The 118,275-nt window shown below is 42.4% G+C and overlaps 7 protein-coding genes across 8 annotated transcripts; 2 read left to right on the forward strand and 5 right to left on the reverse strand.

Moving 5' to 3' along the window:
- Positions 1–253: 253 nt before the first annotated feature.
- On the forward strand, positions 254–41,889 carry notch1b (notch receptor 1b). 2 transcript variants are annotated; one of them, XM_070964255.1, is made up of 34 exons: positions 254–475; positions 1,115–1,196; positions 12,912–13,174; positions 13,489–13,827; positions 16,028–16,150; positions 16,260–16,493; positions 17,192–17,347; positions 17,787–17,972; positions 18,359–18,472; positions 22,149–22,262; positions 22,405–22,638; positions 22,724–22,834; positions 24,296–24,488; positions 24,867–25,012; positions 25,144–25,257; positions 25,998–26,117; positions 26,855–27,007; positions 27,133–27,361; positions 27,929–28,130; positions 28,286–28,439; positions 28,578–28,762; positions 29,473–29,605; positions 30,732–30,989; positions 31,145–31,257; positions 31,493–32,064; positions 32,654–33,088; positions 33,186–33,334; positions 34,947–35,160; positions 35,488–35,578; positions 35,863–36,028; positions 37,802–38,100; positions 38,538–38,685; positions 38,819–38,916; positions 39,005–41,889. In XM_070964255.1, exons 1-34 carry the CDS (start codon positions 418–420, stop codon positions 40,379–40,381), a joined length of 7,563 nt encoding a protein of 2,520 aa, XP_070820356.1. In that variant the 5' UTR covers positions 254–417; the 3' UTR covers positions 40,382–41,889. The 2 variants fall into 2 exon arrangements, with proteins under 2 accessions (XP_070820356.1, XP_070820357.1); XM_070964256.1 differs by having other exon boundaries at positions 35,866–36,028.
- Positions 41,890–43,025: 1,136 nt separating this feature from the next.
- Positions 43,026–50,953, forward strand: ubac1 (UBA domain containing 1). The gene is made up of 10 exons (XM_070965397.1): positions 43,026–43,465; positions 44,332–44,452; positions 44,541–44,614; positions 44,740–44,847; positions 44,942–45,044; positions 45,418–45,526; positions 45,737–45,995; positions 46,726–46,812; positions 47,038–47,176; positions 48,560–50,953. The coding sequence occupies exons 1-10, from the start codon at positions 43,328–43,330 to the stop codon at positions 48,673–48,675; spliced, it is 1,254 nt and encodes a 417-aa protein (XP_070821498.1). The 5' UTR covers positions 43,026–43,327; the 3' UTR covers positions 48,676–50,953.
- Positions 50,954–71,039: 20,086 nt separating this feature from the next.
- LOC139332189 (uncharacterized) lies at positions 71,040–74,183 on the reverse strand. The gene is made up of 2 exons (XM_070963925.1): positions 73,365–74,183; positions 71,040–72,224 (listed from the first exon to the last, which is right to left on the reverse strand). The coding sequence occupies exons 1-2, from the start codon at positions 74,181–74,183 to the stop codon at positions 71,040–71,042; spliced, it is 2,004 nt and encodes a 667-aa protein (XP_070820026.1).
- An 8,778-nt stretch (positions 74,184–82,961) lies between these two features.
- On the reverse strand, positions 82,962–85,865 carry LOC139332190 (girdin-like). The gene is made up of 2 exons (XM_070963926.1): positions 84,783–85,865; positions 82,962–84,188 (listed from the first exon to the last, which is right to left on the reverse strand). The coding sequence occupies exons 1-2, from the start codon at positions 85,863–85,865 to the stop codon at positions 82,962–82,964; spliced, it is 2,310 nt and encodes a 769-aa protein (XP_070820027.1).
- Positions 85,866–91,214: 5,349 nt separating this feature from the next.
- LOC139332191 (flagellar attachment zone protein 1-like) lies at positions 91,215–94,148 on the reverse strand. Its single transcript, XM_070963927.1, has 2 exons — positions 93,036–94,148; positions 91,215–92,483 (listed from the first exon to the last, which is right to left on the reverse strand). Exons 1-2 carry the CDS (start codon positions 94,146–94,148, stop codon positions 91,215–91,217), a joined length of 2,382 nt encoding a protein of 793 aa, XP_070820028.1.
- An 8,781-nt stretch (positions 94,149–102,929) lies between these two features.
- LOC139332192 (girdin-like) lies at positions 102,930–106,001 on the reverse strand. The gene is made up of 2 exons (XM_070963928.1): positions 104,919–106,001; positions 102,930–104,156 (listed from the first exon to the last, which is right to left on the reverse strand). Exons 1-2 carry the CDS (start codon positions 105,999–106,001, stop codon positions 102,930–102,932), a joined length of 2,310 nt encoding a protein of 769 aa, XP_070820029.1.
- Positions 106,002–112,871: 6,870 nt separating this feature from the next.
- Positions 112,872–115,805, reverse strand: LOC139332193 (calponin homology domain-containing protein DDB_G0272472-like). Its single transcript, XM_070963929.1, has 2 exons — positions 114,864–115,805; positions 112,872–114,140 (listed from the first exon to the last, which is right to left on the reverse strand). Exons 1-2 carry the CDS (start codon positions 115,803–115,805, stop codon positions 112,872–112,874), a joined length of 2,211 nt encoding a protein of 736 aa, XP_070820030.1.
- Positions 115,806–118,275: the final 2,470 nt, after the last annotated feature.

Consider the following 118,275-nt stretch of genomic DNA (forward strand, 5'->3'; position numbering starts at 1 on the left):
CTAATTGCTGGACTAATGACTCATGCTGATGAACCTATTAGGTACTGCGTGGGAAAACGCCCGCGAAATAGCCTCAAAAGAGACTTTCGCACTATCTCTTCATCAAGTTGTACAGCTTGTGCCTGCCGAAACTTCCAATTGCGCGCGCGCGCGTGCCAGTGTGTGAGAATAACGCCCCTCGATGCAGAGCAGCGGATGGAGAAGCGCGTCCCTCAAGTCATTTCCAAGCCGGGATCTGAAGTGACAACATCCCATGCTCGGAGTCCACAGACGCGCTTTACTTTCTCTGCGTGGACCCACTCGAGGATGAACTGAAAGTTTGTTTGTTTTTTTTTTTACCTGACGGAGAGGAAGACACAATATCGGATCTATGAGAAAACCCACGTGGATTTGTACAACTATTTTAAAACAGAAGGAATGCATATGTTCTTTGCGAAACTAACTTTCTTGTTGTCGCTGATAGCACTAACACGAGGTGAGTGGCGGGCTGGGATTCCCTCTGAATGTTCTCTGCCTCATCAACTTGTAGCCTCACACTTATTTCCTCTTTGAGGCTCACAGTAGAGTTTGATTTGAACTTGTTGCATTCACGTGGTTTGTAAACTCATGCACTGAAGCTGAAGTAGAGCAATTTCCCCCCCAACTTTCCAACTTTCCCCCCCAACTCATCCTGCAGGCTTCCAAACTTTACCGTTCATTTACATACATCAAGTTTATCTATATGACATCAAGCACCTGTGGGCATTATCCCTAAACGTGTCTTTCTTTGCATTAGTGCATGACTTTACAACTTGGATTCAGCAGTTTTTTTAACATCATTGCAAAGCTGTGTCACTCCCCAAATGCCACATTCTTTTTGGGACAGCTGCAGAAAGGGGCATGCATCTGCCAAGCTGGTGCCAAGTCCCTGTTTGCCACAAAAAAATGCAGTTTGAGGTGGCAAGAGTCACACCTAGACCTCACATTTATGGAGAATTACCTGTGCTGTTGTTCATTCTCCCGAGAAAAAAATGCTGCTTCACCCTGAATGAGTGTTATACTATAATAACTTCTGGATCCAGAGTTCTTAAAAGTTTTGGCAAAGTGCAGGTCTCTGAAAACTTTCTATTTGCAGGTCTAAGATGCTCCATGCCCACGGAGCTGTGTTTGAAGCAGGGGACTTGTGAAGCAAGCCCAGATGGAAATGGAGAATGCAAGTAAGTTTCAAAGTGTCTGTGTTGAACTCATACGTGGTGATGGACACCTGCAGAGGAGATCTGTGGGAAATATATGAGATGGCAGAGTTTGAGATGACTCAGATGTTTGGTTGACAGGTGAGCGCTCACACCAGTGCTGCTATTTCTGGGAGGCAAATGGTCAGAGAGCTGAGACAGAAATGAGTGGACATTGATGAGGACAGGGGTCACTGCGAGACAGTGTGTGTGTGTGTGTGTGTGTGTGTGTGTGTGTGTGTGTGTGTGTGTGTGTGTGTGTGTGTGTGTGTGTGTGACTGCCACCACACTCTGCAGCCAAACTCTTGCAGCCCTAAATCTTGCTTTTCTTTTCTTTCACGGAGCGACAGCTGGGGTTGCCAGAAGCTCGGCGACCATTGTTCTCCGCTGCGATTAATTCTGTGTGTGACTAATCTGGGTGAGGCTTCCCAGAGAGACCCTCAGACCCTGTCGTCGTAACCCACCCCTCCTCTCTCCTGGGATTTTTGTCCCCTCCTCAATGGCCCTCAGTGCTCTCTCTCTCTCTCTCTCTCTCTCTCTCTCTCTCTCTCTCTCTCTCTCTCTCTCTCTCATTCCCCTGGACAGATGGCATAGGGTAGATGTTCTCTAACCTGCTTTAAAAATGGAGACAAGGACTTTCATTTTGTCTTCAGAGTTTGGTATTTGGAGATTGTTTTCAGTCCTCGTGTAAACCAGTAAGCTTCAGCTCTGCCCAGAACTCGTTTTTACGACAATAGATCTACTTTGCGCTGGGCTCTGTTTCCACCCTGGCATGAGCAGCAGCAGCCAGTGTCGTCTTACTGCCGCAGGGCTCGGTGACCGGGCGAATGATTGGGCCGACCGGGTCACAGCTTCAGGACTGTAAGACCCAGGCAGCCACTCTGGCCCCCCGCCACATCTTAATTTGGTCTGGTTGTGTTATTCACCCCTCAATCACACACTCATCGACCCCCCCCCCCCACCTTCCCCACCTTCTCATTGGGCCACAAAGCCATCATTGTGCCCCTGTACTGTCCTCCTCCCCAGACTTCTCCAATTAAACATGGAGATGGACATCCTTGCAGGTTTAAAAAGGTTTGAGCGGGCACAGTTTGTGACTCTGTGTGCGTGCGTGTGTGTGTGTGTGTGTGTGTGTGTAAAATGCTGTTCTCTTATTGTGTCACTGTGCCACCAGAGGGCTGGGAACTCAAGAAAAAGTTCAGGTTCATCAGCTTCGTCCAGCAAAACATGCATAGCAGAAACTTGATCATTGATTAATTGTTTAGGTTGTTTAAAGCAAAAAGTATGACAACATACTAAAATATTCTCTGATTCCAGCTTTCCAGCTTTGTCATATGTGATTGCAAACTGAATATTTCTGGGTTTTGAACTTCTGGTTGAAGTAAAAAAAAAAGACATTTCAAGACATCACTTTGTGCTCTGAAAAGTTGTGATTCGAATTTTTTTTTTTTTTTTTTACAATTTTTTATATATTTTAGAGACTTGGCGATTCATTGATTAGTGAATGAAAATAGAAATTTTGCATCTAAAACTGATGAATTTAGGCCTCGCTGATGTTACTGTGTGTTACAAGAAGTTGCCTGACATGAGCCTGATCTCTTCTGAGAGGAAACACTTTAGAGTTTACCCTCAAAACGTCAGAAGTAGTCAAAGTGATAGTCACAGTAAAGATATTTTCCTGGTCTTCTCTACTTTTTTCAGTTTCCTGGTCTGTTTGCGTTTTTTTGTACAAAATGCTGTTACAGTGAAAAGGCCCAAGTCTTTTGAACTCCATGCCCCCACTTTGTCAGAAAATTTTGGCATCTCAAGCCCAAGCCAAATAAGGCTGACGACACCCCCCAGGATTGTTTTATGACGACCACAGAACACATCATGGGAGCATTTTTCTAGGCTGAACACGACGGTTGCTCAAATCACTCCTTTTACAGGAAATTTCTGTGAGCTTTCTCCAAGATCAGTGAGTCAGTTGTGCATCTCTTGTGAGGCAACACAGTTGGAAGTCCGAGGGACTGATAGCTGAGCAGAACCAGACAGAGAGAAATCATTTCAGTCAGGTGGAGGTGGAGTTTTTCAGCTTAGCATGAGGCTTCTCGTGTAACGCTTCATAGAAAGGTGTAAAGGTCTGACAGTGTCAAGTGTATAATTTGACTAATGCAGTAGTGTTAATGGGTAAATTTTTAATGAGTTAACTGTTGTCCCGCTTGGCTTAGTGGAAGGCAAGCAGTTGTTTCCTAATGAAAGCAGAACCTCACTTCATACTTGACAGAATTACCTCCGTCAAAAACCTGCCGCTCTTGAGCTCAAGTGTTGTGTTCGAGGTCAAGTAAGTGGCTTCAGTGGCTTTGGATGCTTCAGTTTTATATAGTCTTACAGAGATGCCCACTTGACATGCCATACCATAAATACCATCTCTTCCTCATATCTAGCCTGCCTGGCCCAGTGAGGTCCAGACTGGAGTTTATCTCCAAGAGCTTCAAGGAGGCCTCTCATTTACAGCGGAGGTTTGGCAGCAGGAGAGAGCAGTGACAGAGCGGAGCCAATCCAAACTAGGAAAAATAACTCCCAAATTCCAGTGGCACAATGACCAGAATCAAAGCAGAGCGCCTCTCTGCCCAGAGAGCTGAGAGATGTTGGGCCAGCTCGGGGTGGGTGAGGAAGGACGCTGCAGAAAGATCACATAGCTTCATCTTCAGCTAGTCAGTGTGATGAAAAAATACAACTGATTCCTGACAGCCTGTTGATCGCAGGGAGTCACGTGATGAGTTTTTAGTATCCACTTTGGCTGGATGAGGCCAGTCTCGAAGGATGCAAGCGTACCACAGAAATTCCTCAACAGAGAGAGATAATTTGGTACTTGTCCTGTTGGATACAAAGACCAGAGCTGTTCGTACTTCAGGTAGACAGCTCAGAGGAAAGGGAAAAATGTTGTTGCTCATGCTCATGTTGCATGATTGTTAGAGCTGGTCAGCATTTGAGTTTTTTCATGTGTTTTTTTTCCCCAACAGCATCGTTTGAGGAATAAAAACATGTCTGTAAAATCCATTTCACCTTTTGACAAACCCAACCAAGCTTACCCATGCGTCTGATTTACACATTTGGATTTAGAAATACCTGATAAATCAATCAAATGCGTTCATTGCTAACGTGATGCTTGACAGTTTTCAATACTGTATGCTACATGTCTATTTCTAAAACTCATCAAACTGACAAACATGTCTAAAATACATGTGCCAGCTTTATTTTTAGCAGTGGATTGCAGATCACAGGCGTTGCCCCTGATATGTGTTTTTTTTCGTTACCGTGAGAACAGAATATTGATGTGTTTAAATTTGTGAACGTGCGTCTGTGAGGATTGCAGTCTTTCAAGATCTAAAAATGTGATTCTATTAGGATTTTCAGATTTTTCTGTGATTGCATTAGATAACAGAGTGTATAATTCCTTGCTGGTATGTGCAGGGACTGCTACAGTATACACCCACTTCAATGAAAGTGAGCCCTTGTGTCTCTGGTTTGGCGGATTCCTTAATGGCACCTCTGTTTGTGCCGGTCAGATGAGTCTATCTCAACCTCCCCCACCCACACTATACTCCCCCCGACACCCTCCCCCTCTACACCTCCATTCAGACTCAGGAAACAGCCTCGGAGTGGCCCAAGGGAAGAAAAGGTGCCGTATCTGATCATATCATCACACAACGAGAAACACACAACGCAAGGCTTTTATATGGCCGCTGCCATCGGTGTTGGGTTCCCTTTGGCAAGAGTCCGCTTGGTGAGAGGGCTGATCGTCAGAGTGTTCTGGCTGAATGTAGTGACTTGGTGGTGAAGAACCTCAGCGCTGAGGATTAGTGATATTTGAGCCTCCCTGGTTGGCATATGCCAAGACAAATCAGGTAAACTTTGATCACAGACCGAGAGGACTGACAGTCAGTATGTGCGTGTGTGTTTGAGACAAAGACACTGGGCATACTCCAAAACACACTTCCTCATTTCTGTTTTTTCTTTCAGCCAGACCACCTGTCTGTGGGTTATAGTATAACAACTTAGAAGGACGTGCACTCACACAGCAGCATGCTCCATAATACCCATGATTGCTTGTGGTTTTGCCCATTCAGCTCCACACAGGAACAGATCGACTTTGTCTGCCAGGTGTGCTTTTAGCTTTGGGTCTGCCTGATACGCTCACTCACAGGATATTTAGGAAAATGGATTGTGATGCCTTTGTCGTGAAACAGAGCAGTTTGTTCAGTTAAGCTGCAATGTAGATTCAAAGACTGATAGCAGTCACGGCATCTGTTAGGCAGGGAAAAAATGACAGTGTCCTCAAGGCTTAGAAGAATTGTTTAGGCCTTGTTTTAATGGTGACAATTCGGTATGCTAAATAACAGAGTGGAAGTTGTGGCTGTGAGCCCCGTTATTGAGCATATACCAAATTTTGGGGAGCACAGTTGTTCGATTTTGTCTGAGGGGGACCCACAGACCCAGACAATAAAAACTCTGCACCAAAGAACCAACAACTCTCCTTTCGTCAGGGCTGAAGTGTGCCACCAACTCATATTTTAACAGTACTTTTTCCCTGCAAAAACACATGCGGCCTAACAGACACCTGTGAGGTACATTTACCTGGTACCATATGAGAGCCAACAGGTAATTTGGCAAACTCACAAAATAAATGTATATCCAGCATCTGAAATTTACATGCAGTTTAATCCTGGTTTTGACCTATGGGGGACAGTTGGGTGATTGGAGGATGCAGTGAAAGGACGTTCTGCCTCAAGCCTTGAAGTCACCGCGTACAGTAACAGCTGCAGTGTCCAGTTTCAGCTACACCTTCAGACACCCGTAAAGCCTTAAAGTGGTTCCCATGCCTTGTAAAGTAGGCAGCGGCAGAAGTCATTAGAGCTGCTATGACTCTCAAGACACACACACACACGCACGCACGCACACACACACACACACACACACACACACACACACACACACACACACACACACACACACACACACACACACACACACACACACACACACACACACACAGGGTTGTTCCCTGGGGGAGCTGGCTCTTTCCCATGGGCTGTGTCCATAATAATAATGCTCCCAAATAAACAAGGTCTCTAATGAAGTCTGCCAGATGTGGGCTGGCCAGGTCAGCTCTCCTGTACGATTAGAGAGGAAGGAAAGGAAGGATGGATGTAAGGAGAGGGAAAGAGGGGCCGTGTTTCCCCTGTAATTTTTGTTGCTAGTGGGGATTTGGTGGTAACTTTGGTTCCAGTTCCACAACAAACAACAACCCTGTTTTTGTGTGCCAGCTTTGGTTTTAGTGGAAGAGCTATTTTCATTTCAATGTGCCCAATTTGTGTGATGGAAGCTGAATTCAAGTCTGTATTTTAAAGTGTTGATTTTCTGTACCAGTGGTGGCACAGTTGTCACTGTGGTGAGCCACTATATGCTGCTGGGAAAACACAAGAGAGGATACAAGAAAGAGAGGGAAGTGTGGAAGAAAGCAGAGGAGAGAGGCCCGCCTTGGGCAATGCTTTTAAAACAGATCAGACAAGACTAAAGGGGACTTAGCCCAGGCACAGAACCAAACAGCCAGGAAATGAGAACGGGTGGTGGGAGACACGAGGGGTGAGGGGAGGGAGGCCAGAGGTACAAACATGCTGCACTAGCACAGTTTGACTCCTGGCTGAAAGCTCTTTCTCACTCAGAAAGATACCTGAGAGAGAGAGAGAGAGAGAGAGAGAGAGAGAGAGAGAGAGAGAGAGAGAGAGAGAGAGAGAGAGAGAGAGAGAGAGATCTTTAAATACCAGCCTTAAAGCGTATCTCTGGTTTATGACAGAGTAAACTATGCTAACTTGGTCAAGCTCTCTGGTGGTCTCATGGCTCGTGTTTGTTGCCATATCAGATTTCATTTACTCCACCTTGGACCCACTTTCCTTTGCAATTACTTTGGCAAGTACAGTATTATCATAACCAATAGAAATGATGATGATTCCAATTATGAAAATATGTTCCGAGTTTTAATTTTTCCGTAACTAACAGCCTAAACCTTTTTCTTATTTTTCACTTAGATCTATAAAAAGATGGGTAAACAAAGAATTAGCCTGAAATAATCCTAATTATTATGTCATTTACAGAGTTGGAAACAGACACTGATTCTGCCTCTCACAGAGCTTTGCAGAGCTTTAACTGAATAAATGCACAACCTAATTCACTAAGCTTCTTAAAATGGATACAGACTGGGGCCCGTACAGCTGCCAAAATCTGTGCACTCATTCCACGTTTTTATTTGTATACAGTGCACATGTGTAGCCTACATATTATGTTCAAAGCCTCTGTCCCCATCTGTGTGTGACCTCAGAAAGATGGCAGATGGCAGATTGGCTCAGCACTGAGGAAAGCCCCTTCAGAGTGACGCCTGGCCAAGGGTCAGATGTCACCACAACATCTGCTGCAGGCTCGAGCCACCGCCCGGTCCTGTTATGCATCCCATCAGTGTCGCAGACCTGTTGCCACGGGCTACTGCGGCAATAGAAGAAGAGATGGCCCAGAAGTGAGCGCGGAGGAGAACAATGAGGGCTACTGGGCAAGGATGACAGAAAAGATAATAACAGTATCGGCCTCACCGTAGAGATAATTCCACTGCTGTCCTGCAGTTACACGATACCTCCCAAACACCTGATATTTGCTCAGCTTCTGATTTGTGCCCCTCTTTTCATGTCTTCTTTATTTACCTTTCCTGCAGCCCAGTTTACCTGCTGCTGTGGAGATTAGCCCGCTCGCCAGGCCGGCAGATTTCTCTTGTTGAAGCAGCTGCTTTGCTGTGTTTGTTTTGAATACAGCCAAGACTCCATAAAAGAGTCGTTGAATGTCTTTTGTCTTACACCCCTTCTTTAGACGCCTGTGCTCTCATTGAGGCGGTTAAGCTCGATGCCTGTAAAAGCTGTTTTGTGCTGAGCGTGTATTTGACGGGCTGCTGCCAAGTTAAAGAGCAAACTGTTACCCTTCTTTGCCTTGCGTGTGCTACAGTTGACTTACTGCTAGCACCTCAGCCAGAGTGTGTTTGGATAGTGCGTCCACGTGCACCGAGGTAGAGGCGCAGAGCTCTATCTGTTTGTCTTTTGGACCTCGGTGTGAGACGGGGCCTGTTTTGCGAGAGCAGATGCCAGGTTCCAAAGTGGGTGCAAGTTTTTTCAAGGAACCATAAAGTGAGGCTGCCAGCGAGCGTTGGGTTAAGAATCAGGACAGGAGACTCTTTAGAGTAAACACCGAAATTCCTTCTGAACTGCAGCCCTTTTCTGTCGTTCTCCCTTCAAAAAACCAAACCAAACCAGTTCCAGTTTCCTTTCTTTCAGACTCTTTTGTTTGTCCCGCTGCTTGTGTGTGTTTTGGATTTGAAGCTTTTCTTTTGCCTGATGCTTGGCCTCAAACATCGCAGACCACTGAAAAGTTGCAGAGCAGCCTGGAGTAACTTGGAAGAAGCTTTTTGGGGGAGTGAGCCGTTGTCAGTTGAGACTTATAAATTCTAATGTGGTGTCTTACAAATGAAAGGGAACGGGGGTTTAGAGGAGGAGGAGTGACGAGGGGGTTTGGAGGGAAAGAAGGTGCACAGAGGGGAGCAAGTGGATGCCAGCAACCATACGGCTTTGAACAGAGGAAGTGGACCAATAATGAGAAAAAAAGGAGAAAATTTTTTGGGATGAGCCATAATGAAAGAAGATTCAGAGAAATAGGTTTTAGAGACAGAGAGGGAGAAAGAGGAGGGGAGGGAGAGGGAAGAGGAGGTGCAACAGCTGAATACGCCTCGGCCTGTGGTCAGCTCTGAATAGGGAGGAAAAACAATGGGCCCACTCATCCTTCGCTCTCTTTCCCTCTCTTTTCTCCTCCTGTCTCACTCTTCATTTCTTCACTAAGTAGTGGGAGGGCATTCAAATACCAACACTGTAAAAAAAGTCCAACTCAAGACATCCTTTAAAGTAGTGTTAACTCTGAAGTAAAAAGATATTCTTGAAATAACTGCACACTTTGAATAATTTTATTGGTATTTTAATATGTATATATATATATATATATAAATTAAATGATTAAATGTTTCTTTATAAACAGATCCTATTTGAAAAATAGTCTCACCACAAACTAACTTAGTAGTATTAATTAAAAAACCCCTCAAAATGACTCAGGTAATGAGCTTATTTTTTTGCAGTGCATGGCTCCCGTCTGTGGACAGTAGTAGGATGGGGTGCCATGGAGAGGAAGGAGGCAGAGTGGTGGGATAAGGGATGTGTGAGGAGGGGGTGAATGGCCGGGGCAGCAGCTGCTGTCTCCTCATTAACATGCGCACCTGCTCCCTGCGGCCTTTTTCCAGCGAGCTCGTGTGGCGCCTCACGACCTCAGCACCCGCCACCGCCGGGACTTAACTGGACTGGCCTTCTAGTAGCCAGATCTGCTGCTTCGCTCCACTGACAACCCCCCCCCCCCCCCCCCCCCGCATCTCTCTGACACACACACATGCACTGTAAGGGGCTGGATACGGATGCTCAGAAATTATGTGCAAGAATTTCCAGCTATACCACAGCTTACATCAAGTTACCGCAACAGAAGCACTTTGTTACCACTTTTCAATGAGCGCTACTTGACGGATACATTAGATGTAGATTCATCCTGTTGACCAAGTGAAATTCTGGTGTCTTTTGCATTGCAACAGCAGCAAGATTTCCATTAGTTTCCTTTGCTAATCATCACAGATCAGCTTGGTTTGTCAACATGAGCATTTCTGATACAGTACGGATGCAAAGACCCAACCTTTTCCTTTCAACAAAACAGGGACTTTTAGGTTGACAGTGATTAAGACACTGTGTTTTATGTGGATTGTTCATGTCTGGTTGCTACCCAATCCGGTTAGCATTTAAAAAAAATCTTGTGTGGCATCCTTTTGCTGCCATGTGGAACAACAGCCCTCGTCGTAATCAAAGATTGTTTCAAAGTCTTTAGTTTTCTGCTTTGGATTATTTTCCTTTCACTATACTGTTGTTTTAGTGAATACAGCACTTATTAATAGAGGGTGTCATATGTTGCAGAACATAAAGCCCTTACTTTGACTCGACTAATAACTTAATAGTTGGCTGTGATATTGTTAAGAAAACATTCCTGAGAATTTGAATGTAACTGGACTTTTCAGCTTCTCTGCTTGTTTGGCTTTAATGCTACAATGCTAACCAGGCTACATGACACCCAGCCAAGGTAGCACTCTCTATGTAGTGACATGCCACCACTCACTACTACTGTTTATGCAGCGGGCAGCCTAGCATGTGATGTTTTCTTTTCCTTACCACAGTCCGAAGGCTGTCTAATCCCCTGAGAGGGAGACCCTGTCTAAACACACGCCTGTCCCTACAGAGGGGCCACAGCTCGGTCCCCATTTACACACACACACACACACACACACACACACACACACACACACACACACACACACACACACACACACACACACACACACACACACTGGACCCCCTGGGAATGTTTGGGGACATGGTCCTGCCAGCCCCTCAGGGCTAACAGACTTGTTGGCTCTGGTCAGGTATTTGAGAGTGACGGCGGGTTTTAATGTCCTGGAAAGGCTGCTTTGATGTCTGCGGGATGCTTTATGCACAGTATTTGTTCTGCGTGAGACTTAAACACAACAGTATTCAAACAGACCTGTTATTTGTCAAGTTTGTGCTGGAAAAAGCCTTAGAAATTTTGATTTCTACACACTGCCCATGTAATTTTCCTCAGCACAGGAATTCTCTTTTCAGAAATCTTTCATGTTTCTTGACAGAGGTTACGCCGCACTGTCTTCCGTTTCATCCTCTTCCCATCCCTTGTCTGATGCTGGAGCAAATCCTCTCTGGGGAGGGAAGAATAACGAGCACTGAGGTGGTGGCACGGTGCTTTGAAGTTCCCATAATGTTGGCTTGCAGCTCAAACACTGTAGCATAGATGCTGCCTTGTCCTCAGGATGAATGAGTGCTGACAAAAGGGTCAAAGCAAGCACATTTCAGCCCTGAGAGCTGCTGAAGGGTGCCATGATGGCTGCTTTTCTTGTGTCTCGACTTTTGGAAAGGACGGATTAGGAAGAAGAATTCCAAACAGTGCAGATTTTTGCTATGCTTGTCTCCTGTGCTAGTAGAGTGGATGCTTTGTTTTTGTAATGACCAAGCCTCCCTGGCCACCCAGCTTTGGTGACAACAGTATTGAATCTCTGAAGGTGATGAATATGGGAATATGGAGGTAGTGAGGGTCTAATCTTCTGTAGCAGGTCTGAGGTGGATGGTTTTGGTGTCAAATAGAGCTGCACAAAGGGCATCTACTGCACCTCATCACCTGGTCAAGCTCACTGAACTCATAGCCCTGTTTGTGGAAAAGGTCATACAAAGGCATTATTTTGGTATTTATATAAACAAAACCTTTTGGTAAATCAGCTGATCATTAAGTTTAGAAAATGTCAGGTAGGGTAATAGTTAAAAAATGCCCATCAGTTTCTCAACTCAGTTTGTCAAGTTGTCATCTTCGTACCGTCTGAAAACGACTTTCACATGACATTTTTCAGCTGGAGTTTCCCTTCAATGACCATCACCTACAGTATCGTGTGTGGCTGTGCATGCAATTGTGAATGTGAACATACGAGATCCCGCGCGTAATCTTCATGCGTAATCTTCCTCTGTGTATGTGTGTGTGTGTGTGTGTGTGTGTGTGTGTGTGTGTGTGTGTAAAAGACTGCACACTGTGTCGGTATGCATGTGTGCATGCTCTGTGTGTGTGGCCCTTTGTTGAGCCGTGCGTATCCTCAGGGGACACCCTTCAACACGTCTCATTGTAATTGTAAATGTGTGAATGTGTCTCTGTGATGTGCAGCAGCTCTCTCTCTCTCTCTCTCTCTCTCTCTCTCTCTCTCTCTCTCTCTATCTCTCTGTCTGGGAACTTGTTGTTCGCTGGGGTCCGAGCGGTGTTTATGACTCAGAACCTGTGAGAAACATCACAGGAGTTTGTCCTGCTCCTCCCTCAGTTCAGACCACTATTTTACAGCCTGAAACACATTGTTCACGGGGGGGGGTGTTACGGTAGAAAGACGAATGTCCCATTTAAAGCATAGTTTCTCATGGCCGTGTTGCTGTGTTGTAAAAACAGCAGGACAAACCCATCGTTTAAGAGAAATGGATAGTTAGTCCTATAGGTAAAGGCTGTTATCCAAGCAGCTAATTTACAAGCACAGTAGAGCACAAAGGGATGACCCTTGCTACTCTGAAATGTTGCCTTGCCCCTGTGAACTCCTCAATCATTGCTGAGCTGAAAAAGATTTGATGGCTGAAAATAGTGTTTGGGAATTCCCTTTGACCGATTACACTCTTTGTAATGCTAATTTTAATTGAGGAAAATAAATAAAGAAAAGACATTTATTAGCAGACCAATATATCTTGTAGGTTGAATGTTTCTATTAGCTCATTAGTAAGTTCTTTACTATTCATTATATAAATGTGGGTGTTCAGAATTTTGTTTGATAATTTATCACCTAAAAGCAGGGCAGGACAACAAGTTGAGTTTGTCTGACAGTGTGATCCCTTTCCTGATCTTAACTTCCTCTAAACTTAATCTTCGTCAGCCTTCTCATTTCAGTGGCTATGAAAAATGTTCCTGACCTCTCCACTTGTGTTTTCTCAGGTGCCGGGACGGATACGTAGGAAGCAGTTGCCAGTTTCGTGACCCATGCAGCACCTCACCATGCATGAATGGTGGCGTGTGCCACACCGAGTCCAGGGGGAATACAGTGGACTTCCGCTGCACCTGCAAGCTGGGCTACACTGACCGCCGCTGCCTGACGCCCATCAACAATGTCTGCATCAGCTCACCATGTCATAATGGAGGCACCTGTGAGCTTGAGGGTCTCCAGACATACAAGTGCCACTGCCCACCTGGATGGTCAGGTAACTCACGACAGTATTGTAACAACAGACAGGTAGATTCTAGCTACCTGAGGAGTCGCAAGGTGATCAATTGGATAGGAAAGCATAAAATAGAGGAAAAAGCATACAGACCTGCCTCTAATCTTACATCGTGGTTGGATTTTAAAAAATAATATCAATCAGAAAAACCTGAATTCTCACAATTAGAGCTCAACTTGACTTTTTGATCTTCTTTCAGTAAAGCAGTACAGTAATTCCTTAAGCGATTGTGCCGAAAAGTATAGTTTTAGTGTCATTTTCTGAGAGTTTTGAATATCATTTCTCCGTGTCCTCAGGTAAATTGTGCCAACAAGCCGACCCCTGTGCTTCAAACCCGTGCGCCAACGGCGGCCAGTGCTCTGCCATTGAGTCCCACTACATCTGTACATGCACGCCCTTCTTTTCTGGAAAGACCTGCAAACAGGACGTCAACGAGTGTGATGCCAACCCATCTCCCTGCAAGAATGGCGGGGCGTGCATCAATGATGTTGGAGGCTACCGATGCAAATGCCCGCTGGAGTACACGGGGAAGCACTGCGAGATCCGGTACCTGCCCTGCAACCCGTCACCCTGCCAGAATGGAGGCACCTGCATCCAGAAGGGAGAGACCAGCTATGAATGCTCCTGTGTTCCAGGTAAGGATATTACACTTAAATCATGGTTGGGGAGCTACATGTACATTAGAGGAGGTTTAGAAGTGCTAATTGATGTGATGATCTGCTGGTTAGACCAGAATTTAGATCCTCAGCACCGTGGTGCTGAACAGTTGTTTGTTAGGTTAATCACTCACAAAAGTCCACTGAAACGCCACATAAGACGTGGGTCGTCGTGAAACAACATAGGGTACATTATTTGTGTGGAAGGCACCTGTCTTCCTGTCTTATGTGTGTCGATTATGTCGATTAACTGAGCAGCAATTTTTTTTGCATTTTTCACCCAACTTTTGGTACTTGATAAAAGCTCCTTGTGGTTTCTCCGTTTGATTGATCTGAGCAACAGTAAACAATGCAAAACATCAGCATTTTGGGTGTTTGTTCTAGTGCTTCCTATGCTGAAAATCACTTCCTGCCCTCCATCTGCAGTTCTTTATGCTTGGTTTATACTGCTTTCTTTGGTCTCATTGATTTGATTAGTTTTTTAATTGCTGTGTTAATGAGGACCCCGGAAAAGTACCGACCACTTTGTGGGACCTAATGGGCGTCAAAAGGGAGAAAGTTTTAAAGAAATATTAAGATGAAATATCCAACAAGATCAGTCATTTGCAAGCTGACGTGAATCATGTGATCCTCTTGGATAAAGGTTAGGTTATTCAGTCTCCGTGAGTTTGAAAGCCTGCTAGTAGCTGGTTAAGCAATGATGTCATTTAAGGTAGGGCTGTTCCTGTTATGTTATGTCCTGCATGTGTGTGTTTGTGTTCATGTGTGTTTCTGCTCTGGTGTGTACAGTGTGTGAACAAGGCAGAGCCGGAAGGCATTGGGGCTTATCGTAAGGAAATGGTCAAAGGACAACATCCTTTTCACATAGCGCAGTGAAGCAAAGCTTACTGGGACTATGGTCCTGCCCCCTGCCTCATCACCTTCATGCATGCTACTTTTGCATCTTGTCTGTCTGTTACCAATGTTTTTATGAGTGGGTCTGTTTTATCTTGCGCATTCCAATGAGGACACATGCATACAACCATTGGTTTCATACTATTTGAATGGTGATATGCCAAGAAAAGCAGAGTGCATCAGTACAAATGTGGTTGTTAGCAATGTGGATTTCAAATTTTTGGTAAAAACAAATGGTTTTGCAGGTGTTTTGTGAGGGAGGAAATGTATTTGAGAACGTCTTTGTTATTTAGAAAAGTTTCTACAGGGCACATTGGTTGTTTTTCACTTGTGATGTTGCTGATCAAGAAAGCTTTCTTACTGTTTCATCATTGAAATAAATGTACATGTTTCCTGAATGGAAACACCATGTTTGCGGTGATTAAGATTCATCTTTTAAGTATATACTTTGACAAAATAAAGGCACCTGCTTTTCCTTCTTCTCCTATAGGCAAAGCATTCATGTCATGCTTCTATACCATTAAATACCCTGACTCTACCAGAAAACCCCCAAAATAAAAAGCTTTATTTTGAGATGCGTGTAATCCTAACTTCCTCAATTCAAGTTGAGGTCGAGGCCCTTGTTGCATACTTGTCACGTCCCTCTGTATTACCACATGAAAATAACATTTTAAAATGCATTCATTAATTTCCATCTTGTCATGTGCACTTGGATATATCCGTGTGGAAGTACAGTACTACCAACGTGCACTGGTTCACATTTTATTTTGCAGAAATATCTGAAATTCACTTAAAACGTATGCAACATGTTTTTAGACTTCGCTATCATTCAGCTTTATGAGCTGTACATGTTGCAGTCAGAAGTAAAGAAACTATTCAATCACCATGACGTTTTTCATAAAGATGACCAAAAGGCAGTGACAGTAATGACTTGTAATAGTTTTGATTTTCATTTTTTGTTACCCATCATGCCACATGTGCAGTCTGTGGTTGCCCCTTGTGTAACTGAGTGTAACCCGCCGTGTAGTAACATCCATGGCAGAGTGGATGTTATTACATGGCGAGGTTACCACAGACGTCGAGAGGGTACAGCTGCTTTCTTTCCTGGGAGGAAAAAGACCGTTGACCACATTTAACTGTAGAGAAGTTTCACTCTTGTAGTTGTAAATGGTGGCCTGTTGTTCCGAATTCTGTACATATAGAAGTTACACTGTGAAAACAATACAAATCCACACTGAAACAAATACATCTGAGTCTCTTACTTATATTTCTTTCTTTGTGTCAGGTTTTACAGGAAAAAACTGCAACCACAACATCGATGACTGTCCAGGTCACGAGTGTCAGAATGGAGGGACATGTGTAGATGGAGTCAACACCTACAACTGCCAGTGTAAACCAGAATTTACAGGTGTGTATAGAGATGTTCCATTACATGTGTCAATGCTCTTTCTTAGCTAAGAGACTGACATTATTATCACTTGAGCACTTTAATGGTCTGATCCCTGGTTCTCTCACAGGTCAGCTCTGCACAGAGGATGTTGATGAATGCCAGCTTATGCCCAACGCTTGCCAAAATGGCGGCACGTGCCACAACACCTACGGCAGCTACCAGTGTGTGTGTGTGAACGGCTGGACTGGGGACGACTGCAGTGAGAACATCGATGACTGTGCCAGTGCGGCGTGCCACCATGGGTCCACTTGTCATGACCGCGTAGCTTCTTTCTACTGCGAATGCCCCCATGGCCGCACAGGTATCTGCACATTTGCTTTGATTTACAGGAATTTGGCTCATTGCATGACAGGAAACAGCTTCATTTGAAAATGCCACAGCCTTACACTCTTAAATTCTGTAGAGATGGCTCTAAAATGACATTTTACTGTGGAGTGTGAAGGATATGGGTTGTAATAAATGACAAGTAACGGCTGTACATGAGTGAGTAAGTGTTCCATCCAGAGAGAGTGATAAATAAATGCTGGTCTTTGGTTTCTCCTGTGGTTTTGGATGTCTTATTATTCCCCTTTTTCTTCCATTTAATTTTTGTTTCAGAGTAAATACATGTTGCCACGTGTACTTTTAGTAGTAAATCTGTTGTACTTCATCAACATCAAAATAGATGCAGGAGAACCAGAGACATTCTCTCTACTATTCCACACATTCTTCTCCCTGTGCCTACATTACCCACAATGCAACCGCCAACAGTTTGGGTGGAAATTCAGGTGTGTTACGCTGACTCAAGTCGCATCACTCGAGACAATTCCTGCAATTTTTCCACCTGTGGAGCCATACAAGGGTTTACACAACTTTTTGCACACATGCAATAGTTCTCCCCAAGACCTGTAGACAGACTTTGATGCCTAAAATCTTTGGCTCTCCCCATATAAGTGATAGAAGTGATTCAAGGATGTTGAGTCCAGGATTAAAAAGTCTACCTTCTGTATTGTGTACCAGGACTGCTGTGCCAGCTGGATGATGCCTGCATCAGCAACCCTTGTCAGAAAGGTTCCAACTGTGACACCAACCCCGTCAGCGGAAATCACTTCTGTACCTGCCCTTCAGGATACATCGGAGCTTCCTGCGATCAGGATGTTGACGAGTGCTCATTGGGTAAAACTCACACTACCTGACCCGCAAACTCTGTTGTTTAGTGTCAGCCCAAAAAACCTGAAAGATTGAGGACACATTTAAACTTTGGCTATGTCAGGGAGCTGTTTTAACTAAACTACTGTCAAGAAAGCGTTTCAACCAGTTTCAACCATCACAGATAACTCTTTTATACAAGGCGCAATACGAGCTCATTCTTTCCTGCTATTGTGGGTACTTTGGTGCCCACAATTGTGCCCATAATCGCAGTAAATAGCAACCTCAGGGGTATTATTGCTGTAATCACACAGAGTCGAAACTTTGGTTTGGCTTCGTCAAACAACACTAAACCTTCTAAATCATCTCATTGTCATGTCTTAACGGTCAAATTGCTCCTTGTTCTGTCTTGTACATACACGGCGGCCTGTTAACGCAAAGTTAAACTAATCATCTGTTTAAACAGGTTCCAACCCATGTGAGCATGCAGGGAAGTGTATAAACACCAAGGGCTCGTTCCAGTGTAAGTGTCAGCGGGGTTACGTGGGGCCGCGCTGTGAGCTGGACATCAACGAGTGCATGTCTAACCCGTGTATGAATGAGGCCACCTGCCTGGACCAAATAGGAGACTTCCACTGTATCTGCATGCCAGGTAAGACAATCACTTAATTAATCACTTAAGCGTTTGATTTAAAAGCAATTTTCTGACACTGTATCATCTAAATGATTAATCAGTTCATCTTAAAAACAGAGCTGAAACAAAGTTTTTCACAATCGATAAGTTATTTTTTAAGCAAAAAGGCCAAATGTCTTACCGCTAGCTTCTCAGTTTTGCTCAAATCATAATGGCTCTTTTTCTGAACCATTAATCAGTTCAGAAAATAATCGCAAATTGCAGGTTTACTCCTATTTAAATAGCCGCTGTATATGATGTGTATCTGTTACAGCTCTATATAGCAGCAGTGTGAAAATGCCTCTCACTGTGTCTCTTTCTAACCAATCCATCTCCCTCCTGGTCCTCCCTTGCTAATTGGCCAGGTTACGAGGGGGAGTTCTGCGAGATCGATACCGACGAGTGCGCCAACAGCCCCTGCCTGAACAACGGCAAGTGTATCGACAAGATCAACGCCTTCCACTGCCAGTGCCCCACAGGTGAGGCTGCCGTACTGCTGCAGAGGAGGAGGAGGAGGGGGAGGAAGGAAGGAAGGGAGGGGGAGGAGGCTCGGGGCCAGGGGGCACAGAGGTCGATCTGTCTCTCTCTGTCTCTGCACCTTGCTCACTCTCTCTGTTTCACTCAAAGACAAACACACACACACACACACACACACACACACACACACACACACACACACACACACACACACACACACAAAAACACCTTTCTGGACGGGAACTAATCCCAGCCCTGAGGCAGGCTTACGCAGGGCCGGGTAGCCCAGAACGAACGCAGCAGTCGAGGAGGAGAGGGAAAAAAAAATCTATAGGGAGAGGCTTGAGGAAGTTTGAACTTTTTTAAACAAGTTTCTTATCCCTTTCTAAAAGTCTGATGAGTGAGCAGAAAGTTGTGGATATAAACAAGACTTTTGAATGTGACTGGGAACTAGGGAGAGCTAATAATAGCATGCTGAGCTACTTCTACACGCCATAAAATGACATTTTCTGTGTTGTGGTGGCGAGTGAGGTAGTGGTTTAGTCTATTTTGAGGGCACCAAGATGTTTTGCTGTAGGCTTTTTGTTTTCCAGAAATGCCATTGGAGTTACACTATTTGGACAAGGGGTATTGATGTTTTGTTCATAAAGGAAGGAACACAACTACTACATTTTGAATAGAGAGAAAAGAGGAAAGCAAACGAACCATCTTCAAACTCCCCAAATGTGTTTTTTGTCAGGCATTCTTTCAACGGGATCATTGAGGTGGAAGTGATTTTTTTTATTATTATTCTTTTTGGGTAGGAAAATAGCAAAGCTCTGAGTTGGGTGGATCAAAGGCAGCCTGGGTGGAGAGGGGCAGGATTCCTCCTGTTGAGAAGAAAAAGAAAGGAAGAAGGAAAAACGGAAAGAAAGAGAGAAAGAAGGGCACCCCAACAAGGAAGCTTTACAATTAATAGAGAGGGGGTACAAGAGTGAACACAAGAGCTTAACGCCTAAGAAAACCGTGTGTGTGACAGGGAGAGAGGGTTATGTGACGAAGCGGCACAAAGTGGTTGTGGTGAATGTGTTTTTTTGGGAGAGTAGATGAAGGTTATGGGGGGTGGTTATATGCACAAACCGTTGAAGCAGGAAGGGAGGGGTAAAGAAGGGGAAGGGGTCTCAACCGCCCTGCTTGAGATGTAAATTTGTCCCCGTTGCGAGCCAGGCCTGAGGCGAGGGTCCCCTCTTATTATTTCTGTACATGGAATAGCCATGGAAACCCCACTGAGAGACATTGAAATGTCTGATTCCAGCAGTCTGGGGATAAATCCCCCTTTGGCTGCTGAGGAGCATGATGTGTGTGTGTGTGTGTGTGTGTGTATGCATCCCTGTTCATTCTTACACTTCTGAGTCACCTTTTGTGTGTGCATGTGTGCATCTGGGTAAAAAATTCTGTTATAGTGGGTTTTTTTTTTCAGTCTCTTTTGATTTCAGTCAGGAGTGCATTTTGGAACACTGTAACTGAACTGCAAAGAAACTTAACTTTTGCTTCACATCTTGGCAAAAAAAACCCACTTAATTTGTACCGCTGAGGTTTGTTCCGGCTTCTTTCCCACTGCTTGAAAATGGTAACATTGCTTACATAAGAGAGCGGTGTTGTTTTCCCCTCTCGGTCTGCAAACAACTAATCATTCACTTTTGGATTATTGCATTAACTTTTTTCGTCTTTATTATATTCACTGTTTTGTTTGCTGTTGATTCAGAAGTTTACGTGTGGTTCGCATTTCATTTCTAAGCCTGTGCTGGCCTGTGTCGTGCCAAAATCTAATTCTTCACTCAACTGTGGCAGCTCCTGCTCATATAAATCACACAAAACACATGGAAAGGAAAACAATGCAGCCATTACTGGCAAAATAAAATCATGATCACAACCTCGCTCCATCCTTGCTTGTGATCATGATCCTCTCATCTCTTACCAATGAACCTGTTTACCTGTGGAATGTTCCAAACAGGTGTTTTTGGAGCATTCCACAACTTTCCCAGTCTTTAGTTGCTCCTGTCCCAGTGTGTTTGAAACAGAATAAGAGTTTACAAAAATCAGTGAAGCTTATGAGGTAAAGCATGAAACATATTATCTTTGTGCTGTTTTTGGTTGAGTATTTGTCAAAATGTTTTTTTAATTTTTTACACAGCGTCCCAACATTTTTGGAATTGGCAGATGGCTTTTTGAAGCACATACATGGTTATACAGACTCACAGTAACAGCTTTAATGCATATTTTACTCACACTTCATGGGTCAGTTTTAAGCCATTAATAACAACAACTTATTGGTTGGCAACTTGTGAAAAATGCCTTTGACTGATGGGATCGTTTGACCATTGACCTTATGAAAGACGGCTGCAAGACCAAGATCCATTTATTGATAGCTTATTAAGCACGTATTAATAATTACCAACATTAATAATGGAATGATTACCAAAGGGAAAATGATAAACACCAGCCAGAGTAAAATTACTTACCATTGATAAGGCATTAGATATGACTTATAAAGTCTTATTACAAATTGGCTGATGTTTATCCTCTCTTTGGTAATAATACAGTTATTAATTGTTTTTTTCATTAATCAATATGTTGCAACCTGACAACCCAAAAGTTGGTGCTGACCTTAAAAGTGATGATAGTAAATGATTTATTAATGATTAATAAAGCTCTAATCACAGTTTGTATGTATGTATATGTGTACGCACATGTGCACTGAAAACACACATGTGTGCATGTGTCCACTGCGTCCATGCTGCAGTCCTCACATCATGCCAGAAACAGTGAATAGTTTAAGTCCACTGGGAGAAATCAGCTCGCCGCCAGCCACACAAATACTTCCTCACCGGATTAGCTGCTACTGAGTCTTTGTAGCTTAGCCCACCTGTGTGTTCCTGCGGTGGTGTGGTGGCGAAGGGGTGGTGGATGAGGGGTGGGGTAGTACTTTATCTCTTCATCAGACAACATCCCACTAGCCCTTGGACTGTACCACTGTGTGACAGAGGGGGAAACGAGAAGAAAATATCTGAGATGAGAATAACTCCACGAAAAAAGAGGAAGCCTGCTGGTTGATTTTGAATGACAAGGAGTTTGAATAGTTGAGGGTCAAAGGTCAAGCTGGTTCTTTTAGAGGCGGGAAAGGAGTGGGGGGGTAGGGGAGAAGGGGTGAAAGCAAGACGGGAGAATGCGTATTGTGATGGTAAGGTTTTAGGGGACAAAGGAGGCAATGGGCTCAGTTTGGCGTTGCGCTGTGCAGACAGGCCCTCCTTTGTCTCTCACCCCTTGGTCAGGAGGCCTCGCAACTTTCATTCTTTCCTCATTTCTTTCCCTCCCTCCCCCCCGCTTTACACGAATTGGTTCCCCCACTCTCCCTTCTGCCTTTAGAGTCGTGCTGAAAAGAAGTGAAAGGGAAAATAGAGAGTTTGTAGTGTTGCACAGTTGTTAATTAACATGCAGATTTCTGATTCGTCGAGAGCTCTTATAGTATGAGCTCAGGATTATGAGAGGCACTGGTCTGAAATGGTGAGAACACAGTAGTAGACACGTCTGCACACACACACACGCACACACACACACGCACACACACACACACACACACACACACACACTCCCTCATGCTCACATGCACACAGCAACACCCTCTTGTTGTTTTTCCAGGCTTCACTGGGAACCTTTGCCGGATAGACATCGATGAGTGTGCCAGCACTCCGTGCAAAAATGGCGCCAAGTGCACAGACGGACCCAACAAGTACACCTGCGAGTGCACTGAAGGTATACGAGTTGCAACAAAAGCTGAAATTATAGAGTAGGAAGTTTTAAGGGAGTGTAAAGTTTAGAATTGAAAAACAAACAAGTGAAATACACCCTATAGACACACCCACATCAGTTCAAAGGAAGACAACTCTTTTGCCAGGTTACTCTGGGAGGCACTGTGAGACGGACATCAATGAGTGTTACTCAGACCCGTGCCACTATGGTACCTGCATCGACGGCCTGGCCTCCTTCAGCTGTCACTGCAACCCTGGGTACACCGGCCGGCTGTGTGAGACTAACATCAACGAGTGTCTGAGTCAGCCGTGCAGGAACGGAGGCACCTGCCAGGACCGAGAGAACGCCTACATCTGCAGCTGCCCCAAGGGCACCACGGGTAACCCCCACACACATATAAATATGGAGGTGCAAACACAGCTTTTTTCAGATATTCAAGTTTACTGAAAGCAACTTTCTGACAGGAATCGACTGTGAAATCAACATTGATGACTGCAAGAGCAATCCCTGTGACTCTGGGACCTGCATCGACAAAATCAATGGCTACGAGTGTGCCTGTGAACCCGGCTACACGGGTAAGCAACTGCACGAGAGCTGGTCCTGTTGAAACATGTGGCTGCTTTATGGCAGAGGATTCAGCTCAACCTGTTGTCCATCTTCTCTCTACAAAAGCTAAAATTAAAGAGGAGAAATTTTATATATATACACAAAATGATGAAATAAAGTAGAATGAAAGAGAAGACAATTTGCAGAAAGCCTCTCTCTGACTGTAACTTTAATGTAAGACATGTTGAACGTGTCGACTGTCTCAGGTGACCAGCAGACAAAACAAGTGTTTAAGGTGCAGGATTGTAGAGTTGAACGTATGGACAGAGGAGTGTGGGTCTTGGTGGGGAGGGTGACAGATGGCGAGCGAGTGAGCACGCTCCTCTGAGGCTCGACCGGTGTCACTTTCCAGCTCCACCCTGTCCCCAACCTGCTGCTGTTAGGACACGCAACCTGCCCTCCCATACAGAGAGAGGACACACACACACTGTGGCGCACACAGTCACCTGGGATTTGAGCAGGAGAAAAGATTCCCTGAAAGATTCCTGAAAGTTGAGCTTTTAAAAGCTTGGAAGCTGGCCCCTGCTTTAAAGCTAAATGGGCTGCCTTTATGTTAATGCGTGGCACCAGGCTGAATGGCGTCAACGTTTCAAGTGGCCGACAAAGAGGGACTTAAAACCCCTCATGTTTCTGGAAATTGATACATTCACTGCACTGAAATATAGACTTCATTGTGAGGCATCTTTGTGTGTTGCAGTGTGATTTGGCATTGTGAATTTAAAATAATACTTTAAACAGAGTGAAAAAATGCACAGTTGACGGGTGTTTCCTTTGAAGCCGCTTCTTTGTCTGTACAACAACAGTTTAAGGGAATAGTTTGACACTGTATGTTAATTAATATCTTGCAGAGATTCAAATGAAAAGGTCAATACCGCTTTCATGTGTCCATTAAATATGAGGCTATAGCCAGAAAGCAGTTAGCTTACCTTAGCATAAAGACTGGAAACAGACGGAAGTAGCTAGCTTGACGAGGTTAAAAAATAAAAGGATACAGTTTACTGAGGATTATGTGCAGGACTATTTCTTGGCTGGAAGCAGTGACTTCCTACCTAGCAACCTCACAGTGAAGACAAGACTCCAGGAAGTCACTGCACCCAACCAAGAAATTGTCCGGCACATATCCCAATGTTAAACCACACCTTATTGGTTTTACACTTTGTTTTTTGTGTGGTCTAAACAAACAAAATGCAACATGTTAATTAGTTATCAGTGCTGGTAGGTGGAGTTTACCTTTGGACAAAGCCAAGCTAGCATTTTCCCACTGTTTTCAGTCTGTATGCTAAGCTAAGCTAATCAGCTACTGCAAAGTGGTCGCAATCTTCTTGTCTAACTCTGGGCAAGAAAGCAAATTAGTGTATTTCCCAAAGCAGAGAACCATAGTTTTAAGAATTTGAGACTTTAAGATTTAAGAATCCTCTACTTTGTTTTAGGTACCATGTGTAACATCAATATCGACGAGTGTGCCATCAACCCCTGCCACAATGGCGGCACGTGCATTGATGGCATCAACAGCTTCACCTGCGTGTGTCCAGAAGGTTACCATGATGCCACCTGCTTCTCCCAGGTCAATGAGTGCCTCAGCAACCCCTGCATCCATGGTCACTGTGAAGACAAGATCAATGGGTGAGACAGCAGTTAAAATCACCTGTACATTGCATTTATGTGTTTGTCGTGAAACAAGTATTTATGAGGATGTAATGAATCAAGAAATATCTACTAACATTTAATGAGAAACATTTCTTTCCCCCTCATTAGAATGATGTTAAATGCTAAAATGTAGTGTAACTTGCTGTAACTGTATCACAAGTGGAGAAGAGTCATAAAGTCTAAAAAATAGATAAAGCTTACTGTAGCTTAGCTGAGCATAAAGATTGGAAACAGGGGGAAACAGCCCTAAATATACCTGATGATGAATTTCGAGTGGAAGCAGATCATGTAACAAGAATCTGCCAGACAAAATCTAGAGAGATTTAAAAGTTTCCAATGTTTTCTCCCCATCAGCTATAAATGCCTGTGCGACTCTGGCTGGAGCGGTAAAAACTGTGACATCAACAACAATGAGTGTGAATCCAACCCCTGTATGAATGGAGGCACCTGCAAGGACATGACTAGCGGATATGTTTGCACCTGTCGCATGGGCTTCACTGGTCAGTGCTTGTGTTGTGCTCATGACTGTGTGTTGATATTCTTGCATGTCTGTATGTCATCCGCACCACTTGACTGTTGACCTTCAACTTAAACTGAAGTGTGTGCAATATGTTGTCTGCTGTAACTGCAGGCCCAAACTGTCAGACCAACATCAATGAATGCGCCTCCAACCCCTGCCTCAACCAGGGGACGTGCATTGACGACGTCGCAGGCTACAAGTGCAACTGTATCCTGCCTTACACTGGTATGAAAATATTATTGAAAATATTTGATATGCCCATGTGTTGGCCTGGTGTTCTTGCTTTTCGGTGCTGGGAGGGGACACTTTCCACAGCCTGTGTACTCTAAGTTATTGGGCAAAGAGGAAAAACGTGCAGAGGATGAAATAACTGTCGAGTAAAGTTCAACCGCAAGACTTCCTCTGGGCTCAAAGACACCAAACCTATGACTCACTCTGCTCCTCTGTGATACACAGGCATCCCTGATAGGAGACCTGGAAAATGTTTTCATGTCATCTCACTTATTATTTGACAAAACAGATAATGATGGAAAGGCTAAGGGCAAATTTTCTTGTATTTGTCGAGTCGTCTTTTTGGAAAAATCCACGGGACTTTGAATAATAAAAGGCTCTTGCTTGTGCCGGGGTGGGAACGGGGTGCTTGACACATTTCCTGTTTGCCTGCTTCCTGTCTCACAGAACAGCAAATGGCTTCACAATGGCCGGAAACTGGAGCCAGCTTCCTGTAAGAGCCATGTGTTGTGGAAACAGATAGGGAAATGTCTCGGCAGGCCTTTAACACTGACAGAACCTGGCTAAAATCTTCTGATAGCACTGATTGAAAGATGATTCTGTGTCCATTTGGCTTGGGTTATCTCCAAGTTCATGACTCCTACATGATATCATGCAGGGAAAGTTAATGTTAAAAGCAGTTTGTCGTTAATTTTTATTAAAGGTGTGCTTTAATAGACATGTTTATGTTTCAGGGGAAAACTGTGAAACCTTGATGGCCCCCTGCAGCTCCAAACCCTGCAAGCATGGAGGAGTGTGTCAGGAGTCAGAGGACTATCAGAGCTTCTCCTGTGTCTGCCCTGAAGGATGGCAAGGTAAACGTTAACGCCTGCATATCTGTGCGTATGACTGGAACTATTTATTTCTAACTGTCAGTGGAGAGGTCATACAGTTCAGCTGGGAATTCCCGACAAAGAGAGGCTCATTTCAGTTTCATAATGTTAGATTTACACTCATTTATTTCGGTATTTTTCAAGCACTCACTTCAAAAACATTCTGATTGGGTGTAGAGCTGAGTTACGGTATGCAACACACCCTTTTCTCTCTTTGAATACTTGGATAGCTGACAGATAACAGTGCTGTGCAGAGGATTTGTACTTTCTTCAGTGTATTCACAGTATATGGATGGATGTGTATTTATATAGGTTAGAATATGGACAAAATTAAAATGCTAATATGTTAGCTTGACACAACTCCCTCATCAGAGCCATTTCCTTGCTTAGCTTCCTTCAATTCAATTCAATTCAATTCAATTCAATTCAATTCAATTCAATTCAATTCAATTCAATTCAATTCAATTCAATTCAATTCAATTCAATTTTATTTGTATAGCGCCAAATCACAACAGAAGTTGTCTCAGGACACTTTCCATATAGAGCTGGTACAGACCAAGCTCTTTTATCTACAAAGAAACCAACAGTTCCTTCCTTCTAGTTTTACTTCTTTCACTCCTTGGAACCAGTTAACTGTTGTCTCCCATGTGTACTTGTTTTGTGCCATCGTTCAAAGAAGAGGTGAAATTTACTCTGTGTCCTCTTTCCACCCCTCCAAGGCCAAACATGTGAGGTGGACATCAAAGAGTGCGTGAAGAATCCCTGCCGCAACGGAGCAACCTGCCAGAACACTTTGGGCAGTTACCGCTGTGGCTGCAAACCGGGCTTCACAGGACGCAATTGTGAAACGAACATTGACGACTGCAAGCCGAGTATGTTCTCCAGTCTCTCTCTATTTGCCTCTTTTACTTAATATACTGTAGACAAACCCAAAGCTGCATGTAGCAAAGATTTCAAAACACAAGCTGAGTGGAATGCTTTGTCCCTCCACCCACAGACCCCTGCAGCAATGGAGGCCTCTGTAAGGACGAGGTGCATGGCTTCCTTTGTACCTGCCTGCCTGGCTTTCGGGGCACAAAGTGCGAGGAGGACATCAACGAGTGTGAGAGCAACCCGTGCAAGAACGGAGCCAACTGCACTGACTGTGTCAACAGCTACACCTGTACCTGCCCTCCCGGCTTCAGTGGAATCCACTGTGAAAATAACACTCCTGACTGCACTGAGAGGTACACAGCTCCCAGAACATAAAGTGTATTGTTACTTTCACAAACAACCCCCACAGCTTTTATATTCAGGAATAAGACAGACAGGTGAACTCTGGTCAGTGGGTGTATTTACACAGATTGATGAGTAAGAGCATCTGTTCAGATCAACAGTTTCTCCTGTTAATGTAGACCTCATTTTCTTGTCCACCACTGCCCCCTCTGGTGGAGTTTTGATGCACACCAGCTGACCTCAGCATCTTCTAAATTGCAGCTGTTTCAGTAAGTTAAGTAGTCTGACCCTAATGAGAGTTTAACTGTATAGCTGTTTCTTAAAATGCCAAAACTAGTTTCCCTTAACATCATCAATGCTGCTCCCAGGTGAGAAAACATGGAAATTTGGTGATGAAGTAGGTCATTGCTTGAAAAACAAGTAGTTATGTTTTTCTTCTGTGGACAAATCGGATGTGCATTTGCCTGCAGCTCAGGTAATGAGAGTGTTATTGATTCGCTCTCCTCCTCTCTTCTTCCTAAAAAGCTGCAGAATACTTTCACTCAGTTTTATGAATTTCTTCCATTTTTTCTCTGCAGCTCCTGCTTCAATGGCGGAACCTGTGTGGACGGCATCAACACCTTCACGTGTTTATGTCCGCCGGGCTTCACTGGGAGCTACTGTCAGCATGACATCAACGAGTGTGACTCCAAACCCTGCCTGAACGGCGGCACCTGCCAGGACAGCTATGGCACCTACAAGTGCACCTGCCCACATGGATACACTGGCCTCAACTGTCAGGTGGGAGAATGGAGAAGGGATTTATTTACTGTATAGCTGTTTTTTCTTGAGCCTGTAATTCCTACTGCGTATTACACTGTGCAGTTTTAACCTTTGATAAAAACTGCACAGGTAAAAGTGAATTCAGGCTGATACTTTGTGTTTGCACCTTGCAGAACTTGGTTCGTTGGTGTGACTCCTCGCCCTGTAAGAACGGGGGAACTTGCTGGCAGAGGGGAACCACCTACACCTGTGAGTGTGAGACCGGCTGGACGGGACTTTACTGTGACGTCCCAAGTGTCTCCTGTGAGGTGGCAGCCAAACAGAGAGGTAAGATGGGAATGGCCTTGGTTTAAAATTTCTGTGTTCCCGTGTGTCCCTTTATGTGCAGGCTAAGCAAATCTCCCTTGCTCAAGTTAAACTGTGAGAAACCAACCTAAAGCCCACTGTCTCATCCCCTCTGCGCAGGAGTCGATGTTGCCTACCTATGTCGTAACTCGGGTCAGTGTCTGGACGCAGGAAATGTTCACTACTGCCACTGCCAGGTTGGCTATACTGGAAGTTACTGTGAAGAGCAGGTGGACGAATGCACACCAAACCCCTGCCAGAACGGAGCCACCTGTACTAACTTTTTAGGTGGATACACCTGCAAGGTAACATCACTGAAGAAAACTTGTTGTTTAATGTAAAATACTACTGAAATATGCATTTAGCAATCTGATCTGATGCAATCAGAAGGCATCAGATCTAAATATACTTGTATAAATGCAAGGTGTTTGAAAGATTTATATACAGTTATATACATATGTTAGGGTCAGGGTTAGGGTTAGGGTTAGGGTTAGGGTTACCTTTTTTACTAACTTTTAGAGGTTTAATTAATGATACGTTTGTGTCACGTGGTTTATTTTAATTTAAGGTTAATTTGAATTGCAAATTGAATCTTAAATGCCACTCTACTTGGCATTTCAAAGATCTTATAATATTATCTAACTTCATCAAACTTGTTCACCTCGTTTTACCGTTCATTAAAATCTCAAACCTCAATTTTGTATCATGAATTAGTTCAAATCTCTGGGTGTACAGCAGGCATCCTTTTAGCTCAAACAACACAAGACCCCTAATGAAGAGGCCTGTTTATAAATAGAAGACAAACAGGTTATGTTAATCTCCCCTGGAATAGAGGATCTGCTGGCCTTGGCAGGATGGAGGCCAGAAAACAGCCAGGTAAACAAAAAACATCTTTGTTTCATGTCAGACATTGATTAAACTTTACCCTCTCTTCTCCCTCGGCCTTCCTTCCCTCCCTCCTTCTTTGCTTCTTCTTCTTCTTCTTCTTCTCTCTCTTGTTCCTTCGCTCTCTCAGTGCATGCCAGGATACGTGGGGACCAACTGCTCTGACGAGATCAATGAATGCTTCTCCCAGCCGTGCCAGAACGGGGGCACCTGCATTGACCTGATCAATACCTACAAATGCTCCTGTCCCCGGGGAACCCAAGGTCAGCAGACCCCACGCACGCTCCTCCACACCACTCTGCCTCTCCATCCTCTCCACGCTTCATTAATTGGGGCTTAACAGCAGCCGGGGCATGTCTGAAAACTCCTCCTCCCGTCTTGCCTCCCTCTACTTGTCAAATACTCCATCGATTTTTCTCTCAGACATGAAGGGAAGTGTGCGTTGTAGGTCAGCCCAAATTTCCAGCGGAGTTGGGCATGTCCCAAAAAAGCTTACATGTTGTTGGAGGTATTTTGATCAAGAAACCAAAAAATGTGGAGAGAAAATTCCTGATTTTTAAGGCTCATTGTTTTCACTCTCTCTGTGTCATGTCCTGCCTCTCTTTTAACCTAAAATGTGTTGCATTATGGAAGCAGGATACTCTTGAAATGTTTTTCATTTGTGACTCTTTAAGTCTCTTAAGTCCACCTTTTCTATCTTCAGGCCATGTATAATAATAGTGCTTGATGCAAGAGCAACTTGATTGTTTTTCTTTGTTATTTTTACCAATTTGTTCTTAAAAAAGAAGATGTTTAGAAGGAGCACATCCATTTGAACCAAATTCCACTCATATGTAGCCCCTACACTGATTACTGCAGTTCACAGTAAAAACAGTAAAATAGGTTCTCTTACAAAGAAAATGAACAGACAAATTAACAAGAAAAACTCTGATACCTTTGTTTTTTGAAATTTCAAAGCAAAAAATCAATCGTCAATCAATACAACAGCCTGATATATTCATTTTTCGTTGAGTTTAACCTTGATGGACCATAATGCAATACAGCCATGAGACTGGGTAATCACGAGGGTGTTTTTCCTTCAACCTAGATTGTCTTCTTCTCTGACTATAGATCACTCACAAATATGTAGAGTTCTCGGCTTCACCTTAAACATTTAATTTGTTACATGTCATTCTGGGAAATGTAGGAATTACCTACTGAGTTAGAAGCAGAGGTTGACAGAAAATTGTCATACTAATAAAGTTGTTTGTATCACATTATCACAAAGGAGATCTTTGAATTCAATGAACATCACAGATTCAAGGTTGATAAAACATTAAGGAGTTAATTCGTTTTTCTAAACAACTGAAAACTGACTGTAGTCCCTCTTTGCCTGCATACCTCCCTCAGGTGTGCACTGTGAGATCAACATCGACGACTGCAACCCCTTCACTGACCCAGTAACCAAAGAGCCCAAGTGTTTCAATAAAGGCAAGTGTATGGATCGAGTCGGAGGCTACCACTGCATCTGCCCCGCAGGGTACGTGGGGGAGCGCTGCGAGGGAGATGTCAATGAGTGTCTGTCCAACCCCTGTGACCCGCGGGGCACGCACAGCTGCATCCAGCTCACCAACAACTACCGCTGCGAGTGTCGCACAGGATACACAGGTGAGCAGCTGAATGAGGGCGACATTTGATAATGTGCACTCCTGCTGATGTGATTGCCAGTCCATGTCTGAGTAAAACTGAAATCATTGGGGGAAATGTGAGGCTTTTTTTGAACAGAAGATGAGAAACATTTTCTGTGTGCGACTCCTCTGTAGGTCAACGCTGTGACACAGTGTTTGATGGATGCAAAGGAAAGCCATGTCGCAATGGAGGGACCTGTGCTGTCGCCAGTAACACCCCGCATGGCTTCATCTGCAAATGCCCTCCTGTGAGTATCTGCACACTCCTACACACACACACACACACACTCATCTTTGTCACTTTTAAGGACAATGTATTAAATCATATTGCTTCGCCAGAGAATTACCCAAAAGCTTAATGATTATTATTTTTATTATTGTTGTTATTATTAACTTAGCTGTGAGGTGACAATGCTAACCATTTTCTATTGCCACTCTGCCAATAAATTAAGGATTTCTGTGTTTCCTGTCCTCCTCTTATAGGGCTTTACCGGCTCCACGTGTGAGTATGACGCCCAGGCCTGTGGCAGCTTCCAATGCCGCAATGGAGGTACCTGCATCTCCGGCCACAAGAATTCCAGGTGTCTGTGCACACCTTCCTTCACTGGGCCTGAGTGCCAGTATCCCACCGACAGCCCCTGTAATTCCAACCCGTGCTACAATGGTGGTACATGCGAATACACGTCCGAGGCGCCGTTCTACCACTGCGTCTGCCCCACAAACTTCAACGGTCTTCGATGCCACATCCTGGATTACAGCTTCCATGGAGGGTTCGGCCACGACATCCTGCCACCGCCCGAGGTGGAGGTCACCTGTGACATCCCGCAGTGTGAGGAAGCTAAGCACAACAAGTTCTGCGACGTGCTCTGTAACAACCATGCGTGCGGCTGGGACAATGGCGACTGCTCACTCAACTTCAACGACCCATGGAAGAACTGCTCCGCCTCGCTGCAGTGCTGGCGATACTTCAACGATGGGAAGTGCGATTCGCAGTGTGACAATGCTGGATGTCTCTACGATGGGTTTGACTGCCAGAATCTGGAGGGACAGTGCAAGTGAGTGGCGTTTGTATTTAGAACTGAGACAAGATTCAAATTTAAAGATCAGGCCTGATATGGCGCTGATTAGACAGCATTAAGAGCTTCTTGTCCAACGTACAGCTAAAGCAGACTGAAATGAACCTTAAAAATTTGCATCTAAAATGTGCATTTATAATTTAGATGGAGAAATTTTCATACACAGTGTGGTACCATGGTTTTGTTTTTCCAGGCCAGGGTTTTATTTATATTGACAAGTGACCAGAATTTCAGTCGTTCAATATTTGTAATAACATTTCTGAACTTCTTCACTATAATGCTTACAATCAAGGTTCAGGATTCAGCTTTATTGTCACTGAACAACACAGGATTGCACAATGAAAAGAACCGGTGGCCCCCCTTCACATTACACATAGAAAATGCATAAACAAGTACAATAAATCCCGTTACATTGGAACACAACAAAGCAGGATATAAAAAGCAGCACCAGAGGAAGATATCAAAGAAACACACACAGAATCACACACACATATACAGACAAGAAACATGTGTCCTGTCTCTGTCATGACACCCAACATAATGAACTAACATAACCTTTTTTCTTCAGTCCTCTGTATGACCAGTACTGCAAGGACCACTATGCCGACAGCCACTGCGATCAGGGCTGCAACAATGCTGAATGCGAGTGGGATGGCTTGGACTGCGCTAATAACATGCCTGAGAAGCTCGCCGTGGGCCAGTTGGTCCTGGTGGTCCACATCACCCCCGAGCAGCTCCTCAACAACTCCTTCGGCTTCCTGCGTGAGCTGAGCCGCGTCCTCCGCACCAATGTGATATTCAGGAAGGACGCCAAAGGCGAGATGATGGTATATCCGTATTACGGGAACGAACACGAGCTGAAGAAGTACAACGTCAAACGCTCGGTGGATACATGGTCAGAGGTTCCCGGCAAGCTGCTGAACGTGGTGAAGAGGAGCCTGTATGATGTGGCAGGAGAGAGCAGGAGAATGAGGAGGGAGCTGGATCACTTGCAGATCAAAGGGTGAGCAAGAATATCCCAAACCATTTTATTTATTAAGTATAGGTTTTATCACAGACTGTACCCTGACCTCTGTGTGTGCTTCCTCTTCTCTCTACAGTTCAGTTGTCCACTTGGAAGTGGACAACCGTCAGTGCTTCCAGCAGTCCACTGAGTGCTTCCAGAGCACCAATGACGCCGCAGCTTTCCTCGGGGCTCTGGCCTCCAGTGGCAAACTGGATGTTCCCTACACCATCGAAGCTGTTTTTAGTGAGTACATTTCATACAGGTCTGCATGAATCAAAAAAATGTTGTTGCCATGTTCATGATGTCCCTACTATCCCAGCCCCCCACTGGTTTCTTGTCATTTCTGTATGGCATTAAAATCCATCAGCAGGTTCTTGAAACTTGTTGTCCTTTATAGTTGAAAGTTCCAGTGTTGATGTGTTAAAAACACATCAGTGAGCCACACGATGAACCTGGGTACTGTAGTTTATTTTGAGCCAGTCCCACATATACCATCCTGCTGCTTGAAATACACAGTAGAGCACCAAATGCATATTAGTCCAGTGCTGAAACTAGTCCCAGATTTTACTTGTTTGAGCAATATTTGCTGAAAACAGCATTGCTGAGCCGTTAACAGGGTCTGACATATTTGTGTACAGGGCAAGCTGATTGGCCAGTCATTTGCACCACCACACAACAATAATGTAGATGATCCATGCAGTTTTGATGTTCTTTATGACAGTTCCAAAACTCTAATAAGTTCTGAAACTGAAAGGCATGATGATTAGTAGTGTTACAAAATAAATGTGATTTGGAGTAAATTAGGCTAAAACATGCAGTCCACCAGTGTGATCCTTTAAGGCTTTGTGTCTGCACATGCACACTCATACACGAGTGAATAAGACACGTGCTCTTCCACACACGCTCAACCTGATAGCGCCCCCTGGTCGGGTCCTAACCTCAGCACTCCTTGATTGTATATTTGTTATGCAGTGGTGAACAAATGCTATTGTGAATCTCATGGCCTAAACAATCAATCGTTCCCTCAGTGTGTAAATCCATTGGCTTCAGGCTCCAAAATGGTTAATTGTTGCAAATCAACTCATTCAGCCCCCTACTCACACAATTAACACTCCGTCTCTGTCTCTCTTCCTCTCGCAGACATGTAGACATATACGTCCACAGATAACACATTCACACGCACACATGCATGCACACACACGCACTTCATCCCACAGTGTGAGGGGCTGCTGCAACCTTCACCTCGCTGAATGTAATACCAGGACTTAATGCATCTCTAAGGGTTTAGGTTGGGGGAGTTTATCATTTCAAAATCGTTAGTGGAAAAAAAAGAGAAGGGGAAAAATTGATCGGGAGTGTGCTAGAAGTTGGGAGTCTTTGTTATCTTGAAAATCCTAATAAATCCTTCGTCTTTACAGCTTAAAGCGCGTGCAGTAATTTGAAGTTCATTAATCCCCCTCCTTTTTTTCTCTTAAAGAAGAAATGGTAAAGTTGTCTCCTGGTACCCTGGGTTGAAAAGGGAGAGGAGGTGGTGGTGTTCTTTTTTTTCCCCTTTTTCTTTTTTTTTATCACGCCCCATCCCTTTTTTTCCTTTTTTGATGAAAAGTGGTTAGCAATTCTGATTATTACAGAATAGATAGTAGAAGCTAGCTTTACAAACGGTGAGGATCGTCAGTCAGTTTCTGGCGCTTGCTGCTGGTTGTGGTGGTTTTAGAGTGGGAACGGTGGGGCGAAGAAGTGCCGGACATAGCGCTGCTCAAACACTCAGGCTGATCGTGGACGTCCTGGTCTACCTTCTGCCAGTCCACGTCCGCTCCTCGGCCCATCTTGACCATGTTGTCACTTTTCCTACCAGGTGGTGTGGACCCCAAGCCTTCTCACGACCTCTACCCAATCTACTTGGTCCTGGGCGGCGTAGGGATACTGGCCTTCCTCGGAGTCGGGATGGTGGCAGCCCGAAAGCGTCGCCATGAGCACGGGCGCCTCTGGCTCCCCGAGGGCTTCAAGACCACAGAGACCAGTAAGAAGAAGAGACGTGAGCCTGTCGGAGAGGATTCGGTGGGATTAAAGTAAGTTTTTGTTTATTCACCGGCGGCGCTTGTTGTCATTGGTGCACCTGTTTCTTTGCGGGTCAGGTGAAGGGCTAGTTCTGAGGGACAAAATGAGTGTAACTGGTGATCAGTCAAATTTGGGAAAGGGGGTTTTACTTGGATCATTAATGATAATGAGATAGCAGGTTTAGGTGCGCATTAATTGACTTGTTGGGGCAGAGGGGTGGGGTATGGATTTAATCAATGGTTTTATTTTTCGGCATTGCACCACTAATGGTGAGTGGCTCGGATGAGATAGAAGCAGTATAGGATGTGGATTTTTACCGGGGTTCTGCATCCTTACAGGCCACTGAAAAACACCTCAGACATTTCACTCATGGATGTCACCCAGAATGATTGGGAAGAGGATGAACCTTCGGATGCAAAACGCTTCAAGGTAAGGAAACAGAAAAATTACACACCAGCTCATCTTGAAAAAAAAAAAAATGCTTTTTACAATTTCTTTTTTACAATTTAAACAAGAGTTTCTTTCAGAAGTCTTAATATGGCCTGTATGGGATTTGAAAATGACTTTATTGTACATTTCCAATTTTTTTGAAGGCTGTTTTTGAATGATTTTATAATTGATTTAATGTTAAGTTCAATATATTTTTTATATTCTGATTTAATTTCATTCATGCTCAGTTTCAGCCATCGAACATCTTATTGTCCCTGTTTTAGCAGTTTGACGAGCAGGCTATACTTGAGGCGGGCGATCAGACAGACCACCGCCAGTGGACGCAGCAACACCTGGACGCCGCTGACCTGCGCATCCCCTCCATTGCTCCCACTCCCCCTCAGGGCGAGATTGAAAATGACTGCATGGATGTCAACGTCCGGGGACCAGGTGGGTGACAGATTACTTCCTTATTCACTTACTATTAATAAAATCATAAGAGGCTCCGAGCCAACGTATGTGGGCTGAATCAGTGGATCTGTACCTAATTTTGGTACATTTTTATTCTGGATGACTTGGTTGTTTTTATTTACAGCAAAACATGCCAAGATTTTAAAAAAATAATAAATTATATGTAGTTGCTCCATCTGTCAGCATAGCTCTTATTGTGAGGGAATATACCTATGGGATCAGTTTTCTGAAGGAATTGTGACATTTTCAGGATGATTAAATGCATCTTATTCAAGACAATTCTGTTACAGAAAATTACCTATTTTTTCTTGTAAATAAGGATGGTTTCTCCTCATCAGACCTCTCAAAAAATACTTTTAAACTTTTAAAGAAAAATTACGCTCACAACTTCTGTGCACAGTGAGGTCATAACTTGTGAGAACGGATCATAAGAAGACAGTGATTTGATTTAAGGTGTCATAAGTGGGGAACGACAGATTCAGCAGATTGACTTAGAACTTTTTTAATGTACAATTCTAGTAGTGGGCGTGTGCGTGTATGTGCGTTGGTGTGTAGGTATGCATGTGTGCGTACATGAAAGCGTGTGTGTGTGTGTCTGAATTGGTTTGTGCCTTTTCTGACTGAACGTTTTTTGTCCTTTTGTATGCATGAGTGCACATTTTTGAGTGTTTTTCTTACTTCTTTGGGACCTTTTCCAGTATAAATCGTGGACCATGGGGACCAATGTCCTGTCCTGACAAGGCAAAACGTTATTCCTGAGGTCTTGGTTAAGGTTAGGGGAAGGTGTGAATTGAGGGCAGGTTAAGGTTAGGGTGAGGCATGAATTGGTTATGGTTAAGGTTAGTTAGGGTTTGTGTTAGTCTGTCCATAATGAATGAAAGTTAATGCAATGTCCTAACAAGGATAGCTTTGCAGGCTCGATGTGTGTGTGTGTGTGTGTGTGTGTGTGTGTGTGTGTGTGTGTGTGTGTGTGTGTGTGTGTGTGTGTGTGTGTGTGTGTGTGTGTGTGTGTGTGTGTGTGCGTGCAATTGAGCTTGTAGGAGTTGCTAAATCCCCATGTCCTCAGGGTAAAGGATCTTCTTCAAAGCAGCCAGCTGGAAGCCAGGCGCCTGGGGGGAAACACTGATTCCTGATCAGATTAATCATTTGACCAGTAATGGGTCTCTCTTTTTTTTTTCCCTATTCGACGTTATAAAAACCAATGAAGGTATCAAATGCAAAAACCCAATTTTGTAGTAAGTGCCAAATTCCCTGAAGAAAAGCTATGAAAAATCAAAGTAACAGGGTTAACAACTTGAGAGCACACTTTTTCCCCCGTCGTGGATCGATGCACTTGAATCGACCAAATCTGCAAGATCTGGGGTTTGCTATCCTTTTGAAGAGGAGAAAACCTATTCAAGTCGACGGACTGAGCTGCCTCTCACAGTTAGATATTAATGCTCCGTTTTTGCAGCAGCCTAGCTTTAGCAAGCCCCGGCCTCTATCCCCCTAGCTTCGCTTTCCTTCTGAAGCTGCGCCTGTGCCGGGGCCTTGATCAGAATCTGTTATTGAAAGGCGAGAGCTGTAATGATTCAACCCAGGCAAAAGTGTCAAATCCACATTCGATTTGTTTGTTGCTGTGTTTTGATCTGCCTGCTGCTTTGAAGTGCAGCCTCCTGTCTTTTTGCGGTAGTTACTGGGCCTGTGCGGTGCTGACCATGCAGTCTGTTACCTCCTTTCATGAACCGCTCTCCTTCTTCTCTCTCTGTCCAGATGGATTCACACCGCTCATGATTGCATCCTGCAGTGGGGGAGGTTTGGAGACGGGCAACAGCGAAGAAGAGGAGGATGCCTCTGCCAACGTGATCAATGACTTCATCTACCAGGGCGCTAACCTACACAATCAGACTGACCGCACAGGTGAAACTGCTCTTCACCTGGCTGCCCGCTACGCTCGTTCTGATGCTGCCAAACGTCTGCTGGAGGCCAGCGCTGATGCTAACATCCAGGACAACATGGGCAGGACGCCTCTGCATGCCGCTGTTGCAGCTGATGCCCAGGGGGTGTTCCAGGTGGGTTCTCATATGCCAAATGTATTTCTGGGGTGATGCAGTTAAAGTATTAGTGCTGAAATTAGGAAATAGTTCATTGACTGGTCTCAGATGTTTAAGTCTATATCAAGCCATTCTCTCAAATGTGAGGATTTGTTGCTTTTCTTTGATTTCTGTTTCTGTGAGTTGAATATCTTTTGGTTTATGATTGTTAGTCAGGCAAAACTGTTTTCTGACATTTTTTCACAGTCAATTATTAGTTACAGTGTTAAAAAGTATAGCTGTCAAACAGTCTGCATTCTATTTCAGACCTGAATTATCAAATGACTTCAAATTACTCACAGGGTAAATTTTGCAGGGTAAATTTAGCATGTATTGAAATATCTGAGTTAACCTTTCACATATGAAATGTAATCATGTTTCAGGTGAAAGGAGTAACATGTCGTATTGCTCTATAGATTCTGATCAGGAACCGTGCCACAGACTTGGATGCCCGCATGCATGATGGCACTACACCTCTGATCTTGGCTGCCAGGCTGGCAGTGGAGGGCATGGTGGAGGAGCTCATTAACTGTCACGCTGACGTCAATGCAATCGATGATTTCGGTAAAGTTTCTGTGTTTCAATTAATATGAACCTAAAAATCATTATGATTTAGTGTTGAATTTAGTCAAATGTCACCAAGGTTGCAAGCATCAAAAAAAGACTTGTGATATAATAACTGTTTTTGTCTCTTCAGGTAAATCAGCTTTACATTGGGCTGCAGCAGTAAATAACGTGGAGGCTGCTGTTGTGCTTCTCAAGAACGGTGCCAACAAGGACATGCAAAACAACAAGGTAAACCAAACAATCTGTCTCCTCCTCTTAGTTCTGTAAAACAATAGTGAAACATCTTAATGTGTTGTCTCCTTTCTGTCTGCCTCAGGAGGAAACCCCTCTTTTCTTGGCTGCCAGGGAAGGAAGCTACGAGACTGCCAAGGTCTTACTGGACCACTTCGCTAACAGAGAAATTACTGACCACATGGACCGGCTACCCAGAGACATTGCACAGGAGAGAATGCATCATGATATTGTTCGGCTGATGGATGAGTACAACCTGGTACGGAGTCCTCACATGCATGGAGGGTCACTGAGCACCACGTTGTCACCTCCTCTCTGCTCGCCCAATGGCTACCTGGGCAGCATGAAGCAGCCCCAGCCTCAAGGTCAAGGTCAGGGCAAAAAGGCACGCAAGCCCAGCACCAAGGGCATCGGTTGCAAGGAAGGCAAAGACATGAAGGTGAAGAAGAAGAATTCACAGGATGGGAAGTCTGGAAACCTCCTGGACAGCTCAGCTGTTCTGTCACCAGTTGACTCTTTGGAGTCTCCACATGGCTATGTCTCTGATGTGGCCTCACCGCCCATGATGACCTCACCTTTCCAGCAGTCGCCATCTGTATCCCTGAACCATCTGCAGGGTATGTCTGACCCACACCTGGCTGTGAACCATATGGTGATGCCAAACAAACAGGAGCTGGCTCGAATGCAGTTTGACCCGCTGCCTCCCCGTCTTACCCATCTGCCCGTGTCTGGCTCCAGTGGCCAGGGTGCCATGAACGGCCAGTGTGATTGGCTGTCTAGGATGCACAGCAACATGAGCCAGCCGGGTCAGTTCAACCCCATGAGAGGAGCTCCCAGTGGTCAGGGAGGTTTGCACCAGGGAGGGCAACACGGGTTGATGACCTCCCTCCACAACGGCCACCCCACCACCAGCCTGTCTCAGATGATGAACTACCAGGGGATCCAGAGCACCAGAATGGGTCCACAGCCCCACATTATGCAGCAGCAGGCTCAGCAGATGCAGCAGATGCAGAACCTGCAGCAACTCCAACAGCAGCAACAGCAACAACAGAGCATCCAGCTGCAGCACCAGAACTCAAACACGACCAACAGCCAGAACTTCATCGGTGGGGAGCTCAGTTCCCCAGAGCTCCAGCAGGGCACAGGCAACTCCAGCATGCCCATCCACACCATCCTGCCGCAGGAGACCCAGATAATGACCTCCTCCATAAACCAGTCTATGCCCAGCACTCAGTTCCTCACCCCACCCTCCCAGCACAGCTATTCAGGCCCCATGGACAACACCCCAAGCCATCAGGTCCAGGTGCCTGACCACCCCTTTCTGACCCCCTCCCCCGGCTCGCCGGATCAGTGGTCAAGCTCATCTCCTCATTCCAACATGTCCGACTGGTCAGAGGGCATTTCAAGTCCACCGACGAGCATGCAGTCTCAGATTGGACACATACCTGAACAGTTCAAATGAAAAGCTTGTATCTTTACGCCCAGATGAGCTGCTGTATATTTTTTGATAAAAAAAGGCACTCTTTGTGGAAAAAATAGAAAAAGGGCAAAGCTGTAAACACAATTTAATAGGACTTTTTTATACGCCTTTATACTAACAGCAACACCTGTGTTTCATCCATTCTTTTTATTTATTAATGCCTTATTTATACGCATTGCCTGCTTACAGAAATTTCGGGGATCCATGGTGCTGGGTCATACGCAGGACAGAGAAAGTCCTTTAGAGAGACTCTTTTCTTTTAGTATTTCTTTTATGCAGTGAAGCCTCAGCCTCATACACACTGGGTATTTATTTCCTTAAGGACTTTTAGTATTTGCCTTTTTTTCATATCATTTCTCAATCTTTGTTTATATTTTTTTGTATAATCTTGTTTATAAATAAACTTGTGATTAAGGGGCATTTTATAGAGCACATTTTAAGTTTCAGTGTTATTTCAATTTGTTGTAAATGTGGGAAATATTTTAGTTGGTCGATGCTAAGAAATTTGTGAATGTTAACAGAACACATGTCCTGTATTTCATGCACATTTCATGCCTTTATGATGTAGAGCTGTTTTCTACAATTTCCCCTTTTTAAATATCATGCCATTCTTAGTTACACTCTAGAGTTGTGCACATGTCTTGAATCCATGGAACGGCTTTATGTTGTGCCTCTTGATTTGACTGCCGTCATATGTAGAGATGTGGTGGAGATGTGATATGTTGTACAGTACACAGCCATCTTGGAGATTGGCAGTTAAGACAGGCTTGAGTATCTGTTAGTCCTGTGGTGTTGGAGAACTGGCCTGTTGGCCACATTGTATGTTGTTGTCCAGAGGGAAAAGGAAACTTCATTTCCCCTCTCCCTCCTATTAGTTTGAGCCTATGGCTGTGTTCTTCATTTTGTAAATATATTATGCATTTCCCTCGTAAGCAAGATTTTGTTTAAGAAATCTGATGTCTTAAGCATGCGATTTTGATAGGTCTCGTACCAGTCAACAGCCTCTAAAACGTCAAACAGAACAGAATATATATTTTGTATTTTACTGTCCCTTAAGCATAGATAAATTTGAACTATATACAAATAGATACAATATATTGTTAGGAGATGTTTTTCTCATAAAAAAAGGGAAAATACATAAATATTGAGGTTTTATAAAATCATATTTATTTACTGTTCTGTAACATAAAAATCCACTGAGGCAACCATTAATGCATATTATGAAATGTTTTGTTACATTTTGGTAAAAACAACTGTTGGCTAAGTTCTCAGTTCTGTCCACTTAATGCTTTGTGAGAAGCTCCCTGGTATAGATTGCAAAATGTTATAATTTAAAAGGAAAAAAAATATTAGGTTGTAGTGAAATTGTAATATCTGCAATATGTTTTGTTCCTCTTATAAAGTTATAATTTGCAAGAAATGTATTTCCCCTTTTCATTTTCAATCTGTAAAAATGTTTCTTGTTATAATAAAGGACACTTGTGTGTCTTGAACTTATGGGACTGTCTTTTATTACTTTGAATTACTGTCAGAGATCTCTCAAATCAGTCAGTCTAGAAACGTGCTGAGGAAAAAAGGGATTAGCTAAGTAATTATGGATCTAATAGTGACCTCAGCATAAGCACATTCCTCTGATAGTTCTTGATAACGATTATTAATATGTCATTATATTAAAAATAAATGTGACTTCATACACTGTGGCACTTTATTTGAACTTTTTTTATATGCTGAAGGAGCCAAGTACAAGTACAAATATTTTCCTTAGTATGTCTCCCTCTAGTGGTGGTAATTATTAGCTAATTTTATTTTGAGCACAATTCAGTCACCTGAATGAAAGATCTAGCTGCACCGTCTTTTCAGCTTGTGTATTTTGTGGAAGCAGGCAAAAGCCAAAAGTGAATAGAGCAATCTGTGCATTATTTATAGCTATGGACAGATTACACTGCAGGAAGGCCCAGGACAAAAAATTAGGTATTGTGTCCCCAGTTCCTAATTGTGCAATGGGTTTTCTTACACAGGATACTACCAAGCTCCACGTTTGCCTTGTGGTAAACTGTTCAACATGAAAGCACAAAACTTGAATCGTGAAGGTGTGTAAATGATATTTTGATAGAAGGGCCTTCTTCAACATATGGCCTCACAATCAGTTATAAAGTTGAACCCACGCCTTTATTTTGCTGGGGGGTTTTTGCAAAAAACATCTGTTGTTTTCTGACATTTTTTAGACCAAATTATTAATCGATTTATTGAGAAGATCATTTTCTGATTCATCGATCATTTTCCCAAATGTGTCAGGTTATATTGTGCTTTAGTGGCACATATTCCCAAACACATGTTCGATTAGATTAACACAAACCAGTTGACAGCCTAGAGTTTGTGGGGCCCCTGGAGGTCTGGGGCCCTAGGGCAGCTGCAGGCTTTGCCAGGATGCTAATCAATCAATGCTTTTTGCTTTTTAAGGGAAGACCGTATTTTCTGACGTTCTTTTTAGTATCACTATTGGGGTGTCTTAAAAAGACGGGTGAGTTTTCGGAACCTATTTGGCTGATTTTTATCCAAGCAATAATCTGTGATTCGAAAGAACTACGACTCCCATGATCCTCCCGTAGTAGCACCGTTGAAGTTCAAAGTTCAAACGTTACAGTAAAAATAGGGTAGTCGCTGGCTGGCTGCCTGTGTGTTCGCAGGGAATAACAAACATCTTGGTGGTCACACAACTAATCGCTTAACACCGCAAGGAAAACCGACAGAGGAAAGTGAAAATGGCCCTCAGCTAATCGGCGCCTGCTGCTGCCCTGTTGTCGGCGGATTTACAGAACGACAGCTAGCTGGGTGCTAACGTTAGCACGCTAGCTTGCCAGGAGCACATAGCAACTGCTGCTAGCTAACGTCACTGGACTGGTACTCTTTAGTCTCAAGGCTGCAGCTATGTTCGTCCAAGAGGAGAAGATATTCGCCGGGAAGGTGTTGAAAATACACATCTGCACCATGGACGGCACGGAGTGGTTGGAGGAGGTCACGGAAGACACCACTGTTGAGAAACTGAAGGAGAAGTGCTTGAAACATGTAGGTTTTTGAGGTTGTTTGTGTCTCCCTTGTTGCTTTTTTTGTGTCCTGTCACTCCTCTGCCTGGGGTGTTTGCAGTTTACCATGCCCTCTGTGTAAACTGTCAGTGTCAGTGTCACTGGCTTTGTATTTATAGCAACTGGGTAGACTTTGCTATTTATAATTTAGCAGGTTGGCTGCCCCTCTCAAGCTAGCTAACAGCCCGACTATGCCCCTTTTCTGCTCCCCAGTGGCTGGCCGTGGAGGCATTCTGCTTTACTGGCCGTCTATTATTACACAGCCCATCTCCTTTCTCCTTCTATGGCCCATAGCATAAACTCTACGGCTGGTTTCATGTTTGCTGCTCATGACTCCACTGGGAATGAGTCAGTGACATGTTTGTTTAATTTCAGCACAGGGGCACAGGTGTGAAGAAAGTTATAACTTAATATCAGATTTCAGGCTGTAATTAACAATGTTATTACACTTATCTTTATGGTTTTCGTGCCTAGTTGATTAATTACCTTTTAAAACATCAGAAAATAATAAGAAAAGTGTCAAGTGTTAATTTACAAAGAATCACTTTTAACTTGTTTTACTTCAGTGATGAATGATGAAATTATTGCGGCTAAATGTTCTGTCAGCTCAATGATTAAGCAGTTTATTGTTTCAACTCTAATTGATTGCAAGAAAATCAATTGTCAGAAAATTTGGTAACTGATTAATCCTTTCAGTTATTTATTATGTAAAAAAGCCAAATAAAAAACACTATTTGAAGATGTCACTTTTGTTTCTAGACTTAATGATGATGGAAAATAATCAATCCTTGCATCTCTTCTGTCCGCTGTTTTTCCCTGAAACGCTTTTACACTGTGCTTGGTTCACAGTATGTGCACGGAAGTCTAGAAGACCCCAAAACACTTACCCACCATAAACTCATACATGCTGCTACAGAGAGAGTCCTCACCGACACTAAAACGGTCGCTGATGAAAATCTCAAAGATAAAGGTAGGTAACTCCCTCATTTATCACTTCAGGGCTTCTGACAGTCCCTCTTGGTCTTCTGTGAGCTGACCATGTTTCATATATGTTGCAGACGTTTTGCTGCTCATAAAGAAAAGACCACCGCCAACCCCTCCAAAGATGGCAGACGTTGGTTCAGATGATAAGGTAAGCTTGATCAACTTTTGGTTTCATTAAAATAGAGCTAAAAACATTTCTCCATTTTTTTTTTTTAAATTCTGCACTGTCTGTCTTTAATTGTCTCTCTCTGTTGTTTGTCCTGGACGTCACAGAAGAAACAAGATAACAAGGCTCCAGACAAAGACGCAATTCTGAAAGCCACCGCCAACCTGTCCACGCGCCACACCGACCGCACTGTCACACAGCATAACATCAGAGATGTAAGGTTCCTGGTGGGATGGGTTTGCCAAAAATTATTCTACCAGACAAGGATGTTATTTATTATTGTTGCATGTGTATATGTTTGTGTTGTAGTTTCAGACGGAGCTCAGAAAAATCCTGGTTTCTCTCATTGAAGTCGCCCAGAAGCTTCTTGCCTTGAACCCTGATGCTGTTGAACTCTTCAAAAAAGCCAATGGTAAAGCTTACAATCCTTTAAGATCATTTCCAAGTCGGTTTAATAATCCTACAGTGAGGAAAGTCAGGATGATAAAAGGAAAAGAGTCGAAGTAAGTTTCTGCAACTGAAGCAGGAGACAATGTTTTTCTTGTCGAAATTGATAAGAAAGTCTATTTTATTGTAACACTGATTAAATGAGGAATGAGATATTTTATGTTCTGTCTTCATGCACTGTTTTAGTCGCCTTTGAGCTCAACGCAGTGAGCCTCATTCATAGTATTTGTTTTACGGATATTTCGATATGTGTGTGATTATCCTTGTTGGCATTTCACACACATTTCTCAACCATCACTTTAAATTTTCTGGCCTCTTTGCATTTCTGTGTTGTGTAGCAATGTTGGATGAAGATGAAGAGGATCGGGTGGATGAAACAGCCCTTCAGCAGCTCACTGAGATGGGGTTCCCTGAGAGCAGAGCCATCAAAGCTCTGAGATTGAACCAGTAAGTCTGAGTTGGTTTAATAACAGCTCACTCACAACACAAGGAAAACTGTTACTGGAACACGTCTGCGGCATTTATCCGTTATAAGTCAGCTCTGGAAGAGAACTTGTTCAAATGAATCACCTTAATGTACGTTACTCCCATTCTGAGTTGGTGCACTCACAGTGCAATCATCCAAAAACCTCCTCTCTCATCTTGTCCTTTCCGCAGCATGTCAGTGACACAGGCGATGGAGTGGCTTATTGAGCATGTAGATGACCCTTCCGTAGATGCACCGCTGCCTGGCCAGGACTCTTCCGGGGCAGCGGGGGCCACAGCTGCTGCCACACCGGGCCCCTCGGCCTCCGGCCCTAACCTTCTCCGCAGCCTCTCCAGCCAGTCAAGCACAGACGAAAGCAGCAGGCAGGACGAGCTCACAGAGATTTTCAAGAGGATCCGCAGGAAACGAGAGTTCAGACCGGACTCAAGAGTGAGTGGCTTTTCAAAAAGAACTGTGAAAACTGTGAAATAGTTTTTGGTTTTTTTTGTTTTTGTGTATGTGTGTGTGTGTGTGTGTGTGTGTGTGTGTGTGTGTGTGTGTGTGCGCTACTGCACCAGCTAATATACAGTATATAGGAATTACTATATAATTCTATATAATATAATATAATTTTATAATTACTATATAGGAATTGAATTGATGAAAGAGGCAGTCTATATTGAAATGTGCTTGAAAATGCACAATTTGGATCGATATCGATAACCAGCAATTACGAGCTTCTCATGGCTGATATCTATAAGATAACTGATCATTTCACATTGTTGTATGTTAAGAAACTAATAACCTGTACTTTATGTAAACCTGAGGTTCAGTTATAGTGAGCGAAGAAGGATGATTTAATACAGTATCACTCTGCCTGTGTTCACAGTCCTCTCATCTTATTCTAGATATTAATGTACCTCAGGTTCCTGAGGAACGCTGCTGCTCCCCAGTATCTCCAAAAATAGAAAAGTGATTAAAACTCTATCTTCCAACAATACACTTCCACTGCGCTTCATTTTTTAAAACATATTGCCATTTGAGTGGTTGGAGTATCTCCCAGCAACTTCTTCCGCTAAATTAATAATGTTCCTTCCCAAGACACCTGCCCGGCTGTGTGGTGCTGTATGACCGAGAAGTTCTCAGACTAAACACAGTGTCGCTTTCTTTGTTTCCGCAGGCGGTCATTGCATTGATGGAGATGGGGTTTGATGAAAAGGAGGTGGTTGACGCTCTGAGGGTGAATAACAACCAACAAGATGCTGCAGTAGGTTTAAACATCCACAACATTAGAGGTCTATTGATGCTAAAACAATTGTAAGAATACTGGACTTGTATTGATTTTAAGGAATATTCATGAAGAGTAATAATCCAAATGAACTGCTGTGACGTATGAAAAAACGTTTTGTAGCTGATCCTGTCCTCATTAAAGATATTAATGTATTTTAAAAAGCAGGAACTGGATTTCACACTTTGTCCCTCCATCCTGCAGTGTGAGTGGCTGCTGGGAGACAGGAAACCTTCTCCAGAAGATATGGACAAAGGCATCGACACCAACAGCCCGCTATTTCAAGCCATCCTGGAGAATCCAGTGGTCCAGCTGGGTCTAACCAATCCCAAGACACTGCTAGGTACAGTCTAGTGTTACTCACAGGAAGTAGCCTGTTGGTATAAGCCTGCTATTGGCTGACTATTTCAGCTGAAATTGCTATCTGAATGTTACCGTTTTCACTGTTCCCGTCAATGACAAGTTACCCGAACTCTAACCTGGTCGCTAATGAGCTCAGTTCGTGGCTGTTCCCTTTTCTTTTGCAGGGATTTTGTCGTTTTAATACCAGGGTTTGCCTCCCCACTTGCAAATATTGCACCAAAACAAGTTCCCCTGACACTTATTTTGCAAGGGTACTGTCGCTGTATCCTGTATCCCCCATATCAGAACGACAATGGGAGTAGCCAGACCTTTCACCAGCTCTAACACAGTGCTAAAACAAAGCGCGGAGAGAGGTCTAGCTATGGAAGACTAGGTACAGTGAATCAATGTTGTTACAATACCAGAATTTTAAACTTCACACACATTTACACACACACACAGAGGATACATGCTCTCCTCAAGGTTTACAGCTGGCAGAGATAAAATGTATCTTAACTAGGGCTGTCAGTTTAACGCGTTAATTAGATTAATTAAATATGCTGCAAATTAACGCGCTATAAAAATTAACGCAATTAATCATGAGTGGCAAGTCAATGCGCAAGCATTTTAAATTTGGCCCTTTGAGTGACCCGTAGGCTGCAGTGGCAGGTCGCATCCTGCTAGTCAAACGCAGGGTGACAACAGACATGGATGCGACACCGGAGAGCGAGGCAAGCCTACTTGGACCTTTGAACGGCAAGTTTATTTATAAAAAGAACAAAGACGGGACTATTAACAAGAACGCAGTGGTTTGTACCTTGTGTAAAAAAGAATTTTCCTATCACCGTAGCAGCTCCAGCCTGAATTATCATTTAAACGCTAAACATGTAGTTGCTGCTAGTGCCGCTAGTGCTACCGTGAGCTCACTCCGCCAACCCACACTTGCTGAGTTAGGAAAACAAATGAGCAGAGCCACGACAGAAAAACTGACAAACTCAATCGCAAAGTGGGTTGCTGCTGATTGCAGGCCGATTTCAATCATGGAAGACGAGGGCCTAAAAGAGGCGTTTCAGATAGCATCATCTGACTCTAATTTCCAGCTACCGTCGAGAACTACAGTGATGAAAAGAATTCACCAGCTGAAATGTGAATGTCAGTGAACTGTAATGTCCTAGAATTCAAATTCTTTATTTGGGGACCTTTAGCAGATATGAGATTAAAATGCGATTAATTAGATTAATTAATTACAAATCCTGTAATTAATTAGATTAAATTTTTTAATCGCCTGACAGCACTAATCTTGACAGATAGAGGAGAGGCTTTTTTAAGGCTGCTGTCTTTGCTGAATATGTTTCTCACCGGTGTGCCTTGTGTCTGTGCGCAGCATTTGAAGACATGCTGGAGAATCCTCTAAACAGCACCCAGTGGATGAACGACCCTGAGACTGGCCCCGTCATGCTCCAAATATCCAGAATCTTCCAGACTCTCAATCGCACATAGAGCCTCCTGGTGACCCCCTGTGTGACTGTGGCAGCTTGTGTGTATGTTAGACCATATTGGGATGTGTGTATGTATGGATGTGTGTGTGTCTGAGTGTGGCAGAGACACAAGTATTGTTTTTGCCTTGTAAAGACAAAGCCTGAGGCGTAAAGTTATGAATTAAGATGTTCTACATATACCTATTTATAACAGTACAGTAAAAACACTTATACAAAACAATGTTAACATAAACATTATGACAGTAATAATAAAAAAATGAGATTTAGTATGTTGTTTTTACATTTTAATGAGAACAATTTATAGTTATGACAGATTTGATTTATTTTATATAATTTCTCCATGTGCAAAAATGACATCAAACATCAATTTAATGTTTACAAAGAAAACTGTTTTTGTATGTTTCACAATATTTAAATATCAATTACAGTTTCGTCTGTCATCAGTGGCGAGTGTGTGGAAGACTTTTGTCAGCATCGTGTTTTATTTTTTTCCCCATTCATCTCATTTTCATCAAGATAACTGCTTGCAATTGAGAGGCTGGTGGTCAAAGTTGACATTTGTTTAGCTAATTGACAATTAGGCTCTGAGACACGTCACCGCTCTCTCCATTCATGCCTGTAAGGTCACTGTAAGTCAACCGCCTCCCAGTTTAAAGAGGAGAACGTTTATCCAGGAGCCTCATCAAGAAAGTTTATTTGACTTTTTTTGTCTTTTTAGACAAAAGCTGTACACTAAACTGTTTGTGTCTTAGTCATGTTTTTACAAGAAAGTTGTATATTAGGCCTGTGTGTTTGTTGTCAATGTGCTCTTGAATGTCATATTGTCATGTTGCGCTCATTTAGCACTTGTTCACCTCTATGGATATCACTCACTGCAGCACTGAGGAGGTGAAAAGAAGAGGCTGTGGTGTTTTTGTCTCAAAAGGCTGTAGTGGGATGTTTCATGAAGCTGAGCCTAATATAAAGGGCTTTGCCTTTTTAACCTTTCAATTTGACTGATAAAAAAAACAACAACACACGCTTACTTCATACACACAAAGAAATAATAGAATTTAAGACCCAACCAGTGTTGGTCTTTAGACTGACTTTTTTTCTTTTCAGAGCAATGAACATTTATGCTGTCAAACCAAACCAAAATGCCACTATATAACCTGCCTTGTCATTAGTTGTACCCATTGAAAAACATCCTGTATTTCTGTGCAATAGCAAGGACTTTTGTTGACCTATAAAGAAATATATTTGATTTGAGTGTTAGAGGTGTGTGAACTGCAATGGGTAGTGGTGTTACACGATATTAGCCTTTGCATTGAGTACTTAAAATCTCCAGCTACAAGAAGGCGAGCGTAGCCTCTCCTGGTTGTACCGAGGATTAAAAACAATATGGAGGGTGGTGTGTTTTGCCAAGCTTTCGAGTGTTTTTATTCAATATTTGAAAATGTGGTATTGATGTGACTTTCTGCTCAGGGAGGCTGAGATTGTTTTTCTAAACCTGTCGTCATGGCAAACCTCTGCTCACCCCCTTCTAGTTTGGCTTTTGAAAATGGCTTTAACCAATCTGTTTAGAACTTTAGCTTATGAACAAGAGCACCACAAGACATGGTTTCGTAAATGCAATATTTGAAAATACTTAAATGTTTTTAGAAAGAAGTGTCTGTTTGAACTATGTATTATTACATTATTTATATCAAAGCCAAACTAGTGACTTGTTCTTATTTATAACATTTTTAGCAAACCTTGAAGCTAATCTACAAATGTGAAAAAAACTAAATGATTCAAATGTTGTTTTTACAAACCATTATTAAGAAATGTGCTTAATGGACTGGTAGGTCAGTGTAGCTTAAAGCGGTGCAACACATTTGAATGAAGGAGGATTTCTGCACACTTTCTGCACTGAAGCGGACCTTCATCACGGCCACAGTGACCAGCTGTCTCACCACCTCCATGCTTTGCACCCGCATGCATACCAAACTGTCCCGTAACATCTTGAAACAAACATTGGGAGATTGCACGTTTCAAGAAAAAAAGGTCCTCAGAAAATGCAGATATCTCGTCTTTGCAAACGGCCATCAAATGGAACTGAAAAGAACAAAATGGACGTTCTTGCTGAGGGACACGGAAGAATTGTTGGAATCACAGGTGTTATTTTCAGTCAGCTTTCATGCAGGACTATCCCAGATTAACAACCTATGCAATATACTCTCACAGTCTGTTCATTCAAACAGCCTCATGGCGACTGGCATCTAAATCACAATTGCATTAAAGTTATTTTTTGTGGCTGCAATCTTTAGAATCTGTGTCTTTATTTGAGTGAGTGATGGGTCAGCAAAGTAGAGGCAGGAAAAATCTGCTGTTCGCTACCACATTTAATGGTCATTTTGGCGCCCACAAAGGCTCATTCTGACAATGTAAGTGTGCAAATGGACAATGGCTGATTTCCTTATCACTGCTTCAGTTTCACTGTGCTATTGTTAATGTTGTCACTCATACCTGTTCACTCATGTGCTGTGAAAAGGCATATTGTACATTATGTGTTTGTATATACACACCTTGGTTACTGCACATATTTGCAGTGCAGATCATGGGCAAGATTTCAATGCATTGTCTCAGGCAGTGTTTTATTTTTGATTTGTTTCATTTTATTTTGTTCTTTTTTTTGTTATTTGTGCAATTTTATGACACATCTTTTCTACGTTTTCTACCATATTCACATTGCGGGGGGGGCTGGAGCCTATCCCAGCTGTCAGCGGGTGAGAGGCAGGGTACACCCTGGACCGGTCACCAGTCGACCGCAGGGCAACACACAAGACAAACAACCATTCACACTCACACTCACACCTTTTTGAATTATTTTTAGAATTAACCAATTAACCCAATGAGCATGTTTTTGGTCTGTGGGAGGAAGCCGGAGCACCCGGAGAGAACCCACACATGCACAGGAAGAACATGCAAACTTCACACAGAATGATGCACTCCATCTGACGGGGATTGAATTGCATTAGGCTCCCCAGTCTGTCTGCAATGCTGATGTCTCTTGTCAATTTTATCATTATAATTTTAGTCACTATCACAATTTTGATTCTAGGGGGAGTGACTTTATATTCTGTTACAGCGTACAACACCCTCTGCCCTTAGATCCCCGACCTCAGATGATGGAAAACCTCAGGAAGAGCAACAGGGGAGGGATCCCTCTCCCAGGATAGACAGACATGCAATAGATGTTGTATGTACAGAATAAACCGAAACCAGATTAGATTGATTGTCCGCATGTATGAAGAATGGAGTGAGACATCAGACTTTAGGGCTGCTGTCATCTGGGTGATGGCGGATCGTCAGAGACATGCGGTGCTGCTGTGAACTGAGGTGGACTGAACTCTGGTCAAGGGTTACCTTTCCCAGAGCTGAGCCTCTCATATGTGATTTTGAGGGAAGTGTGACTTCTAAGCAGTTCACGATATTCAGAATTAACGTCACTGTGCCTCCTCACCAGCTCAGTATATTCCTTTTGTAGCTGGTGCAGAGCCTTTGTGTTCTCGTCCAGGGCAGTCTTTCTGCTGCAGTACTTCTCACACTTAGTGCTTTCTTTTTCAAGAGCAGAGGACAGTTGATCCACTCTTTGCTGTAACTCAGAATTTTTTGTCTTTTCATGTTTCAGGTCATCTTTAAGTTGTGCCTCTCTGAGCTTGCTCTCTAACTGTAGTGCTTTGAGTTCATGTACTGTGTATTGGAGCTTGGCGATGGAACATTGATTCTCAGGGATGGCATCATTTTTCTTTGACGTCATCTTTTCAGGGTGCTCAGAGAGAGAGTGGAGTTTAGACCTCATTCTGTTATATTCTGTCTCCACAGCCTTGAATTTAGCTCTGATGTCTATGTTCTCCATCCTTAATGTCTTCATGTCATACATCAGGCACTCTGAGGACAAAAATGCCTCTTTCAGCTGGTCACTGAGGATTGTTAGAGGATCAGTTCCAGCCTGCTTTTGTAAAAACGCCTGCTCAAAGCGCTTCTGTTCCTTTTTGAGACAGGACCTTAAATATGTCCCTGCGTTCAGACTCTTTTCTAAAGCCAGAGTCTTCTCTGAGAGCTCCTTCTCTTGTATCTGTATCTTTTTAGACACTCTCAAGAACTTAGCCCTCTCCTTCTCAATGGCCTCCTTAAGTCTACTGGGAGATTTTCTGTCTTCCTGAAGCTGATTCCCCTCATTAAGGGCAGCCTCAAGTTCAGCCCGCAGTCTTTTATTCTCAGAAGCCAGCTGTTGGTTTTCCTGAGTCAGACGGTCCAGTTCTGCTTCCTTCTGTTGCTGGGAGACAGCGGCCTCATAGTCCCCGTGGTGTTGACAGTTTTTTGCTCTGACTTCTTTGTGTTCAGAAACCTGGTTAAGTCTCTCCTGCAGTGAGGAAATTGTGCTGTTCTTGGTGGCAATATCACTTTGAAGAGCTTCAATATTGAAGTGCAGGCATTTAATTTCATTGTCTTTCTTCACACTGTCCTTCTGCTGCTCAATGAGGCGCTTTATATAAACATGAAGACTGTCTTTTTCAGCTTGCTCCGTCTTCAGAGTCTTTGCAAGAGCGTCTTTTTCAGCTTGCTCCTTCTTCAGAGTCTTTGCAAGAGCATCTTTTTCAGCTTGCTCCTTCTTCAGAGTCTTTGCAAGAGCATCTTTTTCAGCTTGCTCCCTCTTCAGAGTCTTTGCAAGGTCATCTTTTTCAGCTTGCTCCCTCTTCAGAGTTTTTGCAATAGCGTCTTTTTCAGCTTGCTCCTTCTTCAGACTCTTTACAAGAGCATCTTTTTCTTTTTGCTCTGGCCCCAGAGCTTCTCTCTGTTGAGCTCTCGCTGTGTCTTCCTTCTCCAATGACTTTTCTTGAGCACTGCAGGAGGAAATGGACTCATCCTCAGTGTATTCCTCAAAAGAACTGCCATCTTTTTCTACCTTCTCCAGCGACTTTTCTGGAGTGCGCTCCTCAAAAAAATCCCATAGACTCCCATCGTCCTCAGTGTCCATACTCTTTCCAACCTTTTCTGAAATCTCCGGTATCTCTTCCTTGATTCCCTCTTCAGTACTCTTGTCGCTCTCCTCTCTAACAAAAGTGAACATGGAGGAATTTCTCCTGCCAATTTTGTTTACCTGATTTGATTGGCTATTCAGGATAATTTGGCTGGTTAGCTGGGTCTTCTTCGAAGTCTTTGCAAAAGCATCTTTTTCTTTTTGCTCTTGCTCCAGAGCTTCTCTCAGTTGAGCTCTCGCTCTGTCTTCCTTCTCCAACAACTTTTCTTGAGCACTGCAGGAGGAAATGGACACATCCTCAGAACTCTTGTAGTCCTCACTGCCCGCTCTCATTCCATCCAGAGTCTTTGCAAGATCATCTTTTTCTACCTTCTCCAGGGACTTTTCTGGAGTGTGCTCCTCAAAAAAATCCCCTAGACTCTCATCGTCCTCAGTGTCCATACTCTTTCCAACTTCTTCTGAAATCTCCGGTATTTCAGAAGCTATCGCTCTGTCTTCCTTCTCCAATGACTTTTCTTGAGCACTGCAGGAGGAAATGGACACATCCTCAGAACTCTTGTAGTCCTCACTGCCCGCTCTTGTTCCATCCAGAGTCTTTGCAAGAGCATCTTTTCCTACCTTCTCCAGCGACTTTTCTGGAGCGTGCTCCTCAAAAAAATCCCATAGATTCCCATCGTCCTCAGTGTCCATACTCTTTCCAACTTCTTCTGAAATCTCCGGTATTTCAGAAGCTATCACTCTGTCTTCCTTCTCCAATGACTTTTCTTGAGCACTGCAGGAGGAAATGGACACATCCTCAGAACTCTTGTAGTCCTCACTGCCCGCTCTTGTTCCATCCAGAGTCTTTGCAAGAGCATCTTTTTCTACCTTCTCCGGCGACTTTTCTGGAGTGTGCTCCTCAAAAAAATCCCCTAGACTCTCATCGTCCTCAATGTCCATACTCTTTCCAATTTCTTCTGAAATCTCCAGTATTTCAGAAGCTCTCGCTCTGTCTTCCTTCTCCAACAACTTTTCTTGAGCACTGCAGGAGGTAATAGGCACATCCTCAGTGAATTCCTCAAAATAACTCTTGTAGTCCTCACTGCCCGCTCTCGTTTTATCCAGAGTCTTTGCAAGAGCATCTTTTTCTTTTTGCTCTTGCTCCAGAGCTTCTCTCTGTTGAGCTCTCACTGTGTCTTCCTTCTCCAATGACTTTTCTTGAGCACTGCAGGAGGAAATGGACTCATCCTCAGTGTATTCCTCAAAAGAACTGTCATAGTCCTCACAGTCCGTTGTCATTCCATCCAGAGTCTTTGCAAGAGCATCTTTTTCTACCTTGTCCAGGGACTTTTCTGGAGTGTGCTCCTCAAAAAAATCCCCTAAACTATCATCGTCCTCAATGTCAATACTCTTTCCAACTTCTTCTGAAATTTCCAGTATTTCTTCCTCGATTTCCTCGTCAGTAATCTCGTCTGTCTCCTCTCTAACAAAAGTGAACACAGAGGAATTTCTCCTGTCCATTTTGTTTTCCTGATGATTTGATTGGCTATTTATGATAATTTGGCTGGGTAGCTGTGTTAAAACTTGACTTTTTATGTTTTAGCATGACAACAACAAATGTGTCCTTCCAACAGTATGTATCCTCTATTAATGCCAACAGTGTGTGTCCAGCAAGTAGTCAAGCAGTGAAGATCAAAGATCAAAGATCAAAGATCAAAGGCACAGAGATGTCAGTCTTCTAATTCTACAGAGAGGTTCTAAATTCCACAGTTTTTTTTTTTTTTTTAACTGATATTCAGCATCATTCAAATATTTTTCCTGCGTTATATTTCAGGAAGTGAATGTGTATGCTACAAATCTCTACATTTTCCATCCATTATCTATACCGCCTATCCCTTTCGGGGTTGCGGGGGGCTGGAGCCTATCCCAGCTACAATGGGCGAGAGGCGGGGTACACCCTGAACCGGTCGCCAGCCGATTGGAGGGCCACATGCAAAGACAGACAAACATTCACACTCACACACACCTAGGGACAATTTAGAGTCATTAATTAACCTAATGAGCATGTTTTTGGTCTGTGGGAGGAAGCCGGAGTACCCGGAGAGAACCCACGCATGCACGGGAAGAACATGCAAGCTTCACACAGAAAGGCCCCGCCTGACCCGGGGATCGAACCGGCAACCTTCTTGCTGTGAGGCACCCGCACTACCTGCTGCTCCACCGTGCAGCCCATCTCAACATTTTGTTTAACTAAATAATAGTTTTTTTTTTGTTGTTGTTGTTTTTTTTTTTTTAACTGATATTCAGCATCATTCAAATATTTTTTGTTATATTTCAGGATACAAACTGAATGTGTATGCTACAAATCTCAACATTTTGTTTAACTAAATAATACACATATAACAATGAAAACAGGAAGGCAGTGATCTTTGCTCTGCAATAAAATTATTTTGTAAAAATAAAATCAGGCCTATGGGGCATTACATATCATTACATACAATCCATTTTCCCCAGTATGCTGTAAATTGTTCCAGTTTAATCATGTCATCATCTTCTCCATTTTATAAATCCCCATTGTAATTTCCATTCATCCATTTAAAGTTGGACTCTCATTTGAATCTCTTTTCAACCACTTTTGAGGTGTATATCCAAAATATGGAGTCTTAATTTCTCGGGGTATTTCACAGTCCCAGAAAATATGGTAGTGGTTTGCGTTTTGATGTCCACGGTTTCTCCAGCAGATAGGACGGTTATTATCATATTGGGATTTCTGACAGGGTGTAATAAAATACATTTTCAGGTTCTTTCCAGCCAAACTCTCTCAGTTTTGGTGAGCTGGTACACTTCCATTGAAACCTCCATATTGTCGCCCATTCTTCCTCAGAGATAGATTTTTTCTTTCCTTCTCCTACTTTGTTTTAATGTATGAAGTCAATTGTGTTTGAAGATTCAACAGACTCTTATACATGAAATGATTCTGCTACCAGTATATGAATTATATGCTTTTCTGAACAGTTCTATCAGACATTTACTCGTCTCAGTTACATTTTGACCTTTGTATCAACATAATGTCACTTCTGAAAATATCTATAGAAGTCGTGGTTCAGCATCTCAAAGCTGAGTAGTGTTTTATGAGGAGTGTTAATTATATTGTATAGACACATTATTCTTTTAGCTGTCCAGTCCTTTGTGTCCAATTTATTTGGTGTAAAATCTGAGTTATGTGCACACCATTTGAGAATTCCAATCCCTCTCTCTAATTTATATCATTTCATGATCATTTTCCATATTTTTAAGAGTCCATTTTACCCGTGGATTATGGATAGTATTCACACAACTTTGTAAATTCTCATCAGCTAATATTGCCTGTATGGGAATGGAAGGTATTTTTGCTTCAACGTTTTTCCCTTGAGCAGTATATGATGCGTTGCACTGACATATCATAACTCTCACTTGTGCTGCAGAATAATAATCTCTAGGATAAGGAACATCGACAGCACATCGTCCTTAGTTATATCTTTATTTTTAACAAACTACTGTTATTCCTGTTTATATTTTTTCTTACCTTTTTAAACAATTGTTGTATATAATCTGTGTTTGTCTGTATGTTTAATTGCCTCTGCAACAAAATAATTTCCCAATTTGGGATCAATAAAGAAGCAGTCTAAAGTCTAAGGGCTCTATTTTCGACTCCGCCATCGACGTGGCGCAGGCGCGGCGCAAAGTCAGGTCCGCTGCGCCGATGGGGCGTGGCGGCGCAGACTTTGGTATTTCCGTGAGCCCACCCAGCGGCGCAACTCGGAAAGAGGGAGGGGAGAAGGCGTGGAGTGGGTTTGGCACAGCCGAGTCAAATCTTTACCAATCACAGCAGCTCCTCGCCTCACCTTTAAGAACACCGCTGGCGAGGCGCATGACAAGTTTCCATGAGACTGACGTCACTCATGTCTCCTGACATCCGTTTGTATTACTTTGCACACCCGTTTGTATATACTGTTTATTTTTTCTCTCATTTTTTTCTTTTATATGATGTTCTATATTTTGTGGTATATTTGTGTGTATATTTTGTTTTTGTTGCAGTTTTGAGCACTGCAACAAAAACAATTTCCCCTCGGGAATAAATAAAGGATTTCTGATTCTGATTCTGATGTCTAAATATGAGGTCCTTAGATGGTAAATCCTCCTCCTCCTCATCCTCCTCAAAGCAATAATATACTCCATCTTTGTAGATAACGTTAAGCATTACAATGATGACATTTGTATTTGGAATGAAATGACTTGGGTAACAGCGGACAACGATCATCCCTTATGTTTTTTCCATGTGTCTGTCTCTCCCTGTCTCTCGAGTGCTCTGAGATGATCAGTTTGCATCCCTGTTTCATCTGTGTACATTCGGTCAGGTTGAGTGACCATTACGCGTGCCGAACGCTCTTGCGATGTCGTCAGATGAGATACTGATCAAAATATATAAATTTAGGTCTGACTGTATGTACTGACTCAGACAGCTGCATTGAATCGTGGCTGTTGCTAATTATTGATCGCAATGTGTGTTCGATGACTGACCGAGCACTGCTGAAAACACCGTTAAAATCACGCTGCCGTCTTGTTGACGGTGTGATATATGGCGTCATCACGTTTTCAGTGGATAGCCGTTATTACCTAGCAGCCACACATCCAGAGAAGTGTCCCCCTGAAAGACTGTAGGGATGCTAGAATTCGCCGGATGAACGAGTCATGTGCCGACCCGGGGAAAGTGGCATACACATTCGTCACCAGGCAATTTGAGTCACAGATCACCAGACATCCCTGTTTCACCTGTGTACATTCAGTCAGGTAGAGTGACCATTACGCCTGCCGAACGCGCTTTCGATGTGGTCAGATGAGATACGGATCAAAATATATAAATTTAGGTCTGACTGTATGTGCTGACAGATAGTTGCATTGAATCGTTGCTAATAATTGATCGCAGTGAAATGCCAGACACTGTGGAAACCTGGTGGTGTGAGCGCACGACTCCGCCGGTTTACGAAAATCCACTTGCGCCGCTGGCGCACAGAGTTGACCAGGTCTGAGGTGGCGAGCTTTCAGCGCACTTTTACGCCGCCGGCGCAGACCGAAATTGTCGAAAATTCCAATGCGCCGGCTCATTATGCCGACACCTCCCCCCTACTGCGCCGCAACGCCCATCCTGGCGCACCTCTGTACGCCTCGGTCTACCAAGATACCAAATGCGCCATGCGCCTGCCTGCGCCGCTCGAAAATAACACTGCGCCGGCGGCGCAGTCGAAAATAGAGCCCTAAGTCTAAAGGGAGGCCTCATTTCTCTCTTGCTAACTGAAATGTCTTAAGATGAAGTCTAGGTCTTTTACTAGCCATAATTGTCCTTTATAGCATTTTATCCCATTAAATAAATTGATAAACATATTGCTGTAGAAACGCAAGACATTTTGTACTTTTTATTTTTCATTTCCATTTCTCATCTCACCAAGTTGTGTTGAATCCAGTACCATCATCTCACTTAGCACACAATCAATATAAAGGTACTAAAAAACAGGGAGAAAGTATTTGTGGATCATTGATTTTATTAACAGTAGAGGGAAGAATACCAAGAAGAGAAAGAACTGAACCATTTCTCTGACTGGATGGACACAAAGTCCGCCATCCTGCTCCTGTTTTTTACTTTACAAAGTTACTGTGTGTAACAGAGTTTGTATATAGTGTTTGTTCCACTTGCTGTAATGGCTGTATGAGGATAATGTTGTATTCAGGTGGTTAGATGGCTCAATGTCGCCCCCCCTCAGGCAGTTGACAAATGCTCTCTGCTACTTGAAAACACTGCCAGTTAATGAGAGACGTGACCGAGGTGAGTTGTGGAGCGCAGCACTCCGTACAAATTATGTGTATTACTGTCTGTTTACTGTCCTGTATAAGCATAGGTGCACGTTGACTCATGGAGATGTTATTGTGAAGAGTTATGAGTGAGTCGCGGCACTGTTGCGTACAGAAATGTACGGTTAACAGCATAATGCACTTTCTGAGTTAGCTAGTTAGCCTTTGTGCTAACACGCGCTATCCCTTTTGTGGCATGCTGCGTGTAAGCTGCCTTGTGAGCCAACTGACCAGTACATATCCTGTTCCTGTTCAGAATAAACGGCAACATGAACTGTAAACGAGTATCCTGTCCATCATTCAACACAACACAACGCAGAGTCCGAGTTTGAACCAGCCGGCTACAGAAAAGTGCAGCTGCGCATGGTTACACTGGTGCCGTGAATACCCGGATTTCTGTTCTGGCCAGCGAGCGGGACACATCTAATTCCCGGAGATCCTGTTGGGGTGCGGAGCCGCGCAGACGAAGATTCACCTGCACCACGTGGTCGCCGCATCATCAGCCGTCTCAGTAGGGACATGGACTTCTGAATTTAGCCACAAGGTGGCGGTGTTGTTTAATGACACTATAAATTTGATGTGCTGTCAGCTTGTTCTGTGAGAGGTCCTTGCATTTAAATAATAGGGATCTGAAATTGCAGATAATTATTATTTTTTTGACTGAGTATGCATCTGTGATAAGGGGTCTTTCGTGAGTGGCATTATCTGCTCAGTGAGTTTGGTATTTTCGCTTATTTGTTTGATTTTATTTGATAAATTGCTTTTGTTTATTTTGTTGCATGGATTTACTAGTTTTGATTTCTTACTGAAACATGTGTTTTTCTTTCATTTCTGCTTAGTCTTTTTGTGTATAGTGGGATTTTATTTTTCTTGTTTATTTTCAACATTTTTTTTCTCTTCCATCGCCTTTTCTTTTCCCTTTTATCTAGTGATAGAGTCATGGAAAGTGGTCCTGTTTTTGGTAGAGGGAGGGATTCAGTGACTTTAACCCCAATACCCACACTTGGTAGGGTTTAGAGGCGGATTTTTGTTCTCCCCAGATCTACCCCTAAACCAGTTTTTGAGGAGTCAGTGGTTGGTGTTGAGTCCCCTGGTGTGCCCTCCCGGGTGGTTTCACACACTATGACGTTAGAGGATGATGATAAAACCGAGAGGCTTTTGGCGGGCATGGCATCTAAAATTGGGCTCTCTATAGGTGAGAGCATAGCCTCCTGCCTTGAGTCACGCCTGGCCCATGGGATGGGACCTAGTGTAGCTGGTTCGGTGGGCAGTGCAGTGTCTGATTCTTCATTGATGAATGTCGTAGTCAGGTCTGAGATCAAGGAACCGGACAGTTTCAAGGGAGATGGTTATGACACATGTACAGTACAGGAGTGGGAAGCGGTAATGGTTGCTTATATGAGGAAGAAGGGGATCCCTTTAGCAGATCAGGCTGAGGAGGTGCTGAGCAAGCTGGTGGGGAGGGCGCGTGAGGTGGTTAGGGTGGCCATACGCAGTAAGCCATCCCTCTCGCTGTCTGGGGGCCCGGACCCCATTTTTGAGATATTAAAGCAGCACTTTAGTGACACAGTTTCTTCTGGCATGCCTCTAGCTGACTTCTATGCCACATTGCCCAGTTCAGGTGAACACCCCTTTGACTACTGGCTGAGGTTAAATAGAGCTATGGAGTTGGCTGAAGACTGTCTTAGGAGACAGAACAAAACATTTGACAATCTGACACGTGACTTGACTGCCATGTTCATACGTCACTGCCCTGACCCAGAGTTGTCCCTTATATTCAAATGTAAACCACTACAACAATGGACAGTTGCTGCTGTACATGAGAGACTTGTTGAGCACAGCAGGGACCAAAGACAGACATCACAGTTGAGATTACACACTACCATAACATCACAGCGGCAGAAGGTGGGTGCCCATGTGACTCCTGACAATAAGTTTGTTATGGCACCACCAGCCTCCGCTCCAGCTCCCACTCTGGGACAACAGGCTGAGGGATCGGCTGATCGCCTTGATCGCATCATAGCTATGCTGGAGCGTGTGTTAGAGCAACAGCCACAGCAGGCAGGATTGCTCAACAGGACTGATGCACGTACTGGGAAGGGTCAGGCAGCCAAGGCGAAATCTCTTGGTCCCTGTGAAATTTGTGGAAATGCGGGACACACTACTCGTTACCATTGCAGGGTCAACCGCCTCTGCTTTGCCTGCTTCACAGCTGGTCACACACGTGTTGAGTGTCCTATGGCTATGTCCACCGAACCCAGGGTCCCCGACCCGGCGGCTCAACGTGAGGGAAACTAGTTGGCCTACATGTAGAGGGGGAAAGTGTTAGGCCTGAGGGTAATCCCCCAGAGATTGATGATGATATAGATGATTTGGAATCTATCTACCATAGTGTATGTGAGGAGAGGAAACAGGGACGCAGACCCATCCTCCAAAACATTCAAAGACTGAAAACACATGATGAACTGTTCTATGAAAGTGTTATCTTGGGTGGAAAAGTGTCTGTGAGAGCCATGCTTGACAGTGGATCAATGGCTTGTACTGTGAGTTCCACTGTCGTTCCCCAGCTGTTAGAGCAGGAAGCGTTAAAGACCCCCACCCTAGAGCCCACTGATGTTGTCCTGATTGGATGTGGTGGCTCAAAGACTTTGCCATCAGGTATGTGTGACCTTGAGGTGGAGGCTTATGGATGCAAGGTCATCGTGCCAATGCTTGTGGTTGAGGGTCAGAGTGAAAACCTCATCATCGGCAGTAACTTGCTGAGGTACCTGGTCCGTCGCCTGAGGCTGAGAAGAGGGCTTCTTGACTGTGGTCCTGCTACAGCTGAAAGTGACTGTGACCCACAGAGGGAGTTGTTGAGTCTGGTGGCCGAGGTTGAAGAGCGGACTGATGATGTCCCGGAGAAAGTTGGTTTTGTTAAGATAAAGAGAGCTGTCATTCTGGAGCCCATGACTGAACACTTGGTCTGGGGCAAGCTGCAGCAAGCGAGTGGTGTGTCAGCTGGCAGCACGGTCATGATGGAACCGACGAGTGCAAAATCAAGATCAAGGTCAGTCATAGTTGGGAGGACGGTGGCCTTGCTCGGAGATGATGGGTGGCTCCCACTGAAAGTAATAAATCCATCAGATAAACCTGTCACTCTGAAACGAAATACTAAGCTGGCTGATGTGCATATGTGTGTGGCAGTTGAGAGTTTCGGCAGCCCCGTGGTTGCCAGTGTCCCTCAGTGCAGTGTGCAGCAGAATGTGCAACTGCCAGCTGTCAGCCCCATCTGTAGCCACGATCAGCGCAGTTTGACCACAGAGGTCTCCAGTTTACCTGACCATCCTTGTCAACAGAAACCAAGTCAGACTGATCCGCTCCATTCACTGTTGTCTGGCATTGGATTGTCTGACATAGACATTGACTCTTGTGAGGTTTCCTCTGCTTGCAAAGAGAGTCTGGTCAATCTCATAACTGAGTATCAATCCATTTTTTCCAGAGATAAATTGGATTGTGGTAAAGCTGCAGGCTTTCTTCATCGGATTCGAGTTGTTGATGAGACACCCTTTCGGCTGCCATGCCGACGCATACCACCCACGCAGTATGAGAAAGTGAGGCGAGTCTTGAATGACATGGAGGAGCGGGAAATCATCAGAAAGTCTAGCAGTGAGTTTGCATCGCCTTTGGTGTTGGTTTGGAAGAAGTCAGGTGATGTGAGAATCTGTAATGATTTTCGCTGGCTTAATGCTCGCACGGTCAAAGATGCGCACCCCCTCCCCCATCCGGCTGATGCTCTGGCTGCCTTAGGCGGTAATGCCTATTTCTCCACGATGGACCTTACTTCCGGGTACTATAATGTGGAGGTTCACCAAGACGACAGGAAGTACACGGCATTCACATCGCCGTTTGGACTGTATGAATATAATCGGATGCCACAAGGGTTGTGTAATAGTCCTGCAACATTTATGAGGATGATGCTAGGCATCTTTGGTGACCAAAACTTCCTGAGCCTGCTGTGCTATTTAGATGACGTTCTGGTGTTTGCCCCCACAGAGGATCTGGCACTGGAACGGTTAGAGATGGTTTTTCAGCGGCTTAAGGCTCACAATCTCAAACTGGCCCCGAAGAAATGCCATTTCCTGCAGAAGTCAGTGAGATTTCTTGGGCATGTTGTCAGTGCGGATGGCATCAGATCTGACCCTGACAAGGTAGTGGCTATTACCTCCCTAACGGAGTCTGATCTCATGGAGTCAGGCACGAATGTTCCTTCACAGCGGAGAATTAGGGCATTCCTCGGAATGGTAGTGTTCTACCAGCAGTTTATTGAAAGCTGCTCTTCGATAGCTAAACCACTGTTCAGACTCACCTCAGGCAGCACAGGCCCCAGGGGGAGTGGAAAAAGGCGCAAGCAGGTTCAGAGGAAGCTTTGTGCTGAGGACTGGACAGATGAGTGCCGGCAGGCTTTCCAGCTGCTGAAGCATGCTCTGCTGGACCAGGTTCCTCTAGCCCATCCTGACTTTAATGAGCCCTTTCTGCTTTCAGTGGATGCTTCCTGCAATGGTCTTGGAGCTGTGCTTTCACAAATTCCTGCTGGTGGGGCTACTGCTCGGCCTATTGCATTCGCAAGTAAGTCACTGAGTTATGCACAGTCCAGATACCCGGCTCACAGGCTGGAGTTTTTTGCCTTGAAATAGGCAGTGTGTGACAAGTTTCATCATTGGTTGAGGGGTCATCGGTTCACTGTGTGGACAGATAATAATCCCTTGACTTACATACTGTCTAAGGCCCGACTGGACGCGTGTGAGCAGAGGTGGATTGCGAAGCTGGCTCCTTTCCAGTTTGATATTAAGTACATTCCTGGTCCCAAAAATGTTGTCGCTGACGCATTGAGCAGAGAGCCCTTTGTGCAGCCCAGCACTGTGCACCGATTGACAAGAGTACCCTATGAGGACTTACTGGCTGTGGCAGCGGCAGTGTGTGCACCTGCAGTGCAGGAAGCTTTCCGCTGCTCAGTTCACCCAGTCGATAAGAACCTTGATGGCAGCCAGCCTGTCACTTGTCAGTGCGCAGCAGTCACTCAGGTGGGCGCTCTGACATCCGATGAGGTGGCGGCTGTTTTCCATGCCCGTGACCTGCAGGACTCTGTTGTCTACCCACATGCACTTTTGTTGCCTCAGTTCTCCCAGACTGTGCTGACTTCTGACCGCATTGGTTCAGAGGTGCTCTCACATGAGGTGTTGATGGAGAAGCAGCGAAGTGACGATGTTCTCAGCAGAGTTATCTTCTACGTGGAGAGGGGTCTGAGACCGTCACGGAGGGAACGTGCCAAAGAACCGATTGGAGCTGCCAAGCTGCTGAGAAACTGGGAGAGGTTGGCAGTGCGAGATGGTGTACTGTATCGCGTGGCAAAGAATGCTATGACGAAGAAGAGAACTTACCTGTACATTGTCCCAGTGTCTCTGCGCTCTAGGGTGTTGAAGGGTATCCATGATGAAGCTGGCCATCAGGGGCAGCAGCGAACATTGTACCTTGCGAGGCAGAGGTTTCATTGGCTGGGATTGTGTAAGGATGTGGCGGAGTATGTGAGGAACTGCAGACGGTGTGTTGTGAGCAAATCGGCGGAGCCTGAGGCCAGAGCACCTCTAGAGAACATCAGAACGTCTGAGCCACTCGAGCTGGTATGCATTGATTTCTGGACAGCTGAAGATTCTGCCAACAGATCCGTAGATGTGCTTGTTGTCACAGACCACTTTACAAAGATGGCGCACGCCTTCTTGTGTCCCAACCAGTCTGCTAAAGCAGTGGCACATCAGCTGTGGCATAACTACTTCTGCATCTATGGCTTTCCAAAACGTCTTCACTCTGACCAAGGGGCTAATTTTGAGAGTGCTCTGATTGCTGAGTTGTTGAGTGTGGCTGGTGTCCAAAAATCTCACACGACGCCTTATCACCCAATGGGAAATGGCTCATGTGAGAGGATGAACAGGACTCTGGGCAATATGATTCGCACGCTTCCTCCCAGAGCAAAGCAGAGGTGGCCTGAGGCTTTGAAGTCTCTGACATTTGCTTACAACTGTACGATCCATGAAACGACTGGATATGCGCCATTCCTGCTCATGTTTGGCAGAGTGCCAAGGCTTCCCATTGATGTCATATTTGGCTCTGTTCTTGACAATTCGGACGTCATGGATTATGACCGATATGTTCAGTCATTGCGAAAAGATCTGGCGGAGGCTATGGACATAGCTCAGGCTGTGGCATCCAAGCAGTTGCAGCGCCACACTGACCTGTACAACAGGAAGGTACGTGGTGCGCCAGTGGAAGTGGGCGACCGTGTGTTGCTGGCTAACAAAGGGGAGCGTGGCAAGAGGAAGCTCGCTGACCGTTGGGAGAATACTGTCTATGTGGTGGTTGGAAAGAATGAGGAGTGTCACACCTTTAAAATCCAGAATGCCTCCACTGGTCAGGAGAAAGTTGTGCATCGAAACCTGATAATGCCAGTGAACTTTCTTCCCTTGCCCGACGCTGCTCCCTCCGATGAGGTGGATGTGTCCTCCATGTCTGACTCTGGGGATTTTGTTGATGAGAGGGAGGTGGTCGCTGACGTTTCTGTGGACTCTGTGCAGTACAGGACTCAGGTGTGGGTGTCTGTCCTGCCATCTGAGACCTCCAGCAATGCAAACTTGGAGGACGTTGACCTGTCTGGGGTCACAGAGATTGGTCAACGGGGTCATGCAACACCTGTCTCCTCTACTGGCGACACCTTACTTGGAGCACCTATCCAGACACCTTGCAGGCTGTCAGATTCAGACCCCCCAAGGACGGAGGCCATGACAATGACTGGTGACGTTGCTGAATCTGTTTGCGCTCTGGCTGTTGAGGATGATTTGAGAGACCCCCCTTTATGCACTGAAAATCAGGGCCTGGCTTTGACTACTTTTGACAGCCCTAGAGCTCCTGTGAGGGATGACAGGAGTAGGGATGGTATGAGATCCAGAGCAGGGAGGTTGTTGAAACCGGTCTCCAGGCTCATTGAGTTGCATCAGAGAGCTAGTGTGTTGTAGGGATTGTTTTAGGGTTGAGGTTGTTACCCTCTATTGTGATTTTGTATAGTTGCTGATATTTCTGTTCGTGTTCCACATATTTGTCAATAGGAGATACATTTTCATTGATTCTCTTCTGTTTTATTTCCGTATTGGGGTAATTTACAGTCATGACATTGTGAAATATGTAACAGGCATATTTTTTTTTTCCCTGTGTGTGGTGATGAGGTCTGGCCAACTTTTTCCTACACTGATTCTCGTGCAGAATAGTCTTTGGACTGGGTGCTTGTGACTGTTTAATTTTGTGGTTGTGACCTCATCGGTGACACACTTGAAGAGAGGAAGATGTTGACTAGGTGGATTAATGTAATTGTATTTTATTGTATTTTCCTTTGTGTGTTCATGATTGTGATTTTGTGTGCCTGGTATTTTGTACTGGTCATTTTTTTGTTTGTTTTTTTCTGTTTACGTGCAAGTGGAATTCGGCTGTGGGGGATGTAACAGAGTTTGTATATAGTGTTTGTTCCACTTGCTGTAATGGCTGTATGAGGATAATGTTGTATTCAGGTGGTTAGATGGCTCAATGTCGCCCCCTCTCAGGCAGTTGACAAATGCTCTCTGCTACTTGAAAACACTGCCAGTTAATGAGAGACGTGACCGAGGTGAGTTGTGGAGCGCAGCACTCCGTACAAATTATGTGTATTACTGTCTGTTTACTGTCCTGTATAAGCATAGGTGCACGTTGACTCATGGAGATGTTATTGTGAAGAGTTATGAGTGAGTCGCGGCACTGTTGCGTACAGAAATGTACGGTTAACAGCATAATGCACTTTCTGAGTTAGCTAGTTAGCCTTTGTGCTAACACACGCTATCCCTTTTGTAGCATGCTGCGTGTAAGCTGCCTTGTGAGCCAACTGACCAGTACATATCCTGTTCCTGTTCAGGTACACAATTCATTGTTATTCTATTTTATATGTGATTTTGCATTGTGAAAACACGGCCAGTTAATGAGAGACGTGACCGAGCATGCTGCGTGTAAGCTGCCTTGTGAGCCAACTGACCAGTACATATCCTGTTCCTGTTCCTGTTCAGAATAAACGGCAACATGAACTGTAAATGAGTATCCTGTCCATCATTCAACACAACACAACGCAGAGTCCGAGTTTGAACCAGCCGGCTACAGAAAAGTGCAGCTGCGCATGGTTACATGTGCTTTAATCAAAGTTATCGTTACTCTGTTGTCTCATTTTCTGCTGAATTTATATTGTATGAACTTTTCTTTTTTGTGTTCACCACATGCATGCAGGAGTTTTCAACATCCACCTGCCTTGCAAAGACAGAGCCTGAGGCGTAAAGTTATGAATTAAGATGTTCTACATATACCTACATATACAGTACAGTAAAAACACTTATACAAAACAATGTTAACATAAACATTATGACAGTAATAATAAAAAAATGAGATTTAGTATGTTGTTTTTACATTTTAATGAGAACAATTTATAGTTATGACAGATTTGATTTATTTTATATAATTTCTCCATGTGCAAAAATGACATCAAACATCAATTTAATGTTTACAAAGAAAACTGTTTTTGTATGTTTCGCAATATTTAAATATCAATTATCGTCTGTCATCAGTGGCGAGTGTGTGGAAGACTTTTGTCAGCATCGTGTTTTATTTTTTTCCCCATTCATCTCATTTTCATCAAGATAACTGCTTGCAATTGAGAGGCTGGTGGTCAAAGTTGACATTTGTTTAGCTAATTGATAATTAGGCTCTGAGACACGTCACCGCTCTCTCCATTCATGCCTGTAAGGTCACTGTAAGTCAACCGCCTCCCAGTTTAAAGAGGAGAACGTTTATCCAGGAGCCTCATCAAGAAAGTTTATTTGACTTTTTTTGTCTTTTTAGACAAAAGCTGTACACTAAACTGTTTGTGTCTTAGTCATGTTTTTACAAGAAAGTTGCATATTAGGCCTGTACGTTTGTTGTCAATGTGCTCTTGAATGTCATATTGTCATGTTGCGCTCATTTAGCACTTGTTCACCTCTATGGATATCACTCACTGCAGCACTGAGGAGGTGAAAAGAAGAGGCTGTGGTGTTTTTGTCTCAAAAGGCTGTAGTGGGATGTTTCATGAAGCTGAGCCTAATGTAAAGGGCTCTGCCTTTTTAACCTTTCAATTTGAATGATAAAAAAACACACGCTTACTTCATACACACAAAGAAATAATAGAATTTAAGACCCAACCAGTGTTGGTCTTTAGACTGACTTTTTTCTTTTCAGAACAATGAACATTTATGCTGTCAAACCAAACCAAAATGCCACTATATAACCTGCCTTGTCATTAGTTGTACCCATTGAAAAACATCCTGTATTTCTGTGCAATAGCAAGGACTTTTGTTGACCTATAAAGAAATATATTTGATTTGAGTGTTAGAGGTGTGTGAACTGCAATGGGTAGTGGTGTTACACGATATTAGCCTTTGCATTGAGTACTTAAAATCTCCAGCTACAAGAAGGCGAGCGGAGCCTCTCCTGGTTGTACCGAGGATTACAAAACAATATGGAGGGTGGTGTGTTTTGCCAAGCTTTCGAGTGTTTTTATTCAATATTTGAAAATGTGGTATTGATGTGACTTTCTGCTCAGGGAGGCTGAGATTGTTTTTCTAAACCTGTCGTCATGGCAAACCTCTGCTCACCCCCTTCTAGTTTGGCTTTTGAAAATGGCTTTAACCAATCTGTTTAGAACTTTAGCTTATGAACAAGAGCACCACAAGACATGGTTTTGTAAATGCAATATTTGAAAATACTTAAATGTTTTTCGAGAGAAGTGTCTGAACTATGTATTATTACATTATTTATATCAAAGCCAAACTAGTGACTTAATCTACAAATGTGAAAAAACTAAATGATTCAAATGTTGTTTTTACAAACCATTATTAAGAAATGTGCTTAATGGACTGGTAGGTCAGTGTAGCTTAAAGCAGTGCAACACATTTGAATGAAGGAGGATTTCTGCACACTTTCTGTTTCCTTCATCACGGCCACAGTGACCAGCTGTCTCACCACCTCCATGCTTTGCACCCGCATGCATACCAAACTGTCCCGTAACATCTTGAAACAAACATTGGGAGATTGCACGTTTCAAGAAAAAAAGGTCCTCAGAAAATGCAGATATCTCGTCTTTGCAAACGGCCATCAAATGGAACTGAAAAGAACAAAATGGACGTTCTTGCTGAGGGACACGGAAGAATTGTTGGAATCACAGGTGTTATTTTCAGTCAGCTTTCATGCAGGACTATCCCAGATTAACAACCTATGCAATATACTCTCACAGTCTGTTCATTCAAACAGCCTCATGGCGACTGGCATCTAAATCACTATTGCATTAAAGTTATTTTTTGTGGCTGCAATCTTTAGAATCTGTGTCTTTATTTGAGTGAGTGATGGGTCAGCAAAGTAGAGGCAGGAAAAATCTGCTGTTCGCTACCACATTTAATGGTCATTTTGGCGCCCACAAAGGCTCATTCTGACAATGTAAGTGTGCAAATGGACAATGGCTGATTTCCTTATCACTGCTTCAGTTTCACTGTGCTATTGTTAATGTTGTCACTCATACCTGTTCACTCATGTGCTGTGAAAAGGCATATTGTACATTATGTGTTTGTATATACACACCTTGGTTACTGCACATATTTGCAGTGCAGATCATGGGCAAGATTTCAATGCATTGTCTCAGGCAGTGTTTTATTTTTGATTTGTTTCATTTTATTTTGTTTTTTCTACCATATTCACATTGCAGGGGGGGCTGGAGCCTATCCCAGCTGTCAGCAGGTGAGAGGCAGGGTACACCCTGGACCGGTCACCAGTCGATCGCAGGGCAACGCACAAGACAAACAACCATTCACACTCACACTCACACCTTTTTGAATTATTTTTAGAATTAACCAATTAACCCAATGAGCATGTTTTTGGTCTGTGGGAGGAAGCCGGAGCACCCGGAGAGAACCCACACATGCACAGGAAGAACATGCAAACTTCACACAGAATGATGCACTCCATCTGACGGGGATTGAATTGCATTAGGCTCCCCAGTCTGTCTGCAATGCTGATGTCTCTTGTCAATTTTATCATTATAATTTTAGTCACTATCACAATTTTGATTCTAGGGGGAGTGACTTTATATTCTGTTACAGCGTACAACACCCTCTGCCCTTAGATCCCCGACCTCAGATGATGGAAAACCTCAGGAAGAGCAACAGGGGAGGGATCCCTCTCCCAGGATAGACAGACATGCAACAGATGTTGTATGTACAGAATAAACCGAAACCAGATTAGATTGATTGTCCGCATGTATGAAGAATGGAGTGAGACATCAGACTTTAGGGCTGCTGTCATCTGGGTGATGGCGGATCGTCAGAGACATGCGGTGCTGCTGTGAACTGAGGTGGACTGAACTCTGGTCAAGGGTTACCTTTCCCAGAGCTGAGCCTCTCATATGTGATTTTGAGGGAAGTGTGACTTCTAAGCAGTTCACGATATTCAGAGTTAACGTCACTGTGCCTCCTCATCAGCTCAGTATATTCCTTTTGTAGCTGGTGCAGAGCCTTTGTGTTCTCGTCCAGGGCAGTCTTTCTGCTGTAGTACTTCTCACACTTAGTGCTTTCTTTTTCAAGAGCAGAGGACAGTTGATCCACTCTTTGTTGTAACTCAGAATTTTTTGTCTTTTCATGTTTCAGGTCATCTTCAAGTTGTGCCTCTCTGAGCTTGCTCTCTAATTGTAGTGCTTTGAGTTCATGTACTGTGTATTGGAGCTTGGCGATGGAACATTGATTCTCAGGGATGGCATCATTTTTCTTTGACGTCATCTTTTCAGGGTGCTCAGAGAGAGAGTGGAGTTTAGACTTCATTCTGTTATATTCTGTCTCCACAGCCTTGAATTTAGCTCTGATGTCTATGTTCTCCATCCTTAATGTCTTCATGTCATACATCAGGCACTCTGAGGACAAAACTGCCTCTTTCAGCTGGTCACTGAGGATTGTTAGAGGATCAGTTCCAGCCTGCTTTTGTAAAAACGCCTGCTCAAAGCGCTTCTGTTCCTTTTTGAGACAGGACCTTAAATATGTCTCTGCGTTCAGACTCTTTTCTAAAGCCAGAGTCTTCTCTGAGAGCTCCTTCTCTTGTATCTGTATCTTTTTAGACACTCTCAAGAACTTAGCCCTCTCCTTCTCAATGGCCTCCTTAAGTCTACTGGGAGATTTTCCGTCTTCCTGAAGCTGATTCCCCTCATTAAGGGCAGCCTCAAGTTCAGCCCGCAGTCTTTTATTCTCAGAAGCCAGCTGTTGGTTTTCCTGAGTCAGACGGTCCAGTTCTGCTTCCTTCTGTTGCTGGGAGACAGCGGCCTCATAGTCCCCGTGGAGTTGACAGTTTTTTGCTCTGACTTCTTTGTGTTCAGAAACCTGGTTAAGTCTCTCCTGCAGTGAGGAAATTGTGCTGTTCTTGGTGGCAATATCACTTTGAAGAGCTTCAATATTGAAGTGCAGGCATTTAATTTCATTGTCTTTCTTCACACTGTCCTTCTGCTGCTCAATGAGGCGCTTTATATCAACATGAAGAGCATCTTTTTCAGCTTGCTCCTTCTTCAGAGTCTTTGCAAGAGCGTTTTTTTCAGCTTGCTCCTTCTTCAGAGTCTTTGCAAGAGCGTCTTTTTCAGCTTGCTCCTTCTTCAGAGTCTTTGCAAGAGCGTCTTTTTCAGCTTGCTCCCTCTTCAGAGTCTTTGCAAGAGCGTCTTTTTCAGCTTGCTCCCTCTTCAGAGTCTTTGCAGGAACATCTTTTTCAGCTTGCTCCTTCTTCAGAGTCTTTGCAAGAGCGTCTTTTTCAGCTTGCTCCTTCTTCAGAGTCTTTGCAAGAGCGTCTTTTTCAGCTTGCTCCCTCTTCATAGTCTTTGCAAGAGCGTCTTTTTCAGCTTGCTCCTTCTTCAGAGTCTTTGCAAGAGCGTCTTTTTCAGCTTGCTCCTTCTTCAGAGTCTTTGCAAGAGCGTCTTTTTCAGCTTGCTCCCTCTTCATAGTCTTTGCAATAGCGTCTTTTTCAGCTTGCTCCCTCTTCAGAGTCTTTGCAAGAGCGTCTTTTTCAGCTTGCTCCTTCTTCAGAGTCTTTGCAATAGCGTCTTTTTCAGCTTGCTCCCTCTTCAGAGTCTTTGCAAGAGCGTCTTTTTCAGCTTGCTCCCTCTTCAGAGTCTTTACATGAGCAACTTTTTCAGCTTGCTCCCTCTTCAGAGTCTTTACACGAGGGTCTTTTTCAGCTTGCTCCCTCTTCAGAGTCTTTACACGAGCATCTTTTTCAGCTTGCTCCCTCTTCAGAGTCTTTACACGAGCGTCTTTTTCAGCTTGCTCCTTCTTCAGAGTCTTTGCAAGAGCATCTTTTTCAGCTTGCTCCTTCTTCAGAGTCTTTGCAAGAGCATCTTTTTCAGCTTGTTCTTTCTTCATAGTCTTTGCAAGAGCAACTTTTTCAGCTTGCTCCCTCTTCAGAGTCTTTACACGAGGGTCTTTTTCAGCTTGCTCCCTCTTCAGAGTCTTTACACGAGCATCTTTTTCAGCTTGCTCCCTCTTCAGAGTCTTTACACGAGCGTCTTTTTCAGCTTGCTCCTTCTTCAGAGTCTTTGCAAGAGCATCTTTTTCAGCTTGCTCCTTCTTCAGAGTCTTTGCAAGAGCATCTTTTCCAGCTTGCTCCCTCTTCAGAGTCTTTGCAGGAACATCTTTTTCAGCTTTCTCCTTCTTCAGAGTCTTTACAAGAGCATCTTTTTCTTTTTGCTCTGGCCCCAGAGTTTCTCTCTGTTGAGCTCTCGCTCTGTCTCCCTTCTCCAATGACTTTTCTTGAGCACTGCAGGAGGAAATGGACACATCCTCAGAACTCTCGTAGTCCTCACAGTCCGTTGTCATTCCATCCAGAGTCTTTGCAAGAGCATCTTTTTCTACCTTCTCCAGCGACTTTTCTGGAGTGTGCTCCTCAAAAAAAGCCCCTAGACTCCCATCGTCCTCAATGTCCATACTCTTTCCAATTTCTTCTGAAATCTCCAGTATTTCAGAAGCTCTCGCTCTGTCTTCCTTCTCCAGCAACTTTTCTTGAGCACTGCAGGAGGTAATAGGCACATCCTCAGTGAATTCCTCAAAATAACTCTTGTGGTCCTCACTGCCCACTCTTGTTCTATCCAGAGTCTTTGCAAGAGCATCTTTTTCTTTTTGCTCTTGCTCCAGAGCTTCTCTCTGTTGAGCTCTCGCTGTGTCTTCCTTCTCCAATGACTTTTCCTGAGCACTGCAGGAGGAAATGGACTCATCCTCAGTGTATTCCTCAAAAGAACTGTCATAGTCCTCACAGTCGGTTGTCATTCCATCCAGAGTCTTTGCAAGAGCATCTTTTTCTACCTTGTCCAGCGACTTTTCTGGAGTGTGCTCCTCAGAAAAATCCCCTAGACTCCCATTGTCCTCAATGTCCATACTCTTTCCAACTTCTTCTGAAATCTCCAGTATTTTTTCCTCGAGTTCCTCGTCAGTACTCTCGTCAGTCTCCTCTCTAACAAAAGTGAACACGGCACAATTTCTCCTGTCCATTTTGTTATCCTGATGATTTGATTGGCTATTTATGATAATTTGGCTGGGTAGCTGTGTTAAAACTTGACTTTTTATGTTTTAGCACGACAACAACAAATGTGTCCTTCCAACAGTATGTATCCTCTATTAATGCCAACAGTGTGTGTCCAGCAAGTAGTCAAGCAGTGAAGATCAAAGATCAAAGATCAAAGGCACAGAGATGTCACAGTCTTCTAATTCTACAGAGAGATTCTAAATTCCACAGGGTTTTGTTTTGTTTTTTTTAACTGATATTCAGCATCATTCAAATATTTTTCCTGCGTTATATTTCAGGAACTGAATGTGTATGCTACAAATCTCAACATTTTGTTTAACTAAATAATACACATATGAAAATTAAAACAGGAAAGCAGTGATCTTTACTCTGCAATACAATTATTTATCACAGGACCTCACAAAACCAAGATGGCGGCATGTCTGTTCACGTCAGTGTTATGTGTCCTCTGTTTTTACTAATAACGCTCTTATTCTTTTAACATTCATTTAAATTACAGAAAGAACCTTCATAGAACATATATGCACACTATTCTCTGCAAAAGTCTCCCCTTTCTGGCTCATCGAATGGGATTTAAACTGATCCGATCCTCTGAATCTGATTGTGGTCTACGTATTGGCCACTGGGTCCTCTTGCGCCTCACCGGCTCTACCTGCCTGGCCTCTCCTCCTGGGCTTTGCCACTGCATCTCCTACTCCGGTTCCCACCCCTCTCTACCGGCGGCCTGCTCTCCAGCGCTCCGGGGTTGTAAAAATCCTCCAGGCATCTCAGGCTCTCACCTGCCTCGCCACCCGGCCTCCCCACCACACACATACCTCCTCCTCCTCCTGGCTGACGGCCTGCAGTGTGCTCGCTTGCGCTGTCTCTGTCTCACACACACACACACACACACACACACACACACACACACACACACACACACACACACACACTCGCACAGGTACGCACACACTATCTCTCGCTGGACAATGAGAATGGCGTTTCTCCTGACTCTACTTTTCGTGTTATCTGTCTGGGACTTGCGAGCAAGTGATCTCTCCTGGGTGAGTACATCTAACAATGTGTTTCGCCTGCAGGACATTGCGTATGGAGGCACTTGCGCTTTGACTGTTTTTAAATTCATGCAAACCCCGAAGTGTTTGGCACAGGACATAAACATTTCAGAAACTTTGCCCAAAGACTTGCCCCACCTTCAAAACCTTCTGACTTTAAATGACTGTTTTACATTCAATGAGAAATCTCAGTCGGACCAGAAATATGAGATGACGAAGGTTTCCACATGTAATTGTGTCAAACGGAGATGGTTGATTGTTTTGCTGTTTCTTATATCTGGTAATGTGCAAACTAACCTGGGCCCTGAGCTGCAGTGTGTTCAGACACCATCTGATTTTAAATCTCTGTCAGGGCTAATAATCATTCATCGCAATGTGCACAGCTTGTTGTCTAAAGTGGATATGGTCAGAATATGGGTTAAATCAACAGATGCGGACATTGTTGTAATATCAGAAACATGGCTGACAAAATCAGTCACTGATAGAGACATTAACATAGATGGATACAATGTTTATCATGCTGACAGACCAAAGAAAGGTGGCGGTGTGGCCATTTTTATAAAATCAAAATTTTGTGTTAGGGTAATTCTGACTGAATCACTCAGCAAACAGCTGGAATTTCTGGCAGTGAGTATAGAATTGTCTAAGGGTCTCTGTTTAACTGTTGTTGGGTGTTATAGACCCCCATCTGCACTGAGTGATGCGTTGCAGTCTTTGATGCACCTTTTATCCAAATTAAATTATAATGAAATTGTGTTAGCTGGTGATCTTAACTGGGATTGGCTCAAGCCAGTATCAGATGAATTTAAATCTTTTTGTGACTCTGTCAATCTTACCCAGTTGATTAATTCACCAACTCGGCCAAATCCTAAACAGCCCGAGAGATCTACTCTAATAGATTTGATCCGGACTAATGTTCCTCATAAATTTTCAGCTGTTGGTGTTTTTTGCAATGATTTAAGTGACCATTGTGTTGTTGCTGCTACTGTACTAGAAACACTAAAATCCCTAAATCCAAGCCACGTGTTATTTTGAAAAGGGATCTTAAACACTTAAATGAGCAGGGTTTTTTTTCATGATTTGTTTAATTTTAATTGGAGTAGAATAGAGCAGATCCCTGATGTTGAAGCAGCATGGACATTTTTTTATGATGGTTTTACACAAATTTTAAAAAGATATGCACCTTTTATAAGATACAGAGTTAAGGGACGTGATAACCCCTGGTTTCCCCCTGAACTGACTGAATTTATTCATGCACGTAATGTGGCTTGGGCAAAGGCAAGGGCAACAGGTTCTGCTACTGACTGGACTATTTTCAGACAACTGAGAAACAAATGTTCCTCTCTTATCAAGAAAGCAAAATCAGAATATTATTTGTCTGTCACTACAAAAAATTTAAATGATCCAAGGAAATTTTGGAAAGCTATAAAGTCCTTTTCTGTCAGCAATCATTCCCTAACAGTGCCCAACTTTGTTATGAAGGATTTTGTTGCTATTCATGACAAAATGGAAATTTTGAACTGTTTGAATGAGCATTTTGCAGCTACTGGCTCCCTGTTTGCCTCTGCTTGCAGTGCGTCTGCGAAACCAAGTACTGGTGCGTCTGTCTGTGTTGGTCAGTCTTTTAATTTTGTGCCTTTCTCTGCACAGGCAGTTTCTAGGGCTCTAAAAGAACTAGACCCGAGAAAACCTTCAGGACCTGATTTGATTGATCCTTATTTCTTGAAATTGGCAGCCGATTTTGTAGCAGAGCCTCTCACATATCTTTTTAACCTAACTTTGCTGACTAAGGAAATTCCAAGAATATGGAAATCTGCCTTTGTCCTCCCCTTATTGAAAGGGGGAGACCCAAGTATTTTAAATAACTACAGGCCAATATCTAATTTGTCAGTACTGGTTAAAATTCTTGAATCTCTTGTGAGTGCTCAGCTAAAGGAGTTTTTATACACCAATGATATTTTATCAGCATATCAATCAGGTTTTAGAAAAAAGCATAGCACTATCACGGCTGCACTGAAGGTGGTAAATGACATTTCTGTAGGTCTTGATAAGAAGCAACATTGTGCAGCACTTTTTCTTGATTTCTCCAAAGCTTTCGACACAGTCGACCACAATGTTTTAAAACTTAGACTTCTGAACTCAGGTCTCTCAGAAGAAGCAGTTTCTTGGTTTTCAAACTATCTTAGTAATCGGTCTCAGTGCATTAGGTATGATGGTCTATGCTCAGATTTTGTATCGATCCACAAAGGTGTGCCACAAGGCTCGGTTTTAGGTCCACTCTTGTTCACTATTTATGTGAACAATCTGGGTCAAAATGTGTCAAATGCTACTTTTCACTTCTATGCTGATGACACTGTTTTATACTGCTGTGCAGCATCTCTTGCACTGGCAGTTGAGCACTTGCAAAATGCTTTTGTGGTTGTTCAGGATAAACTGCATGAGCTGAAACTTGTTTTAAATGCAGATAAGACGAAGCTTATGTTGTTTACCACCTCAAAGGCTAGGTTACAAAATGTACCTGTGGTGGTCACTGTTGATGGAAAGGAGATAGAAGTTGTTAACTCGTACAAGTACCTGGGTATTGATCAATGACTCCCTTAATTTTAAACCTCATGTGCTGAACCTGGTGAAAAAACTGAGGCTAAAACTGGGTTTTTATTTTCGGAATAAGCTGTGTTTTTCTTTTAATGTAAAAAAGCGTCTAGTTGCTGCAACTTTTTTACCTGTATTAGACTATGGTGATCTCTTGTACATGCATGCCTCTGCTCAGTGTCTCCATATGGTTGATACAGTCTACCATGCATCCCTAAGGTTCATTACAAATTGTAAAGCACTGACTCATCACTGTGAGTTGTACTCTCGGGTAGGATGCCCCCCCCCCCGGCGACCCGTAGGCTCCTACATTGGTACACCTTTATATACAAGGCAATTCTTGGTCTGCTTCCATATTACCTGTGTGTTTTCATCACGCAGAAAAACACCGGGCAGTATTCACTGCGTTCTCAGGACCTCTTTATGCTCTCTGTCCCAAATGCTCGGACTGAAATTGGGAAAAGGGCTTTTGGGTATTCTGCACCCTCAGCCTGGAATTTGTTGCAGAATGATTTAAAACTGAAGGAGCTTGTGTCTTTAAATGTTTTTAAATCTAAAATGAAGGACTTGGAAGCAGTTTCTATAGGATGTCGATGTTTTTAGCTTGACCGTTTGTACAAATTACTCTCAGAAACACTCGTCTTGATTTATTGATAGTTTTTCTTTATGCAAATTTTAGTGATTGTGAATTGTACTTTGTCTCCTTGTGTGTCTCTGTCTGCAACTTTGTGTTTTTGCTGCTGACCGTCTTGGCCAGGTCTCCCTTGAAAAAGAGATTCTTAATCTTAACGGGACTAACCTGGCTAAATAAATAAATTAATAATAATAAATAATAAATAATAAATTAAAAAAAATAAAAAAATAAAAAATTGTAAAAATAAAATCAGGCCTATGGGGCATTACATATCATTACATACAATCCATTTTCCCCAGTATGCTGTAAATTGTTCCAGTTTAATCATGTCATCATCTTCTCCATTTTATAAATCCCCATTGTAATTTCCATTCATCCATTTAAAGTTGGACTCTCATTTGAATCTCTTTTCAACCATTTTTGAGGTGTATATCCAAAATATGGAGTCTTAATTTCTCGGGGTATTTCACAGTCCCAGAAAATATGGTAGTGGTTTGCGTTTTGATGTCCACGGTTTCTCCAGCAGATAGGACGGTTATTATCATATTGGGATTTCCGACAGGGTGTAATAAAATACATTTTCAGGTTCTTTCCAGCCAAACTCTCTCAATTTTGGTGAGCTGATACACTTCCACTGAAACCTCCATATTGTCGCCCATTCTTCCTCAGAGATAGATTTTTTCTTTCCTTCTCCCACTTTGTTTTAATGTATGAAGTCGATTGTGTTTGAAGATTCAACAGACTCTTATACATGAAATGATTCTGCTACCAGTATATGAATTATATGCTTTTCTGAACAGTTCTATTAGACATTTACTCGTCTCAGTTACATTTTGACCTTTGTATTAACATAATGTCACTTCTGAAAATATCTATAGAAGTCGTGGTTCAGCATCTCAAAGCTGAGTAGTGTTTTATGAGGAGTGTTAATTATATTGTATAGGCACATTATTCTTTTAGCTGTCCAGTCCTTTGTGTCCAATTTATTTGGTGTAAAATCTGAGTTATGTGCACACCATTTGAGAATTCCAATCTCTCTCTCTAATTTATATCATTTCATGATCATTTTCCATATTTTTAAGAGTCCATTTTACCCGTGGATTATGGATAGTATTCACACAACTTTGTAAATTCTCATCAGCTAATATTGCCTGTATGGGAATGGAAGGTATTTTTGCTTCAACGTTTTTCCCTTGAGCAGTATATGATGAGTTGCACTGACATATCATAACTCTCACTTGTGCTGCAAAATAATAATCTCTAGGATAAGGAACATCGACAGCACATCGTCCTTAGTTATATTTTTATTTTTTAACAAACTACTGTTATTCTTGTTTATGTTTTTTCTTACCTTTTTAAACATTTGTTGTATATAATCTGTGTTTGTCTGTATGTTTAATTGCTTCTGCAACAAAATAATTTCCCAATTTGGGATCAAAGAAGCAGTCTAAAGTCTGTCTAATTGAAGGCCTCATTTCTCTCTTGCTAACTGAAACGTCTTAAGATGAAGTCTAGGTCTTTTACTAGCCATAATTGTCCTTTATAGCATTTTATTCCATTAAATAAATTGATAAACATATTGCTGTAAAAACGCAAGAAATTTTGTTCTTTTTATTTTTCATTTCCATTTCGCATCTCACCAAGTCGTGTTGAATCCAGTCCCATCACCTCACTTAGCACACAATCAATATAAAGGTACTAAAAACAGGGAGAAAGTATTTGTGGATCATTGATTTTATTAACGGTAGAGGGAAGAATACCAAGAAGAGAAAGAACTGAAGAAGACAACTTTTACCATTTCTCTGACTGGATGGACACAAAGTCTGCCATCCTGCTCCTGTTTTTTACTTTACAAAGATACTGTGCTTTAATCAAAGTTATCGTTACTCTGTTGTCTCATTTTCTGCTGAATTTATATTGTATGAACTTTTCTTTTTTGTGTTCACCACATGCATGCAGGAGTTTTCAAGTGTTGCGGCCATTTAGCACTTGTTCACCTCTATGGATATCACTCACTGCAGCACTGAGGAGGTGAAAAGAAGAGGCTGTGGTGTTTTTGTCTCAAAAGGCTGTAGTGGGATGTTTCATGAAGCTGAGCCTAATGAAAAGGGCTTTGCCTTTTTAACCTTTCAATTTGAATGATAAAAAAACACACGCTTACTTCATACACACAAAGAAATAATAGAATTTAAGACCCAACCAGTGTTGGTTTTTAGACTGACTTTTTTCTTTTCAGAACAATGAACATTTATGCTGTCAAACCAAACCAAAATGCCACTATATAACCTGCCTTGTCATTAGTTGTACCCATTGAAAAACATCCTGTATTTCTGTGCAATAGCAAGGATTTTTGTTGACCTGTAAAGAAATATATTTGATTTGAGTGTTAGAGGTGTGTGAACTGCAATGGGTAGTGGTGTTACACGATATTAGCCTTTGCATTGAGTACTTAAAATCTCCAGCTACAAGAAGGCGAGCGTAGCCTCTCCTGGTTGTACCGAGGATTACATAACAATATGGAGGGTGGTGTGTTTTGCCAAGCTTTCGAGTGTTTTTATTCAATATTTGAAAATGTGGTATTGATGTGACTTTCTGCTCAGGGAGGCTGAGATTGTTTTTCTAAACCTGTCGTCATGGCAAACCTCTGCTCACCCCCTTCTAATTTGGTTAAAGCCATTTTCAAAAGCCAATCTGTTTAGAACTTTAGCTTATGAACAAGAGCACCACAAGACATGGTTTTGTAAATGCAATATTTGAAAATACTTAAATGTTTTTCGAGAGAAGTGTCTGTTTGAACTATGTATTATTACATTATTTATATCAAAGCCAAACTAGTGACTTGTTCTTATTTATAACATTTTTTGCAAACCTCGAAGCTAATCTACAAATGTGAAAAAACTAAATGATTCAAATGTTGTTTTTACAAACCATTATTAAGAAATGTGCTTAATGGACTGGTAGGTCAGTGTAGCTTAAAGCGGTGCAACACATTTGAATGAAGGAGGATTTCTGCACACTTTCTGCACTGAAGCGGACCTTCATCACGGCCACAGTGACCAGCTGTCTCACCACCTCCATGCTTTGCACCCGCATGCATACCAAACTGTCCCGTAACATCTTGAAACAAACATTGGGAGATTGCACGTTTCAAGAAAAAAAGGTCCTCAGAAAATGCAGATATCTCGTCTTTGCAAACGGCCATCAAATGGAACTGAAAAGAACAAAATGGACGTTCTTGCTGAGGGACACGGAAGAATTGTTGGAATCACAGGTGTTATTTTCAGTCAGCTTTCATGCAGGACTATCCCAGATTAACAACCTATGCAATATACTCTCACAGTCTGTTCATTCAAACAGCCTCATGGCGACTGGCATCTAAATCACTATTGCATTAAAGTTATTTTTTGTGGCTGCAATCTTTAGAATCTGTGTCTTTATTTGAGTGAGTGATGGGTCAGCAAAGTAGAGGCAGGAAAAATCTGCTGTTCGCTACCACATTTAATGGTCATTTTGGCGCCCACAAAGGCTCATTCTGACAATGTAAGTGTGCAAATGGACAATGGCTGATTTCCTTATCACTGCTTCAGTTTCACTGTGCTATTGTTAATGTTGTCACTCATACCTGTTCACTCATGTGCTGTGAAAAGGCATATTGTACATTATGTGTTTGTATATACACACCTTGGTTACTGCACATATTTGCAGTGCAGATCATGGGCAAGATTTCAATGCATTGTCTCAGGCAGTGTTTTATTTTTGATTTGTTTCATTTTATTTTGTTTTTTCTACCATATTCACATTGCAGGGGGGGCTGGAGCCTATCCCAGCTGTCAGCAGGTGAGAGGCAGGGTACACCCTGGACCGGTCACCAGTTGATCGCAGGGCAACGCACAAGACAAACAATCATTCACACTCACACTCACACCTTTTTGAATTATTTTTAGAATTAACCAATTAACCCAATGAGCATGTTTTTGGTCTGTGGGAGGAAGCCGGAGCACCCGGAGAGAACCCACACATGCACAGGAAGAACATGCAAACTTCACACAGAATGATGCACTCCATCTGACGGGGATTGAATTGCATTAGGCTCCCCAGTCTGTCTGCAATGCTGATGTCTCTTGTCAATTTTATCATTATAATTTTAGTCACTATCACAATTTTGATTCTAGGGGGAGTGACTTTATATTCTGTTACAGCGTACAACACCCTCTGCCCTTAGATCCCCGACCTCAGATGATGGAAAACCTCAGGAAGAGCAACAGGGGAGGGATCCCTCTCCCAGGATAGACAGACATGCAATAGATGTTGTATGTACAGAATAAACCGAAACCAGATTAGATTGATTGTCCGCGTGTATGAAGAATGGAGTGAGACATCAGACTTTAGGGCTGCTGTCATCTGGGTGATGGCGGATCGTCAGAGACATGCGGTGCTGCTGTGAACTGAGGTGGACTGAACTCTGGTCAAGGGTTACCTTTCCCAGAGCTGAGCCTCTCATATGTGATTTTGAGGGAAGTGTGACTTCTAAGCAGTTCACAATATTCAGAGTTAACGTCACTGTGCCTCCTCACCAGCTCAGTATATTCCTTTTGCAGGTGGTGCAGAGCCTTTGTGTTCTCGTCCAGGGCAGTCTTTCTGCTGCAGTACTTCTCACACTTAGTGCTTTCTTTTTCAAGAGCAGAGGACAGTTGATCCACTCTTTGTTGTAACTCAGAATTTTTTGTCTTTTCATGTTTCAGGTCATCTTCAAGTTGTGCCTCTCTGAGCTTGCTCTCTAATTGTAGTGCTTTGAGTTCATGTACTGTGTATTGGAGCTTGGCGATGGAACATTGATTCTCAGGGATGGCATCATTTTTCTTTGACGTCATCTTTTCAGGGTGCTCAGAGAGAGAGTGGAGTTTAGACCTCATTCTGTTATATTCTGTCTCCACAGCCTTGAATTTAGCTCTGATGTCTATGTTCTCCATCCTTAATGTCTTCATGTCATACATCAGGCACTCTGAGGACAAAACTGCCTCTTTCAGCTGGTCACTGAGGATTGTTAGAGGATCAGTTCCAGCCTGCCTTTGTAAAAACGCCTGCTCAAAGCGCTTCTGTTCCTTTTTGAGACAGGACCTTAAATATGTCTCTGCGTTCAGACTCTTTTCTAAAGCCAGAGTCTTCTCTGAGAGCTCCTTCTCTTGTATCTGTATCTTTTTAGACACTCTCAAGAACTTAGCCCTCTCCTTCTCAATGGCCTCCTCAAGTCTACTGGGAGATTTTCCGTCTTCCTGAAGCTGATTCCCCTCATTAAGGGCAGCCTCAAGTTCAGCCCGCAGTCTTTTATTCTCAGAAGCCAGCTGTTGGTTTTCCTGAGTCAGACGGTCCAGTTCTGCTTCCTTCTGTTGCTGGGAGACAGCGGCCTCATAGTCCCCGTGGTGTTGACATTTTTTTACTCTGACTTCTTTGTGTTCAGAAACCTGGTTAAGTCTCTCCTGCAGTGAGGAAATTGTGCTGTTCTTGGTGGCAATATCACTTTGAAGGACTTCAATATTGAAGTGCAGGCATTGAATTTCATTGTCTTTCTTCACACTGTCCTTCTGCTGCTCAATGAGGCGCTTTATATCAACATGAAGACTGTCTTTTTCAGCTTGCACCTTCTTCAGAGTCTTTGCAAGAGCGTCTTTTTCAGCTTGCTCCTTCTTCAGAGTCTTTGCAAGAGCATCTTTTTCAGCTTGCTCCTTCTTCAGAGTCTTTGCAAGAGCATCTTTTTCAGCTTGCTCCCTCTTCAGAGTCTTTGCAGGAACATCTTTTTCAGCTTGCTCCCTCTTCAGAGTCTTTGCAAGAGCATCTTTTTCAGCTTGTTCTTTCTTCATAGTCTTTGCAAGAGCATCTTTTTCAGCTTGCTCCCTCATCAGAGTCTTTGCAATAGCATCTTTTTCAGCTTGCTCCTTCTTCAGAGTCTTTGCAAGAGCGTCTTTTTCAGCTTGCTCCTTCTTCATAGTCTTTGCAAGAGCATCTTTTTCAGCTTGCTCCTTCTTCAGAGTCTTTGCAAGAGCGTCTTTTTCAGCTTGCTCCCTCTGCAGAGTCTTTGCAAGAACATCTTTTTCAGCTTGCTCCTTCTTCAGAGTCTTTGCAAGAGCGTCTTTTTCAGCTTGCTCCTTCTTCAGAGTCTTTGCAAGAGCGTCTTTTTCAGCTTGCTCCTTCTTCAGAGTCTTTGCAAGAGCATCTTTTTCAGCTTGTTCCGTCTTCAGAGTCTTTGCAGGAACATCTTTTTCAGCTTGCTCCCTCTTCAGAGTCTTTACAAGAGCATCTTTTTCTTTTTGCTCTGGCCCCAGAGCTTCTCTCTGTTGAGCTCTCGCTCTGTCTTCCTTCTCCAATGACTTTTCTTGAGCACTGCAGGAGGAAATGGACACATCCTCAGAACTCTCGTAGTCCTCACAGTCCGTTGTCATTCCATCCAGAGTCTTTGCAAGAGCATCTTTTTCTACCTTCTCCAGCGACTTTTCTGGAGTGCGCTCCTCAAAAAAATCCCATAGATTCCCATCGTCCTCAGTGTCCATACTCTTTCCAACTTTTTCTGAAATCTCCGGTATTTCAGAAGCTATTGCTCTGTCTTCCTTCTCCAACAACTTTTCTTGAGCACTGCAGGAGGAAATGGACTCATCCTCAGTGAATTCCTCAGAAGAACTCTTATAGTCCTCACAGTCCGTTGTCATTCCATCCAGAGTCTTTGCAAGAGCATTTTTTTCTACCTTCTCCAATGACTTTTCTGGAGTGTGCTCCTCAAAAAAATCCCCTAGACTCCCATCATCCTCAATGTCCATACTCTTTCCAATTTCTTCTGAAATCTCCAGTATTCCAGAAGCTCTCGCTCTGTCTTCCTTCTCCAACAACTTTTCTTGAGCACTGCAGGAGGTAATAGGCACATCCTCAGTGAATTCCTCAAAATAACTCTTGTGGTCCTCACTGCCCACTCTTGTTCTATCCAGAGTCTTTGCAAGAGCATCTTTTTCTTTTTGCTCTTGCTCCAGAGCTTCTCTCTGTTGAGCTCTTGCTGTGTCTTCCTTCTCCAATGACTTTTCTTGCGCACTGCAGGAGGAAATGGACTCATCCTCAGTGAATTCCTCAGAAGAACTGTCATAGTCCTCACAGTCCGTTGTCATTCCATCCAGAGTCTTTGCAAGAGCATCTTTTTCTACCTTGTCCAGCGACTTTTCTGGAGTGTGCTCATCAAAAAAATCCCCTAGACTATCATCGTCCTCAGTGTCCATACTCTTTCCAACTTCTTCTGAAATCTCCAGTATTTTTTCCTCGATTTCCTCGTCATTACTCTCGTCAGTCTCCTCTCTAACAAAAGTGAACACGGAGCATTTTTTCCTGTTCATTTTGTTATCCTGATGATTTGATTGGCTATTTATGATAATTTGGCTGGGTAGCTGTGTTAAAACTTGACTTTTTATGTTTTAGCACGACAACAACAAATGTGTCCTTCCAACAGTATGTATCCTCTATTAATGCCAACAGTGTGTGTCCAGCAAGTAGTCAAGCAGTGAAGATCAAAGATCAAAGATCAAAGATCAAAGGCACAGAGATGTCACAGTCTTCTAATTCTACAGAGAGATTCTAAATTCCACAGGTTTTTTTTTTTTTTTTTTTTTTTTACTGATATTCAGCATCATTCAAATATTTTTCCTGCGTTATATTTCAGGAACTGAATGTGTATGCTACAAATCTCAACATTTTGTTTAACTGAATAATACACATATAACAATGAAAACAGGAAGGCAGTGATCTTTGCTCTGCAATAAAATTATTTTGTAAAAATAAAATCAGGCCTATGGGGCATTACATATCATTACATACAATCCATTTTCCCCAGTATGCTGTAAATTGTTCCAGTTTAATGATATCATCATCTTCTCCATTTTATAAATCCCCATTGTAATTTCCATTCATCCATTTAAAGTTGGACTCTCATTTGAATCTCTTTTCAACCATTTTTGAGGTGTGTATCCAAAATGTGGAGTCTTAATTTCTCGGGGTATTTCACAGTCCCAGAAAATATGGTAGTGGTTTGCGTTTTGATGTCCACGGTTTCTCCAGCAGATAGGACGGTTATTATCATATTGGGATTTCTGACAGAGTGTAATAAAATACCTTTTCAGGTTCTTTCCAGCCAAACTCTCTCAATTTTGGTGAGCTGGTACACTTCCACTGAAACCTCCATATTGTCGCCCATTCTTCCTCAGAGATAGATTTTTTCTTTCCTTCTCCCACTTTGTTTTAATGTATGAAGTCGATTGTGTTTGAAGATTCAACAGACTCTTATACATGAAATGATTCTGCTACCAGTATATGAATTATATGCTTTTCTGAACAGTTCTATCAGACATTTACTCGTCTCAGTTACATTTTGACCTTTGTATCAACATAATGTCACTTCTGAAAATATCTATAGAAGTCGTGGTTCAGCATCTCAAAGCTGAGTAGTGTTTTATGAGGAGTGTTAATTATATTGTATAGGCACATTATTCTTTTAGCTGTCCAGTCCTTTGTGTCCAATTTATTTGGTGTAAAATCTGAGTTATGTGCACACCATTTGAGAATTCCAATCTCTCTCTCTAATTTATATCATTTCATGATCATTTTCCATATTTTTAAGAGTCCATTTTACCCGTGGATCATGGATAGTATTCACACAGCTTTGTAAATCCTCATCAGCTAATATTGCCTGTATGGGAATGGAAGGTATTTTTGCTTCAACATTTTTCCCTTGAGCAGTATATGATGAGTTGCACTGACATATCATAACTCTCACTTGTGCTGCAAAATAATAATCTCTAGGATAAGGAACATCGACAGCACATCGTCCTTAGTTATATTTTAATTTTTTTAACAAACTACTGTTATTCCTGTTTATATTTTTTCTTACCTTTTTAAACAATTGTTGTATATAATCTGTGTTTGTCTGTATGTTTAATTGCTTCTGCAACAAAATAATTTCCCAATTTGGGATCAATAAAGAAGCAGTCTAAAGTCTAAGTCTAATTGAAAGCCTCATTTCTCTCTTGCTAACTGAAACGTCTTAAGATGAAGTCTAGGTCTTTTACTAGCCACAATTGTCCTTTATAGCATTTTATCCCATTAAATAAATTGATAAACATATTGCTGTAAAAACGCAAGAAATTTTGTTCTTTTTATTTTTCATTTCCATTTCGCATCTCACCAAGTCGTGTTGAATCCAGTCCCATCACCTCACTTAGCACACAATCAATATAAAGGTACTAAAAAACAGGGAGAAAGTATTTGTGGATCATTGATTTTATTAACGGTAGAGGGAAGAATACCAAGAAGAGAAAGAACTGAAGAAGACAACTTTTACCATTTCTCTGACTGGATGGACACAAAGTCTGCCATCCTGCTCCTGTTTTTTACTTTACAAAGTTACTGTGCTTTAATCAAAGTTATCGTTGCTCTGTTGTCTCATTTTCTGCTGAATTTATATTGTATGAACTTTTCTTTTTTGTGTTCACCACATGCATGCAGGAGTTTTCAACATCCACCTGCCTTGCAAAGACAGAGCCTGAGGCGTAAAGTTATGAATTAAGATGTTCTACATATACCTACATATACAGTACAGTAAAAACACTTATACAAAACAATGTTAACATAAACATTATGACAGTAATAATAAAAAAATGAGATTTAGTATGTTGTTTTTACATTTTAATGAGAACAATTTATAGTTATGACAGATTTGATTTATTTTATATAATTTCTCCATGTGCAAAAATGACATCAAACATCAATTTAATGTTTACAAAGAAAACTGTTTTTGTATGTTTCGCAATATTTAAATATCAATTACAGTTTCGTCTGTCATCAGTGGCGAGTGTGTGGAAGACTTTTGTCAGCATCGTGTTTTATTTTTTTTCCCCATTCATCTCATTTTCATCAAGATAACTGCTTGCAATTGAGAGGCTGGTGGTCAAAGTTGACATTTGTTTAGCTAATTGATAATTAGGCTCTGAGACACGTCACCGCTCTCTCCATTCATGCCTGTAAGGTCACTGTAAGTCAACCGCCTCCCAGTTTAAAGAGGAGAACGTTTATCCAGGAGCCTCATCAAGAAAGTTTATTTGACTTTTTTTGTCTTTTTAGACAAAAGCTGTACACTAAACTGTTTGTGTCTTAGTCATGTTTTTACAAGAAAGTTGTATATTAGGCCTGTGTGTTTGTTGTCAATGTGCTCTTGAATGTCATATTGTCATGTTGCGCTCATTTAGCACTTGTTCACCTCTATGGATATCACTCACTGCAGCACTGAGGAGGTGAAAAGAAGAGGCTGTGGTGTTTTTGTCTCAAAAGGCTGTAGTGGGATGTTTCATGAAGCTGAGCCTAATATAAAGGGCTTTGCCTTTTTAACCTTTCAATTTGAATGATAAAAAAAACACACGTTTACTTCATACACACAAAGAAATAATAGAATTTAAGACCCAACCAGTGTTGGTCTTTAGACTGACTTTTTTCTTTTCAGAGCAATGTACATTTATGCTGTCAAACCAAACCAAAATGCCACTATATAACCTGCCTTGTCATTAGTTGTACCCATTGAAAAACCTCCTGTATTTCTGTGCAATAGCAAGGATTTTTGTTGACCTGTAAAGAAATATATTTGATTTGAGTGTTAGAGGTGTGTGAACTGCAATGGGTAGTGGTGTTACACGATATTAGCCTTTGCATTGAGTACTTAAAATCTCCAGCTACAAGAAGGCGAGCGTAGCCTCTCCTGGTTGTACCGAGGATTAAAAACAATATGGAGGGTGGTGTGTTTTGCCAAGCTTTCGAGTGTTTTTATTCAATATTTGAAAATGTGGTATTGATGTGACTTTCTGCTCAGGGAGGCTGAGATTGTTTTTCTAAACCTGTCGTCATGGCAAACCTCTGCTCACCCCCTTCTAGTTTGGCTTTTGAAAATGGCTTTAACCAATCTGTTTAGAACTTTAGCTTATGAACAAGAGCACCACAAGACATGGTTTCGTAAATGCAATATTTGATAATACTTAAATGTTTTTAGAGAGAAGTGTCTGAACTATGTATTATTACATTATTTATACCAAAGCCAAACTAGTGACTTGTTCTTATTTATAACATTTTTAGCAAACCTTGAAGCTAATCTACAAATGTGAAAAAACTAAATGATTCAAATGTTGTTTTTACAAACCATTATTAAGAAATGTGCTTAATGGACTGGTAGGTCAGTGTAGCTTAAAGCGGTGCAACACATTTGAATGAAGGAGGATTTCTGCACACTTTCTGCACTGAAGCGGACCTTCATCACGGCCACAGTGACCAGCTGTCTCACCACCTCCATGCTTTGCACCCGCATGCATACCAAACTGCCCCGTAACATCTTGAAACAAACATTGGGAGATTGCACGTTTCAAGAAAAAAAGGTCCTCAGAAAATGCAGATATCTCGTCTTTGCAAACGGCCATCAAATGGAACTGAAAAGAACAAAATGGACGTTCTTGCTGAGGGACACGGAAGAATTGTTGGAATCACAGGTGTTATTTTCAGTCAGCTTTCATGCAGGACTATCCCAGATTAACAACCTATGCAATATACTCTCACAGTCTGTTCATTCAAACAGCCTCATGGCGACTGGCATTTAAATCACTATTGCATTAAAGTTATTTTTTGTGGCTGCAATCTTTGGAATCTGTGTCTTTATTTGAGTGAGTGATGGGTCAGCAAAGTAGAGGCAGGAAAAATCTGCTGTTCGCTACCACATTTAATGGTCATTTTGGCGCCCACAAAGGCTCATTCTGACAATGTAAGTGTGCAAATGGACAATGGCTGATTTCCTTATCACTGCTACAGTTTCACTGTGCTATTGTTAATGTTGTCACTCATACCTGTTCACTCATGTGCTGTGAAAAGGCATATTGTACATTATGTGTTTGTATATACACACCTTGGTTACTGCACATATTTGCAGTGCAGATCATGGGCAAGATTTCAATGCATTGTCTCAGGCAGTGTTTTATTTTTGATTTGTTTCATTTTATTTTGTTTTTTCTACCATATTCACATTGCAGGGGGGGCTGGAGCCTATCCCAGCTGTCAGCAGGTGAGAGGCAGGGTACACCCTGGACCGGTCACCAGTCGACCGCAGGGCAACGCACAAGACAAACAACCATTCACACTCACACTCACACCTTTTTGAATTATTTTTAGAATTAACCAATTAACCCAATGAGCATGTTTTTGGTCTGTGGGAGGAAGCCGGAGCACCCGGAGAGAACCCACACATGCACAGGAAGAACATGCAAACTTTGCACAGAATGATGCACTCCATCTGACGGGGATTGAATTGCATTAGGCTCCCCAGTCTGTCTGCAATGCTGATGTCTCTTGTCAATTTTATCATTATAATTTTAGTCACTATCACAATTTTGATTCTAGGGGGAGTGACTTTATATTCTGTTACAGCGTACAACACCCTCTGCCCTTAGATCCCCGACCTCAGATGGGAGGATCCCTCTCCCAGGATAGACAGACATGCAATAGATGTTGTATGTACAGAATAAACCGAAACCAGATTAGATTGATTGTCCGCATGTATGAAGAATGGAGTGAGACATCAGACTTTAGGGCTGCTGTCATCTGGGTGATGGCGGATCGTCAGAGACATGCGGTGCTGCTGTGAACTGAGGTGGACTGAACTCTGGTCAAGGGTTACCTTTCCCAGAGCTGAGCCTCTCATATGTGATTTTGAGGGAAGTGTGACTTCTAAGCAGTTCACGATATTCAGAGTTAACGTCACTGTGCCTCCTCATCAGCTCAGTATATTCCTTTTGTAGCTGGTGCAGAGCCTTTGTGTTCTCGTCCAGGGCAGTCTTTCTGCTGCAGTACTTCTCACACTTAGTGCTTTCTTTTTCAAGAGCAGAGGACAGTTGATCCACTCTTTGCTGTAACTCAGAATTTTTTGTCTTTTCATGTTTCAGGTCATCTTTAAGTTGTGCCTCTCTGAGCTTGCTCTCTAATTGCAGTGCTTTGAGTTCATGTACTGTGTATTGGAGCTTGGCGATGGAACATTGATTCTCAGGGATGGCATCATTTTTCTTTGACGCCATCTTTTCAGGGTGCTCAGAGAGAGAGTGGAGTTTAGACTTCATTCTGTTATATTCTGTCTCCACAGCCTTGAATTTAGCTCTGATGTCTATGTTCTCCATCCTTAATGTCTTCATGTCATACATCAGGCACTCTGAGGACAAAACTGCCTCTTTCAGCTGGTCACTGAGGATTGTTAGAGGATCAGTTCCAGCCTGCTTTTGTAAAAACGCCTGCTCAAAGCGCTTCTGTTCCTTTTTGAGACAGGACCTTAAATATGTCTCTGCGTTCAGACTCTTTTCTAAAGCCAGAGTCTTCTCTGAGAGCTCCTTCTCTTGTATCTGTATCTTTTTAGACACTCTCAAGAACTTAGCCCTTTCCTTCTCAATGGCCTCCTTAAGTCTACTGGGAGATTTTCCGTCTTCCTGAAGCTGATTCCCCTCATTAAGGGCAGCCTCAAGTTCAGCCCGCAGTCTTTTATTCTCAGAAGCCAGTTGTTGGTTTTCCTGAGTCAGACGGTCCAGTTCTGCTTCCTTCTGTTGCTGGGAGACAGCGGCCTCATAGTCCCCGTGGTGTTGACAGTTTTTTGCTCTGACTTCTTTGTGTTCAGAAACCTGGTTAAGTCTCTCCTGCAGTGAGGAAATTGTGCTGTTCTTGGTGGCAATATCACTTTGAAGAGCTTCAATATTGAAGTGCAGGCATTTAATTTCATTGTCTTTCTTCACACTGTCCTTCTGCTGCTCAATGAGGCGCTTTATATCAACATGAAGAGCATCTTTTTCAGCTTGCTCCTTCTTCAGAGTCTTTGCAAGAGCGTTTTTTTCAGCTTGCTCCTTCTTAAGAGTCTTTGCGAGAGCGTCTTTTTCAGCTTGCTCCTTCTTCAGAGTCTTTGCAAGAGCGTCTTTTTCAGCTTGCTCCCTCTTCAGAGTCTTTGCAAGAGCGTCTTTTTCAGCTTGCTCCCTCTTCAGAGTCTTTGCAGGAACATCTTTTTCAGCTTGCTCCCTCTTCAGAGTCTTTGCAGGAACATCTTTTTCAGCTTGCTCCTTCTTCAGAGTCTTTGCAAGAGCATCTTTTTCAGCTTGCTCCTTCTTCAGAGTCTTTGCAAGAGCATCTTTTTCAGCTTGCTCCCTCTTCATAGTCTTTGCAAGAGCGTCTTTTTCAGCTTGCTCCTTCTTCAGAGTCTTTGCAATAGCGTCTTTTTCAGCTTGCTCCTTCTTCAGAGTCTTTGCAAGAGCATCTTTTTCAGCTTGCTCCCTCTTCATAGTCTTTGCAATAGCGTCTTTTTCAGCTTGCTCCCTCTTCAGAGTCTTTGCAAGAGCGTCTTTTTCAGCTTGCTCCTTCTTCAGAGTCTTTGCAATAGCGTCTTTTTCAGCTTGCTCCCTCTTCAGAGTCTTTGCAAGTGCGTCTTTTTCAGCTTGCTCCCTCTTCAGAGTCTTTACATGAGCATCTTTTTCAGCTTGCTCCCTCTTCAGAGTCTTTACACGAGTGTCTTTTTCAGCTTGCTCCCTCTTCAGAGTCTTTACACGAGCATCTTTTTCAGCTTGCTCCCTCTTCAGAGTCTTTACACGAGCGTCTTTTTCAGCTTGCTCCTTCTTCAGACTCTTTGCAACAGCATCTTTTTCAGCTTGCTCCTTCTTCAGAGTCTTTGCAAGAGCATCTTTTCCAGCTTGCTCCCTCTTCAGACTCTTTGCAGGAACATCTTTTTCAGCTTTCTCCTTCTTCAGAGTCTTTACAAGAGCATCTTTTTCTTTTTGCTCTGGCCCCAGAGCTTCTCTCTGTTGAGCTCTCGCTCTGTCTTCCTTCTCCAATGACTTTTCTTGAGCACTGCAGGAGGAAATGGACACATCCTCAGAACTCTCGTAGTCCTCACAGTCCGTTGTCATTCCATCCAGAGTCTTTGCAAGAGCATCTTTTTCTACCTTCTCCAGCGACTTTTCTGGAGTGTGCTCCTCAAAAAAAGCCCCTAGACTCCCATCGTCCTCAATGTCTATACTCTTTCCAATTTCTTCTGAAATCTCCATTATTTCAGAAGCTCTCGCTCTGTCTTCCTTCTCCAGCAACTTTTCTTGAGCACTGCAGGAGGTAATAGGCACATCCTCAGTGAATTCCTCAAAATAACTCTTGTGGTCCTCACTGCCCACTCTTGTTCTATCCAGAGTCTTTGCAAGAGCATCTTTTTCTTTTTGCTCTTGCTCCAGAGCTTCTCTCTGTTGAGCTCTCGCTGTGTCTTCCTTCTCCAATGACTTTTCCTGAGCACTGCAGGAGGAAATGGACTCATCCTCAGTGTATTCCTCAAAAGAACTGTCATAGTCCTCACAGTCCGTTGTCATTCCATCCAGAGTCTTTGCAAGAGCATCTTTTTCTACCTTGTCCAGCGACTTTTCTGGAGTGTGCTCCTCAGAAAAATCCCCTAGACTCCCATTGTCCTCAATGTCCATACTCTTTCCAACTTCTTCTGAAATCTCCAGTATTTTTTCCTCGAGTTCCTCGTCAGTACTCTCGTCAGTCTCCTCTCTAACAAAAGTGAACACGGCGCAATTTCTCCTGTCCATTTTGTTATCCTGATGATTTGATTGGCTATTTATGATAATTTGGCTGGGTAGCTGTGTTAAAACTTGACTTTTTATGTTTTAGCACGACAACAACAAATGTGTCCTTCCAACAGTATGTATCCTCTATTAATGCCAACAGTGTGTGTCCAGCAAGTAGTCAAGCAGTGAAGATCAAAGATCAAAGATCAAAGGCACAGAGATGTCACAGTCTTCTAATTCTACAGAGAGATTCTAAATTCCACAGGGTTTTGTTTTGTTTTTTTTAACTGATATTCAGCATCATTCAAATATTTTTCCTGCGTTATATTTCAGGAACTGAATGTGTATGCTACAAATCTCAACATTTTGTTTAACTAAATAATACACATATGAAAATTAAAACAGGAAAGCAGTGATCTTTACTCTGCAATACAATTATTTATCACAGGACCTCACAAAACCAAGATGGCGGCATGTCTGTTCACGTCAGTGTTATGTGTCCTCTGTTTTTACTAATAACGCTCTTATTCTTTTAACATTCATTTAAATTACAGAAAGAACCTTCATAGAACATATATGCACACTATTCTCTGCAAAAGTCTCCCCTTTCTGGCTCATCGAATGGGATTTAAACTAATCCGATCCTCTGAATCTGATTGTGGTCTACGTATTGGCCACTGGGTCCTCTTGCACCTCACCGGCTCTACCTGCCTGGCCTCTCCTCCTGGGCTTTGCCACTGCATCTCCTACTCCGGTTCCCACCCCTCTCTACCGGCGGCCTGCTCTCCAGCGCTCCGGGGTTGTAAAAATCCTCCAGGCATCTCAGGCTCTCACCTGCCTCGCCACCCGGCCTCCCCACCACACACATACCTCCTCCTCCTCCTGGCTGACGGCCTGCAGTGTGCTCGCTTGCGCTGTCTCTGTCTCACACACACACACACACACACACACACACACACACATACACACACACACACACACACACACACACTCGCACAGGTACGCACACACTATCTCTTGCTGGACAATGAGAATGGCGTTTCTCCTGACTCTACTTTTCGTGTTATCTGTCTGGGACTTGCGAGCAAGTGATCTCTCCTGGGTGAGTACATCTAACAATGTGTTTCGCCTGCAGGACATTGCGTATGGAGGCACTTGCGCTTTGACTGTTTTTAAATTCATGCAAACCCCGAAGTGTTTGGCACAGGACATAAACATTTCAGAAACTTTGCCCAAAGACTTGCCCCACCTTCAAAACCTTCTGACTTTAAATGACTGTTTTACATTCAATGAGAAATCTCAGTCGGACCAGAAATATGAGATGACGAAGGTTTCCACATGTAATTGTGTCAAACGGAGATGGTTGATTGTTTTGCTGTTTCTTATATCTGGTAATGTGCAAACTAACCTGGGCCCTGAGCTGCAGTGTGTTCAGACACCATCTGATTTTAAATCTCTGTCAGGGCTAATAATCATTCATCGCAATGTGCGCAGCTTGTTGTCTAAAGTGGATATGGTCAGAATATGGGTTAAATCAACAGATGCGGACATTGTTGTAATATCAGAAACATGGCTGACAAAATCAGTCACTGATAGAGACATTAACATAGATGGATACAATGTTTATCGTGCTGACAGACCAAAGAAAGGTGGCGGTGTGGCCATTTTTATAAAATCAAAATTTTGTGTTAGGGTAATTCTGACTGAATCACTCAGCAAACAGCTGGAATTTCTGGCAGTGAGTATAGAATTGTCTAAGGGTCTCTGTTTAACTGTTGTTGGGTGTTATAGACCCCCATCTGCACTGAGTGATGCGTTGCAGTCTTTGATGCACCTTTTATCCAAATTAAATTATAATGAAATTGTGTTAGCTGGTGATCTTAACTGGGATTGGCTCAAGCCAGTATCAGATGAATTTAAATCTTTTTGTGACTGTCAATCTTACCCAGTTGATTAATTCACCAACTCGGCCAAATCCTAAACAGCCCGAGAGATCTACTCTAATAGATTTGATCCGGACTAATGTTCCTCATAAATTTTCAGCTGTTGGTGTTTTTTGCAATGATTTAAGTGACCATTGTGTTGTTGCTGCTACTGTACTAGAAACACTAAAATCCCTAAATCCAAGCCACGTGTTATTTTGAAAAGGGATCTTAAACACTTAAATGAGCAGGGGTTTTTTTCATGATTTGTTTAATTTTAATTGGAGTAGAATAGAGCAGATCCCTGATGTTGGAGCAGCATGGACATTTTTTTATGATGGTTTTACACAAATTTTAAAAAGATATGCACCTTTTATAAGATACAGAGTTAAGGGGCGTGATAACCCCTGGTTTCCCCCTGAACTAACTGAATTTATTCATGCACGTAATGTGGCTTGGGCAAAGGCAAGGGCAACAGGTTCTGCTACTGACTGGACTATTTTCAGACAACTGAGAAACAAATGTTCCTCTCTTATCAAGAAAGCAAAATCAGAATATTATTTGTCTGTCACTACAAAAAATTTAAATGATCCAAGGAAATTTTGGAAAGCTATAAAGTCCTTTTCTGTCAGCAATCATTCCCTAACAGTGCCCAACTTTGTTATGAAGGATTTTGTTGCTATTCATGACAAAATGGAAATTTTGAACTGTTTGAATGAGCATTTTGCAGCTACTGGCTCCCTGTTTGCCTCTGCTTGCAGTGCGTCTGTGAAACCAAGTACTGGTGCGTCTGTCTGTGTTGGTCAGTCTTTTAATTTTGTGCCTTTCTCTGCACAGGCAGTTTCTAGGGCTCTAAAAGAACTAGACCCGAGAAAACCTTCAGGACCTGATTTGATTGATCCTTATTTCTTGAAATTGGCAGCCGATTTTGTAGCAGAGCCTCTCACATATCTTTTTAACCTAACTTTGCTGACTAAGGAAATTCCAAGAATATGGAAATCTGCCTTTGTCCTCCCCTTATTGAAAGGGGGAGACCCAAGTATTTTAAATAACTACAGGCCAATATCTAATTTGTCAGTACTGGTTAAAATTCTTGAATCTCTTGTGAGTGCTCAGCTAAAGGAGTTTTTATACACCAATGATATTTTATCAGCATATCAATCAGGTTTTAGAAAAAAGCATAGCACTATCACGGCTGCACTGAAGGTGGTAAATGACATTTCTGTAGGTCTTGATAAGAAGCAACATTGTGCAGCACTTTTTCTTGATTTCTCCAAAGCTTTCGACACAGTCGACCACAATGTTTTAAAACTTAGACTTCTGAACTCAGGTCTCTCAGAAGAAGCAGTTTCTTGGTTTTCAAACTATCTTAGTAATCGGTCTCAGTGCATTAGGTATGATGGTCTATGCTCAGATTTTGTATCGATCCACAAAGGTGTGCCACAAGGCTCGGTATTAGGTCCACTCTTGTTCACTATTTATGTGAACAATCTGGGTCAAAATGTGTCAAATGCTACTTTTCACTTCTATGCTGATGACACTGTTTTATACTGCTGTGCAGCATCTCTTGCACTGGCAGTTGAGCACTTGCAAAATGCTTTTGTGGTTGTTCAGGATAAACTGCATGAGCTGAAACTTGTTTTAAATGCAGATAAGACGAAGCTTATGTTGTTTACCACCTCAAAGGCTAGGTTACAAAATGTACCTGTGGTGGTCACTGTTGATGGAAAGGAGATAGAAGTTGTTAACTCGTACAAGTACCTGGGTATTGATCAATGACTCCCTTAATTTTAAACCTCATGTGCTGAACCTGGTGAAAAAACTGAGGCTAAAACTGGGTTTTTATTTTCGGAATAAGCTGTGTTTTTCTTTTAATGTAAAAAAGCGTCTAGTTGCTGCAACTTTTTTACCTGTATTAGACTATGGTGATCTCTTGTACATGCATGCCTCTGCTCAGTGTCTCCATATGGTTGATACAGTCTACCATGCATCCCTAAGGTTCATTACAAATTGTAAAGCACTGACTCATCACTGTGAGTTGTACTCTCGGGTAGGATGCCCCCCCCCCGGCGACCCGTAGGCTCCTACATTGGTACACCTTTATATACAAGGCAATTCTTGGTCTGCTTCCATATTACCTGTGTGTTTTCATCACGCAGAAAAACACCGGGCAGTATTCACTGCGTTCTCAGGACCTCTTTATGCTCTCTGTCCCAAATGCTCGGACTGAAATTGGGAAAAGGGCTTTTGGGTATTCTGCACCCTCAGCCTGGAATTTGTTGCAGAATGATTTAAAACTGAAGGAGCTTGTGTCTTTAAATGTTTTTAAATCTAAAATGAAGGACTTGGAAGCAGTTTCTATAGGATGTCGATGTTTTTAGCTTGACCGTTTGTACAAATTACTCTCAGAAACACTCGTCTTGATTTATTGATAGTTTTTTTTATGCAAATTTTAGTGATTGTGAATTGTACTTTGTCTCCCTGTGTGTCTCTGTCTGCAACTTTGTGTTTTTGCTGCTGACCGTCTTGGCCAGGTCTCCCTTGAAAAAGAGATTCTTAATCTTAACGGGACTAACCTGGCTAAATAAATAAATTAATAATAATAAATAATAAATAATAAATAAAAAAAAATAAAAAAATAAAAAATTGTAAAAATAAAATCAGGCCTATGGGGCATTACATATCATTACATACAATCCATTTTCCCCAGTATGCTGTAAATTGTTCCAGTTTAATCATGTCATCATCTTCTCCATTTTATAAATCCCCATTGTAATTTCCATTCATCCATTTAAAGTTGGACTCTCATTTGAATCTCTTTTCAACCATTTTTGAGGTGTATATCCAAAATATGGAGTCTTAATTTCTCGGGGTATTTCACAGTCCCAGAAAATATGGTAGTGGTTTGCGTTTTGATGTCCACGGTTTCTCCAGCAGATAGGACGGTTATTATCATATTGGGATTTCCGACAGGGTGTAATAAAATACCTTTTCAGGTTCTTTCCAGCCAAACTCTCTCAATTTTGGTGAGCTGATACACTTCCACTGAAACCTCCATATTGTCGCCCATTCTTCCTCAGAGATAGATTTTTTCTTTCCTTCTCCCACTTTGTTTTAATGTATGAAGTCGATTGTGTTTGAAGATTCAACAGACTCTTATACATGAAATGATTCTGCTACCAGTATATGAATTATATGCTTTTCTGAACAGTTCTATTAGACATTTACTCGTCTCAGTTACATTTTGACCTTTGTATTAACATAATGTCACTTCTGAAAATATCTATAGAAGTCGTGGTTCAGCATCTCAAAGCTGAGTAGTGTTTTATGAGGAGTGTTAATTATATTGTATAGGCACATTATTCTTTTAGCTGTCCAGTCCTTTGTGTCCAATTTATTTGGTGTAAAATCTGAGTTATGTGCACACCATTTGAGAATTCCAATCTCTCTCTCTAATTTATATCATTTCATGATCATTTTCCATATTTTTAAGAGTCCATTTTACCCGTGGATTATGGATAGTATTCACACAACTTTGTAAATTCTCATCAGCTAATATTGCCTGTATGGGAATGGAAGGTATTTTTGCTTCAACGTTTTTCCCTTGAGCAGTATATGATGAGTTGCACTGACATATCATAACTCTCACTTGTGCTGCAAAATAATAATCTCTAGGATAAGGAACATCGACAGCACATCGTCCTTAGTTATATTTTTATTTTTTAACAAACTACTGTTATTCTTGTTTATGTTTTTTCTTACCTTTTTAAACATTTGTTGTATATAATCTGTGTTTGTCTGTATGTTTAATTGCTTCTGCAACAAAATAATTTCCCAATTTGGGATCAATAAAGAAGCAGTCTAAAGTCTGTCTAATTGAAGGCCTCATTTCTCTCTTGCTAACTGAAACGTCTTAAGATGAAGTCTAGGTCTTTTACTAGCCATAATTGTCCTTTATAGCATTTTATCCCATTAAATAAATTGATAAACATATTGCTGTAAAAACGCAAGAAATTTTGTTCTTTTTATTTTTCATTTCCATTTCGCATCTCACCAAGTCGTGTTGAATCCAGTCCCATCACCTCACTTAGCACACAATCAATATAAAGGTACTAAAAACAGGGAGAAAGTATTTGTGGATCATTGATTTTATTAACGGTAGAGGGAAGAATACCAAGAAGAGAAAGAACTGAAGAAGACAACTTTTACCATTTCTCTGACTGGATGGACACAAAGTCTGCCATCCTGCTCCTGTTTTTTACTTTACAAAGATACTGTGCTTTAATCAAAGTTATCGTTACTCTGTTGTCTCATTTTCTGCTGAATTTATATTGTATGAACTTTTCTTTTTTGTGTTCACCACATGCATGCAGGAGTTTTCAAGTGTTGCGGCCATTTAGCACTTGTTCACCTCTATGGATATCACTCACTGCAGTACTGAGGAGGTGAAAAGAAGAGGCTGTGGTGTTTTTGTCTCAAAAGGCTGTAGTGGGATGTTTCATGAAGCTGAGCCTAATGAAAAGGGCTTTGCCTTTTTAACCTTTCAATTTGAATGATAAAAAAACACACGCTTACTTCATACACACAAAGAAATAATAGAATTTAAGACCCAACCAGTGTTGGTTTTTAGACTGACTTTTTTCTTTTCAGAACAATGAACATTTATGCTGTCAAACCAAACCAAAATGCCACTATATAACCTGCCTTGTCATTAGTTGTACCCATTGAAAAACATCCTGTATTTCTGTGCAATAGCAAGGATTTTTGTTGACCTGTAAAGAAATATATTTGATTTGAGTGTTAGAGGTGTGTGAACTGCAATGGGTAGTGGTGTTACACGATATTAGCCTTTGCATTGAGTACTTAAAATCTCCAGCTACAAGAAGGCGAGCGTAGCCTCTCCTGGTTGTACCGAGGATTACATAACAATATGGAGGGTGGTGTGTTTTGCCAAGCTTTCGAGTGTTTTTATTCAATATTTGAAAATGTGGTATTGATGTGACTTTCTGCTCAGGGAGGCTGAGATTGTTTTTCTAAACCTGTCGTCATGGCAAACCTCTGCTCACCCCCTTCTAGTTTGGCTTTTGAAAATGGCTTTAACCAATCTGTTTAGAACTTTAGCTTATGAACAAGAGCACCACAAGACATGGTTTTGTAAATGCAATATTTGAAAATACTTAAATGTTTTTCGAGAGAAGTGTCTGTTTGAACTATGTATTATTACATTATTTATATCAAAGCCAAACTAGTGACTTGTTCTTATTTATAACATTTTTAGCAAACCTCGAAGCTAATCTACAAATGTGAAAAAACTAAATGATTCAAATGTTGTTTTTACAAACCATTATTAAGAAATGTGCTTAATGGACTGGTAGGTCAGTGTAGCTTAAAGCGGTGCAACACATTTGAATGAAGGAGGATTTCTGCACACTTTCTGCACTGAAGCGGACCTTCATCACGGCCACAGTGACCAGCTGTCTCACCACCTCCATGCTTTGCACCCGCATGCATACCAAACTGTCCCGTAACATCTTGAAACAAACATTGGGAGATTGCACGTTTCAAGAAAAAAAGGTCCTCAGAAAATGCAGATATCTCGTCTTTGCAAACGGCCATCAAATGGAACTGAAAAGAACAAAATGGACGTTCTTGCTGAGGGACACGGAAGAATTGTTGGAATCACAGGTGTTATTTTCAGTCAGCTTTCATGCAGGACTATCCCAGATTAACAACCTATGCAATATACTCTCACAGTCTGTTCATTCAAACAGCCTCATGGCGACTGGCATCTAAATCACTATTGCATTAAAGTTATTTTTTGTGGCTGCAATCTTTAGAATCTGTGTCTTTATTTGAGTGAGTGATGGGTCAGCAAAGTAGAGGCAGGAAAAATCTGCTGTTCGCTACCACATTTAATGGTCATTTTGGCGTCCACAAAGGCTCATTCTGACAATGTAAGTGTGCAAATGGACAATGGCTGATTTCCTTATCACTGCTTCAGTTTCACTGTGCTATTGTTAATGTTGTCACTCATACCTGTTCACTCATGTGCTGTGAAAAGGCATATTGTACATTATGTGTTTGTATATACACACCTTGGTTACTGCACATATTTGCAGTGCAGATCATGGGCAAGATTTCAATGCATTGTCTCAGGCAGTGTTTTATTTTTGATTTGTTTCATTTTATTTTGTTTTTTCTACCATATTCACATTGCAGGGGGGGCTGGAGCCTATCCCAGCTGTCAGCAGGTGAGAGGCAGGGTACACCCTGGACCGGTCACCAGTCGATCGCAGGGCAACGCACAAGACAAACAACCATTCACACTCACACTCACACCTTTTTGAATTATTTTTAGAATTAACCAATTAACCCAATGAGCATGTTTTTGGTCTGTGGGAGGAAGCCGGAGCACCCGGAGAGAACCCACACATGCACAGGAAGAACATGCAAACTTCACACAGAATGATGCACTCCATCTGACGGGGATTGAATTGCATTAGGCTCCCCAGTCTGTCTGCAATGCTGATGTCTCTTGTCAATTTTATCATTATAATTTTAGTCACTATCACAATTTTGATTCTAGGGGGAGTGACTTTATATTCTGTTACAGCGTACAACACCCTCTGCCCTTAGATCCCCGACCTCAGATGATGGAAAACCTCAGGAAGAGCAACAGGGGAGGGATCCCTCTCCCAGGATAGACAGACATGCAATAGATGTTGTATGTACAGAATAAACCGAAACCAGATTAGATTGATTGTCCGCATGTATGAAGAATGGAGTGAGACATCAGACTTTAGGGCTGCTGTCATCTGGGCGATGGCGGATCGTCAGAGACATGCGGTGCTGCTGTGAACTGAGGTGGACTGAACTCTGGTCAAGGGTTACCTTTCCCAGAGCTGAGCCTCTCATATGTGATTTTGAGGGAAGTGTGACTTCTAAGCAGTTCACAATATTCAGAGTTAACGTCACTGTGCCTCCTCACCAGCTCAGTATATTCCTTTTGCAGGTGGTGCAGAGCCTTTGTGTTCTCGTCCAGGGCAGTCTTTCTGCTGCAGTACTTCTCACACTTAGTGCTTTCTTTTTCAAGAGCAGAGGACAGTTGATCCACTCTTTGCTGTAACTCAGAATTTTTTGTCTTTTCATGTTTCAGGTCATCTTTAAGTTGTGCCTCTCTGAGCTTGCTCTCTATTTGTAGTGCTTTGAGTTCATGTACTGTGTATTGGAGCTTGGCGATGGAACATTGATTCTCAGGGATGGCATCATTTTTCTTTGACGTCATCTTTTCAGGGTGCTCAGAGAGAGAGTGGAGTTTAGACTTCATTCTGTTATATTCTGTCTCCACAGCCTTGAATTTAGCTCTGATGTCTATGTTCTCCATCCTTAATGTCTTCATGTCATACATCAGGCACTCTGAGGACAAAAATGCCTCTTTCAGCTGGTCACTGAGGATTGTTAGAGGATCAGTTCCAGCCTGCTTTTGTAAAAACGCCTGCTCAAAGCGCTTCTGTTCCTTTTTGAGACAGGACCTTAAATATGTCTCTGCGTTCAGACTCTTTTCTAAAGCCAGAGTCTTCTCTGAGAGCTCCTTCTCTTGTATCTGTATCTTTTTAGACACTCTCAAGAACTTAGCCCTCTCCTTCTCAATGGCCTCCTCAAGTCTACTGGGAGATTTTCCGTCTTCCTGAAGCTGATTCCCCTCATTAAGGGCAGCCTCAAGTTCAGCCCGCAGTCTTTTATTCTCAGAAGCCAGCTGTTGGTTTTCCTGAGTCAGACGGTCCAGTTCTGCTTCCTTCTGTTGCTGGGAGACAGCGGCCTCATAGTCCCCGTGGTGTTGACATTTTTTTACTCTGACTTCTTTGTGTTCAGAAACCTGGTTAAGTCTCTCCTGCAGTGAGGAAATTGTGCTGTTCTTGGTGGCAATATCACTTTGAAGGACTTCAATATTGAAGTGCAGGCATTGAATTTCATTGTCTTTCTTCACACTGTCCTTCTGCTGCTCAATGAGGCGCTTTATATCAACATGAAGACTGTCTTTTTCAGCTTGCACCTTCTTCAGAGTCTTTGCAAGAGCGTCTTTTTCAGCTTGCTCCTTCTTCAGAGTCTTTGCAAGAGCATCTTTTTCAGCTTGCTCCTTCTTCAGAGTCTTTGCAAGAGCATCTTTTTCAGCTTGCTCCCTCTTCAGAGTCTTTGCAGGAACATCTTTTTCAGCTTGCTCCTTTATCAGAGTCTTTGCAAGAGCATCTTTTTCAGCTTGCTCCTTCTTCAGAGTCTTTGCAAGAGCATCTTTTTCAGCTTGCTCCCTCTTCAGAGTCTTTGCAAGAGCGTCTTTTTCAGCTTGCTCTTTCTTCAGAGTCTTTGCAAGAGCGTCTTTTTCAGCTTGCTCCGTCTTCAGAGTCTTTGCAATAGCGTCTTTTTCAGCTTGCTCCCTCTTCAGAGTCTTTGCAAGAGTGTCTTTTTCAGCTTGCTCCTTCTTCAGAGTCTTTGCAATAGCGTCTTTTTCAGCTTGCTCCTTCTTCAGAGTCTTTGCAAGAGCATCTTTTTCAGCTTGCTCCCTCTGCAGAGTCTTTGCAAGAACATCTTTTTCAGCTTGCTCCCTCTGCAGAGTCTTTGCAAGAACATCTTTTTCAGCTTGCTCCTTCTTCAGAGTCTTTGCAAGAGCGTCTTTTTCAGCTTGCTCCTTCTTCAGAGTCTTTGCAAGAGCGTCTTTTTCAGCTTGCTCCTTCTTCAGAGTCTTTGCAAGAGCGTCTTTTTCAGCTTGCTCCTTCTTCAGAGTCTTTGCAAGAGCATCTTTTTCAGCTTGTTCCATCTTCAGAGTCTTTGCAGGAACATCTTTTTCAGCTTGCTCCCTCTTCAGAGTCTTTACAAGAGCATCTTTTTCTTTTTGCTCTGGCCCCAGAGCTTCTCTCTGTTGAGCTCTCGCTCTGTCTTCCTTCTCCAATGACTTTTCTTGAGCACTGCAGGAGGAAATGGACACATCCTCAGAACTCTTGTAGTCCTCACTGCCCGCTCTTGTTCCATCCAGAGTCTTTGCAAGATTATCTTTTTCTACCTTCTCCAGCGACTTTTCTGGAGTGCGCTCCTCAAAAAAATCCCATAGATTCCCATCGTCCTCAGTGTCCATACTCTTTCCAACTTTTTCTGAAATCTCCAGTATTTCAGAAGCTATTGCTCTGTCTTCCTTCTCCAACAACTTTTCTTGAGCACTGCAGGAGGAAATGGACTCATCCTCAGTGAATTCCTCAGAAGAACTCTTATAGTCCTCACAGTCCGTTGTCATTCCATCCAGAGTCTTTGCAAGAGCATTTTTTTCTACCTTCTCCGGCGACTTTTCTGGAGTGTGCTCCTCAAAAAAATCCCCTAGACTCCCATCATCCTCAATGTCCATACTCTTTCCAATTTCTTCTGAAATCTCCAGTATTCCAGAAGCTCTCGCTCTGTCTTCCTTCTCCAACAACTTTTCTTGAGCACTGCAGGAGGTAATAGGCACATCCTCAGTGAATTCCTCAAAATAACTCTTGTGGTCCTCACTGCCCACTCTTGTTCTATCCAGAGTCTTTGCAAGAGCATCTTTTTCTTTTTGCTCTTGCTCCAGAGCTTCTCTCTGTTGAGCTCTTGCTGTGTCTTCCTTCTCCAATGACTTTTCTTGCGCACTGCAGGAGGAAATGGACTCATCCTCAGTGAATTCCTCAGAAGAACTGTCATAGTCCTCACAGTCCGTTGTCATTCCATCCAGAGTCTTTGCAAGAGCATCTTTTTCTACCTTGTCCAGCGACTTTTCTGGAGTGTGCTCATCAAAAAAATCCCCTAGACTATCATCGTCCTCAGTGTCCATACTCTTTCTAACTTCTTCTGAAATCTCCAGTATTTTTTCCTCGATTTCCTCGTCATTACTCTCGTCAGTCTCCTCTCTAACAAAAGTGAACACGGAGCATTTTTTCCTGTTCATTTTGTTATCCTGATGATTTGATTGGCTATTTATGATAATTTGGCTGGGTAGCTGTGTTAAAACTTGACTTTTTATGTTTTAGCACGACAACAACAAATGTGTCCTTCCAACAGTATGTATCCTCTATTAATGCCAACAGTGTGTGTCCAGCAAGTAGTCAAGCAGTGAAGATCAAAGATCAAAGATCAAAGATCAAAGATCAAAGATCAAAGGCACAGAGATGTCACAGTCTTCTAATTCTACAGAGAGATTCTAAATTCCACAGGTTTTTTTTTTTTGTTTTGTTTTTTTTACTGATATTCAGCATCATTCAAATATTTTTCCTGCGTTATATTTCAGGAACTGAATGTGTATACTACAAATCTCAACATTTTGTTTAACTAAATAATACACATATAACAATGAAAACAGGAAGGCAGTGATCTTTGCTCTGCAATAAAATTATTTTGTAAAAATAAAATCAGGCCTATGGGGCATTACATATCATTACATACAATCCATTTTCCCCAGTATGCTGTAAATTGTTCCAGTTTAATCATGTCATCATCTTCTCCATTTTATAAATCCCCATTGTAATTTCCATTCATCCATTTAAAGTTGGACTCTCATTTGAATCTCTTTTCAACCATTTTTGAGGTGTGTATCCAAAATGTGGAGTCTTAATTTCTCGGGGTATTTCACAGTCCCAGAAAATATGGTAGTGGTTTGCGTTTTGATGTCCACGGTTTCTCCAGCAGATAGGACGGTTATTATCATATTGGGATTTCTGACAGGGTGTAATAAAATACCTTTTCAGGTTCTTTCCAGCCAAACTCTCTCAGTTTTGGTGAGCTGGTACACTTCCATTGAAACCTCCATATTGTCGCCCATTCTTCCTCAGAGATAGATTTTTTCTTTCCTTCTCCCACTTTGTTTTAATGTATGAAGTCGATTGTGTTTGAAGATTCAACAGACTCTTATACATGAAATGATTCTGCTACCAGTATATGAATTATATGCTTTTCTGAACAGTTCTATCAGACATTTACTTGTCTCAGTTACATTTTGACCTTTGTATTAACATAATGTCACTTCTGAAAATATCTATAGAAGTCGTGGTTCAGCATCTCAAAGCTGAGTAGTGTTTTATGAGGAGTGTTAATTATATTGTATAGACGCATTATTCTTTTAGCTGTCCAGTCCTTTGTGTCCAATTTATTTGGTGTAAAATCTGAGTTATGTGCACACCATTTGAGAATTCCAATCTCTCTCTGTAATTTATATCATTTCATGATCATTTTCCATATTTTTAAGAGTCCATTTTACCCGTGGATTATGGATAGTATTCACACAACTTTGTAAATCCTCATCAGCTAATATTGCCTGTATGGGAATGGAAGGTATTTTTGCTTCAACATTTTTCCCTTGAGCAGTATATGATGAGTTGCACTGACATATCATAACTCTCACTTGTGCTGCAAAATAATAATCTCTAGGATAAGGAACATCGACAGCACATCGTCCTTAGTTATATTTTTATTTTTAACAAATTACTGTTATTCCTGTTTATGTTTTTTGTTACCTTTTTAAACAATTGTTGTATATAATCTGTGTTTGTCTGTATGTTTAATTGCTTCTGCAACAAAATAATTTCCCAATTTGGGATCAATAAAGAAGCAGTCTAAAGTCTAAGTCTAAAGGAAGGCCTCATTTCTCTCTTGCTAACTGAAACGTCTTAAGATGAAGTCTAGGTCTTTTACTAGCCATAATTGTCCTTTATAGCATTTTATCCCATTAAATAAATTGATAAACATATTGCTGTAAAAACACAAGAAATGTGTTGTTTATTTTTCATTTCCATTTCTCATCTCACCAAGTCCTGTTGAATCAAGTCCCATCACCTCACTTAGCACACAATCAATATAAAGGTACTAAAAAACAGGGAGAAAGTATTTGTGGATCATTGATTTTATTAATGGTAGAGGGCAGAATACCAAGAAGAGAAAGAACTGAAAAAGACAACTTTTACCATTTCTCTGACTGGATGGACACAAAGTCCGCCATCCTGCTCCTGTTTTTTACTTTACAAAGTTACTGTCAGTTACTGTTAATCAAAGTTATCATTACTGTTGTCTCATTTTCTGCTGAATTTATATTGTATGAACTTTTCTTTTTTGTGTTCACCACATGCATGCAGGAGTTTTCAGCTAGCATTAGCTAGCATCTCCCCTTCAGCTGCTGAGTGGACAACATTTGATTTCTTTTTGTGAAACCACATGACCAGTAAGGTCAATTTATTTGATTTTCATAGCCACAGGTTCCTATGTCTACACAATCAACAAACTAAGCTGTCTATTAAGTGATGTACTGCTAAGAACTCTTCTTTCTCTTGGTGTACTACACTTATATGAAAGTAATTGGGTTTTACCTATGTTAATCTTGTGACCTCTCTGACAAACCACGGAAAGGCTTCAAATGTTGATACCACATTTCAACACTAGATAGCAGCATTGGTCAATGTCACATGGACAACACATGAATGTGATAATAAAAACGTGTACTGTACACATACTGTGACAAGTTCATACTGAAACAAAGACATAATTTGGGACGGAACAACGGGACATGCTTGTGGTTTCAGTCAACTTGTTAAACACAATTAGCCAGCGGTTAGAACAAGTGGAGGTAAATAAAAAGTAGGCAGATTGTTAAGATAGAAGAAACTGAGCCAGGCCTGTGTTTTAGCTTGAAATATTAAAGAAATATAAGTCGGTGAATGAGTTCCTGCGGGTTTATACTGATTATTACCAGTACTGCGAATAACAATTTGGAAGGTAATCACGCATGCGCAGTCGTTGCTGAGACGGGACAGGGTTAGTAATTACGTTTCTATGGGCAGAGCGAGAGCACACCACCGGTCCTTGCTGCATACCCCTAGTCAGTTAGAAATGTGTGTGTTTGCTAACTAACATGAGGAGGCTAGTACAGAGATAGACCTTTAAACGGAAAAGCCTCTGTACGTCGTGCTTTTCCACCGGAGAGCCCCCCTTCTCTGCCTGGCGTTTGTTTCAGCTGAAAACCTGCCGTGGAGCTCTTGTCACACAGGCCGCGAATCGGGTGTTGTTGCTGGGAGGAGACCATTCAGACAGAATTATATTGTATAGACGCATTATTCTTTTAGCTGTCCAGTCCTTTGTGTCCAATTTATTTGGTGTAAAATCTGAGTTATGTGCACACCATTTGAGAATTCCAATCTCTCTCTCTAATTTATATCATTTCATGATCATTTTCCATATTTTTAAGAGTCTATTTTACCCGTGGATTATGGATAGTATTCACACAACTTTGTAAATCCTCATCAGCTAATATTGCCTGTATGGGAATGGAAGGTATTTTTGCTTCAACGTTTTTCCCTTGAGCAGTATATGATGAGTTGCACTGACATATCATAACTCTCACTTGTGCTGCAAAATAATAATCTCTAGGATAAGGAACATCGACAGCACATCGTCCTTAGTTATATTTTTATTTTTAACAAACTACTGTTATTCTTGTTTATATTTTTTCTTACCTTTTTAAACAATTGTTGTATATAATCTGTGTTTGTCTGTATGTTTAATTGCTTCTGCAACAAAATAATTTCCCAATTTGGGATCAATAAAGAAGCAGCCTAAAGTCTAAGTCTAATTGAAGGCCTCATTTCTCTCTTGCTAACTGAAACATCTTAAGATGAAGTCTAGGTCTTTTACTAGCCACAATTGTCCTTTATAGCATTTTATCCCATTAAATAAATTGATAAACATATTGCTGTAAAAACGCAAGAAATTTTGTTCTTTTTATTTTTCATTTCCATTTCGCATCTCACCAAGTCGTGTTGAATCCAGTCCCATCACCTCACTTAGCACACAATCAATATAAAGGTACTAAAAAACAGGGAGAAAGTATTTGTGGATCATTGATTTTATTAACGGTAGAGGGAAGAATACCAAGAAGAGAAAGAACTGAAGAAGACAACTTTTACCATTTCTCTGACTGGGTGGACACAAAGTCCGCCATCCTGCTCCTGTTTTTAACTTTACAAAGTTACTGTGCTTTAATCAAAGTTATCGTTACTCTGCTGTCTCATTTTCTGCTGAATTTATATTGTATGAACTCTGTAGCCAGACCTTTCACCAGCTCTAACACAGTGCTAAAACAAAGCGTAGAGATAGGTCTAGCTATGGAAGACTAGGTACAGTGAATCAATGCTGTTACAATACCAGAATTTTAAACTTCACACACATACACACACACAGAGGATACATGGTCTCCTCAAGGTTTACACCTGGCAGAGAGAGAGGCTTTTTTTTTTGAAGACATGCTGGAGAATCCTCTAAACAGCACCCAGTGGATGAACGACCCCGAGACTGGCCCCGTCATGCTCCAAATATCCAGAATCTTCCAGACTCTCAATCGCACATAGAGCCTCCTGGTGACCCCCTGTGTGACTGTGGCAGCTTGTGTGTATGTTAGACCATATTGGGATGTGTGTATGTATGGATGTGTGTGTGTCTGAGTGTGGCAGAGACACAAGTATTGTTTTTGCCTTGTAAAGACAAAGCCTGAGGCGTAAAGTTATGAATTAAGATGTTCTACATATACCTATTTATAACAGTACAGTAAAAACACTTATACAAAACAATGTTAACATAAACATTATGACAGTAATAATAAAAAAAAATAAGATTTAGTATGTTGTTTTTACATTTGAATGAGAACAATTTATAGTTATGACAGATTTGATTTATTTTATATAATTTCTCCATGTGCAAAAATGACATCAAACATCAATTTAATGTTTACAAAGAAAACTGTTTTTGTATGTTTCGCAATATTTAAATATCAATTACAGCTACAAGTAGGCGAGCGTAGCCTCTCCTGGTTGTACCGAGGATTACAAAACAATATGGAGGGTGGTGTGTTTTGCCAAGCTTTCGAGTGTTTTTATTCAATATTTGAAAATGTGGTATTGATGTGACTTTCTGCTCAGGGAGGCTGAGATTGTTTTTCTAAACCTGTCGTCATGGCAAACCTCTGCTCACCCCCTTCTAGTTTGGCTTTTGAAAATGGCTTTAACCAATCTGTTTAGAACTTTAGCTTATGAACAAGAGCACCACAAGACATGGTTTCGTAAATGCAATATTTGAAAATACTTAAATGTTTTTAGAGAGAAGTGTCTGAACTATGTATTATTACATCATTTATATCAAAGCCAAACTAGTGACTTGTTCTTATTCATAACATTTTTAGCAAACCTCGAAGCTAATCCACAAATGTGAAAAAACTAAATGATTCAAATGTTGTTTTTACAAACCATTATTAAGAAATGTGCTTAATGGACTGGTAGGTGAGGGTAGCTTAAAGCGGTGCAACACATTTGAATGAAGGAGGATTTCTGCACACTTTCTGCACTGAAGCGGACCTTCATCACGGCCACAGTGACCAGCTGTCTCACCACCTCCATGCTTTGCACCCGCATGCATACCAAACTGTCCCGTAACATCTTGAAACAAACATTGGGAGATTGCACGTTTCAAGAAAAAAAGGTCCTCAGAAAATGCAGATATCTCGTCTTTGCAAACGGCCATCAAATGGAACTGAAAAGAACAAAATGGACGTTCTTGCTGAGGGACACGGAAGAATTGTTGGATTCACAGGTGTTATTTTCAGCCAGCTTTCATGCAGGACTATCCCAGATTAACAACCTATGCAATATACTCTCACAGTCTGTTCATTCAAACAGCCTCATGGCGACTGGCATCTAAATCACTATTGCATTAAAGTTATTTTTTGTGGCTGCAATCTTTGGAATCTGTGTCTTTATTTGAGTGAGTGATGGGTCAGCAAAGTAGAGGCAGGAAAAATCTGCTGTTCGCTACCACATTTAATGGTCATTTTGGCGCCCACAAAGGCTCATTCTGACAATGTAAGTGTGCAAATGGACAATGGCTGATTTCCTTATCACTGCTTCAGTTTCACTGTGCTATTGTTAATGTTGTCACTCATACCTGTTCACTCATGTGCTGTGAAAAGGCATATTGTACATTATGTGTTTGTATATACACACCTTGGTTACTGCACATATTTGCAGTGCAGATCATGGGCAAGATTTCAATGCATTGTCTCAGGCAGTGTTTTATTTTTGATTTGTTTCATTTTATTTTGTTTTTTCTACCATATTCATATTGCAGGGGGGGCTGGAGCCTATCCCAGCTGTCAGCAGGTGAGAGGCAGGGTACACCCTGGACCGGTCACCAGTCGATCGCAGGGCAACGCACAAGACAAACAACCATTCACACTCACACTCACACCTTTTTGAATTATTTTTAGAATTAACCAATTAACCCAACGAGCATGTTTTTGGTCTGTGGGAGGAAGCCGGAGCACCCGGAGAGAACCCACACATGCACAGGAAGAACATGCAAACTTCACACAGAATGATGCACTCCATCTGACGGGGATTGAATTGCATTAGGCTCCCCAGTCTGTCTGCAATGCTGATGTCTCTTGTCAATTTTATCATTATAATTTTAGTCACTATCACAATTTTGATTCTAGGGGGAGTGACTTTATATTCTGTTACAGCGTACAACACCCTCTGCCCTTAGATCCCCGACCTCAGATGATGGAAAACCTCAGGAAGAGCAACAGGGGAGGGATCCCTCTCCCAGGATAGACAGACATGCAATAGATGTTGTATGTACAGAATAAACCGAAACCAGATTAGATTGATTGTCCGCATGTATGAAGAATGGAGTGAGACATCAGACTTTAGGGCTGCTGTCATCTGGGTGATGGCGGATCGTCAGAGACATGCGGTGCTGCTGTGAACTGAGGTGGACTGAACTCTGGTCAAGGGTTACCTTTCCCAGAGCTGAGCCTCTCATATGTGATTTTGAGGGAAGTGTGACTTCTAAGCAGTTCACGATATTCAGAGTTAACGTCACTGTGCCTCCTCATCAGCTCAGTATATTCCTTTTGTAGCTGATGCAGAGCCTTTGTGTTCTCGTCCAGGGCAGTCTTTCTGCTGTAGTACTTCTCACACTTAGTGCTTTCTTTTTCAAGAGCAGAGGACAGTTGATCCACTCTTTGCTGTAACTCAGAATTTTTTGTCTTTTCATGTTTCAGGTCATCTTCAAGTTGTGCCTCTCTGAGCTTGCTCTCTAATTGTAGTGCTTTGAGTTCATGTACTGTGTATTGGAGCTTGGCGATGGAACATTGATTCTCAGGGATGGCATCATTTTTCTTTGACGTCATCTTTTCAGGGTGCTCAGAGAGAGAGTGGAGTTTAGACTTCATTCTGTTATATTCTGTCTCCACAGCCTTGAATTTAGCTCTGATGTCTATGTTCTCCATCCTTAATGTCTTCATGTCATACATCAGGCACTCTGAGGACAAAAATGCCTCTTTCAGCTGGTCACTGAGGATTGTTAGAGGATCAGTTCCAGCCTGCTTTTGTAAAAACGCCTGCTCAAAGCGCTTCTGTTCCTTTTTGAGACAGGACCTTAAATATGTCTCTGCGTTCAGACTCTTTTCTAAAGCCAGAGTCTTCTCTGAGAGCTCCTTCTCTTGTATCTGTATCTTTTTAGACACTCTCAAGAACTTAGCCCTTTCCTTCTCAATGGCCTCCTTAAGTCTACTGGGAGATTTTCTGTCTTCCTGAAGCTGATTCCCCTCATTAAGGGCAGCCTCAAGTTCAGCCCGCAGTCTTTTATTCTCAGAAGCCAGCTGTTGGTTTTCCTGAGTCAGACGGTCCAGTTCTGCTTCCTTCTGTTGCTGGGAGACAGCGGCCTCATAGTCCCCATGGTGTTGACAGTTTTTTGCTCTGACTTCTTTGTGTTCAGACACCTGGTTAAGTCTCTCCTGCAGTGAGGAAATTGTGCTGTTCTTGGTGGCAATATCACTTTGAAGAGCTTCAATATTGAAGTGCAGGCATTTAATTTCATTGTCTTTCTTCACACTGTCCTTCTGCTGCTCAATGAGGCGCTTTATATCAACATGAAGAGCATCTTTTTCAGCTTGCTCCTTCTTCAGAGTCTTTGCAAGAGCGTTTTTTTCAGCTTGCTCCTTCTTAAGAGTCTTTGCGAGAGCATCTTTTTCAGCTTGTTCCTTCTTCAGAGTCTTTGCAAGAGCGTCTTTTTCAGCTTGCTCCCTCTTCAGAGTCTTTGCAAGAGCGTCTTTTTCAGCTTGCTCCCTCTTCAGAGTCTTTGCAGGAACATCTTTTTCAGCTTGCTCCTTCTTCAGAGTCTTTGCAGGAACATCTTTTTCAGCTTGCTCCTTCTTCAGAGTCTTTGCAAGAGCATCTTTTTCAGCTTGCTCCTTCTTCAGAGTCTTTGCAAGAGCATCTTTTTCAGCTTGCTCCCTCTTCATAGTCTTTGCAAGAGCGTCTTTTTCAGCTTGCTCCTTCTTCAGAGTCTTTGCAAGAGCGTCTTTTTCAGCTTGCTCCTTCTTCAGAGTCTTTGCAAGAGCATCTTTTTCAGCTTGCTCCCTCTTCATAGTCTTTGCAATAGCGTCTTTTTCAGCTTGCTCCCTCTTCAGAGTCTTTGCAAGAGCGTCTTTTTCAGCTTGCTCCTTCTTCAGAGTCTTTGCAATAGCGTCTTTTTCAGCTTGCTCCCTCTTCAGAGTCTTTGCAAGAGCGTCTTTTTCAGCTTGCTCCCTCTTCAGAGTCTTTACATGAGCATCTTTTTCAGCTTGCTCCCTCTTCAGAGTCTTTACACGAGCGTCTTTTTCAGCTTGCTCCCTCTTCAGGGTCTTTACACGAGCATCTTTTTCAGCTTGCTCCCTCTTCAGAGTCTTTACACGAGCGTCTTTTTCAGCTTGCTCCTTCTTCAGAGTCTTTGCAACAGCATCTTTTTCAGCTTGCTCCTTCTTCAGAGTCTTTGCAAGAGCATCTTTTCCAGCTTGCTCCCTCTTCAGACTCTTTGCAGGAACATCTTTTTCAGCTTTCTCCTTCTTCAGAGTCTTTACAAGAGCATCTTTTTCTTTTTGCTCTGGCCCCAGAGCTTCTCTCTGTTGAGCTCTCGCTCTGTCTTCCTTCTCCAATGACTTTTCTTGAGCACTGCAGGAGGAAATGGACACATCCTCAGAACTCTCGTAGTCCTCACAGTCCGTTGTCATTCCATCCAGAGTCTTTGCAAGAGCATCTTTTTCTACCTTCTCCAGCGACTTTTCTGGAGTGTGCTCCTCAAAAAAAGCCCCTAGACTCCCATCGTCCTCAATGTCTATACTCTTTCCAATTTCTTCTGAAATCTCCATTATTTCAGAAGCTCTCGCTCTGTCTTCCTTCTCCAGCAACTTTTCTTGAGCACTGCAGGAGGTAATAGGCACATCCTCAGTGAATTCCTCAAAATAACTCTTGTGGTCCTCACTGCCCACTCTTGTTCTATCCAGAGTCTTTGCAAGAGCATCTTTTTCTTTTTGCTCTTGCTCCAGAGCTTCTCTCTGTTGAGCTCTCGCTGTGTCTTCCTTCTCCAATGACTTTTCCTGAGCACTGCAGGAGGAAATGGACTCATCCTCAGTGTATTCCTCAAAAGAACTGTCATAGTCCTCACAGTCCGTTGTCATTCCATCCAGAGTCTTTGCAAGAGCATCTTTTTCTACCTTGTCCAGCGACTTTTCTGGAGTGTGCTCCTCAGAAAAATCCCCTAGACTCCCATTGTCCTCAATGTCCATACTCTTTCCAACTTCTTCTGAAATCTCCAGTATTTTTTCCTCGAGTTCCTCGTCAGTACTCTCGTCAGTCTCCTCTCTAACAAAAGTGAACACGGCGCAATTTCTCCTGTCCATTTTGTTATCCTGATGATTTGATTGGCTATTTATGATAATTTGGCTGGGTAGCTGTGTTAAAACTTGACTTTTTATGTTTTAGCACGACAACAACAAATGTGTCCTTCCAACAGTATGTATCCTCTATTAATGCCAACAGTGTGTGTCCAGCAAGTAGTCAAGCAGTGAAGATCAAAGATCAAAGATCAAAGGCACAGAGATGTCACAGTCTTCTAATTCTACAGAGAGATTCTAAATTCCACAGGGTTTTGTTTTGTTTTTTTTAACTGATATTCAGCATCATTCAAATATTTTTCCTGCGTTATATTTCAGGAACTGAATGTGTATGCTACAAATCTCAACATTTTGTTTAACTAAATAATACACATATGAAAATTAAAACAGGAAAGCAGTGATCTTTACTCTGCAATACAATTATTTATCACAGGACCTCACAAAACCAAGATGGCGGCATGTCTGTTCACGTCAGTGTTATGTGTCCTCTGTTTTTACTAATAACGCTCTTATTCTTTTAACATTCATTTAAATTACAGAAAGAACCTTCATAGAACATATATGCACACTATTCTCTGCAAAAGTCTCCCCTTTCTGGCTCATCGAATGGGATTTAAACTAATCCGATCCTCTGAATCTGATTGTGGTCTACGTATTGGCCACTGGGTCCTCTTGCACCTCACCGGCTCTACCTGCCTGGCCTCTCCTCCTGGGCTTTGCCACTGCATCTCCTACTCCGGTTCCCACCCCTCTCTACCGGCGGCCTGCTCTCCAGCGCTCCGGGGTTGTAAAAATCCTCCAGGCATCTCAGGCTCTCACCTGCCTCGCCACCCGGCCTCCCCACCACACACATACCTCCTCCTCCTCCTGGCTGACGGCCTGCAGTGTGCTCGCTTGCGCTGTCTCTGTCTCACACACACACACACACACACACACACACACACACACACACACACACACACACACACACACACACACACACTCGCACAGGTACGCACACACTATCTCTTGCTGGACAATGAGAATGGCGTTTCTCCTGACTCTACTTTTCGTGTTATCTGTCTGGGACTTGCGAGCAAGTGATCTCTCCTGGGTGAGTACATCTAACAATGTGTTTCGCCTGCAGGACATTGCGTATGGAGGCACTTGCGCTTTGACTGTTTTTAAATTCATGCAAACCCCGAAGTGTTTGGCACAGGACATAAACATTTCAGAAACTTTGCCCAAAGACTTGCCCCACCTTCAAAACCTTCTGACTTTAAATGACTGTTTTACATTCAATGAGAAATCTCAGTCGGACCAGAAATATGAGATGACGAAGGTTTCCACATGTAATTGTGTCAAACGGAGATGGTTGATTGTTTTGCTGTTTCTTATATCTGGTAATGTGCAAACTAACCTGGGCCCTGAGCTGCAGTGTGTTCAGACACCATCTGATTTTAAATCTCTGTCAGGGCTAATAATCATTCATCGCAATGTGCGCAGCTTGTTGTCTAAAGTGGATATGGTCAGAATATGGGTTAAATCAACAGATGCGGACATTGTTGTAATATCAGAAACATGGCTGACAAAATCAGTCACTGATAGAGACATTAACATAGATGGATACAATGTTTATCGTGCTGACAGACCAAAGAAAGGTGGCGGTGTGGCCATTTTTATAAAATCAAAATTTTGTGTTAGGGTAATTCTGACTGAATCACTCAGCAAACAGCTGGAATTTCTGGCAGTGAGTATAGAATTGTCTAAGGGTCTCTGTTTAACTGTTGTTGGGTGTTATAGACCCCCATCTGCACTGAGTGATGCGTTGCAGTCTTTGATGCACCTTTTATCCAAATTAAATTATAATGAAATTGTGTTAGCTGGTGATCTTAACTGGGATTGGCTCAAGCCAGTATCAGATGAATTTAAATCTTTTTGTGACTGTCAATCTTACCCAGTTGATTAATTCACCAACTCGGCCAAATCCTAAACAGCCCGAGAGATCTACTCTAATAGATTTGATCCGGACTAATGTTCCTCATAAATTTTCAGCTGTTGGTGTTTTTTGCAATGATTTAAGTGACCATTGTGTTGTTGCTGCTACTGTACTAGAAACACTAAAATCCCTAAATCCAAGCCACGTGTTATTTTGAAAAGGGATCTTAAACACTTAAATGAGCAGGGTTTTTTTTCATGATTTGTTTAATTTTAATTGGAGTAGAATAGAGCAGATCCCTGATGTTGGAGCAGCATGGACATTTTTTTATGATGGTTTTACACAAATTTTAAAAAGATATGCACCTTTTATAAGATACAGAGTTAAGGGGCGTGATAACCCCTGGTTTCCCCCTGAACTAACTGAATTTATTCATGCACGTAATGTGGCTTGGGCAAAGGCAAGGGCAACAGGTTCTGCTACTGACTGGACTATTTTCAGACAACTGAGAAACAAATGTTCCTCTCTTATCAAGAAAGCAAAATCAGAATATTATTT

This window comes from Chaetodon trifascialis, chromosome 6 (genome assembly GCF_039877785.1).
Source record: "Chaetodon trifascialis isolate fChaTrf1 chromosome 6, fChaTrf1.hap1, whole genome shotgun sequence".
NCBI classification, from domain to species: Eukaryota; Metazoa; Chordata; class Actinopteri; order Chaetodontiformes; family Chaetodontidae; genus Chaetodon; species Chaetodon trifascialis.

Excerpts from the sequence above, each read along its gene's own strand:
- LOC139332189 (XM_070963925.1), bottom strand. The coding sequence starts at position 74,183 with ATGGACAGGAGAAATTGTGCCGTGTTCACTTTTGTTAGAGAGGAGACT. Across the intron at positions 72,225-73,364 it reads AAAAAGAAAAAGATGCTCTT|ACTCTGAAGAAGGAGCAAGC; the intron begins GTAAAGACTCTG and ends GCTCTTGCAAAG.
- LOC139332193 (XM_070963929.1), bottom strand. The coding sequence starts at position 115,805 with ATGGACAGGAGAAATTGCGCCGTGTTCACTTTTGTTAGAGAGGAGACT. Across the intron at positions 114,141-114,863 it reads AGCAAGCTGAAAAAGATGCT|ACTCTGAAGAAGGAACAAGC; the intron begins GTTGCAAAGACT and ends GCTCTTGCAAAG.
- ubac1 (XM_070965397.1), top strand. The coding sequence starts at position 43,328 with ATGTTCGTCCAAGAGGAGAAGATATTCGCCGGGAAGGTGTTGAAAATA. Across the intron at positions 45,045-45,417 it reads ACTCTTCAAAAAAGCCAATG|CAATGTTGGATGAAGATGAA; the intron begins GTAAAGCTTACA and ends TGTGTTGTGTAG. Across the intron at positions 45,996-46,725 it reads AGTTCAGACCGGACTCAAGA|GCGGTCATTGCATTGATGGA; the intron begins GTGAGTGGCTTT and ends TTGTTTCCGCAG.
- LOC139332190 (XM_070963926.1), bottom strand. The coding sequence starts at position 85,865 with ATGAACAGGAAAAAATGCTCCGTGTTCACTTTTGTTAGAGAGGAGACT. Across the intron at positions 84,189-84,782 it reads AAAAAGAAAAAGATGCTCTT|ACTCTGAAGAAGGAGCAAGC; the intron begins GTAAAGACTCTG and ends GCTCTTGCAAAG.
- LOC139332192 (XM_070963928.1), bottom strand. The coding sequence starts at position 106,001 with ATGAACAGGAAAAAATGCTCCGTGTTCACTTTTGTTAGAGAGGAGACT. Across the intron at positions 104,157-104,918 it reads AAAAAGAAAAAGATGCTCTT|ACTCTGAAGAAGGAGCAAGC; the intron begins GTAAAGACTCTG and ends GCTCTTGCAAAG.
- LOC139332191 (XM_070963927.1), bottom strand. The coding sequence starts at position 94,148 with ATGGACAGGAGAAATTGCGCCGTGTTCACTTTTGTTAGAGAGGAGACT. Across the intron at positions 92,484-93,035 it reads AAGCTGAAAAAGATGCTCAT|ACTCTGAAGAAGGAGCAAGC; the intron begins GTAAAGACTCTG and ends GCTCTTGCAAAG.
- notch1b (XM_070964255.1), top strand. The coding sequence starts at position 418 with ATGCATATGTTCTTTGCGAAACTAACTTTCTTGTTGTCGCTGATAGCA. Across the intron at positions 22,835-24,295 it reads CTGTGAACCCGGCTACACGG|GTACCATGTGTAACATCAAT; the intron begins GTAAGCAACTGC and ends ACTTTGTTTTAG. Across the intron at positions 38,686-38,818 it reads CAATGCAATCGATGATTTCG|GTAAATCAGCTTTACATTGG; the intron begins GTAAAGTTTCTG and ends TTGTCTCTTCAG.